General features: G+C 44.1%; 1 protein-coding gene across 2 annotated transcripts; it reads right to left on the bottom strand.

The window, feature by feature from the left end:
- Nucleotides 1–27836: 27836 nt before the first annotated feature.
- DELE1 (DAP3 binding cell death enhancer 1) lies at nt 27837–141517 on the bottom strand. Of its 2 annotated transcripts, none has more exons than XM_073621045.1 (12): nt 141414–141517; nt 116093–116201; nt 65802–65925; nt 58842–58983; nt 56770–56928; nt 56600–56685; nt 56136–56238; nt 54968–55113; nt 46276–46422; nt 44052–44143; nt 35116–35276; nt 27837–29388 (listed from the first exon to the last, which is right to left on the bottom strand). In XM_073621045.1, exons 1-12 carry the CDS (start codon nt 141442–141444, stop codon nt 29132–29134), a joined length of 1557 nt encoding a protein of 518 aa, XP_073477146.1. In that variant the 5' UTR covers nt 141445–141517; the 3' UTR covers nt 27837–29131. The 2 variants fall into 2 exon arrangements, with proteins under 2 accessions (XP_073477146.1, XP_073477147.1); XM_073621046.1 differs by having other exon boundaries at nt 56600–56682.
- Nucleotides 141518–144179: the final 2662 nt, after the last annotated feature.

The raw sequence follows: 144179 nt of genomic DNA, 5'->3' as shown, positions 1-144179 counted from the left end.
TACCGACAAGGCTGAAATCTGACCCCTGATTGTATTCAAAGCCAATCTGATTGCCACAGCCGACTGTAGAAAAGAGAATTCTTCCAATCACGTATTTCGAGGATGCCATTTTCCTGCTTTACACCAAGCAATGCAAGTCTTCCAAACCTTATAATAGATCTTTGTAGTGACCGCTTTCCTTGTATTCACTAGGGAAGACACCGCCCTAAAGGACCCAGTACTGGTGCTAGGACCTTTGTAAACAACCAGGGTGCTGTGGCAAGCCCAGAGAGATGCACCACAAACTGGAAATTATGTTCCTCTACTGCAAATCGCAGGAACCTCTGATAAGGTTGAAAGATAGGTATGTGTAAATACACATCCTTGATATTGATGGAGGCTAGAAAGTCTCCCATCCGGAGCGAGGCTACTACCGCGCGTACTGACTCTATCCGAAAGGACTGGATTATTATTATAGATACTGGTTCAGGGGTCTTAGATCCAAAATGGGCCTTGTGTCCCCGTTTGGTTTTATAACCGTGAACAGGTTGAAATAAAACCCTGCGCCCCCTTCGGATACAGGGACCTGTATAATCACTACTTGAAGCGCTAAATGATCTAGTGCCTGAAACAATAAGTTTATTTTTGGAGGCCCGAAGGAACGCTGGATCTTAGAAACCTCTGAGGAGTAAACCCCTGCAATTCCAGCTTGTAACCGCGGGATACTGTTGAGGTGACCCACTCGTCCTGAACCACTGTTCTCCAAATGTCCGCAAAGTGAAGCAGCCATCCCCCCATCCGATAGAGTGGGGGCATCCCCTCAAAAGGAGGGCTTGGTGCTGGGCTTAGAAGAGTTTTGGACCCAGAGTTTCTTCTGGCCCTGGGGCTAGCCCCTGGCTCTAGCGCTCTGTTGGTGGCTGGACTGCCTTAGGGCTGAGATAACTGAGGAAGCGGTCCCTGAGGTTTTAAATGAGGGACGCCTGGTCCTTCTCTTCACAGAATGTAGAGAGCTCTTCCCTCAGGAAAACTTTTGGATATATTTGTCCAAATCATTACCAAACAAGCGTTCCCCATGGAAGGGGAACCCTGCCAACTTCTTATGCCACGTACACACGAGCGGACTTTACGGCAGACTTTGTCCTGCGGACTCTGACGGACTTTACGATGGACTTTCCGAATGAATGGACTTGCCTACACACGATCAACCAAAGTCCGACGGATTCGTACGTAATGACGTACGACTGGACTAAAACAAGGAAGTTCATAGCCAGTAGCCAATAGCTGCCCTAGCGTCGGTTTTTGTCTGTCGGACTAGCATACAGACGAGCGGACTTTTCGACCGGACTCGAGTCCGTCCAAAAGATTGGAAATATGTTTCATTTCTACGTCCGTCGAACTTTTGGGGAAAAAAGTCAGCTGGAGCCAACACACAATCGAATTGTCCGACAGACTCCGGTCCGCCGAACCAAGTATGCCGTAAAGTCCGGCTGTGTGTACGCGGCATTACAGGGAAGCTCGGCCGACCAGTTTTTAAGCCACACAAGTCTGTGCATGTGTACAGACAGGAGAGCCCGATGAGAGACTTGCTGTATCCTTCAAGGCATCTACAGCAATACACAGTGCTTAAGGTACTGTATATCTGCCCTATTTTTAGCAGGATCCTCCTCTTGGTTAGGCCTGTCAGGCCATCTGACTTAATCACTTAGGGACTGGCAGACTCCTATTGCTGCGACAGCTGGCTTAATAGCTGAACTGGCCAAAGAAAAGGAAGCCACTTCCCGACCGCCGCACGACTATGTACGTCCTAAGTTTGAACGGGGATATCGTTGTTATGGCAGCAGCTAGCTGCCATAACCCCGGTATCCCCGTTTTCGTGCGGCGGCCGGCTTTCAGATAAAAGTGGTCCCTGCGGCGGATTCGCTGCGAGATCACTTTTATCGGTGGCGGGAGAGGGGCCCCATCGGAGCCGTCGGTAGCGGCGGAGGCGATCGCGTCCTGTGCCGTGGTGTGTCTGGAGACGAGTGAGGCCAAGATGACACTGCTGGGCAGAAGCGACGTCAAAACGTCACTTCCGTCCACGCCTCTTAAAGGCATATTTTTTCAAATGTCATTTTTCTAAATGACTTTTTTTTTTTTTTTTTATTGCATTTTAGTGTAAATATGAGATCTGAGGTCTTTTTGACCCCAGATCTCATATTTAAGAGGTCCTGCCATGCTTTTATCTATTACAAGGGATGTTTACATTCCTTGTAATAGGAATAAAAGTGACACAATTTTTTTTTTTTTTTTTAAACAGTGTAAAAATAAATAAAATATTGTAAAATAAATAATAAAAATAAAAAAAAAAATTTTTAAAACCCCCCTGTCCCGACGAGCTCGCGCGCAGAAGCGAACGCATACGCGAGTAGTGCCCGCATATGAAAACGGTGGTCAAACCACACATGTGAGGTATCGCCGCGACCGGTAGAGCGAGAGCAATAATTCTAGCCCTAGACCTCCTCTGTAGCGCAAAATATGCAACCTGTAGAATTTTTTAAACGTCGCCTATGGAGATTTTTGAGGGTAAAAGTTTGACGCCATTCCACGAGCGGGCGCAATTTTCAAGCATGACATGTTGGGTATCAATTTACTTGGCGTAACATTATATTTCACAATATAAAAAAAAATTGGGATAACTTTACTGTTGTTTTATTTTTTTATTCAAAAAAGTGAATTTTTTCCAAAAAAAGTGCGCTTATAAGACCGCTGCGCAAATACAGTGCAAAAAAAAGTATTGCAATGACCGCCATTGTATTCTCTAGGGTGTTAGAAGAAAAACTGTTTGGGGGTTCTAAGTAATTTTCTAGCAGAAAAACCTGTTTTAAACATGTAAACACCTAAAATCCAAAACGAGGCTGGTCCTTAAGTGGTTAAGGAAGAGACTGCTGCATCTACAGCTGGCATGCCCCATTTCTTAACAAACTTTTTCTCCATGGAATATAAAAGGGAAAACCTCTTAGGAGGAACGAAAATCCTGTCAGGATGTTCCCAATCAGCATACACCACCTGCTCCAGCAGTGGGTGCAAGGGGAAAGCTTGTTTAGCCTGAGGAGGCCTCAGGGACCCCAAAGAGGATCAGGGAGGCTCATAAACCTCTGCAGGAGGTAACCTAAAGGCAGAACGTACCATCTCTGTAAGAGTCTGGATCAAAAGCCTCTGCGACTGAGAGGCTGATACCAACTGGACATGTTCTGGCCCAGATTCCTCAAAAGCAGACTCATCTGCCTGGCCCTCAACAGAATTCTTAGCATTTAGCTATTCCCCTTCATCAACCAATTCCTGGATTTGGATCAGAGGATCAGGAAAGGGGGATCTGTCACGCTTCTTGCCACCTTGCGAGAAATAGGCAATCATGCCAGAAATCCTGTCCTCTAACCCGGCTAGAGCTGAGGACAGATCATCCCTGGTGACAAAGACTGAAGCAGCAGCGTTGGCAGTAGGCACAATACCAGACAGGCGCAGTGGCTCAGATTGCCTGGAAGCCTCTGGTCTCTCAGGAGATGCAACACTAGGGATTCGACTAGGCTTCTCAGGAGATGTTTCCATCTCGGTCACTACGGAAGGACACCTTTCTAGCACTTTGTTCCGTAAGACAACTGCTGGGAACACGGTCCTTTATTCTGAGAGTTTTCACCCAGCCCCATTGAAGAACTCGATCCCTTATGGACAGTACTTGCGCCTCCGGCGCAACTGCTCAAGTGGCGATCTGTTCAAAAAAGAAGCGGAGGGGCTCCAAAATCGAGTGCTAGCAAGGGGCTACAGTAGATCTTGCCTTAAAAAAACTTACAATCAAGCTATAGGACATTCTAGATCTCAGCTACTTTTTAAATCTAAACCCTCCCAAAGCCCCGAATGTAACCCCACCCGGATCATCATGCGTTATTCCCGGCAACATCAGGCCATTAGAAAAATCATAGAGCGTCATTGGAGCATTCTTACTGATGACCCCAAATTGCGTGGATTTGTTCAAGAAAAACCTACCATAACGTACAAAAGAGCTATGTCACTACGTGACAAGCTCGTTCAGAGTGAATACACCGATGACAATAAGAGATTAAAGCACTGTTCCACAGTGGGTTCTTTCCCCTGTGGACACTGCTCATACTGTTCACTCATTAAACAAGACAAAATCTTTGTTTTACCTAACGGAAACACATTCACACCTAAACAATTTGTGAATTGCCGCACTCGCGGAATAGTATATCTGATGGAATGTGAATGTGGTGCGTACTATGTGGGGAAAACCAGGCAGGAATTCTGGAAACGCATTTCCCAACATGTCTACAGCATGGAGGTGGGGAACCCGTACCTCCCCATTGGGAAGCATATAATTTTTACACACAACTACAGAGTTCCTAGAGTCACCTTTGTGGCCCTTTATAAAATAAAGATCCCTACTGGAGGTGGCGACTGGAACAAGTCTCTGCTGCAGAAAGAGCAGAGATGGATATTTCAGTTACAGGCCACCTCTCCACCGGGCCTAAATGAATCAGTTTCTTTTGCCCCTTTTTTGCAGGGGTTCTCATCTGGAAAGACACAATAACCTATGGGCAAGGGTCTCATACCCCATATGTGTTACAATACTCTGTGGAAATATGAAAAGATTCAATATCACCAATTTTTTCCTCTTTTTCCTCCCCCTGTTCCCTTTTCCCTCCCCTCCCCCTTCCCCTTTCCTCTCCTCCCTCCCCCCCCCCCTTTTTTTTTTTTTTTCCCTTTTTTTCCCCCCTCCCTTTTTCCTTGTTCCCCCTTTTCTTCCCCCCCCTTCCTTTTTTCCTTCCCTCTCCCCCTCCCCCCATGTTGATCTTAGTGGAGTTTCCACGATTCATTATATCCATCAGCGTTTCCAGCTCTGTGTATATTACTGCCTGGTTTTCCCTACGCACAACCACTAATGCTATCATTATCCTCTTTATTACTTTTAAATGCATGTGGTGTATACCTCTGTGCATGTTATGGGATTTAATAAAATGGACCACACACTTCGTAATGTTTTACTTTTGAGAAAAATCTAGCCTAGAAAACAGTTCGGAGTTCTTTACATGTAACAATATTTGTATTATACAATTTCTCTTTTCTTTTTTGTATATGTGCTATTTGATTATGCAGCTGCAAGAGGACAATGCTATTATAATTGTTAACCAGGCTGAAGTAAATAATGCTATGCAAAGTATGATGTGTTAAATACGGTCAGCCAGTAACCAATTCACACTACACAGACCATATATGTAGCACTTTATGAATAAGTGATGTGGACTGTCTGTGTTGTATTTTATTATCATTCCCACACAGCATTAAATCCATGGCCGTGTGGCTCTGTTCCCTGTTGCCTCCCCTCCAGTGCCTGCACTTCTCCTCTGGGGGGCGGGGTGCTCCTTTGTGTCTTCCTGGCAGGGTAAGACAGGAGACGCCTGGGCCCAGCGTCTACTATATGCGCCCACTAGGTGGCAACACCTCGAGTCGGGCGCTTCTCGCCCTGCCAGCGGCATCCCGGATCTCTTCCGGACGCCGTACTCACGCGCGTGCGTGTGACGTGGCGGCGCCTGCGCAGTTGCGGCGGAGGAGACGGGGATGCCCGAAGGTATTATCCTCTCCGGAACGCCGGGGGGGGGGGTCACGTCAGAGCGCACAGCTGTGCTGCTCGTCTCCCCCAATGGAGGGGGAGGAGGGAGGGATGCAATTCATACCTGCACCTGATGGGAGTTAGTCAATTGACACTCCCCATAAATATATGAAATTCCAGAGAAACTTTAGAGGATCCTTTGCAATTTGGAGATGCCAGGCTATGCACTCACTGACCTAACATATTGGTAAGTACACCCGGAATGACTGTAATGCTTCTACTTTCTTAAGCAACTTGGCTCTTTTTTCTAAACCACTGTTTATCTCGCCATGACTTCCTATTCATACTTTAATTTTTCAGAATCAGGAATATATCTACCCTCCCATTCAGTCCTGCTTGATTGGGTAATCAGTCCCGCCACCACCTCTGCACTTTGGCACTGTTTTTTTCACTGCTTGCTGGTTGTGCTGTGTATGTTTTTCCCAGGGTTTTTCTTCATTTTCTTTTTCTTCTTCTTTGATTGACATTCACCGTCTAGCCCTCACACACCCCTACGTTTTGCCTCATCCCCTCACTTTCCTACACTTTGCTATCCCCATCACCCCTCACCCCACACATCCCTCCCTTCCCCCCCTTCTCAGCACTTTTTCTCCCACTGTCACCATTTTTCTTTCCCCCCCTCCCCCCATTTTCTCATCCTTTTTCCCCCCTCTTTGTTTCTCCCTCTCTCCCACCTTCTCCCTCCCCTCCCCTCTTTTTCCTTTTTCCCCTCCCCTCTTTCTTTACTCCCCCCCCCCTTTCCTCGGTTTTCTCTTTTTTCTTTCTCTTTCCCTTGGTCTCCCCCCCTTCCCTCCCCTTTCTCCCCTCCCTTTCTTTCCTTCTCCCCCCCCCTTTTTCCATTTTCCTCTTTCCCCCCCCTCTTTTCCCACCACTTTTCATCCAGCTTGTCTGGTCCTCCCCCCCCTTTCACCCTCCACATTCTTTCACTTGGTCCATTCACTGGTGGTTTGTCGGTACCGTTACCCTACTGTTTTTCTCTATACATCCTTATGTTGCATGGGTAATGATTGGCAGCAGGGCATCTGTTATTCTCCAGTTCATTTCAGCCTCACTCACACACCCTTATTCACTTCTTTTCTTTCCTTCTTTCCTTTTTCACTTTTCCTTCACATGTTTTCTTTTCCCTCCCCCCCCCCCCCCTCCTCCCCTCTTTTTCCCCTTCCACTCCCCTTCTTCTCCTTATCTTCTTTTTTCTAGCAATGCCCTTCTGCACACCCATGGATTTATAATCCAAGAATCTTATAGAACTCCACATTTGGGGAATTTCCCAATCTATGTGGATGAACAAATTGACCCCTTGCTCTTCATTTATTATTTTTTCCTTTTTTTATTTTTTAGCATTAACGTGAACTTATCCGGGTGCAGCTCGGATTGCCCATTGCCCCTCCTTTTCCTTCCCTCTCCTATATGGTGGGCTGGTAGATGTGATCCCTCGCAAGACACATTCGGTCCACCACTCGCTCCCTAGGGAGTTGGTCCGACACGGGGGAGACAAGGGAGCAGAGGAGAGATCGCACCACCCTGAACACTCCACAATGTTAGCACAAATCCTGCAATAGGTAACTATGCAGCCCAGGCAGCTACATTATACGTTGTACATGTATAGGTTTGGTACTGTCGAATTTGATGCTATGTTTGATATATGTTGACCTTTTTATAGTGGACAACCATCCTCTGAAGAAGACCCGGGAAGGGTCGAAACACGTCAGGATGGACATATACAACTTCCGTTGTTCCACATACATCGTATTGTATATTGCCTCCATTTTATAGGCATTGCCTGTTGTTATCTAATTTTAAGGATTCAACACTTTAAAATCTTTGGTTGCCCTTTGGCACATTGTGTTTTGCATTGGTTTTAATTGTATATTTTGTCCGCTGCGATTGTACGCCATATCCAGTTCATGTCTCTAACAGTCAGCATTCGTTTTCAGTGACTTTCTTTAATATGTTATTTATATTTTTTGTACCAATAAAATTGAACTTTTTCAACTACTTACAGTGCACTTCATTGGCTGCTTTAAAGCCCCGATAGTATTTACACCACCCCAGAAGGGAGGCCCTTTAATAGGGCTCACGAAGGGGGGCATGGTCAAGATGGCGACCTAGCAGGATGTGAGGGACGGGAGCTCCGCATTTGACAGGCCTTATTATCCGCTCTTGAGGGTCTTACAGACACCCTGCTTACCCCACCGTACTGCGTCTGTGACCGGGCAAGTGAAGGAAATATTTTGGGGTGCAGGGACAGCGGCGTTTGGATCCGTGAGCGCCCCCACCGGCTGTGTCCACGTGGAGCGTCCTGACAAGCAGTGAGAGACAGGCGCTCCACACCCGACAGAATACACTGCCTGCTTCTGAGGGCTCTATGGACGCTCTCCCTGCCCCGCCGTACTGAAGCTGTGACCGGTCATGTGAGTGACACGCTTTAGAACACTGAGATAGCGGCGTTCGGCTTTGCAGATGCCGCCGCCGGCTGTATACCAGGGGAGAGTCCCGATAGGCAGTGGGGAACAGGCACCCTCATAGACTCCTCTGGGGGTCGAGGAGCTCCGCACCTGACAGGCTCCATCACACGCTTCTAAGGGATCTATAGTCGCCCTGCCTGGCCTGCCGTACTGAGGAGGTGCCCGGACACATGAGTGAGACTTTTTGGGGCATAAAGATAGCAGCAGTCGGCTTTGTAAACGCCGCCCCCGGCTGTATACACGTGGAGCGTCCTGATAAACAGTGAGGGACAGGCGCTCCACGCTTCAGATACCATAACCCAGTCCCCTGGGTCATACATTTACACTGCCCTAGCTGATAGGCTGGGACTGATTCCGGGCATGCGAAGTAGGACCTCCGGTGCACAAAGGAAATGGCAACCCCCCCAAAAAACATCGCCGCCGGCCCGGGACACAAGTGCAGCGACGCAATTAAACATGGCGTCCCAGACGGACCACCTGGAAACATGTGCAGAGTCGTCCCAGTTAGGAACGCACCAGTTCCAAACATTAATGCAGGCAATCACAGGCTGCCAAACTACCCTCACTACGAAAATAGAGCAGATGCAATCCGAAATGGGCCTTATAAGACGAGACATGGACAAATACCGAGATAGACTGACAGAGGCTGAGCGCAGGGTGGCGGACACTGAAGATACGATCCGGGATCATGGTGCCTCCCTTGGCATACGGCAAGTTAAAATTAAAACGCTGGAATCCCGTGCTGAGGACCAAGAAAATAGAAATCGCAGAAACAACCTCCGCCTGGTGGGACTTCCAGAGGGAGTGGTAGGTCGAGATCAGGAGGCCTATACGGAGCAACTGCTGCGCACCCTCCTTCCACAGGAACCTTTCTCTACCCACTTTGCGGTGGAATGCGCCCACAGAATGCCATCGGCTCGAGGTCCGCCTGGACCACCGCCACGTACTTTTATTTTCCGCATGCTCAACTTTAGAGACGAGATTTAATCCTCAGGGAAGCCAGAAAAGTGGGGGAACTGCGCTTCGAAAATACGAAGATCATGCTATTCCCTGATTACTCGGTTGAAACGCAGAGGCAACGCCGGACATTTGACCAAGTCAAGGCCCAAATGCGCACCAGGGGGCTCAAATATAACATGCTATTTCCAGCTCGGCTTAGAGTGGTGGATGGTGAAACTACAAAATTCTTTACTTCCCCGGAGGATGTGTCCAGATGGCTTGAGTCCTTACCACACAATGATTGATCTTTGGAGAACACCAAAAATACCCCTTCACTTGACTCGTATTGTCTGGCGGTAAGAAACACAGCTCTCTATCTTTGCAATCTGCTCATTGTATGAAAACATGTGCCCGGGGTTGGTGGCTCACCGGACCTCCCTGGTGACAGGATCTCTAATGTGACATTGATGTTCTGTTGGGTGTCACTATGGAAATTTGAATACTACTCTGCTGAACTGGCCTGTACTCAGGGGTTGGGGGGGACATACTAGCTTTTGGTTGTCTTGCGACATCTGACTTTCTACTGGTAAAAATTCCCCCCCCCCCCACATGACCCCCCTGGACATCGAATTATAATGCTGGGGTGGGAGGGAGGTGGATGATGGGATGACACGGGTGGATGGTTATCCTTTCTTTTTGTCTTCACGCCCCTGCTTTCAGAGACTTGTGAGTATAAGTGACACTAATATCTTTATTTGAAATGTGCTCCGCCTATGGAGATGATGACCGGATGAAGGGCTTAAGGGTGAAATGTCTTCTCATTTGGCTAGGTCTTGATTATAAGCATACTTGTTTAATACCTACTGACTAACACTGTTTAATTCCTACAGGTTAAGATAGTAGCTCCTGAAACTAAGTTTGTACCCTTAGAGTGATCTAAGTGTAAGTAGTTATTTCAACACTGCAGGGTTGTTCTGTTCCCCCTCCCTTAAAATTAAAAGAAAAAAAAAATTTATATCAGAAATGGCCTACAGGCAATGCGTGCAGCGGAGTCCCTGAACTCCAATAAGGAGATCAGGTCCTAGGCTTGTCAGTTGATACACACTGCCCCCCTAGGAGACTTCTCCAAGTTTGAGTTGGTTTATGGTTGTTATGGGTACTCAAACACCCCAAAGTTCAGTTAAAGGGGTGTGGGGTGGGATGGGAGGGAAGTTTTGGTTTTTTTTGTTAGTTCTGTTACGATTTTTTTTTTCTTCTTTCACTTGCATACTTGAATATATCTCAATGCAGACGATTTTACAACAACAAGAGACCAGGTTACGCTGTGAAATCTCCTCATATGCTCCCTTCCGGCGGGTTCCTTACGAACCCCCCTTTGGTGGGTGGGAGGGTGGGTGGGAAGAGGTCACACTGGGGGCCCAGGGGTATATGGTTCTCCGCTGATTTTATCTGTTCTCCCGAGAAATGGCTCCGATAAGGATCTTGTCCTGGAACGTCAGAGGTCTTAATCATAAAATTAAGCGCTCTCTAGTCTTTGATTATCTTAAAAAATCTACGCCTCATATTTGCATTTTCCAAGAGACACACTTAGTGGGAGGTAGAATATTAGGTCTGAAGAGACCGTGGGTGGGACATCATTACCATGCCACGTACACTAGTTATGCTAGGGGGATTAGCATATTGATCCATAGATCTCTCTACTTTGAACCCCTTGATATTCTTATAGACCCAGAAGGCAGGTATGTGCTGATACACGCTGTCATAGACACGATAGCCATGGTTGTGGTGGGTGTGTATCTGCCGCCTCCGGCTAATAACACCCTTTTACAAAAAATAACTACTCTGATTGCTCAGTTCCCCACTGATAATGTGATTCTTACGGGGGATTTTAATATTCCTCCGAACCCTTCTTTGGATAAACTGTCCCCAGACCCTGCCACTGACTCGGCGCTGTCTCGTTGGTCTCAGGTCCTGAGATTGGAGGATGTTTAGTGTTGGAAACACCCATCGATTGCATGTACACATGTCATTCCTCCTCCTAGAATACACTATCCCGTATTGACCTTCTGTATGCCACTTTACCCATGCTCCCCAAAATTGTTGGTATTGAGATACTTCCGAGGGGGATATCTGACCACTCCCCGCTGTTGTGTACGCTGAAGACTAACTCCACAAACAGATAGAATATGACGACTGTCTTGTTTTGGATTGAACATCCTACCATAGAAGTTGAGATGGTCAAGGAGATTAAACAGTTTTGGTTATCTAACGCCAACTCCTCCACGCCACGGACTGTATGGGACACTTTTAAGGCCTATATCAGAGGCCAGGGAACGTAGGAATGATAAGTTATTAGAGGAAGCAGAAGCTAGGGCCCAAGACTTAGAGATGAGATTTACTCTTACCTCTAACCCTATTATAGCACAAGACATGAAGGTAGCCTATAGGGAGGTGATGTTGCTCAGGGTGGCCAAAGTGAATAAACGCCAGCTAGCTCAAACACAGAGAATATTCGAGCAAGGGGAAAAAACAGGCAGGCTTCTCGCCTGGCTGGCCAAAGAGCAGTCTTCATCTATCCAAAAAAGCGATGGGACCCTGTAAACATTAAAGGGGTTGTAAAGGTAAAAATTTTTTCACCTTAATGCATTCTATGCATTAAGGTGAAAAAACTTCTGACAGAACCGCCGCCCCCAGCCCCCCCGTTTTACTTACCTGACGCCTCGAAAGTCAGCTTCGCGTTCCCGACATCTGTTCCTCCGCTCACCCTGGCCGCTGATTGGCTGCAGTGGATGGATTGAAAGCAGCGCAGCCATTGGCTCGCGCTGCTGTCAATCACATCCGATGACGCGGCGCGCCGGGGGGCGGGGCCGAGTGATACAGCGAGCGGCTATAGCCGCCGGCTGTAACACGGGAGCGCGCCCGCAAGCACTCACCACCGTGCGAGGGAGCTCGCATTAAGGTGGTGAATGCTTGCGGGGAGGAGCTGAAACAGCCGCCGAGGGACCCCAGAAGACGAGGTTCGGGGCCACTCTGTGCAGAACGAGCTGCACAGTGAAGGTAAGTATAACATGTTTGTTATTTTAAAAAAAAAAAAAAAAAACCTTTACAAACGCTTTAATGCCTGCTTTGCTACTACATGACTTTATACTCTTCTAGGACACAATACTCCCCTGAAGAGCTCTCAGACTTTCTAGATAGGGTAACGTTCCCAGTCCTTACAGCCGCAGGGAGGGAGGGCCTAGAAGCCCCAATAACTCTGGAGGAGGTTCAATGAGCCTTGATTTCCATGCAGACAGGAAAGACCCCAGGAGTGGATGGTCTCCCTCCTGAATTTTATAAACAGTATATGGGTGAGATAGCCAGTAGGATGCATGCAATGCTAATGGAGACTTTGCGAACTGGGGAGCTCCCACTATCTATGGCACAAGCCATTGTAGTGGTTATACCCAAGCCAGGGAAGGACCCCCAACTATGCCCCTCATACCGACCCATATCCCTGCTTAACTCGGATGCGAAAGTACTGACCAAAATTCTTGCCAAGCGTCTAAACGAAGTAATTCTCACCCTTATTCATGAAGACCAATCAGGTTTTATGCCAGGTAAGGGTACGGATATAAACATCCGCAGGTTGTATACGGTCCTGGCCTCGGGGAAGGAAGATGCTGAGGACGAAATTGTGGCCTCTCTGGACGCAGAGAAGGCCTTCGACTCTGTGGAGTGGGGCTATTTGTGGGAGGTCCTTCACAGATTTGGTTTCGGTCCAATCTTTATCTCCTGGGTCAAGATGGTGTACAAGGCCCCGATGGCCAAAGTACGCACAGGCACTGTACTCTCTCCAACATTCCCCTTGTGCAGGGGAACCAGACAGGGGTGCCCTCTCTCGCCGGGACTTTTTGCCCTGGCGATTGACCCTATGGCCACCCTCCTCAGGGCTACACCTGAAATCCAGGGGATCACAAGGGGACCCATACAAGAAAAGGTGTCGTATGCCAACGACACCTTATTGTACCTTAGAGATGATGGTACTTCCCTACAGCCAGCCCTTTCAGTAATCAACAGCTTCGAAAAATTATCTGGCATATGTATAAATTGGGGGAAATCGGTCCTGTTCCCTCTTCATGCTAGGTCCGCCTCCTTGCAGACGGACAGCCAGCTTCGTAGGGTTCCCCAGTTTAAATATTTGGGTGTAGAAATTCATCAGGATTTAAAAAAATATATAACCTTTAATTTAAACCCAGTGGTCCATCACTTATCCCAAAGATGCGCCACGTGCAAATCTCTACCCCAGTCGGCCGAGTTAACTTAATAAAAATGTCGGTATTACCCAAATTTACTTATTTATTCAGACAAACCCCGATCTCTATACCGATATCCTTCTTTAGACACTTGGACAGTATCATTACCTCATTTATTTGGAATGGGAAGGCTCCTAGAATAGCTAGATCAACTTTACAATTACCAGGTACACTGGGGGGACTAGCCTTGTCCTGCTTCCTGAAATATTACTGGGCAGCGGTCTTAGTAACGGTAAAATGGTGGTTCTCAGAGGACCCGACCAACCCCGCTTGCACCACTGAAGCAGCACTGATTGGTTCATATGCAGAGCTGGGAAATCTGGTGTATAGAGGCCCTAGGTCCAACCTCCATGTGACTCTCCCCATGAGAACGACCCTTAAGGTGTGGGATACAGTTCAAAAACAGCTCATGGGGTCCAGGGATTGGTCCCCAGCAACCCCCTTGTGGGGCAACCCCCGTTTGCCGCACTTTCGCTCCATCCCTGACCCGATCGTGTGGGCTAGATATGGGGTCACGACCCTTGGGGATATAGTATCCCAGGGACAACTAATTTCCTTTGATGCCCTGAAAAGAGATAAAGACCTCCCTAATCCCATGTTTTTTAGGTTCCTTCAGTTGCTCCACGCTTTCAGGTCCCAATTCCCTGGACCGCTAACTCTAGCTGGGTTACTTATGGAGGTTACACTTAAATCCCCAGATAAGGGGAAAACACTGTCCACACTCTACAATATGTTTGCATCCCTTGACACATCTAGAGTCTCCCAACTCTGCGAGTTGTGGCGGAGGGATGTTCCGGAGCTGACACATGAGGACTGGGAGGAGGGAATTCAGCAATTTTTACCCCTTACAATCTCGGCTAGAGATAGGTTCATGCAGTTGAAGTTTCTCCATTGTGCATACTACTCTCCAATTCGCCTAGCTAGAATCTACCCCGATAGATCAGCGAGATGTGGCTCAGATAATGCTGATTTTTTTCCATGTGATCTGGTCCTGCCCTGGAGTGGAGGACTTTTGGAAAAATGTACTTGCCGATATTAATTCTATTGGGAAACTGAAGATCCCCTACAGCCCGATCCCTCTTCTGCTAGGTATCTGCGACTTCCTTGAGATCTCATGGGGGAAAAAGCTGTTTGTCTTCTACACCACATTGTATGCTAGGAAACAATCGTACTGCAATGGAATCAATCTCAGCCACCCACCAGACAGCTCTGGCAGTCATTGGTAAATACAGCATTGAAACTATATAAAATGACATACATGGATAGAAATTGCCCCGAAAAATTTGGGAAGATTTGGGAGGCATGGGTGAAGGCAAAACATCTAACTATTGACTGAGGAGTATGGGTCAATGCCCACTATACCTGACACAAACCCCCTTCCACCAACAACAAATCTCTCTATGTCTCTTTTGGTGAATGTGAGATAGGAGTGCATCTGCCAAGGGTGATCAGGCTGACCACCCACACCTCTACCTTAGATGGATATCGTACTGAGTATGCCTGTAATATCTTGTTGAAATCTGACAAAACATATGTTCATATACTGCTGCTTTTGCTGTTAAATCTCTACATCTGTTAAGAATGGTAGGAATACTTTCTAAAATGTCTGTATTGCTGTTCAACCCAATATAGATTGTTTGTTTTGTAAAAACCTAAATAAACATTTTTGTTAAAAAAAAAAAAAAAAAAATAGGGCTCACTAAGCCCCTATGCAACAATCCTGCTAAGCACCTTAGCATACCAACCAACACCTGGTGACTCACATGACCCGGGTAAGGAGGAATGAACTGCTGAAAGTGAACTGGTTCAGAGCCTGCTCTGTGTCCTGCAGCTGTCCCCTGAAAGCACCGAATGTCAGCCACCTTTTGCTTTAAATAAGATGGCTGTGCGCCGGGACGCTCTGCGCATGCACACATAGTCACGGCAGACGTGCGCAACTATGTACGCACACAAGGTTCTATGTGCACCATGGCGAATCCACGTACACCATACTTAGAGCTACAGCACATGCCCAGCTCTGTGTGCGCACAACGTTGAGTGGCGAAGCCACGTGCACTATGGCCGACCAGCACAGCTGCAAATTCGCGTGCGCTATGGCGAACCCCCGTTCACGGACCCATCCATAAAAAAGGCAGCCAAGACAGCGAGAAAAGGTACTTCTACCCAAACACCAGCAGCTAGCCCAAGCTCCCCCTGCGGACACCGCCACACAGGTGTCCAGCCTCTTGCTAGTTTGACAGATTGTTACAATACATGGAGCACCCCACAATAAGTAAATAAGGGGTTTCACTTAGCCGTCCAGGCGAAGGGCAACTTTAGAAACAAAGAGCCCAATCTTCACCCATCACGGCGGGTTCTGTCACTTGGGGACCTTCAAGGACAAGGTACCCTTTTCATGTTTTAGAGTCCACTCCCTTGGACCTGTACAGCACCCTGCAGGAATGCTTTAGCTCTGTAGTGTCCAGGATTCCACTACGCAGGTTCCAGCGCCTGAAGGTCGCGTTACAGGCAAAGCCTCGCAGGATCGTTGCGTCTTTCTTTGTGAGGCCCGGGTACCATTGAAGCATATAAGCTTTTTTCGAATGGATCCGATCGTTCAATCCCTTGATTTATTTAAAGTGGTTGTAAACCCTTACACACCACTTTTACCTACAGGTAAGCCTATGATGAGGCTTACCTGTAGGTACTGGAAATATCTCCTAAACCTGCATGGTTTAGGAGACATTTACTATACATGCCTGCGCCGACGTCATTGGTGCATGCGCACTGAAGAAAGGGCATGATCGTGCCATTTCTAAAGGGTCCGTGCTGTGACCGACGGCTCCTGCGTGACTCCAGCCAGTCACAGAGCCGGAGTCCAAGGCCCCGGAAGGAAGAGGGGTGAAGATGGACACGGCCACCAGCAGGGACATCGCAGGCTTCGTTGCAGGTAAGTGCAACATAATGGACTAGTATGCAATGCATATTAGCCCACTATGCTTTTACTTTGCAGGGGAAAAAAAGACGAAGCAAAACCCATCAGGGTTTAGTTCTTCTTTAAGAACCATTTTGGGACTCAAAATCTGGAGCTCGAGAGAGATCTCAAACAAACGTGCCCATCCACCTTGCAGACACTGGTAAAAAACTGTAGTAGGAAAGGGATGGTCGGCACTCAGGATGACATCCAAAATAGTATTTCTTTATTAAATACATGTACAGAGCTGTAAAACAGTCTACACGTTTCAGACATTAGTCCTTAGTCATGACTGATAAAAGACAAAATAAGTAACATTTAAGAGAAGTATGGGTTTCCTTTTTTTTGCTTAACCCTAATCCTTATGAGCTGCTAGTATCTAATAATCCTTCCTCTCCTCTGAGAAGTGCCCCATTTCTGCTAAAACAGAGTTAATTACCTGTAGGAGGGTCTAAAGAATTTCATACAGCGTCATACGACAATGGTCTGGCTCTGGAGTCTGGATCCACCCACTTTCCTGTCATCTTGTTTGATTGATGTCTGCTCGTTCCCGAGACTTCACACAACACACAGAGCTGCTCTCCCCCTCCCTTTTGCAGACAGAATGATCTAACACATGTTCAGGAAAGCAGCACTCTTCAGCGAGTGTAGAAGGCACTGGCAGTGCTCTGTATATTATATTCTACTCTCCTGGTAAAGTTATAATACAAAGAATACATTTTTAAAGTAAAATCCAGCACTGGCTTTTGTCAGCATTGCCTACATGGTGAGGATAGGGATGACATCAGTAGCAGTGGTGGGGATAGAGATGACATCAGTGGTGGTGGTGAGGATAGGGATGACATCAATCCACTGCCACTGATGTCATTCCTATTCCCACCACCACTGTTACTGATGTCATCCCTATCCTCACCACCACCACTTTTACTGATGTCATTCCTATCCTCACCACTGGTACTGATGTCATCCCTATCCCCACCACCATAACTGATGTCATTCCTATCCCCACCACCACCGTTACTGATGTCATCCCTATCCCCACCACTGATGTCATCCTTATCCTCACCACCACCTTTACTGATGTCATTCCTATCCTCACCACCACTGTTACTGTCATCCCTATCCCCAACACCACTTTACAATAAAGGAGACGCTGGGGACATATCCGGGGTCTAAACGGGGATATTTCACTTTAGACAACAGGGAATTGTCAATTTCCATCTCCCCTGCAGACCTGCTATGTACAGTACACAGGTATGCTCTATACCCATAGCACTATGTTCATTTCAGAGAACAGACACAGGAAACAGGTTACTATGCTCCTCATCAGGTCTCCTCTTCTGAAATAACACAGTGACTGTAGAGAGCTTACCTGTGTTCATTGCTGGACATGAGCACCCTCCCCCCATTGGCTGGAGGAGAAGCCCACAGACTTGGAAATCCTCTGAGTGAGGGGGAGGAGGGGGGAATTTGGAGAACAAAGGAACATCAAATCCTAGGGGAGAGGTGTTGGAGTCTCGCAGAGGAGAGCTTGCTGATAACAGCCAGAGAAAGGGGAGGACTTCACTGCTTTTGTCACGCTGCTTCTGGGTTTTAGCTCGGGACACGCATGGAAACAGAGGCATGTGAAGAACATGCTCGTTCTAGATAGCAGCCTGGCAGTGCACCTTTTCACCAAACACACCCACATTTCCTCCAGAAGGAGGGAGTGAAAGAGTGGCTGAATGGTGGAGCCCCCTGCAAACTTTTGAACTGAGAAAGAACAGTTAGAGGCTGATTCTGGAATCTTCTGAAGACTATTCTGCAAAAACTATAGGACTGAGGAAAGTAAGAAATGCAATGCAGGTATGATGGTAGCATGTACCACCTATTTTTGCATTCCCATACTTCTCCTTTATATAGTATATACAAAAGTAAAGTCAGAGAAATGTTCCGAGATGCATGTGTGTAAGGGCCGTATGGTGCAGCCCACATATTGCACTTTACATTTATCACATTGGATTAGATATACCACATGATCCGAACCACAACCACAAATGTACTGTGCAATTTTATGTGTTTCTCCTGTGGCAAAAGATGTATTATTCTTATTAGGTCTATGAACCCGACAATATCTGCATGTACTGACCCCACAGCGAAATGATCCTGGATAGGAGAGCCAGGTTTTGTTGGTGACATGAAAGTTGACATGACTAGGTACCAAAATTTAACGCAAAGTGGGGGCCTACGGCTACTAAAACCAATTCCTTTGGATAAGAGAGAAGTGAGAAGGTTGCAGCACCTATACACTTGTTTTAAAAAAAAACTGAAGTATTTCCTATATGGGAGGGGACGGGGCGGACTTCCTGTCTAAGACTTTGGTCTACCAGTGTCCATTCACCTAGAGATGGCATACAACCCAGTAAGGAATAATAGCCTAACTCTGTGTCCCGTGATGTACCATAAAAGTAAAAAATAGTATTTTTTTTCAAAATGGTCTGTCTTTTTTTATAGCACAAAAAAAAACAAAAATGCAGTGATCAAATACCACCAAAAGAAAGCTCTATTTGTGGGAAAAAAGCACATCAATTTTATTTGGGTACAGTGTCGCACGACCGTGCAGTAACAAAGTGACGTATTGCAAAAAATGGCTGGGTCATGAAGGGGGATAAAGCTCCAGGGGCTGAAGTGGTTAAAGCAGAACTCCGGGATTGGCCAAAAAAATCCCCCATTAGTACACCCTCTATACAAAACACTAAACAGTTCTTATATTTGTGAAATTCCTTACCATTGAAGAGAAAAGTTTAATAGAATTTTCAGAAAGTCATCTCTGTAATTCAAAAAATGCAGCATCTTTTTTGCCAAGGAGGTGTTACACCAGGGATTACATTTTACCCTCTCTTCTCTCTCTACACCAGTGGTTCTCAACTTCTGTCCTCAGGACCCACTAACAGGCAAGATTTTAAGTATTACTTTGAGGAGATGCAGAATAGAATACTGCAATCACTGAGCAGCAAATTATATCACCTGTGATGTATTTCAGTTATCTTGCAAACCTGGCCTGTTGGTGGGTCCTGAGGACAGGAGTTGAGAACCACTGCTCTACACTATAATGAAACTTCCCATCATGCTTTGTGAATTGCAGTGAATGTGGGTGACTTTGTGACTGAGCCCACAAATGTTACCTGTGTACTCGCCCACTTTACAGCAAATTACGCCCCCACATTCTCCAGCCTCAAAGACTTACAAGGGCTATATAAATAAAACTCGTTTTCCTCCTCCATGTGTTTAGGTTCTAGAACACCGGCAGCTGCCGGTTTACTTACTGGCGACACATGACTTATCCCTGGCTGCAACCAAATAGGAAAAAAAGTGCCTGGGCATCCAAACCTATTTTGTTAACAATGACAGCCAGCAAAAAGAAAGAGCGCACAGGCTCCTAGTACAGCAACCGTTTATTGTGTGATAAAAATTAAAAGTTGCACTTATAAAAGTCCACTTGTAACAGGCACAGCTCCTCCGTATGCAGCTGTAGAGATGACACTTCAGGCTCCAGTTGCAGCTCCTCTAGCACACACATCCCAGGCTGACAGGTATCCAGGCCCGCAGCATGGGCGGGTGCTCTCAGCAGAGCCAGCTCAGTGCACAGCGCTACGAGGGGGGAGAGGACAGCGGCATGTAGTCTCTGCTAGGAGAGCATGTGTTTAGCTAGAGGAGCTGCAACTGAAGTCTGAAGTGTCAGACTCTGGTGGCATACAGAGAAGCTCAGCAGCAATACACAGGCAGTGTATTAGAAGGGAAAGGGGAGTATGGGACTTTAAATGAAGCCGTAGCCCGGTAGGGCCACGTGCTTCCATCCCTGTCAATATGGTACAAGAAAAAAGGGCAGAGAGGGTGGGACTTTAAATGAAACACGTAGCAGCAACTGAGTAATTTGGTGGACATGTAAGAAGATATTTATTGGTACAAAACACTGATATACACACATAATATAAATATATATATAAAAGGAAAGTAGGGAAATGAATCCCACATAGTAAGCATAATAATAATATGGATATCAATTGCATAACATAATAAATCACCAGAATTAATGTATATACACAACATAATTTCAAGATAATGCCTGCATGGCCCATGGCCTTGCCATTCCCAATCAAAGGTGATATAGATAAGCATGATTGTGAAAAGTTCAATTGACATGATGGTACAATACACAGCATATTTTGTCTCTACGCATTTTCGTGATGTATAACCACTTGTCAGGAGCAGGCATGTGATGGATCTACAATAGGAAATAAAATGAAAAGATGGGTCTAAATAGTCTGTAATATAGCATAATGGGAGAGGGGGAACCCCCCTACCACATTACTTACAGAAAAGCTGGTACTGGTGGTATAATGCTGGGAATCGCGGGTCACCATGGGGCATCATGGTCGGAAGCTGTGGTGGGGGCCTGTTCAAAAAAAAAAAAAAGGCCCAACTATACACAGCCCCCCAGGAAACTGTGGTTCTAGGCATATCCATGGTGCAGTTGGGATGCTATGTGAACTAACCAAGTGGGTTTCTGTAAGAGAGGTGAAGGTGGTTAGAAAGGGGCCTTACCGGTGGGACAGAGGGAAGTGCAAGGATGAAACCGAAACCAAAAGGTCAACCGGTGGGAAAGAAAGGGGATGATGTGAAAAACCGCCAAGAAACCAAAAACCAAACTAGGGATCCAAGAGAGGGCCGTGAGAAGACAAGGGAAGGTGACTGTTAGGAACCAGAGTATCTAGTAATGGGAAAAGAGGAGGGACAGAGTCCAAGGTGATGCAGGGAGTCTGGGATTTGTGAGATCATGGAAGCCTAGCCCACCCAGGGAGGCCATATATGTAGGTGCCAACACAGGAAAACCCACCGACACGTGCGTGTGCACGATGGGGGAGAAATGGAGGCGCCATCACCTGGGCGGTGACTCGCCCAGAGATCGGCGTCATCACAGTCTCCCGATTGGCCGGGCTGTGTATAATTTGGAGTTTTTGTTGGACAGGCCCCCACCACAGCTTCCGACCATGATGCCCCTGGGTGACCCGCGATTCCCAGTATTATACCACCAGTACCAGCTTTCCTGTAAGTAACATGTGGTAGGGGGGTTCCCCCTCCCCCATTATGCTATATTACAGGCTATTTAAACCCCTTTTCATTTTATTTCCTATTGTAGATCCATCACGTGCCTGCTCCTGACAAGTGGTTATACACCACGAAACGCCTAAAGCCAATATATGCCGTGTATTGTACCATCATGTGGTCAAATGAACTTTTCACAATCACGCTTATCTATATCAACTCTGACTGGGGTGTAAAAGGGTACCCCGCGCTGCCAGAACTAGTGGTAGCAGTGGATGATGATCCTGTCACAACTGGACTTTTGTGAGTGTAAATTTTAATTGTTGGACTGTCATTCTAAAGACACTGCCTCCGTGGGCAGATCAGACCGCTCGTCTCAGACTCACTGGCCCACCCTCTACAACGAGGAGGGATTGTATCACTTCCTGCTCGCTGTATGAAGAACTACAGCGGGGTCGTGACAAGATCGGTGGTCGGTGAAATACAAGGCAAAGCAGCCACCGGTTTTACATAACAGAAGAGGGAAGTAACCCTCTAATTTAAAAAATGCATCTGCTATATCTCAGAAACTACAAAGCCAACCTAAAAATGGACTACATATTTTAGCAATGTAAAAAATTTTGTCCGGAGTTCTGATTTAACATTATTTCAAGGGTTCCTCTGTGTTAAAACAGGACCGGCTCTAGGATTGAAAGGAATAATTAAAGCTAGATGCATAACTTTGGCAAATTACATTTATTATAATACTTGTGAATATTTCATACATTTAACAAAGGCACAAACACAATGAAGTTAATAAAATAGCAAAACAAACCACAATTACGTCATAAAGCTTATTACAAGTTGTCAATCCTTTCACTTGTTATCTGTATGGTTTTTGGAACACTTCAGTTACACTGGGCCATCCTTAATAACACATTCAGTAATTGTGCATATATATAAAACGCATAGATAGCAGTCCGTGTCATGGCTCTTTACACAAAAAATATAAAAATAAAATACAAGGATCAGTAGCAAAGACTACAACTCAAGAATATATAGTTGTGTTTGTATATGGAAGCGGTCATGTAAAAAAAAAAAAAAAAGATTCTAAAATGTAACCAAACAAGAACATTGTGCTTTTCACATACAGTAGTTCACAACTACATAAAAAAGTTTTTAGTGTTCCAATTATTGTTACAAAATCTGGCTTTTTTTGTGGACTAGTAAAGTAATAAACAAGGTGTTCAGTGAAGTTTTCAAGTGCTAGATGATTTTACTCCTTTAACAAGCAAATTTACACTGGGTGTGTCTATTTGAAAAACTGTTAAGTCTTAACCCAAAGTACTATATCGAGAGATCGAGAGAGAGAGAATAATATATCACATACAATTGCTGTTTTTCGCAGAACTCTGCACAAAGATACAAGTCATAGGAATCCTCTGAAAACTAAAAATTCAGTTTTGGTAAATTACTACCATTGGTTAATCACTTCTAAAGGGGTGCAGATCCTGCATTTTCTTTATTACAAACTTCAGGTCTGAGATCTATGAACAGTAGCACACTACAACAACATGTGCAGATTTGAAAGGGCAGCCAAAAAGTGAAAAAATAGAGATTTTAACTTACCTGTAAATCCCTCATCTTGGTGTACAATACAGGATACAGGACTTGTACTCTTAAAGTGGTTGTAAAGGCAGGTTTTTTTTTTTATCCTAATGCATGGAAGGCATTAAGATAAAAAAAAAAAAAAAAAACCTTCTGTGTGCAGCAGCCCCCCTAATATTTACCTGAGCCCCATCTCTGTTCAGAGATGTTGCACGAGAGACTCAGCTGCCCGGGACTCTCCCTCCTCATTGGTTGAGACAGCAGCGAAGTGCCATTGGCTCCCGTTGCTCCCAATCAAAGGCAGTGAGCCAATGAGGAGAGAAAGGGACGGGGCCAGAACTCAGTGTCTGAATGGATACAGGGAGCTGCAGCTTGGCTCAGGTGTCCCCATAGCAAGCTGCTTGCTGTGGGAGCACTCAACAGGAGGGAGGGGCCTGGAGCACCGAAGAGGGACCAGAGAAGAGCAAGATCTGGGCAAAATCACTGCGCAGAGCAGGTAAGTATAACAGGTTTCCTATTTAACAAAACTGAGACTTTAGTTTCACTTTAAACCATGGGTTTAGTGCTGCTAACTTCAGGAGATCAAACACTGGCAAAGCACTTGCTAGAGTGCATTATATAACCCCACCCACTCTGTAAGCCTCCAGCTTTTTAGAAAGCAATAGAGGGTGATCAAGATACAGAGAAGAAGGACCTGGGTCCTGTACTGTTCTCCACAAATTTACAGTTAAGTCAAACCTTCTATTATCTTAATTGTAAAGACTCGTCATGGACCATGCACCATCCACAAGCATTAATCTGAGGGGTGGGTAACAAAATAGCAAATAGAACTGCCAAGTCCACAAGAAAACAAGGGTTAAGTAACCAAAAGCAAAAAAAAAAACAAAAAAAAAAAAAAAACAAAAAAAAAACCAAAAACACACAGATGACAACCTGAAGCACCTTGCGGCCAAAGCTTGCATCAGCTGAGGCCTAAATATCTGCCTGGTAGATCTTTGAAAAATAAAGAACTAGAAGGCGGCCTTGCAAAGCTGAGAAGCAGATGATTGATGTTGAAAAGCCCAAGAAACACTAACAGCTCTGGTGGAATGTGCTCTAATAGGGAAGGAGGAACTGTCCTTAAAGTGATAACACACACTGTAATTTACATGGTCCTTTCTAGTCTTGTACGTGGATGATGGCACTGTAAATATTTTGATTAAAATGTGGGTTCAGTGACACTCTAAGGGCGCAAGTCCTAAAAATCAGTTACTTGATCTGCTTAGCAAAGGTGGAACGGGAAGCAAAATGCCCTCTACAAGGACCCATAGCCAGAAATAAAAAAAAAAGCTGCAGGCCTTCAAGTAGACAGATGTGCCTGACCACATCTAGGCAATGTGGGGTGATTTCTTTGTCATGTTTTGGGGCAGGACAAAGGGAAGGAAGAACAATGTCCTCATTGTGGTGGAAAGAAGAGACCACCTTTGGATAGGAAGGAAAGCTTTGGTCTCAAGGAAAGGAATTGACAAAGGAATAACAGTGCCCTAATAGACACTGCTCTGGGACAAGGGAACAGCTATCACCCCGAGTGGTGGTTACTTTCCTGCTGGCCGTGGAATACATGCTGTTCATCCCCTTTTGTCCCAGCTCCCTTGCTATTGTGATCTGCCATTGCTAGAGAAGGGGATCCCCAGTGGGGTAGTCATGGTAATGCAGTGTGGAACAGATGGGGTTTTGTCTGTGTACAGATATAGGAGCTGCTGCTCCAATAACCCAGCTAGTGACTGTGTTCCTAGCTTTGCCTGTAGAAGATGGTTGAAGGAGTGCACAAGTGCTATGTGCATCTTTGGCAGAAAGGTGAGTGGGTAGGTGGGGGGGGGGGGGAGGTGTGGCACAGTTACTCCATCCTTTGGAGACTAAGTTTGGACAGGAGGAGAAATAACGTTCATGCTGAGAAACAAAGACAAAATGGTGGGTGTTAATCACTGCAGATTATTTTATTAAAAGACAGAAACCTGTGTAAATACACAGGAAAACTCTATCTTACCTTATCTACAATACTGGAAACATTAGAAGTACAAGCTTGGCCCACTACAGTGGGCATACCCCCTAAGGGGCCTTCAGGGTTGGAAACCACAGAAATGAACTACGGCCTCTTGTGACCAACTACACAGAAGCACTTGATGCCAGGGTAAGCACCTAATGCAGGAACCAGTGCCTGAAGCATGCATTACAGGCTAGTCCCACACAGTTCAGTCTGGGTACAGTCCCCAAGGTACACACCGAGGATAACTGATCCGGAAAACTGCTAGACAGCAAGCAGTCAAATCTTGACAGAAGTTTTACATAACACTAACAAAACACTAGAGTCACATGGAGTGGGCGGGATTATATGGTGTGCTCTGGGGGTGGCTCTAGCAAGTTTTTTCCAGTGTCACCTGAACCAATCATCTGAAGGTAGCTGCAAATAACCCATGGCCTAAGAATACAAGTCCTGTACTGTACAATCAAGATAAACATCTTTATGCCTTGCATCTGGTCTTTCACACATCTATTCAAAAAATACTTATAAGTGCTGGTGAGGGGGGGGGGGCTAATTAATATAGTAGGCCAGAAGGGTTCAGGCAATTGGGAGACCACGACGCATGCAATGCTCCACAGTTAAACATGTCTGCATTTTTTACAATTTTCCAAAGCAAAGGACACTTTTAGGCTGGATTCACACACGTATCGCTGCAAAGCGTGATAAGACACACGTTTACCAAACACTACTGTAAAGCATATGTATATTCTGTATGGCACCCACAACGCAATTATACAATACATAAGGGCAGCCAGGGGCCATCAGAGGGCATTGGAAAGCGCTGAAGCCTGTTGGAGAGAGGAAAAGGGTATGTATTATACCTTATTCTTCTACCCCCTAGACGTCACATGCATTTAACCCTTGCAGAGCAGGGGGCCCCACTGCGAGTTTTTTTTCCTTGTAAGTTCCTGGATTTGGACCCTTATAGAATTTACAGCTATGTGTTCCTATACAGCTGTTTAGACATTTTAGATACTACAGATTTACAGCTCAATATAAATTGTTTTACACAGCTTTGTTAGGCCCATTAACCTGTTTTGGGAGAAATATGTGCCTGCCATTACTAAACACCTTCTGGAAATAGTTGGAAGTGTGTTTTTGGTAGAAATACCTTGAGTCACTGTCACAACTGGATGGAACATAACTTGTTCTGTGACTCAAATTTGTGAAACCAGACCCCCCCAACAACCCTGCCCAAAAAAACATAGTTCATCAAAGGGAATCATTTTAACGTTTTGTAAATAAAAATCAATAATGTACATAATCAAGCAAATGATGAGCATTTTAAAACTTTGTGTGCTAATTGTGACATGGTGGTAGCCAAGTAGATTGGTATGCTTCACAGTGACTGCGTTTTACTGTTCTTCACTCTGTGTGAATCCAGGAATCTGCTCAATCTGACAGAAACCACAAGAATGTTTACCTGAGTTGCTGACTACACTGACATTATATAGGTAGCTATAATGAAAGAATTATGAAAATATTGAACAGCAATCCTGTAAAAATGTAGTTACATCCCAAGTTATTAAACACAAAATCTATATTTAGTGTACATTATAGTTTCCTTTTAAACATTTATATGAAGATCTATGAATGCAGATGGCACTTGTTTTATGCAAGACAACTGATAGCACAGGCTCTTTGATCTTTTAAATAGCGAACTTCAAACAAAATTATTCAATTTTCTTTTACTAAACAAACCCAAAAAATAGCACCGGGTGTCTCCAGAGAAAGATAGATAAAACAGATCATGTTATGATTTTTTCAGGGATCCTTAATTTTTAATAAATGCGAAAAGAGAACTAAAAACAATATGATCATCCTGGCTGAGACCATGTTATACAGTGTAATTTTTTGTTCTTCATGTGAGCTCTACCATGTCAGAAGAGAGCCCTCCCTGCAGGTGATTTTATACATTGAGATTTCTTTACTCAGCTGATAAACTCTCTGATTGCAGTGTTGACGTGTGTGGCAAACGTATAGGGAAAGAACACAGAGTACACACTGCTCTAAGGCTAACCTACATGAGATCCACAATCACTGAAGGTACCAGCTCGGTCCACAACCGCAATGAATGAAGATAGAAGATGGAAGTAGCAGCACTCTGAAATGCAAAAGCATAGCTTCTTTATTGATTAAATCCGTACAGGTAAAAAGACAAAGATACACAGCTCCAGGACAGCCAGTAAACGCGTTTCACATGTCAGTGCTTATTCATTACCGAATAAGCACGATAATGAACAAAACACTGATGTGTGAAACACGTTTACTGGCTGTCCTGGAGCTGTGTGTCTGTCTTTTTTACCTGTACAGATTTAATCAATAAAGAAGCTTGCTTTTGTACTCCGGAGTGTCGCTACTTCCATCTTCTACTCTGAATCTATACAGTACGGTTTGGATGATGATCTTTTTTGGCTTACGATCAGAATGCATGAAATTTCTAACATGGAAAGCTTTGGCCTGATATGATGTGTAAACTCCAGGATTATTGAGTCTCCAGTAGCTTTGCTTATGAAAGCCAGTGGAACACATTAGTCCCCACACCTTAAGGCTTCATGTAGACTGCTGCTGGTAAACAGACCTTTAGGAACAGTTGGGCGTTTAACTCTCCTCTGTTATCTCATCAGTACATGTAATGATGTACACAGGGTCGTTTATAGTTGTTTCTTGGCAGTTAAGTTTAGAAGCATTTTTTTGGAAAGCAAAAAATGCGTTCAGAATGGATGTTCGCAGGCATTTGATACGCCAAACTCCTGTAACAGCTGGTAAACACGGTAACTTTCATTTAGATGCATTTCGCTAACAGGTGTTTTTAAGTTTTGACTATTTTGAAGAAGAAGAAAAACGGTTCTAAACGCAAATGAGGCTAATTACGGCATGTAAACGTGGCAAAACTGATGTTTTTAAACGTCGGTTACTACCTGTCAAGTTAAATCGTTCAGGGGAGGTTGTAAAATGTCCCGTGTACATTAAGCCTAAAAATTGCTTGACCTTTGCTTCTCTATGGCAAAGAGCACAGAGAAGAACATATGTGCTCTCCATGTTAATCTTAAACTGGCCAAACAAACTGAGGGAGAGAAAGCCATAGATTGCCCTATCCATTCTAAGCGGCATGGATGGACAAATCTCCCACAATCAGCTATTGTATTCTGACAGCTGGCAACAGCTGCTGCCAGAATAACTGCACATTGACTGCAGCTGACTTCTCCCTTAAGCTGGGTGGTGTCAGCAGGGCCACCCACATCTGGAATTTCAGTTGGTTCATATTTTTTTTTATATCCATGGGTTACCCCAGACCTGTGCAGAAGTAAACCAAGATACTTCATACATACCCAGTGAGAGTAGCCTTTAACACGCACACTTGGTGGGTTTTGAGCACAAATGCTAAGGTCAGTATCATGGCAAAAAGCAAACTGGCGACAGTTGGATGCTAGGCTCTAAAGACTTATTTGTTAGCAAGTGTGAACGAGACCTATTTTGCCTACTGCTTTTAAAGCTCCTCTAGACTATTCTGGGACAACAGGATGCAATTTAGATATCAAAAACCCATAAATTATTAGTGTGGTTATATTGTAGGCACTCTATTCTGTCATAATAGTGCAGCTCAGTTGACAAGCAGATTCTTTACTATCCATGTAAAACTTATTGTATTTATTTACTACTTGGCTGAACAGCTGCACAATTGTTTATGTGAGCAAATACATGGTTTGTTCTTTATATTGCACTTGATCATCACTGATGTTCTAGGTCTGATCAAACAAGATGATTATGTTAGTATGGAACCATTTAAATCTGCAGCAATACAGTCTGCAAATGGTGAGGCACATGCCACACTTGGTATTGCAGTGCTCCAGTTTCAGTTAGCTCAATCCAGCCCATTAGCATCCTAGTAGACATATAAAAGTACCGTTTTAATCACACAGTTGTAATCTAAAACCCACATGGGCAGTGTTTTGCATAGGAAAGCAGGCATTACATCCTCTTGTGTTAGGTCAGTAAGAAATTAGGGAGCAATAAAGTGTCTTTGCAGTATTGAAACCACAGACTCAACATTACCACCTTCTTTAAGATGCAAAATCTAAGTGCTTTCAAATGCAGGGCGATTCATCCAACCCCGATAGCTCTGAGAGAGGCCATAGGAGGTGTCATCGCAGTAACATGGATAGGTGGTAGGAGGTAGCTACCACTATTAGCAGGGGACATCACCAATAGATCCCCAGTGCTCATTGAGTGAGGTAGGCCCAGGCTGTTTGTGTTGCTTGCAGCGTAGGTGGCTTTTGTCCAGAAGTTTGTTCGCTCCAAAACAGGAAGACAGGGGCTGGAGGCTGCAGCTCGAAGACTGTTCAGGGGAGAGCTTAGATCTGCAGAGGAAATACATTAATAACTTCAATTTACAGAAGACAACAATGGCACTGAAGCAGAGGAAGTATTGAGGAATACTGCAGCAACAGGAAGAGCCTACAGTGAACGACTCACATCTGAAGAGAAGCTTTAAGGCCATAAAATCAAGTATGTGTTTTTGTACCAATGACATGTTATCCAAAGAGCTTTACAGAATTCTGGTCTAAACAAAGACCAGTCATTTAATCAATTCAACATTTGTATCATACCTATGACCCAGGTGTGAGAAGTTTTGTTTACTTACGATTTTTTTTATTGAAGTTGAATTGAAAACTAAAGCTGGCATAGATCAGACCTTTTTTTTATTATTAGAACAGATTACCCCATTCACGCATTCGAGGCAGACAGAGAAATCCTCTCAAACAGGAATGGCCACAGATGGATTGGAATTCGTCTGATCCCTGCTGAACTGGCCGAACTTTGATCCATCTATGACTGGCTTTAAAACATGCCTAGAAATGTTTTGATTGGGATATTGAACAATCTGTATTTTTTTCGCAGCATGGAGAAAATAAATCAATATTACAATTTCTCATAATGATTATAATTAGAATTGTAATTTGGGAAGAGTACAAATTTCGGCGAAAAATAAAAAGTAAATAAAATCAATTTGTGACAGAATATAAAAAAAAAAATGTGGCGTTTGTGTTGCAACCTTAAAATAGAAGTCATTAAGGCTACATTCTCATGGCAGATAGTTTGCTGCGTTCAAAGGTGACTAAACAGCCAGTTTGTGTGCGGCTAAAACTCCAAATAAACGCTGACCCTGGACAGGGTCAGCCAGAGACTCCATTTTCGACTGCATATTTTGCATTGTAAATATGTATCCTAGAAGAAGAATTGAGAGGGAGTATAGGCATTTACTAGAGGCTGAAAATCCACAGTATTCTATGGATTTTCCTCAACTTTGCACATACTCAAATGGGCACACTTTTGCTATTAGAGAAATTAAGAAAAATGTGTATAAAATCACAGAGCTATTACCTTCAGGTTAAAACAGTAATACTAATATTATTAGTACAACTACTAGGTGTAGTATGTCCTACACAAGTAAAATGCTCTGGGGGGGGTTAGAGTCATTGTCTGTGCAAAGTGAGAAGTTTTTCATTCAGAAGAAAAACCCTGAACAGGGCAGTATCCAGGAGGAGGTCTAGATACTCCAGGATCCACTTGAACCTCTGCCGAGTTTGAACAGTTGGATATTGACTGGAAGGGTCTATGCCAACATTTCCCTCAGTAGAAGATCATCTAGGTACCCCACTATGGGAATGCCCTGAGAGAGAAGCAGAGCAAGTAACTAACTAAGCAAAGACCTAGGTGAAGACCCAAGGTGCAATGGATAGACAAAAAAAAAAAGGCAACAAATATGTAATGTTGCCATCCTGTCACAAAATGCTGGTGGCGTAGAGATGCGCTGGAAAGATGGGGACATCCTTGAAGCCAGAAAGTCCCCAGATGGGGGGGGGCAAATGATTGACCTTGTAGATTCCATGAGAAGTTATTGCACCCAAAGGAAAATGTTGAAAACAGAGTTCCAGTATGGGCAGAATGCCCCTTTTCGCTTTGGGAACCGAGAACAGGTTTGAGAGGAACCCCTGAAACTTTTCATCGGAACGATGGCTATGACCCCTCAAGAGAGTAGCTATGCCAGAGCAGTTTGGAAGTCTACTAGTCTTTGTAGAGAAAGAAAATTTACAGGAGAAGGATTCCCACTGAGAGAGACACAGGCGGACCGTGCTGCTTAATAAGGGATACATTTTTTTTTCACCAGGAACTCTGTTTTTTTTCAAGGAAATGTATGGTGCATGTCACTGAGATCAATAGTCTGATCCATAAATATTACCTACTCAATTAACAATAGCCTTCTTATAGGTGTGCATGCATGGTTGAAGCGTGATGCAGCTGCTCTTAAACAGACGTCGTCTATTTTTAACATGATCTTGGTGTTGGTGGTGGGTACCTGGTCTTGGCCCCTTTTTGTATTAAACATACTTTTCTAATAAAATGTATCCCTTATTAAAGAGGGAGTCCACCTGAAAAAAAAATTAAAAGCCAGCAGCTACAAATACTGCAGCTGCTGACTTTTAATAAATGGACACTTACCTGTCCTGGAGTCCAGCAATATCGGCAGCCGAAGCCGAGCAATAGCTTGGCTCTCGGCTGCTGCCGCCACCATTCTCTGTGAGGGAATAAGGAAGTGAAGCGTTGCGTTGGGGGGGGGGGGGAAATCAGATGAGCGGAAGTTCCACTTTTGGGAGGAACCCTGCTTTAAGCAGCATGGTCCGCCTGTGTCTCTTCTCAGTGGGAATCCTTCCCCAGTAAATTTTCTTTCTCTATAGTATTTAGGCACAGAGACCACACCTATTATTGGTGAGCCTGCTAATCTTGGGACACCACACGGGTATATTGAACACCCAGTGTTGTGGTAACTAATAGTGAGTATTGATCTTCAACCAATTTTTCTATAGTCTTTGTAGAGACGTTGGCAGGTTTGACAACAAAGCAGCACACAGAGGGAGAGTTTTTAATTCAAGCACCTGGATATCACATTCTGTACCAAAGTGTCTGAAATATCCTGGATCCATAATACCAGAAAAAGCTTACTGATGGGCCCCTCTTCACCCCCCCATCACTCCGATAAGTGGGGGGAGTCCCCTCATTGCAAGTCCCAGGCTCTGGGAGAAATAGCTCTTCTTAGCCTCAGCCATAGTGGGTTTCCCCAGACTGTGGTTTAGCCTTTTTTTGGGGGGGGGGGTTCTTCCCTCTTGTAATGTCCTTTGATAAAGTTGCCCAGGGATGAGCCAAAGAGGTGTTCCTAATCGCAGGACAAATGCATAAGCGCTTCTAGCATTGATGGTCCAGGGCATGTGTACAGTGAGGTGACCCATTCTGTATGTGAGGCGTATAATATCCACTAGCCTGTCAACATAGTAGCAGAAGCCTTAGACGTGAACTCAAGTTGGAGGACTGAAGGCTTGGTTAGGACAGATCCCATTTCCTTTTACATACACTACTGTACAAAGGTTTTAGGCAGTGTGAAGAATTGCTGTAAAGTAAGAATGCTTTTGAAATATATATATTTTAGTTGTATATTTTTATCAATTTACAAAATGCAAAGTGAGTTAACGAAGAAAAATCAAAATCAATATTTGGTGTGACTACCCTTTGGCTTCAAACCAACATCAATTCTTCTAGGTACACTTGCACACAGTTTTTGAAGGAATACAGCAGGTAAGTTGTTCCAAACATCTTGGAGAACTAACCACTGATATTCTGTGGATGTAGGCTGACTAATCCTCTGTCTTTTCATGTAATACCAGTCAGATGCAATGATGTTGAGATCAGGGCTCTGTGGGGCCAAACCATCACTTATAGTACTCCTGTTCTTTATGCTGAAGATAGTTCTTACTAACATTAGATGTATGTTTGGTGTGGTTGTTCTGCAGAATAAACCTGGGCCAATCCCATGCCTCCCTAATCGTATGGCATGATGGATAAGTATCTGCCTGTAGGTCTCAGCATTGAGGACACCATTGATCAGGGAACATTGAGGACCGTAGATGCTGTGGTCGGCCAAGGAAACTAGATGCAACAGACAAAAGACACTGCTGGCTTACTTCCCTTTGAAGTAGGAAGATGTCCAGTAGTGCCATCAGCACAGAACTGGAGGAAACCAGTGGGATCCAGGTACACACATCTACTGTTCGGAAGTTGGCCAGAAGTGGTCTTCATGGAAAAACTGCAGCCAAAAAGCCATACCTCCAACGTGAAAACTAGCTAAGCGACTCACCTATGCATGAAAACATGGAACTGGGGTGCAGAAAAATGGCAGCAGGTGCTCTGGACTGGACTAATGAGTCTGCAGGCAACAGCGAGGCATGGTGGAGGTTCCTTTCAAGTTTGGGGCTGCATTTCTGCAAATGGATTTGGAAATTTGGTCAGGATCAATGGTGTCCTCAATGCTGAGAAATGCATGCAGATACTCATCCATCATGCCACACCATCAAGGAGGGCGTGTAATTGGCCTCAAATTTATTCTGCAGCAGGACAAGGGCCTCAAACTCAAAGCCAATGTCATTAAGAACCATCTTCAGCATAAAAAACAAGAAGTCCTGGAAGTGATGGTTTGGCCCCACAGAGCCCTGATCTCAACATCGGGTCTGTCTGGGATTACATGAAGAACAGAAGGATTTGAAGCAGCCTATATCCACAGAAGATCTGTGGATAGTTCTCCAAGATGTCTGAACAATCTATCTGCAGAGTTCCTTTAAAACTGTGTGCAAGTCTACCTAAAAGAACTGATGCTCTTTTGAAGGCAAAGGGTGGTCACATCAAGTATTGATTTGATTTGGATTTCACTTTTGTTCAATTACTTTTCATTTGTTATTGAAAAAAAAACTATTAACACTTCTAATTCCGAAAGCATTCTTAATTTACAGCTTTTGTTCATACCTGCCCAAAACTTTTGCACAGTACTGTATTGGACCAGATTCTAAGCAAGAAGCAGCAGGAACTACCACTGCAATTTGCACCGCCTTAATTGCCGGTGTAAATGTAGCCTAATTTGATGATCTGTAGGGGCATTTAAAGCATCACCTATAGGAAAATATGAGCAACGAAGTTCGTCATTTCACAGGTGCCTCAGGTTGAAGATGCCCATTCTTCTTGGTCCAGGTGGTAGCATCTGAGTTATTCCACCTTCCAATTGTCCACTCCTGATATGTGGACAGCAGAGATTGTTGGTCAGTGAGGGGTTGATTTACTAAAGGCCAATAGAATGTGCACTTTGCAAAGTGCAACTGCAGTTGCTCCAGAGCTTAGCAAGTGAGGTAAAGCTTCACTTTGCAAAGAATACCAAATCACAGGCAAGGGAAAAAAAAATGCATTTTTGCTTGCACATGATTGGATAATGAAAGTCAACAGAGCTTCTGCTCATTTACTAAGCACTTGGGGTAACTGCTCTTGCAGAGTGCAACTGCACTTTGCAAAGTGCACAGCCTTTTTGCCTTAAGTAAATCAACCCCGGAGTCTCCGTCCAGGATATGATGGAAAGATGCAGGGATCTTTGTGAATATTCTGAAAGCAGAGGAAAGGCCAAATGGCAGTGCAACAAACTGAAAGCGATTGTCTCCTACTGCAAAGCATAGAACGTGCTGAGATGGATAAATCAGAATAAGCAGATAGGCATCTTGGGCGTCTACGGATGTCAACTCTTCCCCTGACTCAGAGAGGCAATAACTTACCTTGCGTACTCCATGTGAAATTTTGGAATTGTAATGGGGTACTCTCCACATATTCCCCAACGTTCACTAAACACCTGCGTTGATATGGGAGTGAACAGGAGTGGCTCAGGACACACCAGCATCCAGTCGCTGGTTGTTTTGTGCTGACCTGCAAAGTCATGGTCTGCGCTAGATGCCCTAAGCTTACTGACTCTCATTGTTTCCCTACCAGGAGTGTGCTTAAAAGGCAGGTGAAATGCTGGCAGTATGCCCTTTTGCCCAAGAGATCAGGGTGAATTGTTGTTAGATTTGAGCTCAGGTTATTCATTTTATGACAGACATATATATTGTATTTTTTTTAAAATACATCAAATAAATACATATAAAAAGTGTAATTAAATGGTTGTATAACTGTTAAATTTGATTCCTACATATTTCTTAACTGTCAACTATGCGCGTCCTCACCTTGAGTCTGAAGCTGCTGCATCTCCAGTAATTTCTGCTGAGCTGGCTCATGTCCTGATCTTGCAGCCTTTTCATAATGTCTGAGCGCTTCCAGTTTGCTCACTAGAACTCCAAATCCTCTTTCATAGCACACTCCCAGATGATAGCGGCTTTGAACATCTAACAGATACACACAAAATAAGTTGAACTATTATAGGTCATTAAGCAGCAGAAAATCTGCCAGTAGAAATGAATTCAGAATCAACTGAAAAGTCTCCAGCTGTGCAACTGTGTGCATTAACTGTTAAGCCTTATAAAATCACACATTACAGAAACCATTATTTTACAACACTATAAACACATTGTTCTGGAAATATCACAGAAAAATCTTACGTTTGTTCATATTAGAAGCTCACAAGCGACTTGATTAATTTATCCTCTGCAAATGTGTAACTCTTTAAAATGGTTCTAAAGTCTAGACATTTTTTACCTTCATGCATTCTATACATTAAAGGTAAAAAACATCCCACTACTTTTCTCCCCCCATGTGTGTCTATGGACACACACAGCCCGCTGAGGAGTGCATCCACACAGATGCCCCTTCAGTAAATGGCTTGCTGGGGAAAAGGTGTGGACAGTGTCAGCAGGGTACTCCAGAAAAGGTAGTAAGGGACCACTCTGCACAATAGCATTGCACAGAGAAGATAAGTATTACATCTTTTTTATAATGAAAAATCCTTTTAACTTCAGAAAGGACCTATACATACAATGTATGGCCAGGAGATTTGATTATGCGATCTCTGTTGAAGGGTAGGATAAGAGTACAAATTGGTTGACCCTTGTCTTTAGTAGAGATCACTACATGTCTAGGCCTTCAGATATCTGGCCATCACTTAGGGAACCTAAAGTAACATATTCTGTTTCAATCATTTTTATTAAGTTTTTCTTTTCAAGATATAAAAGGAATAAAAAATATAGCAACGACAGTAATTTTCTAAGGTAACATACACAGCAGTATTGGCACACATAAGGCAACAAGGAACAAAGTTTGACTGCTCAACTAAAGTAGCATATTCTAGAGGAATTTCTGCTCTTTATAGATCCATATTGTCTTTATAGTGGGAAAAATAATTATTTGATCTGCAGATTTTGTACGTTTGCCCACTTACAAAGAATGAAGGGTCTAGAATTATCATAGGTGTATTTTAAATGATAGAGAAAGAATATCATCCAAAAATCCAGAAAAAACACATGATACAAATGTTAGTTCAGTGAGTAAAATAAGTATTTGATCCCCTACCAACAATAACTCTGGCTCCCACACAGACTGGCTACAGTATGTGCTCACGTGGTACACAGATCAGTCCTTTCAAATTAAGAAGTGCTCCTATTGACAACTTGTGTATAAAAAGACACTTGCCCACAGAATCTCTTTCTTCCATTCAAACCTCACCATCATGGGCAAGATCAAAGAGCTGTCAAAGGACGTCAGAGACAAGATTGTAGACCTGCACAAAAAAATGCATTTTTTCTGGATTTTTTTGTTGTTATTCTGTCTCTCACTGTTAAAAAAAACATACCATTAGATTTATAGACTTATTTCATTGTCAGTGGGCAAATGTACAAAATTTGCAGGGGATCAAATAATTATTTCCCCCACTGTAAGTTTCCACCCCTGCAGGACTGTTAAAAAAAGATTTATAGTTTTGGTATAAAGTGCATCCAGAAAATATTCATAGCGCTTCACTTTTTCCACATTTTGTTATGTCACAGCCTGCACAAGGCTGGAATGAGCTACAAGACCATCAGCAAGAAGCGTTGTGAGAAGGAGACAACTGTTGGAACAATTATTCGCAAATGGAAGAAATACAAAATAACCATCAATCGCCCTCAGTCTGGAGCTCCATGCAAGATTTTGCCTTATGGGCTAAAGATGATGAGGAGAAAAGTAAGGGATCAGCCCAGAACTACATGGGAGGAGCTTGTGAATGATCTCAAGGCAGTTGGGACCACAGTCGCCAAACAAACCTTTGTTAACACAGTACGCCGCCATGGATTGAAATCCTGCATCGTCCGCAAGGTCCCTCTCCTCATGAAGGCACATGTAAAGGCCCATCTGAAGTTTAAGGGGACCTTAATCTGAAGTTTACATCTAAATGACTTAGAGAAGGATTGGGAGAAAGTGCTGTAGTCAGATAAGACCAAAATTGACATTGGCATTAACTCAACTTGCCATGTTTGGAGGAAGAAAAATGCTGAAGAAAAATGCTGACCATGACCCAAAGAACACCATCCCTACAGTCAAGCACGGGGGTGGAAACATTATGCTTTGTTTCTCAGCTAAGGGTACAGGCTGCCGTTGCTGCATTGAGGGGCCAATGGACGGGGCCATGTATTGTAAAATCTTGGATCAGAACCTTCTTCCCTCAGCCAGAACACTGAAGATGGGTCAAGGATGGGTCTTCCAACATGACAATGATCCAAAACATACCGCCAAGGAAACAAAGGAGTGGCTCAAGAAGAAGCACCTTAAGGTTACGGAGTGGCCTAGCCAGTCTCCAGACCTTAATCCTATAGAACATTTATGGAGGGAGCTGAAACTTCAAGTTGCCAAGCGACAGCCAAGAAATCTTAAGGATTTAGAGAAGACCTGTAAAGAAGAGTGGACCAAAATCCCTCCTGAGATGTGTATAAACCTGGTAACCAGCTACAAGAAACGTCTTACCTTTGTGTTTGCCAACAAGGGCTTCTCCACCAAGTACTAAGTCATGTTTTGCTTGGGGATCAAATACCTATTTTACTCACTGAACCGCAACTCAATTTATAACATTTGTATCATGTGTTTTTTCTGGATTTTTGTTTGATTTTCTGTGTCTCTCAAATAAAATAAACCTATGATAACAATTATAGACCCTTCATTTCTTTGTAAGCGGGCAAACTTACAGTGAAAGAAAAAAGTATTTGATCCCCTGCTGATTTTGTATGTTTGCCCACTGACAAAAATGATCGGTCTAATTTTAATGGTATGCTTATTTTAACAGTGAGATACAGAATAACAAAAATATCCAGAAAATGCATTTCCAAAAGGTTATAAATTGATTCGCATTTTAATGAGTGAAATGAGTATTTGATCCCCTATCAATCAGCAAGATTTCTGGCTCCCAGGTGTCTTCTATACAGGTAACAAGCTGGGATTAGGAGCACTCTCTTAAAGGGGGTGCTCCTAATCTCAGCTTGTTACCTGTATAAAAGACACCTGTCCACAGAAGCAATCAGATTCCAATCTCTCCACCATGACCAAGACCATAGAGCTGTCCAAGGATGTCAGGGACAAGATTGTAGACCAACACAAGGCTGGAATGGGCTACAAGACCATCACCAAGCAGCTTGGTGAGAGGGTGACAACAGTTGGTGTGATTATTCGCAAATGGAAGAAACACAAAATAACTGTCAATCTCCCTCGATCTGGGGCTCCATGCAAGAGCTCACCTCGTGGAGTTTCAATGATCATGAGAACGGTGGGGGATCAGCCCAGAACTACACAGGAGAATATGGTCAATGATCTCGAGGCAGCTGGGACCATAGTCACCAAGAAAACAATTGGTAACACACTATGCCATGAAGGACTGAAATCCTGCAGTGCCCACAAAGTCCCCCTGCTCAAGAAAGCACATGTACAGGCCTGTCTGAAGTTTACTAATGATCCATAGGAGAACCGGTTGAAAGTGTTGTGGTCAGATGAGACCAAAATCAAGCTCTTTGGCATCAACTCAACTTGCCATGTTTGGAGGAGGAATGCTGCCTATGACTCCAAGAACACCATGCCCACCGTCAAACATGGAGGTGGAAACATTATGCTTTGGGGGTGTTTTTCTGTTAAGGGGACAGGACAACTTCATCACACCAAAGGGTCAATGGACGGGGCCATGTACCATCAATTCTTGGGCGAGAACCTCCTTTCCCTCAGCCAGGGCATTGAAAAAGGGTCGTGGATGGGTATTTCAGCATGACAATGACCCAAAACACAGCCAAGGCAACAAAAGAGCGGCTCAAGAAGAGGCACATTAAAGTCCTGGAGTGGCCTAGCCAGTCTCCAGACCTTAATCCCATAGAAAATATGTGGAGGAAGCTGAAGGTTCGAGTTACCAACCGTCAGCCTCAAAACCTTAATGACTTGAAGTGGATCTGCAAAGAGGAGTGGGACAAAATCCCTCCTGAGGGGTGTGCAAACCTGGTGGCCAACTACAAGAAATGTCTGACCTCTGTGATTGTCAACAAGGGTTTTGCCACCAAGTACTTAGTCATGCTTTGCAAAGGGGTCAAATACTTTATTTCACTCATTAAAGTGCAAATCAATTTATAACTTTTTTGAAATGCATTTTTCTGGATTTTTTTGTCGTTATTCTGTCTCTCACTGGTAAAAAAAAAACCTACCATTAGATTTATAGACTGATCATTTCATTGTCAGTGGGCAAATGTACAAAATCTGCAGGGGATCAAATACTTTTTTCCCTCAATGTACAAAATCTGCAGGGGATCAAATAATTATTTTCCCCACTGTAAGTTTCCACCCCTGCAGGACTGTTAAAAAAGATTTATAGTTTTGGTATAAAGTGCATCCAGAAAATATTCATAGCGCTTCACTTTTTCCACATTTTGTTATGTCACAGCCTTATTCCAAAATTCTAAACAATACTCCATAATGACGACGTGAAAGAAGTTTTTTTTAAAATCATTGCAAATTTAAAAAAAAAAAAAAATGAAAAAAAAAAAACCTCACATATGTCATACTGTATCTCACAAAAAAAGTACACCCCTCACATATTTTATTATATCTTTTCATGTGACCACATTATAGAAATGGCACTTTGCTACAATGTAAGTAGTGAGTGTACAGCTTGTATAACAGTGTAAATTTGCTGTCCCCTCAAAATAACTCAACACAGCCCAAAGTATCAATATTTTGTGTGGCCACCATTATTTTCCAGCACTGCCTTACCCCCTTTGGGCACGAAGTTCACCAGAGCTTCACAGGTTTCCACTGGAGTCCTCTTCCACTCCTCCATGAAGATATCAGGGAGCTGGTGGATGTTAGAGACCTTGCGCGCCTCCACCTTCCATTTGAGAATGCCCCACAAATGCTTAATACCTTTTAGGTCTGGAGACATGCTTGGCCAGTCCATCACCTTTACCCTCAGCTTCTTTAGCAAGGCAGTGGTTGTCTTGGAGGTGTGTTTTGGGTCATTATGTTGGAATACTGCCCTGCGGCCCAGTCTCCAAAGGAAGGGGATCATGTTCTGCTTCAGTATGTCACAGTACATGTTGGCATTAATGGTTCCCTAAATGAACTGTAGCTCCCCAGTGCCAGCAGCACTCATGCAGTCCAGACCACGACACTCCCACCACCATGCTTGACTGTAGACAAGACACACTTGTCTTTGTGCTCCTCACTGGTTGCCGCCACACACGCTCGACACCATCTGAACCAAATAAGTTTTATCTTGGTCTCATCAGACCACAGGACATGGTTCCAGTAATCCATGCCCTTCTTCTGCTTGTCTTCAGCAAACTGTTTGTGGCCTTTCTTGTGCATCATCTTTAGAAGATGCTTCCTTCTGGATCGAAAGAAATGCAGACCAATTTGAGGCAGTGTGTGGCGTATGGTTTGAGCACTGACAGGCTGACCCCCCACCCCTTCAACCAAGGGTCTTGGCAATCTTATAGCCTAAGCTATCTTTATGTAGAGCAACAATTCTTTTTGTTCAGATCCTCAGAGAGTTCTTTACCATGAGGTGCCATGTTGAACTTCCAGTGACCAGAGTGAAAGAGTGAGTGGGATAACACCAAATTTAACACACCTGCTCCCCATTCACACCTGAGACCTTGTAACACTAACAAGTCACATGACAACGGTGAGGGAAAGTGGCTAATTGGGCCCAATTCGGACATTTTCACATAGGGGTGTACTCACGTTTGTTACCAGCGGTTTAGACATTAATGGCTGTGTGTTAAGTTATTTTGAGGGGGCAGCAATTTTACACTGGTATACAAGCTGTACACTTACTACTTTAGATTGTAGCAAAGTGTCCTTTCTTCAGTGTTGTCACATGAAAAGATTAAATAAAATATTTACAAAAATGTGAGGGGTGTACTCACTTTTGTGAGATACTGTAAGTATTCACAGCCTTTGCTCAATATTTGTTGAAGCACCTTTGGCACCAATTGTAGCCAAGTCTTTTTGAGTATTATACTACAAGCTTGGCACACCTTTTTTGGGCAGTTTCTCCCATTCTTCTTTGCAGGACCTCTCAAGCTCCATCAGGTTGGACGTGGAGCGTCGGTGCACAGCCCTTTTCAGATCTCTCCAGAGATGTTCAATCGGGTTCAAATCTGGGCTCTGGCTGGGCCACTCAAGGCCATTCACAGAGCTGTCCCATAGCCACTCCTTTGTTACCTTGGCTGTGTGCTTAGGGTTGTTGTCCTTTTGGAAGATGGACCTTCTCCCCAGTCTGAGGTCCAGAGCACTCTGGAGCAGGTTTTCATCAAGGATGTCTCCGTACATTGCTGCATTCATCTTTCCCTTGATCCTGACTAGTCTCCCACTTCTTGTCGCTGAAAAACATCTCCACAGCATGATGCTGCCCCCACCATGCTTTACTGTAGGGATGGTACTGGCCAGGTGATGAGCGGTGCCTGGTTCCCTCCAGACATGATGCTTGCCATTCAGGCCAACCTTTGTTTCATCAGACCAGACCATTCCTTGGACTTCATGGCTTGGTTTGTGCTCTGACATGCACTATTAACTGTGGGACCTCACATAGACAGGTGTGTGCCTTTCCGAATCATGTCCAATCAACTGAATTTACCGCAGGTGGACTCCAATCAAGTTGTAGAAACAACAAGGATGATCAGTGAAAACAGGATGCATCTGAGCTCAATTTTAAGTGTCATGGCAAAGGCTGTGAATACTTATGTACATGTGATTTTTTTTTTGTTTATTTTTAAGACATTTGCAAAGATTTCAAACAAACTTCTTTCACAATGTCATTATGGGGTATTGTTTGTAGAATTGTGAGGAAATTAATACATTTATTCCGTTTTGGAATAAGGCTGTAACATACCAAAATGTGGAAAAAGTGAAGCGCTGTGATTACTTTCCGGATGCACTGTAGGTCCACTTTAATACAAGGGAAAGTATTTGATAGTCTATGTTTATGAGTAAAGGCTTTAGTGCAGGATATAAGCAGCCATCTGAACATAGCTGGGCTGTTCTAAAAGAGGGGCTGCTTACAGTTTTTACTGTAAAAAGAAAACTGGCTACCACAATGCAGCATTTTGCACAATATACGCATTGCTATCAATCAGGACAATTACATAAATCATATAAACCAGGGTTCCCCAAAGTGGTCAATAGTGACCCCAAAGGATCAAGGAGACTATGCAATGGATCGATAAAATGCCATGATTAATAAATGCTAGAAGGCGATTGTGGCCAATTAATCTTTTAAAGAGCTCCATGTCAGTCCCTAATCCTGAAATGTGGTGGTTGCCACCCAGACAGCATTACTGAGGGTTTGATGGTCAGCTGCCAGCGAGAGTGGCAAGAACTGACCACTCTTGTAGCACAACAACCATCATTGTAGCTACTGATACCAAAAGGAAGTAAAACCCTGTACACACGATCAGAAAATCGTACGAAAAATACAGATTTCGGAGCAATCGTACGATAATCTGTTCGTTAGTACAGAGCTTATGAGAGCCGATCAGTACAATTCATCCGATATTATTTGATCAGACATGCACGGAAAAAATTTCGGACGATTTTAGTTTAATCAGTACAGTTGTCTAATACATGATTTCACTTCCAAATTTTTTTATTCTACCGTACGAGAATTTTCATGACTTTAGTAAACTCTTCAGGTTCGATCTGAGATTAGCATGCAAAAAAACAAAAAAAACCGACGATCATTAGATAATCTAAAGTAGTATTAAATTGTTTTCATATAACCACTTGACCTCTGAAGATTTACCCCCTTCATGACCAGGCCAATTTTTGATTTTTGCTGCTGCGTTACTTTAACTGACAATTGCATGTAAACAGCTATGTATTTTTTTTCCCCCACAAATAGAGCTTTCTTTTGGTGCTATTTGATCACCACTGGGTTTCTTATTTTTTGCCCTTCTGTTATAAAACATATCCAATAAAAAAAAAAAAAAAATCTTCATAAATTTAGGCCAATATGTATTCCCAATAAGTGTAAAAAATCCCAGTAAGCATAGGCCTTTTTTAAGCAGCACCTGAAATTATTTAAAAGTATGACAACTTGCCTGCATGAAAATGTTTCAGAATGCAATCTCAACAATAATTGCCCAGACCATCAGTTCATCTTCAATCAGGCCTCACTAGCTGGAATCTGGGATAGTCCCAGGGAACTGTTAAGTATGAGGGTGTACTCTTTGTTTTGGTTTCAGGAGTCACTATACAGATGACAAGTGTGGTATAAAGTGATACTAAAGTCTCGTTTTTATTTTTTTTTGTTAAAAATAACAAACATGTTATACGTACCTGCTCTGTGCAGTGGTTTTAGAGAGCAGCCCAGATCCTTCTCTTCATGGGTCCCTCTTCGATCCTCCTGGCCCCTCCCTCCAGTTGAGTGCCCCCACAGCAAGCAGCTTGCTATGGGGGCACCCGAGTTAAGTCAACTTTGATTGACAGCAGCAAGAGCCAATGGCACCGCGCTGCTGTCTTAGCCAATGAGGAGGGGAGTCCCGGGCAGCCAAGTCTCTTGTGCAACATGGCTGGATCTAGATGGGGCTCAGGTAAGTATTAGGGGGCTGCTGCACACAAAAGGCTTTTTAACTTAATGCATAGAATGCATTAAGATAAAAAAAACCTTCTGCCTTTACAACCACAGTTTTAGATATTTTCTTTGTAAAATCTATGCTTATGACCTACTCCATTCTCAGCTGCCATCCAGAAGTATCTTGCTGCTTTCTCTGGATCAAAATGAGATGCTTTACTGTAGAAAACTCCTAAATATGCTTGAGCCTGCAAAAAACACCAACAAAATTATTGTTACATGTAGTAAAAATAAATCAGTAATTCAGAATGAAAACAGAGATTCTTTACTGTGATTAGCTAGGGTTGGGCTGTGCACATGCTCCTTAGTTTTAAAGTCTGTTAATGCGGGGTACCATATAGCAAGTTTTTTTACATTCAACCCAGCAGGCTGAACGAAAAAAAAAAAAAACCATACAGATCGCCGTACTAACACATCTGGCGTTAGTGCGGCGATCTCCCTGCTAAGCTATTGTGTTCTGACCGGGGAACTGTAAACCCCCCTCCCGCCAGAACAAAGTGATCAGTGCTCAATTATTGGCTGCGAGTGCTGATCAGGTGCTGGTTTTCCTGAATGCTTGTTCGACAGAAGCCCGTCGTGAGACCGGCTTCTGTCGGATGAGGAGCTCTACACACACACAGGCTGAAAGTCGGCCAGTAACTGACCGTTTTTGGTCTGTGTGAATATAGTTTAACACTTTGTGACTACTCAGAACAGCAAGGAAAATACTGTACCATTGTTTTTGAGGACACAACATGCAAACCAGATACCACCACCTGCATCCAAACTGCAGGTAACACACTAGCATTTTTATGTTATTGGCCATTTAAATGGTCCATTAGTATTGCTCTCTGGATGGGTCCTAGTAAATCCACCACTGTAAAATTCACAACTGTAAAAAATTACTGCATCTGCACTAAACTTGTGGTCTCTGTGTTTTATGTGAGGGCTAAAGCCATGTAGCACCACTAAATCAACTTCAAACATAACCCTACACCCAGATCTTTCTGCATGTGAAATTATATCTATGGTAAAGCAAATCGGAGTATTTATTGCATTCTTTTCAGTGTCAACTTTTACTAGTATAGTAGCCCACACATTTTCTCCCCATCATCTGTACAAATATTATAATCTTATACAAGCTTATTTATACATTGCCCAAATTTCAAACTGAACTTCGAGTTAGAAAAAAAAAAGAAAAAGTTCCATGTAAAAGAGGTGATCGTAGCAAAGTGATATTCAATTCCTAAGGGTGACAGGCCCATGGCGCCTCAGTAAAGTATCTGTTGTTCTATCACATATAGGGATTTTTAGCCTCTTGCGGGACAAATGAAGTGAAGAAAAAAAACATGTAAAAAAGGATTAAAACTTATCATTTATAATAATGTAATTGTATTTGTTTTTTGGAGCACTCCGCTATTCTATTTAATCCTACTTGGCTGAAAATAAACTGTAGGGAGGACAAGTTTAAAGAATTAGCAAACTTTGGATGTGCTAGTCTTACATATTTTAATTGCAATGGCCTGCTAAACCTTTTTTTAATTACATATTTTTAGGCAATTACAAAATGCTGGCTTCAAATTCTTTGTAGTGACACCAATTTATAAACTTGAATTGGTCTTTTACACCGTTGGAGCATTTAGATGAATATTAGTTTTTTCTATATGGCACAGTCTAGTATAGTACATATGCAAACATCTTCAAATAGTGGATAATGCTACTGCCATATATCTATGATTGTTGTCGTTTCTGCACTACTCATGTAGAATACAGCACTTGCTGCCATTCTCAGGGTAAGGAAAATGCCAAGCCACTGGGAATACTGGGAAGCTATCAAGTGCTGTAATGCTACTAGGCAAGCACTGTCGCTGTCCTCATTTTAGAAAGTTTGCTTACTTTTTCTGAAATTCTTCACAGCAGGGATCCACAGAGCACCTTACATAAATGGATATATATCTCCATTTACATAGTGTGTGTATATTTATATATTTATTATTATACAGGATTTATATAGCACCAACAGTTTGTGTAGCACTTTACAACATGGGGGCAGACAGTACACTTACAATACAAATCAATACAGGAGGGATCAGAGGGCCTTGTTAGTTAGAGCTTACAATCTAGAAGGGAGATATATATATCACACACACACACATATACATGAACTGATGCAAATCATTTGAGAAGTCATCCTGCCTTTCTCAGGCTTGAGGCCATTGTTTAATACAACTATAATATTACCCTAAATATATATATATACTCTTAAACAAAAAAAATATATTTCTCCTCATAGAAGGGTTTCAAGATTAGGGCAATTAGGGCACAGTAATGTAACACTCACTTCTTTCACACCAGCCTGGGCAGCATCTTGAAGCAGCTGTACTGCTGACTGTGTCTCCTCACTGTTAGACTGTAGCAAATGGCGGGCATAACGATATTTGGCAAGCTGGTGCCCTCCACTGGCTGCCAGGCGGTAATAATCTGCTGCCTAGAAAAAGAGCAGGTACAAACAGACAATGTAAAAAGAAAGATGCCTTACTTTCTAAAAACAAAGCATAACACATTCTAGGACGTTGCACATTGTTTTCCTTGAGTACTGCACAATAAAAACATTCAGATGCTTCATGGGCCATACTTCTGTCAATAACAGTAAAATGTGTTCTGCACTATCATACAAGCACACACTGAATAAATATGGAGGTATTGCTTTGAAGTCATGATTGTAATTGATTGGGCCACTTCTAATTTTCTTAGAGTGCTTCTCTATTTATGCTGAACATGTAGGGGTGGAGCCTGTAGCACTGGCGTCACACCCCTGTACTTGGGTGGCAAGCAGCAGTTTTCAATGCCAGTGGAACGAGTTTTTATTCTTTACTGCTGACTTTTAATGATTGGATTTATAAAGTGCTGCACTATGATTTCATTATACTCTTGTGGGGTGAGTTTTTTTCTGTCTCAGTGTGGTTTTGGTTGGCTGCTTTCTCTTACCTGGAGGTCATCTTACATTCTCAATCTATGCTGCCAGAGGAGGTGCAAGCAAGCTGTGATTACTTAATTGCACTGATTTGGGCTGTATTTCTTACAGCTATATTCTCTTGTGAGTTTTGCTATTGACTTGAGGGTGGAGTGCGTTACATTTGGAAGTTGCTTCATCATCTGGACACGGTGGTGGCTTTATACACTATATCACAGGTTGTGTTACAGATTTTACATATTACATTTTTATACTTTTAAGGACTTTTTTTTATATGTGGTGCTGCACATTTGTTTATATAAACACAGTATCCTGATTCAGGTGGAATAAAGGAACCACATTAGGTAGGAAAGAAGACAGAAGCTTAAACACCACCTTATCCAGGTGGAGAACCAGCAAAAGTTCCTTGAACGAAAGCACAGCCAACCTCAAGACCCTGCATACCAAGGTAATGCTAACCAGAGAGATCACCTTGTACGTAAGCAGTGACAAGGGAATCTCACGGAAAGGTTCAAAAGGAGAAAACCGCAAAAAAACTGACCAAACCAAGTTATGGTCTCATGGATACAGGGGGTTCCGCCCAAACTGGCAGAACAATCTGTGTGACATTGTGCACAAAGACTTTAACCAAGGAATGAGGTCTCCAAAATGAAAATGGCCAAGAGTGATATCTGCCCCTTGATGGTACAAGGGACATCTCCACCCAAGACCATAAAAAATTCAAAATGCTCCCCATGACAAACTCATACAAGCCTCCCATCAGGTGAAAAACTCTACATGCACTATGGCACACCTTCCTGGAGATCAACTTCCTTGCCTTGAGTAGGGAAGGTGGAGGAAGAATCAGAAACACCCATATCCCTTAGGACTTGTGCTTCAAGAGCCACGCCATCAAAGCCAATGACCTCAAAGCAGGATAGAAGATCGGACCCTGCAAGATCATATATGGCCAATCTGGAAGAGCCCACCTTTGAAATCTGCCATATGGAATCTTTCAACATACATACTGAGAAACTCAAGACCCTTGGAAAGTCTTCCAGGAGATGTCAAATGGCAGATTCTCTGGAACGGAGCATATGTCATCCCATACTTTAAAGTATTTGTAAACCTCAGACATGAAATATAAACCAAGCATTCATTCCTCTGCTATCTGCATGAGTCACTTCTGACAAGTGTTCTTGACCCTAAGGGGTAAAAAGGTGACAGGGGAGAGATCTCCAGCACACAGCCAGAGACTGACAGCCTCAGCTCTGTTCCTGTGTGAAAGGGGTCTGTCCCTTCTCTTCAATCAGCTCTCAGAGCTCTTCTCACTGACATCTGCAGAGTGTAACTTCAGCTCCCTACCCCCTGCTTTCTGGAAGTTCAGGCAAGCTGTAAAAATTCTAGAGTTTGAATGAATGTAGAAAGGAGAAGACTGCAGATAAACAAGTACAACTTAGGTAGGACAATTTACTCTCTAAGTATCACTCGAGGCTAGGCACTTCACAGGGTACATGTGAGGGTTTACAACCACTTTAAGGACTTGGTAAACTCCCAAGGCAGCCACTTCAGGCTGCAGTCACTCCTATCAGAGAAAAGGACACCTTAGAAAGGGCCTTCAACCTCTTATTCATGAGGTCTTCAAAAGACTGAGGCTTAGCTGAGCCGGGAGGAGTTATGACTGGGTGGGGATTCCTGCCTTTTTTTGGCTAGTGTTCATTGACCTGAAGGTTGCAGCATAACCCAAATAGTTATGAATGCCAAGCCCTCTATAACCAGTGATGTAAGCTTAACCGCTTCCGGACCAGCTGCCGCAGTTACACTGCGGCAGGATGGCACGGGCAGGTGAATCGCCGTCATGTTACGTCGGCACGCGGCCGCCGAGTGGGGCGCACGCCCGCAACGATCGGATTCGATCCAGAACTGATCAAGCCCCAGGCCAATGATTTCTGACCTGGAGATCGCTCCTGGCAAATGAGATCCTTCCCCTGCATGTGTAAGTGTAAACACTGCAGGGGAAGTGATGTCATCTCTCCTCGTGTAATGCCGCGTACACACGAGCGGACTTTCCGGCAGAAAAAGGTTCGACGGAACGATCCCGTCGAACATTCCGATCGTGTGTGGGCTTCATCAGACCTTCTCTGTCGAAAATTCCGACGGACATAGAAATAGAACATGTTTCAAATCTTTCCGACGAACTCGATACCTATCGAAAAAAAAGTTTGTCTGTATGCTAGTCCGACGGACCGAAAACGATGCAAGGGCAACTATTGGCTACTGGCTATTGAACTTCCTTTTCTAGACTTCCTTTCAAGTTCGAAACGATCGGACTTTGGTGTGATCGTGTGTAGGCAAGTCCATTTCGTCGGAACTCCGTAGAAAAGTCCTTCGGAGTTCAGTCCGACGAGAAGTCCGCTCGTGTGTACACGGCATAAGTCTTTTCGTTCCATTCCGAGCAGAGGTAACATCTAACTGTGAGTTGCACCAACAGTACGCTGACATCAGTACACATAGGCACATATATTACCCCCGATCACCTCCCCCCCCCCAGTTAACCCCTTCACCCCATGTCACCCAGTGCAGTGTTCTTATTTTTTTTCTTTTTATCAATGTACTGGTGTCATTAGTGAAACTAATCAGCGTTAGGGTAATTAGTATTAGGCCCAGAGAGGTCTAGGGACCACCCCCCAACCCCCCCCGATAAAGGTTTAACCCCTTGATCGCCCCGTCACCAGTGATCACTGTATAAGTGTCACGGGTGACGCTGGTTAGCTAGATATTTTTTTTATAGCGTCAGGGCACCCGCCATATATTACCCAATAAAGGTTTCACCCCCTGATCACCCGGCGGGTGACATCAGTTAGGTTTTAGCGTCAGTCAGGGTCTGCGTCGCCCCAGACAGCGTCAGATTAGTGCCATAGCGCCCACGCACTCACCATACACCTCCCTTAGTGGTATAGTGTCTGAACAGATCAATAAATGATCTGATCAGAACTATCCTCAGCAGCTTAGGGTTCCCAAAAACGCAGCGTTAGCCCAGATACCTGCTAGCACCTGCGTTAAGCCCCTCTGCCCTGCCCACCCAAGTGCAGTATCAATCGATCACTGTCACTTACAAAAACACAACACATATAACTGCAGCGTTCGCAGTCAGGCCTGATCCCTACGAACGCTAACAGTTTTTTTGGTATTGTTTGAATCAGTCGATGACAGTCAGGTGCTTTTTTCCTGTTAGTCTCACTAGTGTAACCGGGAAAATTTAGAGACCAAAATGTCAAATCGAAGGTACACTAGTGAAGAGGCCTACACGTTTCTGAGCATGACAGGTAGTGAAGAGGAAGTCACTCATTTGTCAGATTTAGGCTCAGAATACGAACCAGTAGACAGCAGCGGCACCCTGACAGATAGCTCTGATGATGGAGTTGTGGTCCCTGCCAATCTCAGGCGTACCAGACCCCATGCTTCTGCTGTCATTGAGGTGCAAGAACCGCAGGGCTCTCGTATGGAGCAGAGAGCCAGTACTAGTGCCGCTCATCCTTCTGGCGAACTGGCAAGCACCAGCGGCCTAGTACATACTGGTCGTACATCCAGCACTGCAGTATCACGAGGTGACGTGGCGAGTCCCATAAGTGCAGTTCAAGCATGTGAGGTGGCTAGCACGAATAGTGTCCCACTGCCACCAAGAAGACAAAGACAGGCCCGCCGAGGCCATAGTGCCTGTCCTGCTGCATTTACCAATCCTAATTGGGAGCCCACCACTTCTGCAGCACCCGTACTTCCCCCTGTACTCTGCTGAATGCTTATGTGCTATACAAAGCTTCAGGACGAACTGGATCCTTCCTTAAATTCCAGGAAGAGATCATTACAGCCCTTCTGTTTCCAGACGGTGCCGTGGCCCAACTTTCCAATCCAAATGCAGTGAGCCGGCTTCATGAGAGGCGTTTTCCGCATGTCCTCTCTGGTACCCCTACCCAAAGAACACCCCAAAAAAGATGTCGTGTCTGTAGAAAGCGCGGATATAGGCGTGACACCCGCTTTTATTGTCCCTCCTGTCCTGACCAACCTGGTCTTTGCATTGGTGACTGTTTTGAATGCTACCACACACTAGTGGAGTATTAGCGTAGGGTACAGCATTGCACAGTCCTAGACATACTAACACAGTGTCCCGAAAGATGTGATGGCCATCACATTTTGAGAGACCCTAATTTGTAATGTTTACAGTTTATATAAAAGTGCAAAAAAATAAAATAAATAAAAAATACACACACAAAAAAAAAAAGCCAAAAATAGTTGTGGTTTTATTTTTCTTCTCTCTATTGTTCTCTTTCTTACGTTCGCTCTCTATTGTCTGCTCTATTGTGCTCTCTCTTTTTTTATTGTATTTTAGAACTGTAATGTTTTATTTCTACTGTATTTGCTTTGCAGGTATGGTAAATCTTACTGTTATACGGTTATTGTTAACCATTATTTGCTTAGCAGGTACGCCATTCGGCTGCAGCACAGGTTTATTTATTCTGACAGTAACAGCGTTCGCTCCCACGAACGCTCCCATAAAGCCGTGACTCCAGCGCTGTAGGAGGTGATTTCACCACCACAGTTAAAAAAAAAAAAGAGAATATATGCGGAAGCATGAGGGCAGGGGTGGAGGAGCGTTTTGCTCCTAACATTAGGGGCAGATTGCTCCCATGCTTCGGCATATATTTTTTAGGCACAGATTGTGGTAAAAAATGTTTTATTTTGACTATGTTTTATTGTATTTGCTTTGCAGGTATGGTAATTCTTACTGTTATACTGTAATGTTACTTTGTTTTATTGTTAACCATCATTTGCTTAGCAGGTACGCCATTAAGCTGCAGCACTGATTCATCTTGACAGCAACAGCGTTTGCTCCCACGATACATAAATCAGTGACTCCAGCGCTGTAGGAGGTGATTTCACCACCACAGTTAAAAGAAAATGGTGCATGTATGCCCATCATTAGAAGTGGGTGGATGAAGGGCGGTATTCTAATGGTGGGCATACCCACAGATCAATCTCTTTTTCGTTCAGCCCACATGCTGCATGAAAAAAAGAACATTAAAATATATGCCCAACAAGGACCAGCAATGTACTGGTATGTTGCTAGACTTTGAGTGGTTATACCAGAATGATCATCTTGGTATCATTCTTTTCAGCCAGAGGTCGGCTTTCATGTAAAGGCAATCCCCTAGTGACTAATTAGCCTGTAGACTGCTTTTACAAGCAGTGGGAGGGAACGTGTCCCCCCCCACCGTCTTCCATGGTTTTCTCAGGCTCTCCTGTCCCAACAGGGAACCCGAGAATGCAGCCGGTGGTTCCGCCAGCTGACCATAGAGCTGATTGGAGACCAGAACGGCTCCAATCATCTCTATGGCCTAAGAAACCGGAAGCTACGAGCATTTCATGACTTAGGTTTCGCCGGATATAAACAGTGCCATTGGGAACTTGGGAAAGCATTTACTCACACCGATCTTGGTGTGGTCAGATGCTTTGAGGGCAGAGGAGAGATCTAGGGTCTAATAGACCCCAATTTTTTCAAAAAAAAAAAAAAAAGAGTACCTGTCACCACCTATTATCATAGGGGATATTTACATTCCCTGAGATAACAATAAAAAAAAAAAATGAAAGGAGCAGTTTAAAAAAAACAAAAACAAAAACCTGTAAAGGTTTTCAAAGGCTTTTAAAAATGTATGTAGTTTGTTGCCGCTACACGTCTGTGCACAATTTTAAAGCATGTTGTATTTGGTATCCATGTACTCGTACTGTAAGATCATCTTTTTTATTTTATCAAACATTTGGGCAATATAGTGTGTTTTAGTGCATTAAAATAAAAAAAGTGTTTTTTCCCAAAAAAAAAAAAATATGCGTTTGAAAAATCGCTGCGCAAATGCTGTGAGAAAAAAAATTTGTAACACCCACCATTTTATTCTGTAGGGCCTTTGCTTTAAAAAAAAATATAATATTTGGGGGTTCAAAGTAATTTTCTAGCATACTTTTTTTTTTTTTTTTTGCACAAAGTTGTCACTCAATAATATAGTGTTCAAACATGCCATGGGCATATGTGGAATCACACCGCAAAATACATTCTGCTGCTTCTCTCGAGTACGGGTGTACTTCATGTGTGAGACTTTTTGGGAGCCTAGCCGTGTACAGGACCCCGAAAACCAATCACCACCTTCAGGCTTTCTAAGGGCAAAAAATGGTGATTTCACTTCCTCACTACCTATCACAGTTTCGGAGGCCCTGAAATGTCAAGATAGCACAACCCCCCCAAATGACCCCATTTTGCAAAGAAGACACTTCAAGCTTTTTTGCTGAGAAGCATGTTGTGCCCATGGAATATTTGGCCACAAGTTTCGGGAAAATTACAATTTTATTTTTTTACACAAAGTTGTCGCTAAATGATATATTGTTCAAACATGGCATGGTTAAAATAAAAAATGTATGCCCTTAGAAAGCCTGAAGGCAGTGATTGGTTTTCGGGGTCCTGTACGCGGCTAGGCTCCCAAAAAGTCTCACATATGTGGTCCCCCATACTCGGGAGAAGCAGCAGAATGTATTTTGGGGTGTAATTCCACATATAACCACGGCACGTGAGCAACATATAATTTAGTGACAACTTTGTGTAATGTTTTTTTTTTTTTTGTCATTTTTCAATCACCTGTGACAAAAAAATAAAACATTCAATGGGCTCAACATGCCTCTCAGCAATTTCCTTGGGGTGTCTACTTTCCAAAGTGTGCTCATTTGAGGGGGGGGTTGTAATGCCCTGCCATTTTAGCACCTCAAGAAATAAACTAAAAGCTGCGTAAATTCCAGTAAATATACCCTAGTTTGTAGATGCTATAACTTTTGCGCAAACCAATAAATATATGCTTAATGACATTTTTTTTTACCAAAGACGTGGCTGAATACATTTTGGCCTAAATGTATGACTAAATATGAGTTCATTGGATTTTTTTAATAACAAAAATTAGAAAATATATTTTTTTTTTCAAAATTTCCGGTCTTTTTCCGTTTATATCACAAAAAATAAAAATTGCAGAGGCAATCAAATACCATCAAAAGAAAGCTCTATTTGTGGGAAAAAAAGGAAGCAAATTTTGTTTGGGTACAGCATTACATGACCGCGCAATTACCAGTTAAAGAAGCACAGTGACAAATTGTAAAAAGTGCTCTGGTCATTGAGCAGCCAAATCCTCCAGGGCTGAAGTGGTTAAGAAATAATGCATGCCCCCCTTTTTGGTGCGTTAGGCAGCTCATTCAAATGACTCAGTGGCCTTAAAGCAATGCACGTTAACCACACAATGTGAACGCAGCCCACAAGCCTGGAATCACTGTTGAAAGGGGAGAGAAGGATGAGCTGAATTGCTGAGAGAAAGCAGCTCATATGTTGCTTAAGGCCCAGTTCCGGGAAACCTGAAAATTATCTCTTGCAGTGGGGCTATGCCTGTACTACAATGGTTAACTGCTTGTTTAGTGTAGGGGATTTAATAAATAGATTTACTTAACCAATCCTCTGCACTGCTAGACCGGTCTCTGTGGCATCTTCTCCTCCATGCTCAAGCTGTCTAAGGTCCTGGCTGTGATGATGCAAAGGGACAGTCAACCGCCAGAGCATGGGGGAACTCCATCTGCTGGGGGAGTAAATCAGGTATATGAAACTGCTTTTCCCATCCCCTACACTAAACAGGCAATTAACTCTTGCAGTGTGGGTGCAATCCTACTGCAAGGCATACTTTTAAAGTTTCCCAGAGTTCGGCTTTAAGAAAATATATTATATATATATATATATATATATATATATATATATATATATATATATATATATATATAAAAATGTGCCTGGCCTTGCCAAAGCTTAACTTTATAAATCCAGATGCTAATAAAATTGTGGTCTAATGCATGTGTACACAATGCATTATGATCAAGGAATATATTGGTGCAATAAATACAGATGCACACAATACAGATGTAGAGCTCAGTAGAAAACATTTATTTTGCACCAATAAGACACTCTACAATCGGTCAGTGATAATCACAGTCAGGCAATGCCACATACTTTGGTCATATCTTTGGCCACTCCTTTTCCTTTCTCATAGCACACAGCCACATTGTATTGAGCCTTGCTGTAGCCACTCTCTGCGGATTCTTGAAAGAAGTGGAAAGCGGACTTGTAATCAGCACTGTCTCTGGCGCTGATGATCCCTGGAGAGATTGGTAAGAGATAAACAATTTCAGCATTTAGATGTGACTAAAGGGCAACTACAATCAGACACAGTTGAAGCACACATATAGGAGCTAAATAGGTGCAATATGGATGCAAAGCAAAAAATAAGGATGATAAAAAAATATTTCACATTCAGAAATACGGCAAATTCCAGGCAACTGTTCCATTACCTGCCCGTTGTGTTGATAGTGCGCATCATCACACTGGCACTGCCCACTTCAAGCTATCTCCTTCCTGAAAGTCCACATAAATACCTCCCCCTTTTTGCCCTCCTCCTAAAGCTTGATATGATTTTGCAGCACACAGTATACAGACAGATGTCAAATTTACCTCTAGGAAAGTTCACAGTCTGGTAATAATTTTCTAATACATGTCATTTGTTTATGTTTTCTTTTAGAGCTTATTTAAATAGAAATGGTTAAAAAAAAAACAGCCACCATCAATGTACAGTATATCCAAGTTTTTTGTTTTTTTTTCAGTAACACGAGGGAATGGTTTAATAACTTTTCAGGACTCTTCCTATATGCATCCTACTGGGTAGATTTTAAGTTGTTCTGTAGACAATTGTTCACACTGGAAGACTTTGCCTCTATTGCTGTTCTGGTGACAACTGAAAATTTAGGATTTTCTATTATTTTCAGTCCCAGTGACAGAGATTTTATTGGTTGAACTAGATGGACTTTTTCAACCAGACTAACTATGAGTCTCCCTAGCAGGGACACCAACAGCAATAACAATCTAAAGGGGCTCTAACCTATCCCACGCTAAAAAAAAAAAAAAAAAAAAAAAAAAAAAAAAAAAAAAAAAAAGAAGGTTTTTGTTTATATACACTTTAAGCTTAATGGCTTAGAACTCCTGACTTGTAGCTGTCACTGGGGTCCCACTTTGGACACTATTTATAGAGTGTAGGTTGTATTTGCTTTGCATTCCTGTGTTTCTTCCTGTTGCTCCAGTTTCACCCCACAATCCAGAAAACAGATAGGTAAAGATTTGCATATACCAAATATGTTCAGCACTGTAGGTACGCTGGTTTCTGTCAAATCCAGCAATCGAGAGGCAGCAAGGTTTAATGATTCTCCATGGTCTTCTTTTGATTGCCGTGGCTGAGAAAATGGCAAAATTGTCTCTTAGTATGTTTCTTAATCATCAAAGCCAACCTTTCACCATATACTGCACGTTTGGTCATTCCCATCATCTCTCCTACTTTTACACAATCAGACTGTATTTGCTTTCTTTTCTTCTGCAAATTGCTATTTGGTTATGTAATGGAAAAATGTTTTGAAAATGGAACTTTGTTTTCCTAATAAAAAAAAATATTTGACTTTAAAAAAATGACAATAAACAGTTCACAAAACGTGAAATTGCATTATAAAGAGAAAGGAGGGAGGTAATGACAAAGTGCAGTGAATGGTGAAAAGTTACGCTTTTACACGTTTCATGTTCTGATGACTTCTGTAATATTACCTCATTGACAGGTCTTGATGTACTCTCTTCCGAAGCAGCATCTGATCCAAGTGAAAAACCAAGGTTGTCATCAGTGCTTGAATCTGCTAAGGGAATTAACAAATAAAACAAACATAAGTAACAGTGAAAAAATTATTATTAGGGTGCACAGTGTCTTCTACCTGCCATACCTTGCTCAGCCAGATGATGTAGGTCGCTTTCACTAGAGGAAGCTGGAGATGCACTCTCAAGAGAAACCTCCACATCCTGCAGAGCAGCATCATTCTGCAGCTTTATACCATTCCAGGTACAAGACTGGACACTCTTTGGCAAAATATAATTGCTGACAGCTACAACAAAGGTAGAAAGTAAGTATATATTTGTGTAAGAAACAATAACCCATTGTTTAAAAAGTCTCTTAAAAGGATAAGTTCACTTTTTAGAAAAAAAAGAAAAGTAAATGCACATTTTTTTGCAGGTAAAAAAATGTGCATTTTTTTTTTGGAGCCTGTAAAGCATTGCACCAGCGATCAGCAGATGCCATGCAGGTCTCCAGCAGATCTGTCAGAGTATCTGTGTGCCTGTACATCCCACACAGGCAAACAGATACAATCTGACAGTAAGAGCCCATTCACACAGGGGCAACACGACTTCCAGCGCGACTTTGGGAGGCAACTTGGACACGACTTGAGTATGAATCACAGTGCGACTTGGGGCAACTTACAACACAACTTGAAGTCGCCTCCAGGACAGGGAACTTTACAAGTGGCCAATCAGAGCTTATCAGCTGTGTGTGAGAAGGAGGGGGCTGGCTGTTTAGTGGAGTAAATTACTTTCCGTTTCCTTTCTGCTTCCTGTAAAATTGCCTCAGTATGAACAGTGATCCAACTTGGAGGCAACTTCCATTGAAATCAATGGGTACAAGTCACCTTCTAGTCGGATTGAAGTAGTACAGGAACCTTTTCTGAAGTCGGAGCGACTGCAGTAGTGTGCATTAAGACGGATCCATTCACTTACATTGATTTTTTCATGTAGCGCGACTTGAAGTCGGATCCAAAGTTGCTCCTGTGTGAATGGGCTCTTAGAGAGAATGAACTACCACAGTGCTCCAAAGCGGTAGATCATTGAAAACTTGCGGCCGACAGCCGCAAAGGTTGCTGGACCTCATAGTTTTACATTCACGGGACATTGAATGAGTGACGAGGCCAGAGGATCCCAGCTAGCTGTCAGATTGGGGAATCGGGGAGGTGCGGTCCGTTCGTAACATGTTACGAAAGATGAACTTATCCTTTAAGAAAACAAACAGTACACATATAGCTATATATAGCTTACATATGGGTAAATTATGATGTGATGTAGGTGAAATATAGGAGATTTATAGAGCTGAATGTGCTCCCACCATGTCTGCACTGACTCCACTTCATTTATCTCATGAAATGTTTCTGTACCTGCCACAACCAAGTGGTAAACAGAGTGCAACATCATGGTACCATGAGCTGGCATATTTATTACCTCTTCCCACCGAGCGTACACACATATGCCGCCTAACTGAAGAAGATTGAAAGAAAAAAAACAAAAATGTAAAAAAAAAAAAAAAAAAACCAAAAAAAAAAAAAAAAAAAACTAGATTAGGGTATGATCTAGGTCACTGTAAGGGTCAGGTTCAAAGTGTTTTAGACAGGGTTAAAAAATGCATTTTTTTTTTTTTTTATTATCAGTGCCAGTTTTGAGGTAGGATAAAAAAGAAAATCAAAAAACAAAATGTGCACTATGGTCAGGAATAGAAGAAATTGTTCTGGGTTGTTTTTTGATAGAAGATAAAGGAAATATACAGCTAAATAAAAGTAAGAAAAAAAAAAAAGTTTTTACTTTTTTTTTTTGACTATATTGGGACAGTTTTTCCTGGAAAATTAAAAAAAATAAAATAAATCAAAGGCAAAACCTATACCTTTGTCATGATGGGGTTAAAGGTCAGGTGACATTTCCAAAGAATGTATAACAGACCCTGGAATTGGGCATGGATGAGATCGCAGAAAACACGTCATTCATGTTTGTAATGTTGGGACTGTCCTGAGTAATGAAAGTCCTGACCAGAAGAACTGGCATTTTCACAGGTGGCAATGCAATCCTGATGTACAAGTCAAAGAATAAAAAGGGATGGGATTTTTTTACATTTCATATCTGCAGTGGTCAGGAGTGGTAGTGAGAAATATAAGGTAACTTCTGTATAACATAAAGATTTGATCAGATGCATACTACTTACAAAATCTGCTGCACGGGTAAAGAGATGAGAGGATCTGTTTCAGGCAATTGCGCTGTGAGCACCTGTCTTCCTGAGGTTTACTTGTGCAACAGTGAAAGGACGCCTGACGAGCCAAATGCAAGAAAAACAAAGCTGCAGCTCCCTGTGAGACATGAAAAGAGTGAAGAATAGTCACGCACACACACACACACACACTAATTTACTTCATTAGTAACACTAGGTTCACACCCTAGCGTTTTTGCAGCCCACATTTGTGCAGGCATGGCAGCTTATTCATTTCGATGGTGTTTCCCGCAAAAAAAGGTGCATCACATTTTCCAAAATGCGTCCAGCGGGGAAATTGATTTCCTTGCGGTTCCTGTACCCGCACATGCACTGCGATTTTATATGCGTGGGGGGTGCCATTCAGAATGAGTGTGGAAATCGCTGTGATTTCCACACCCACATGCATGTGTGTGAACCTAGCGCTCGGAGGAAAAATGATCGCGCTATACAGGGGGTCTAAATAAATTGGTTAGACCTTAGATCCCTAGTACCAGTGGTCCTTTGGTGCTTATTGTACAGCCCTCAAGGGTCCTGCAGACATATTTGGGTGCTTATCAAGCAAGTGAAGGAAAACCATTCCACTAGTTAAAGCCTAAGGGTCTAGACACACTATGTGCAATCACCTGTGTTTTTCCTCATGGATAAATGCAGGTAGCTGCAATGGCACACAGAAAACTCTAGCTTCCTGTGTGTCATGTTCACACCAAAACACTTTTTTCTGCATTCCAGAGCTGTCCGATATTATGCAACATGCTTGCATAATATTGCACCACTATGGATGGCCCTGCATGATCCTGGACAGCAAGCGCAGGTTTAGTGTGCCGACTAGTGTGAACGCTAGGCGCTAAGTTTACCTACAGTAGGTGACCGCAATATGTGTTATTGGCGAGATTTGACACCTGCGAGCCCCGTCGCGGGAGCCAGCGTCGAGCTGGCTCGCTCATCGGGAAAGGAAATATTTTTTTTCCTTTCGCGATGAGCGACGGGCAGTGCTGACAGATGTCTGGTATTAATCATGAGGGGGAACACCGCGCCAAATTTCAAATAAAAAAAACGGCGTGGGTTCCCCCCCAGGGGCATACCAGACCCTTAGGTCTGGTATGGTTTTTAAGGGGAACCCCCTACGCCGAAAAATCGGCGTGGGGGTCCCCCCCAAAATCCATACCAGACCCTTATCCGAGCACGCAGCCTGGCCAGTCAGAAAAGGGGGTGGGGACGAGCGAGCGCCCCCCCCTCCTGAACCGTACCAGGCCGCATGCCCTCAACATGGGGGGGGTGGGCGCTTTGGGGCAGGGGGGGCGCCCTGCGGGCCCCCCCCACCCCAAAGCACCTTGTCCCCATGTTGATGAGGACAAGGGCCTCTTTCCGACAACCCTGGCCATTGGTTGTCGGGGTCTGCGGGCGGAGGGCTTATCGGAATCCGGGAGCCCCCTTTAATAAGGGGGCCCCAGATCCCGGCCCCCCCCACCCTATGTGAATGAGTATGGGGTACATCGTACTCCTACCCATTCACCTGGGGGAAAAAGTGTCAATAAAAAAAACACACTACACAGGTTTTAAAAGTAATTTATTAGGCAGCTCCGGGGGTCTACTTCTGACTTCGGTGGTCTTCTTCCACTTTCTTCGCTCTCTCCGGCCTCTTCTCCCGGTGTCCGGTTCTTCTGCCGGGCTCCTCCGCTATCTTCTGCTCTTTTGCCGCTCTCTTGCTAGCGGTGGCCCAGTCTTCGCCATCTTGTTCCTTCTTCTCTTCTTCCGATGTTGACACGACGCTGTCTCCAGCTGTTATGCTGTGTGAGCGGTGCGCGATCACTTATATAGGCATGGGGCGTGGTCACCGGGTGCTGTCACCTGGTGACCCCACCCCTTATGATGTCACAGTCCCATCATGCCCGGGGACTGTGACATCATAAGGGGCGGGGTCACAGGGTGACAGCACCCGGTGACCACGCTCCATGCCTATATAAGTGTTCGCGCACCACTCACACAGCATAACAGCGGGAGACAGCATCGTGTCAACATCGGAAGAAGAGAAGAAGGAACAAGACGGTGAAGACCGGGCCACCGCTAGCAAGAGAGCGGCAAAAGAGCAGAAGATAGCGGAGGAGCCCGGCAGAAGAACCGAACACCGGGAGAAGAGGCTGGAGAGTGGGAGAAGAAGCGGACACCGGGAGAAGAGGCCAGAGAGAAGTCAGAAGACGACCCCCGAAGTCGGAAAAAGACCGCGAAGTCGGAAAAAGACCCCTGGAGCTGCCAAATTACTTTTAAAACCTGTGTAGTGTTTTTTTTTTTGACGACAGTTTTTCCCCCAGGTGAATGGGTAGGGGGTACGATGTACCCCCTACTTATTCATATAGGGTGGGGGGCCGGGATCTGGGGGCCCCCTTATTAAAGGGGGCTCCCAGATTCCAATAAGCCCTCCGCCCGCAGACCCCGACAACCAACGGCCAGGGTTGTCGGGAAGAGGCCCTTGTCCTCATCAACATGGGGATAAGGTGCTTTGGGGTGGGGGGGGGCCCGCAGGGCCCCCCCCTGCCCCAAAACGCCCACCCCCCCCATGTTGAGGGCATGCGGCCTGGTACGGTTCAGGAGGGGGCGCTCGCTCGTCCCCACCCCCTTTCCTGACCGGCCGGGCCGCGGGCTCGGATAAGGGTCTGGTATGGATTTTGGGGGGACCCCCACGCCGATTTTTCGGCGTAGGGGGTTCCCCTTAAAATCCATACCAGACCTAAGGGTCTGGTATGCCCCGGGGGGGGGGGGGGGCGGTCTGCGTGCTCGGATAAGGGTCTGGTATGGATTTTTAAAAAAGTTTTGCTTTCCCGATGAGCGAGCCAGCGCGAGATGCACCGCACCCTGTCGCCAAGAATCAACGCGATGGGATCGCGCTGGAAACACAATCTCGCGGTCAGGTACTGTACAAAAAAAAAAACACAACAATATAAGCACAAGGATTATGATGCATCATAAGGTCTCATGTACACTGCTGCTGGTAAATGGACGTTTAGGAGCAGTTGGGCATTTTTTTCAGCTGCCCCTGAACTCTCCTCTATGTTATCTTATCAGTACATGTACACAGGGTCGTTTATAGTCGTTTATAGGCAGTTGAGTTTAGAAATAAAAAGAAAAACTGCGCTGCAGAGCAAAAAAGGTAAAAGCTGCACACAAAATACACCAATATCTGTGTATACCATGAAAAATAAAAAATAAATAAATAAAGTGCGCTAATTATATGAAAATACACACATAGATGTGAATACATGTGGGTAGTAGTAAAAACCACAATCTACTGAGAGCAAGTAAATGACTCCATGAGTGGTAAAAATATATAAGTACAAAACATAAAAACTCAAATAAAAAGAAGAAACAAAAAATGTGTACATGTGAAATACAATGATATTAATAGCGTGAAAATCTGAAAATCAAACAAACTCAGTCCATGGGTTCAAATATAAAAAGTTCATCAGTGAAAAAAAGCTTCCATCCACTATACAGCTCAGCAGCAACTAATCCCCCTATGAGTGGATTGACAAAGGAGAGAGATGTGCAGGATGGTGCAAATCCACTGGCGGTGACTCCAATAAGTGAGAAAGTGATAAAGGTGGACTCTTACCCTCCGTGTTGGACCCCCTCCTTGGCAAGGTCTATCAGGCATGCAGATTTTTGCCCTCTGCAGGGACCATGTAATGAGAAGATCTCCCCAGCAGCTGTTAGGAATGTTGTCTCCGATCCGGGCTGGTCCAAGTGAAACGCCTGGAGAGGGGGGAAGGAAAGCTCTCTTGCTCCCAGTGTGGCAAAGGAAAAAACAAAAGAGCGGAGCTCCAATAGTGTAAAAAGTTTCGGAATTTATTAAATAAAAGTACAGACCGCAACGGAGAGTGCACGCTCCGTGAGGTGAAAATACAATTAAAAACAAGCCGGCATATAAAAATCGTAATAACCCGTGCATAACGTGGGGCAATCGTGACGGCTTACAACGTAGCCATGCCCTACATGTTTCGTCATTAGTAGACGTCTTCAAAGGGGCACGGGCTACGTCTTTTCCGTACATTTCCATATATACTTACAATTTTTTCCATCACATCTTGCCTCTTGGTGAGATTCAGTGATTTTCTCCTTTCTGCTCTGTCAGTTTTACGTTCCAAATTAGCATTTGTAAGACATATTAATTGTCTAGTAATACTGGGCTTCTTCCTCCAGATGGCGCAAGAGATTGGCTCTACTGGGAGGGGCTGAAGTTTTGTTTAGTTTCAGTCCTATGTGTCACCTTGGCAACATCCATTCACTGAGGAGCACCAGGTAGAGGCTTGGGTTTTCCCTCCCCTGAGAGTGGAGGTGAAAACGAGGCTTGGTGTGCACTGTTATACTATATAGGGGATGGCTTAACACGTAGCCCGTGCCCCTTTGAAGACGTCTACTAATGACGAAACATGTAGGGCATGGCTACGTTGTAAGCCGTCACGATTGCCCCACGTTATGCACAGGTTATTACGATTTTTATATGCCGGCTTGTTTTTAATTGTATTTTCACCTCACGGAGCGTGCACTCTCCGTTGCGGTCTGTACTTTTATTTAATAAATTCCGAAACTTTTTACACTATTGGAGCTCCGCTCTTTTGTTTTTTCCTTTGCCACACTGGGAGCAAGAGAGCTTTCCTTCCCCCCTCTCCAGGCGTTTCACTTGGACCAGCCCGGATCGGAGACAACATTCCTAACAGCTGCTGGGGAGATCTTCTCATTACATGGTCCCTGCAGAGGGCAAAAATCTGCATGCCTGATAGACCCTGCCAAGGAGGGGGTCCAACACGGAGGGTAAGAGTCCACCTTTATCACTTTCTCACTTATTGGAGTCACCGCCAGTGGATTTGCACCATCCTGCACATCTCTCTCCTTTGTCAATCTACTCATAGGGGGATTAGTTGCTGCTGAGCTGTATAGTGGATGGAAGCTTTTTTTCCCTTTTGAACTTTTTATATTTGAACCCATGGACTGAGTTTGTTTGATTTTCAGATTTTCACGCTATTAATATCATTGTATTTCACATGTACACATTTTTTGTTTCTTCTTTTTATTTGAGTTTTTATGTTTTGTACTTATATATTTTTACCACTCATGGAGTCATTTACTTGCTCTCAGTAGATTGTGGTTTTTACTACTACCCACATGTATTCACATCTATGTGTGTATTTTCATATAATTAGCGCACTTTATTTATTTATTTTTTATTTTTAGTTGAGTTTAGAAGCATTTTTTTGAACGCAAAAAAAATGGGTTCAGGACAGATGTTCAGAGGCATTTGCAATGCCAAATGCCTGTAACAGCTTGCAAACACGGTAACTCGCGATTATCCACGTTTCGTTTACAGGCATTTTTAGCCATTTGAAAAAAAAACGTTTCTAAAACGCAAACATGGCAAAACGGACGTTTTAAATGTCGGTTACGATCTGTCAAGTTAAATCGCTCAGGAGAGGTTGTAAAGACGTCCCATGTACATGAAGCCCAAGTGTTTTGTGTCCTTTGTGCCTCTGTCTTCTCATTCAGTAGAAGTTTTCCATCCTCCGATTACCTTTTAATTTTCATACATAGAAGCTGTCTCTGCTTTAGGCATTAAATAGTTTGGTGTATTTCTTTTGCATTACTTTTTTCTGTGCGGTCTCATGCCTTTCCTGCTCTGTTTTCTCCCTCTGTTCATATATAATGGATTTTGCTGATAGAAATATTAAATTCTGCACAAGTAAGTTCTAAGAGGATTGCAGGGAGCAGTTATTTGTAAAGAGGCTGCTAATAGCACTGATTTCTAGTAGTGAGATCCGGAAAGTCAGTCAGTCAATGACTGTCTCTTGAAGCATGTCCAATAAGGATGAGCTCTGGCGTGTTCGCACAGCCCATGTGCAGAGCCCGCCAGGAAGTCGGCACTGCGCTAATCACAGGCAGTGAGACATTTCCCGATCTCTGCAGCCGCGCAACGAGACAATGTCTCACTGCCTGTGATTAGCACAGTGCCGACTTCCTGGCGGGCTCTGCACATGGGCTGTACGAACACGCCAGAGATCATCCTTTATGTCCAATGTCTCCAACAACTCCACAGCATTTCAACAGTATCTAACCATCAATTGTAGCATGTCTGCAGTCTCTGGCTATCTCTTGTAGCATGCATATAGTCTTTAACCATGTTCAGTTACATATCAGTGGTTACTGACAGCTTTCTGTAGCACTGAATTCAATTAATGTTATGTGCCACATTTTGGTGATTTTAGAGGCCGCACCTCAGACCCCTAACTTGATCATCACTGCCTTAGAACAATGTTTTTCAACTATAGCACCCTTAAATAATATGCAAAATCTTGAGGGGAATTAATTTAACATAGGGTTACCTCCCCCCTTTCACATCAGAGTCTCTACTCTAGTTTCACATCAGGTGAAACTAGAGTAGAAAAAAAAAACACCCTAGTTTTTTAGCCGTAGTTGTTTGTCCAAGTATTCGTCAGGTCTTTTTACATGTGGATCTATAACTTCCCAACAAGGTCTTTTTGATGCTTGCATGGAAAAAGGATGGTGACAATGCCCAGGCCTGTCAATAAGTGCTAAATGCAGGAAGTGCTTAGGAAATCTGTAGGTGGTGCTGGGGTCATTATTCTTAAAAAAAAAAATGCTATATGCCACATTTGTTGCTTTTGTTGTCACTCCTCCCAAACACCTGTAAGCAAGTTAAATAAACCCACCATTAAACAAGGTAAGTGCTCTGAACGCCATGTGCAAATGTTAAGCCTGCTGATTGGCAGCTCAGGCACTAAGCATTGCTGCATTGTAAAAGGTTGGAGAATTCTAGAATGACTGGGTTTTTAAATGGGGCTGCGTTGGAAATGAAAGTGAAAAGCATTAAAGTGCAACCTGTCTGCCCAAACATTAATATTCACTTACCACTCCAAAAGCATCCAGTACAGTATACTGCGGCAGCTGACCGGTGCAAAACTGAAAGTTCCTCTTTTTCTTATGCTTCTGTTCATTCTGACCACTGTGGGCACCAGATGACTGGGAGCTGTAACTGAAACACAGAAATAGGTTATCAGACGTGAGAAAGCTAAACATTTATAGAAAGAATATAACTCGGTTCACAGGGCACTTATATTTTCTTCCATAATCTGTTTGCTTTTGCTTAAAGTTAGCGCAATAGTTGCAGTATCAATACACAATCCATATAGAGCAGCCATGTACTGTGAAGAGAATTTTATGCTCACCTTATATCCATACAGTCATGTCCAAAAATATTAGTATCCCTGCATTTCTGTCAGATAATGTCCCACTTCACCCAGAAAATTGTTGAAATTAGATGTTTAGGCATTCTCACGTTTATTTCGTTTGTTTGTATTGGTATGACACAAAAAAGTGGAGAAACAAAAAGCCAAATCTGACACATTCCATGCAAAACTCCAAACATGGACTGGACAAAATTATTGGCACCTTCTCAAAATTTTAAGAAATAATTGCATTCCACGTTTGTGATGCTCCTGTAATTTGTAATTAAACTCCTTTCCATCAATTAACAGGTGCTGACAATATTGAAATGACACTGGCAACCAGTTAAAAATGGTAAAAAATTTACTCAACCTTTCTGTTGTGTGTCTGTATGTGCCACATGGAGCATGGAGAAGAGAAAGACCAGCAAACAATTGTATGAGGATCTGAGGAAAAACAAAATTGTGGAAAAGCATGGACAATCTCAAGGTTACAAGTCCACCTTCAGAGATCTTAATGTTCCTGTGACCACTACGCAACATTGTCAAGAAGTTTACAGCCCATGGCACTGTAGCTAATCTCCCTGGACGATTACAAAGATTACAATGAAGGTTTGTTCGAATAGTGGCTAAAGAACCTCGATCAAGCTGACCTTCAGGCACAGGGTACAACTATGTCAGCTTGCACTATATGTCGCCACCTGAATGAAAAGGGACGCCATTGTAGGAGACCCAAGAGGACCGCACTGCTGACACAGAAACATAAAAAAGCCAGATTGGAGTTTGCCAAAACTTACCCGAGGAAGCCAAAATCCTTTTGGGAGAATGTGCTGTGGACAGAGACAAAATTACAGCTTTTTGGTAAACAAAAAACAAAAAGCATTCTACGGTTTTCAAAAAAAGAAATAAGGCTTTTAAAGAAAAGAATACAGTCCCTACAGTGAAACATGGTGGAGGTTCACTGATGTTTTGGGGTTTCTTTTCTGCTTTAGGCACTGGATGTCTTGACCTTGTGCATGGAATTATGAAATCTGAAGACTACCAAAGAATTCTGGGGTGCAATGTAGCAGTGTCAGGGGTCATGGGTCTTACAGCACACATCAAATAGCACCCAGAAATGGTTTAAGACAAAGCGCTGGAGAGCACTAAACTGGCCAGAAATGAGTCTAGATCTAAATCCCATAGAGCACCTGTGGAGAGATCTCAAAACAGCAGTTCGCAAAAGAAAAGTGGTCCAAAAGTGTAAGAAACTCAATAATGGTTACAGGAAGCTAATGATTTCAGTTATTTTTTCCAAGGGGTGTGCTACCAAATATTAAATTGAGGGTGCCAATAATTTTGTCCAGTCCATTTTTGGAGTTTTGCATGGAAATGTGGCAGATTTGACTTTGTTTCTCTACTTTGTAGTGTCATACCAATACAAAACAAAAGAAATAAACATGAGAATGTGTAAACATTTGTAATTGCAACAATTTACTGGGCGAAGTGGTGCATTATCTGACAGAAATGCAGGGGGGGGTCATATTTTTGATCATGACTGTATATATCATGGAGTGGGGCATTTGTTACAAATCTCTCCTTACGAAACACCTGCACTAGCACGGGCTTTAAAGCATAATGCATTTAAGAAGTGACAGTCATAGGACAAATCTAATATGTTTGAAGACACTTATACATACGCTAGGGGTTGGAGATATAAATATCTAATATAACATTTTTTTTATAGCGTCAGGGCACCCGCTGTACATTACCTAATAAAAGGTTTAACCCCCTGATCACCCGGCGGGTGATATCAGTTAGATTTTAGTGTCAGTTAGGGTCTGCGTCGCCCCAGGCAGCGTCAGATTAGTTCCAGTAGCGCTAACACCTACGCACGATACACCTCCCTTAGTGGTATAGTGTCTGAACGGATCGATATATCTTTGATCGGATCAGAACTACATTAGCGTCCCCAATAGTTTAGGGTTCCCAAAAACGCAGAGTTAGCGGGATCAGCCCAGATTCCTGATAGCACCTGCATTTAGCCCCTCCGCCCAGCCCACCCAAGTGCAGTATCAATCGATCACTGTCACTTACAAAACATTAAGCGCATAACTGCAGCATTCGAAGAGTCAGGCCTGATCCCTGAGAATGCAAACAGTTTTTTTGGTAGCGTTTGAAACAGTCGCTGACAGTCAGGTGCTCTTTTTTGCTGTGAGTCTCACTAGTTGTCCAAGTAAATTTAGAGGCCAAAATGTCCAATCAAAGGTACACTGGTGAAGAGGCCTACACGTTTCTGAGCCTGACAGATGAGTGAAGAGGAACTTGCCCATCTGTCAGATTCAGGCTCAGAATACAAACCTGTAGACAGCAGCGGCACCCTGACAGATAGCTCTGACGACCGAGTAGTGGTCCCTGCCAAGGTCAGGTGTACCACACTCTGTTCTTTTGCTGTTGAGGTGTAAGAACCACAGGGCTCTCGTATGGAGCAGAGAGCCAGTACTAGTGCCGCTCATCCTTCTGGCGAACTGGCAAGCACCAGCGGCCTAGTACATCCTGGTTGTACATTCAGCACTGCAGTAACACTTGGTGACATGGTGAGTCCCATAAATGCAGTTCAAGCTGGTGAGGTGGCTAGCACAACTAGTGTCCCGCAGCCACCAAGAAGACAAACACAGGTTTGTTGAGCCCATAGTGCCCTTCCTGCTACATTTGCCAATCCAAATTGGGAGCCCACCACTTCTGCAGCACCCGTACTTACCACATTCACTGGCCAACCCGGAGTTCAGGTGGAAACAGATGGTTTTACGTCACTTGATTTTTATTCGCTGTTTTTCATGGAAGATCTCAATAGATCTATTGTGAACCAAAGCAGTTTATATGCTGGTCAATTCATCGCCTACTAATCCCCAGTTGACCCTTGCCAGAGATTGAAGACCTATTACAGTCTCCGAATTTAAGACCTTCCTGGGCCTATCCCTCCTCATGGGCATAACTAAAAAAAGTGAGTTGCGGTCAATATTGGTCCAATGACTGACCCAATTCACCATATGCCCGTGTTCTCTGCCTCCATGACCAAGACACGATACGAGCAGATCTTGCGGTTCATGCATTTCAATGACAATGAACTCTGTTGTCCTCGGGGTGACCTTGATCGGGTATCGGGGCACACCACCCCCATGAGAGTACATTAACTATTGTCATCTTGTATATTTTCTCTGTTTTTCTGATTTTGTCTCTATGCTGTATGGAATGATTTTTCTTAATTTTTTTTTTATACACCACATACTATAGACGCTTCTAAGTCTTTTTTAAAGTATAATATATAAATATTTTTTACTTGAACGGGTCTGGTGGTCTGTCAAAGTCCCAATCCAAGGAGGATTTTTTGTTCGATGATTGAATACGATCAGCTCCACAAAATTCAGCCCCTCGTAAAACACTTCAACCAGCAGTTTGCACTACTACTTTACTCCTGATCAAGTTGTCTGCGTTGAGTCTTAAAGCGGGGGTCCACCTATCTATCGTTTTTTGTTTTTTTTTTAGTTCATTCACAAACTTTTCTTCTCAGCATTACATACTCACATATTGTGTGTAATATGTCCGCCTGTGTCAGATTTCGTCGGAAAGAATAACTTATATTATTCACTGCAGGCGGTTTCCATCTTCATTGTGGGCATTTGAAGCCCACAAGCATTTATTTCCTGGATGCAGTGAATGCTGTGCTCCCAGCTTTCACCGCTCGTTCCCGCACATGCTCAGTGGCATCCTGGGAAGCCTGAGACTAGCTCCCAGGAGTCTGGGAGAGGCTAGAAACACGCCTACTCCCACGGGAGGAGAACCAAGAAGTGCAAAGAAGAATAGAAAAATAAAAGGTAATTACGGCGATTTAAATTTTTTTAAACAGCATGTCAGCATCTAGGCAAGGAAGAGAATACATACAGATATTGTTCAAAATTTGGGTGGAACCCCGCTTTAAGTTTTCTGGCCGCTTGCCATTCAGACAGTAACTTCCCAGCAAGTGTGCCAGATATGGGGTCAAGCTGTATAAGCTCTGTGACAGGGCAACAGGCTATACATATAGTTTTATGGTTTACGAGGGAAGAGATAGTTATGTAGAGCCAGAGAACTGCCCAGACTACATAGGGAGCGCTGGTAAGATTGTGTGGGACTTGGTGTCACCCTTATTCAGAAAGGGGTACCACTTGTATGTGGACAATTATTACACAAGCATGTCACTTTTTAGTCACTTGTTTGATCATGGAATTGGCGCATGTGGCACCGTGCGATCTAATCGTTGGGGCTCACCCCAGCGGCATGTAGATTCCCGTCTTAGGCTGAGGGAGAGAGCCTGCTTGAGATGTAATAATTTGCTCGCTGTGAAGTGGAGGGATAATAAGAATGTTTTTGTTCTGTCCTCCCTTCACGCAGACACAACAGTTCAAATTCAAACAGCGACTGGAGGGGTGGACCTCAACGACCAGTTGATGGCACCGTACCAAATAGCCCGTAAGGCCAGACGCTGGTATAAAAAAATAGGATTTTTTATAACAGCTTACCTGTAAAATCCTTTTCTTTCGATGGACATCACGGGACACAGAGCCACAGTAATAACTGATGGGTTATGTAGGTACCATTAGGTATTGGACACTGGTCACACCCTAATCAGGAAGTTCAACCCCCTATATAATCCCTCCCCTTACAGGGATACCTCAGCTTTGTAGCAAAGCAATATAAGTATTAGAAGAGGGGCGGGACATCTTTGTCCCGTGATGTCCATCGAAAGAAAAGGATTTTACAGGTAAGCTGTTATAAAAAATCCTATTTTCTTTCTCGGACATCACGGGAAACAGAGCCACAGTAATAACTGATGGGATGTCCCAAAGCAATGCCAACTGAGGGGGGGGGGGGGAATCACAACCAAGTAGGGTGCAATCAGACCTGAGGACCTTGTACCGCTGTCTGCAGCACACTATGCCCAAAGGCGATATCCTCATGTCTTCTTACATCCACCTGATAAAATCTGGTGAATGTGTGGACTGAATACCAGGTTGCGGCCTTGCAGATCTGAGCCATAGAGGTCTGGTGATGCACTGCCCAAGAAGCACTAATAGCCCTTGTGGAATGTGCCTTGATCTGAAACAGAGGAATCTTCTGTTTCAAACCGTAAGATTGAATAATTCTTTGTTGAAGCCATTTAGAAATGGTAGCTTTTGACGCTGTCTGTCCTTTATTGGGACCCTCTGGCAGCACGAACAAAACATCCGTTTTGCGAATCTGAGCAGTTGCTTCCAGATAGGTCTTGACTGCTCTTACTACATCCAAAGAATGCAGTGACCTCTCTTCCGGAGAACAGGGCTCTGGAAAAAAGGAAGGCAGAACAATGTCTTGGTTTAGATGAAAATCTGAAACCACCTTCGGTAAAAAATTAGGATGAGGGCGCAACAGCACTCTATCCTTGTGTACAATCAAATAAGGCTCTTTACAGGAAAGAGCTGCTAATTCTGATACTCTTCTAGCAGAAGAGATGGCTACCAGAAAAATTAGTTTTCTTGTCAGCAAGATCAAAGGAATCTGACGTATTGGTTCAAAAGGCTGTTTCTGTAACACCGACAGAACCAGGTTCAAGTCCCAGGGGTTTAGGGGCGCTTTAACTGGAGGATTAAGACGCATCACCCCCTGCATAAAGTTTTGGACCAAAGAATGCGAAGCAAGTGGCCGTTGAAACAATACTGATAAGGCCGAGACCTGGCCCTTGATGGTACTCAAGGCCAGCTTCATCTTTAATCCTAATTGTAGAAAATCAAGAATTCTACCTATGACATACTTTCTGGGATGCCAACCCCTGGATTCACACCAGGACACATAAGCTTTCCAGACTCTATGATAAATCACTCTGGAAGTTGGCTTCCTTGCATTGATCAAGGTAGATATGACAGGACCTGAAAGCCCACGACTCTTCAGAACATGGGTCTCAATAGCCAAACCATCAAATTTAGCGTTTGTAAGGCAGGATGGAACACTGGACCTTGGGATAACAGGTCTGGGCGTACCAGTAGGGTCCACGGGGAACCCACCGTCATCCTCACTATTTCTGCATACCAAGTCCTTCTGGGCCAAGCGGGGGCCACCAGAAGTACCGACTTCCTTTCCTGCCTGATCCTGCGAAGGAGTCGTGGCAGTAGCAGAATAGGCGGGAATGCATAAATCAGTGAGAACCGATGCCACGGAATCACCAACGCATCTGTCCCGCATGCAAGAGGATCCCTCGTCCTTGCCACAAATCTGTCTATCTTTTTGTTGAATCGGGATACAAAGAGATCTACATCCGGGACCCCCCATCTTTGGCATATGGCCCAAAAGACGTCGGGATGCAGAGACCATTCCTGTGGGAGGAACTGCTGGTGGCTTAGATAGTCCGCCTGCCAGTTCTCTATCCCTGGAATGAAAATTGCTGATATGCATGGCACATGCATCTCTGCCCAGACTAAGATCTGGTTCACCTCCTTTTGAGCCGCTCGGCTCCGGGTGCCTCCCTGATGATTGACCTAAGCCACTGCTGTGGCATTTTCGGACTGGATCCTGACCGGACACAACCCTGTAGCCTGATAGTCCAGGCTTTTAGGGCTAGGTATACCGCCCGGATCTCCAGAATGTTGATGGGTAAGGTCCTCTCGGTCTTGGACCATAGCCCCTGGATCGCAGACTGTTCCAGAACTGCTCCCCAACCTGACAGACTGGCATCTGTTGTTACCACCGTCCAGGTAACTGGTAGAAAGGATTTCCCCTTCTGCAGGTTTTCGGGTATGAGCCACCATTTGAGGCTCTGACACACCGCATGCGACAGGTACATCGGAAAGTCTAATGCCTGAACCTTCTTGTTCCAGGCCGACAGAATACTGTGTTGCAGTAGTCTTGAATGGAATTGAGCATAGGGAACTGCTTTGAATGAGGACACCATCTTTCCTAGCAGCCTCATACAAAGGTGGACAGAAGGCCCCTTCTTGGTCATGACTGTCAGAATCAGCTCCCTTAAAGCAGCAATCTTTGCCTGAGGAAGAAATACTTTCTCCTGGCTTGTATCTATGATCAGACCCAAATACTCCAGTCTTCTTACTGGTTTTAGGAAAGATTTTTCTAGGTTGAGGCTCCAACCTAGATGTTCCAGATACTTGACCGTGGTCCTCAAATTCCCGTTCAAGGAGGCTACCGACCGGTCTATCAAGAGCAGGTCGTCTAGGTATGCTATAACAGTTATACCCTGAGCCCTTAATCTGGCCAGAGGAGGAGCCAAGATCTTTGTGAACACTCGAGGTGCAGTGGCTATCCCGAAGGGCAGAGCCACAAACTGGAAATGGCGCCCTCCTAACTCGAAGCGTAGAAACTTCTGATGAGCAGGAAAAAAATGGGCACATGTAGATATGCATCTCTGATGTCTATCGATGCCAAAAATTCTCCTCCTTGTAGGATGGAGACTACTGTCCGAATTGATTCCATGCGGAAGGACTGAACCCTTAGGAATCGATTCAGATCCCTTAAATCCAGAATGGGTCTGACATGCCCATTTGGTTTTTGGACCGTAAAAAGGTTGGAATAGAAGCCCAATCCTTGATCCCTTGTGGGAACCACCATAATGACCTTTTGCGCCAAAAGTCGCTCTAACGCTAGAAGGAGCGGCTGCTTCTTTTCTGGGTCTCTGGGAACACTTGATCTGAGGAAACGAGGAGAGGGAAATTCTTGGAACTCCAGCCTGTACCCTAAGGTTACAGTGGAGATTACCCATCTGTCCTGGAAGTCCTCTGCCAGAGCCCTGAGAACTGCAGCAGTCTTCCCCCCACTGGAGCGAGTGGGGGCGCCCCTTCATGAAGAGGCCTTAGTGTCTTTTCTAGAAGACTTCTTCCCCCAGGACTTCTTTTGTCCCTGGGGTTGACTCTTGTTTATTGCCCCAGATGGAGGAGGCCGTCGTGACTGCCTGGAGGCTGCTGCCCCTGGCGCTGGGGAAAGAGTCCGTTTGAAAGAGGGACGCTTACTCTTCTTAACAGGTAAAAGAGTGCTTTTCCCACAAGAAATTCTCTTGATATAGTTATTCAAGTCTTCTCCAAGCAGCCTTGCACCACGAAAAGGAAACCCAGCCAAGAGCTTCTTACATGGTGCTTCGGCTGATCAATTTTTCAACCATAAGATTCTACGCATATGCACCAACCCAAGTGAAAGATGAGAGGTTTGCATGATAGAATCTCTGATGGAGTCAACAACATAACATAAAGCCGCTGGAAGGTTAGCAAACCCCTGGGCCTGTTGTTCAGGTAATACTTTGATGACCTGCTTAACATGGTCTCTTAAGTATTGACAGACTCTAATCGCTGCTACTGCAGGTTGAGCCACTGATCCTGCTAAGGAAAAAACATCCTTTAATAAGGATTCCATCTTTTTATCCACAGGATCCCTGAGCATCTGAGTGTTGTCTACAGGACAAGTCAGGCTACTATTAATAGAGGAAATGGCCGCATCAATGGCCGGCATTCCCCACATCTTAATACATTTTTATTCCATAGGATAAAGTGTTGAAAACCTTTTCGGCGGAAGAAATTGCTTATCTGGGTGATCCCACTCAGAATAAAGGAGCTTTTCAAGTAAACAATGAACAGGAAAAGCATGCGCTGTTTGAGAAGGTTTCAGCGACCCCAAAGAAGATGAAGATTCCTTAACAGATTCAGGTACGAGCAACTTAAATGTGGAGCAGACCAATCCAGTAAGGATCTGTACTAAGACTTTCTCCTCTTGGGAAGTCGCAGACGGTCCCTCTCCACTTGATTCCTCCGTAGAGGAATCATCCGTCCCATCCTGATCCTCTGAAAGGGATTCATCTCCTTTATCCCAGAGCTCCTCTGTCTGAGGGTCTTGGGAAACAGAGGAAGGCCTTCACTCTTACATTGAGTGAAGCTGTAATCACGGCCATTAATCTTTCCTCTAACCCAGAAATGGTTGAGGAAAAAACCTCTTGTGTAATGTATACAGGGGCTGAAGTGCCGGAAGCAGGTACAGCCCCTGACCCCAACGGCTCTCCCTGGCTAGCCATCCCTGGCCCCTCAGGGGGGGAGGGTGTAGCAGACAGGGGGTCCTCAGAACCTGACCAAGATCCCCTAGTGTCTCTGGCTCTGGGGTTACTTGAACCTCTTCTACCCATAGTGCAAAGCAACAAGGTGTGAGGTAACCAAAAATGAACACTGACTGCTGAGCGATGTAGTCCGGCAAAGCCCTGCTACCAAATGCCTAGTCTGGTGTTACCTTAGTAAATGCAGCCTAGGAGAATGCCTGTGTCCCACCTTACATGTGACTGTCAGCTCTGTGTCCCTCCAAGGCTCAGAGCACCTGTAAAGTGTGCTTTAAATAGCCATGCTTTCCGGCACTGTGGGCGTCTGAGCACGCTGATGCTGTGCTGACGCCCCCCCCCCCCCTCGTTTTTCGCAAAAACAAGCACTTCCCGCACAAGCCGACCCTTCCTGACAAGTATGGAGGAAGGCTTGGGGTGGAGGAAGAAAGGAGGAGGCCGGCAGTGATGGGGCCTGCATTGCAATAGCGGCCTGGCGGTGACAGTGCGGTGTAAAACCGCCTTACTGCACACCTGTAGCCTCACCCTAGCCTGGGAGGAAAATCCCAGATGAGAGAACCCCCCATCCATCCTACCTGGAGCTGGTCGGAAGAGCATGTGCAGCGCCGAACGCTGAGACAGAAACAGCATGAGAAGGTAAGTGCTCTTGGCAGCCCCCGGTGGTCACAATAGGCATAGTATGCATTTACCTTAAAGGAGAAAACCCACTAGAATTCAAAAATTCGGTGGAATCTCCTCTTACCTTATCCAGCCGCAGGATTCTGTATACACAGACCCAATCTTGACCTCTCACGGTGGGCTCCGTTTGAAAAAAACGTCAGAGACTGGGGCCCCCTACGAATAGGGGGATCCACAGTTCTGGCCCTGTAAAGCACCCAGCCAGAAATTAGGAGGTATAAAGCCATTTTCTGATCTGCGGGGTCCAGCTCTCTAAAAAGAGAAGCGTTACAGGTAAAACCTCGTTTCTTCGGACACGAGGCCCGGGTACCATCCAATTCGGCCATGAAAGACACTTTGAATGGATCCGGTTCGCCTGGCTTGCCCCAGTATAGGATATCAGGATATTTCCTTTGGAGCTTCAGCACAGGACATCTTTACACGTCCAACACCTAAGACACTGGCGTAAAAACTGAGGTATCCCTGTAAGGGGAGGGATTATATAAGGGGTTGAACTTCCTGATTAGGGTGTGACCAGTGTCCAATACCTAATGGTACCTACATAACCCATCAGTTATTACTGTGGCTCTGTGTCCCGTGATGTCTGAGAAAGAAAAGTGTCTGTATATTTATTCCAATTGGCTCTGCTGGATGCTTATGTGCTATACAAAGCTTCAGGACGAACTGGATCCTTCCTTAAATTCCAGGAAGAGATCATCACAGCCCTTCTGTTTCCAGACGGTGCTGTGGCCCAACTTCCCAATCCAAATGCAGTGAGCCGGCTGCATGAGAGGCATTTACCCTTACACAAAGAAATCCCCAAAGAAGATGTCTTGTTTGCAGAAAATACGGATATATGCGTGACACCCGCTTTTATTGTCCCTCCTGTCCTGACCAACCTGGTCTTTGCATTGGTGAATGTTTAGAATGCTACCACATACTAGTGGAGTATTAGCGTAGGGTACAGCATTGCACAGTCCTAGTGCACACTTACACAGGGTCTTGAACGATGAGATGGCCATCACATTTTGAGAGACCTTAATCTGGAATGTTTACAGTTTATATAAAGTGCAAAAAAAAAAAAAAAAAAAAAAACAACACACAAAAACAGAAAAATAATTAAAAAAAAAAAAAAAAGCCTAAAATAGTCGTTTTATTTTTCTTCTCTCTCTCTATTGTTCGCTCTCTATTGTCTGCCCTATCGTTCACTCTCTATTGTTCTATATCTAGTGTTCTCTCTCTATTGTTACTGTATTTCAGAACTGTAATGTTTTATTTTTACTATGGTTTTATTGTATTTGCTTTGCAGGTATGGTATGTCTTATGGTTATACTGTAATGTTACTTTGTTTTATTGTTAACCATCATTTGCTTAGCAGGAACACCATTCAGCTGCAGCACGGGTTTATTTATTCCAGCGCTGTAGGAGGTGATTTCACCACCACCAGTTTAAAAAAAAAAAAAAAAAAAAGAGCATATATGCAAAAGCATGGGGCAGGGGTGGAGGAGCGATTTGCTCCAAACATTAGGGGCGGATTGCCCCCATGCGTCGGCATATATTTTTTAGGCACAGATTGCATTAAAAAATCAAGTTATTTTATTGAGTTAATGTTTTATCGTTGCCATTGTTTGCTTTTCAGGTACGCCATTCAGCTGCAGCACTGATTTATTAATCTTGAAAGCAACAGCATTTGCTCTCACGATACGAAAATCAGTGACTTCAGTGCTGTAGGAGGTGATTTCACCACCAGTTATAAAAAAAAATGCATATATGCCCATCATTAGAAGTGGGTGGATGAAGGGCGGTATTTTAATGGTGGGCATACCCACCGATCAATCTCTTTTTTTCGTTCAGCCCACAGGCTGCATGAAAAAAAGAACATTACAATATATGCCCAACAAGGACCAGCAATGTACTGGTATGTTGCTGGACTTCAGTGGTTATACCAGAATGATGCCTGCAGGTTTAGGTATCATCTTGGTATCATTCTTTTAAGCCAGCGGTCGGCTTTCATGTAAAAGCAATCCTTGCAGCTAATTAGCCTCTAGACTGCTTTTAAAAGTAGTGGGAGGGAATGTCCCCCCTCCCCCACCACCATCTTCCATGGTTTTCACAGGCTCTCCTGTCACATCAGGGAACCCCAGAATGCAGCCGGTGGTTCCGCCAGCTGACCATAAAGCTGATCGGAGACCAGAACGGCTCCAATCTCTATGGCCTAAGAAACCGGAAGCTATGAGCATTTCATGATTTAGGTTTTGCCGGATATAAACAGCGCTATTGGGAAATTGGGAAAGCATTTTATCACGCCGATCTTGGTGTGGTCAGATGCTTTGAGGGCAGAGGAGAGATCTAGGGTCTAATAGATCTAGGGTCTAAAAGACCCCAATTTTTTCAAAAAAAGTACCTGTCACTAACTATTGCTATCATAGGGGATATTTACATTCCGTGAGATAACAATAAAAATGATTAAAAAAAAAAAACAAAAAAAACACCCCTGTCCCCGTGCTCACGCGCAAAGGCGAACACAATCGTTGTCATAGTCTGGTGTCATACGTAAACAGCAATTGCACCATGTATGTGAGGTATCACCGCGAAGGTCAGATCGAGGGCAGTAATTTTAGCAGTAGACTTCCTCTGTAAATCTAAAGTGGTAACCTGTAAATGATTTTAAAAGGCTTTTAAAAATGTATGTAGGTTGTCGCCGCTGCACGTTTGTGCGCAATTTAAAAGCATGTTGTGTTTGGTATCCATGTACTTGGTATAAGAACATATTTTTTATTTCATCAAACATTTGGGCAATATAGTGTGTTTTAGTGCATTAGAATTTAAAAAAATTTTTTTTTTTTTAAATTGCGTTTGAAAAATTGCTGCGCAAACACTATGTAAAAAAAAGAATTAAAACACCAACCATTTTAATCTGTAGGGCCTCTGCTTAAAAAAAAAAATATATATATTATATATTATATTTGGTGGTTCAAAGTAATTTTCTAGCAAAATAAAAAATATTTTTTCATGTTAGGCCTCTTTCACACGGACGATCCGTTCAGGTCCGCCTGTCAGTTTTTTATGACATGTCCGCTGACATCTGACCCGCTCCGATCCGAAAAAGTGTGACGGAGGAAAAACCTACTTTTCCATCCGTCTGCGGATCGGATGACGACGGACTCTACGGTCCGTCGTCATCCGATCCCCCATAGGGGAGAGCGGCGCTCTGACAGGTCCATCGCTGCACAGTGTGCAGCGACGGACCTGTCATCTGCCTACTCAGCGGGGATCGACGGAGCGATCCCCCGCTGAACAGAGTGGGCTCCGTACACGGACACGTCCATGTGAAGGAGCCCTAAGGTGTCAGAAAGGGCTTTGTCTTTTTGTCTTCAAGTGGTTAGAAGAGTGGGTGATGTGTGATATAAGCTTCTAATGTTGGGCATAAAATGCCAAGACAGTTCAAACCCCCCCAAATGACCCCTTTTTGGAAAGTAGACACCCCAAGCTATTTGCTGATAGGCATGTTGAGTCCATGGAATATTTTATATTTTGCCACAAGTTTTGGGAAAATTACAAACTTTTTTTTTTTTTTTTTTGCACAAAGTTGTCACTAAATTATATATTTAGTGACATGGCATGGGCATATGTGCAATTATACCCCAAAATTGTGATTTTACTCCTCACTACCTATCACAGTTACGGAGGCCCTGAAAGGTCCAGATAGCAAACCCCCCCCCCCCCTCCCAAATTAACCCATTTTGGAAAGTAGACACCCTGAGGTATTTGCCAAGAGGCATGGTGTATGGTATTTTGCAGCTCTCATTTGTTTTTGAAAATAAAGAAAGAAAAGAAAAAACTATTTTTTTTTCTTTTTTCAATTTTCAAAACTTTGTGACAAAAAGTAAGATCTGCAAAATACTCAACATGCCTCTCTGCAAACAGCTTGCAGAGTCTACTTTCCAAAATGCGGTCATTTGGGGGGGGGTTGTGCTATCTGGGCATTCCATGGCCTCCGAAACTGTGATAGGCAGCGAGGAGTGAAATAAAAAATTTACGCCCTTAAAAAGCCTTAAGGCGGTGCTTGGTTTTCGGGGTCCTGTACGCAGCTAGGCTCCCAAAAATTCTTACACATGTGGTATCCCCATACTCGGATGTATTTTGGGGTGTAATTCCACAGATAACCATGGCATGTGTGAGCAATATATGTTAGTGATAACTTTGTGTAATTTTTTTTTTTTTTTTTAATTTTTCAATCACTTGTGACAAAAAAAAATAATTTTTAATGTGCTCAACATGCCTCTCAGCAATTTCCTTGGGGTGTCTTCTTTCCAAAATGGGGTCATTTGGGGGGGGTGTACTGTCCTGCCATTTTAGCACCTCAAGAAATGAGATAGGCAAAGCTGCGTAAATTCCAGAAAATGTACCCTAGTTTGTAGATGCTAAAACTTTTGCGCAAACCAATAAATATACGCTTATTGACAATTTTTTTTTACCAAAGACATGTGGCTGAATACATTTTGGCCTAAATGTATGACTAGAATTTAGTTCATTGGATTTTTTTTTTAGAACAAAAAGTAGAAAATATTTTTTTTTTTTTTTTTTTAATTTTTGGTCTTTTTCTGTTTATATTGCAAAATCGCAGAGGCAATCAAATACCATCAAAAGAAATCTCTATTTGTGGGAAAAAAAGGACGCAAATTTAATTTGAGTACAGCATTCCATGGCCGCGCAATTACCAGTTAAAGCAGCGCAGTGCCAAATTGTAAAAAGTGCTCTGGTCATTGAGCAGCCAAATCTTCCGGGGCTGAAGTGGTTAAAGTGAATGGGACTGTCGGTGAGTCAACAGCAGGTCAGAGGAGGAGCCGCTGCGTGACAAAGATGACAGTTGCTCTTTAAAATCTATGATTTAAATTGAGTTTATTTAAATCAAGCCTTTTTACTAGTGATTTAAAATCGACTTGATTTAAATCAAATCCACCCTGACTGAAAGGTTCCACGGTATACTTTTTGACCATGTGAATGAGGCTTAACTGCTTGCCGCCCGCCGGCCATCATATGATGGCCAGGCGGCGCGGCTCTTGTTCTGGGCAGGCGTCATGTCACCAGGCCATCAGAGTACCCGAGTACCTGTCACCAGGCCATCAGAGTACCCGAGTACCTGTCACTAGCCCAGAGTACCCGAGTACCTGGCACCAGCCCATCAGAGCACCCGAGTACCTGGCACCAGCCCAACAGAGTACCCGAGTACCTGTCACCAGCCCAGAGTACCCAGGTACCTGTCACCAGGCCATCCGAGTACCTGTCACAGTCCATCCGAGTACCTGTCACAGTCCATCCGAGTACCCGTCACAGTCCATCCGAGTACCCGAGTACCTGTCACAGTCCATCCGAGTACCTGTCGCATTCCATCTGAGTACCCGAGTACCTATCACAGTCCATATGAGTACCCGAGTACCTGTCACAGTTCATATGAGTACAGAGTATCTGAGTACCTTTCACCGCTCTTCAGAGTACCCGAGTACCTGTCACCGCTCTTCAGAGTACCCGAGTACCTGTCACCAGCCCATCAGAGTACCCGAGTACCTGTCACCAGGCCATCAGAGTACCCGAGTACCTGTCACCAGGCCATCAGCGTACCCGAGTACCGGTCACCAGGCCATCAGAGTACCCGAGTACCTGTCACCAGGCCATCAGAGTACCCGAGTACCTGTCACCAGCCCATCAGAGTACCCGAGTACCTGTCACCAGCCCATCAGAGTACCCGAGTAGCTGTCACCAGCCCATCAGAGTACCCGAGTAGCTGTCACCAGCCCATCAGTGTACCCGAGTACCTGTCACCAGGCCATCAGAGTACCCGAGTACCTGTCACCAGGCCATCAGAGTACCAGAGTACCTGTCACCAGCCCATCAGAGTACCAGAGTACCTGTCACCAGCCCATCAGAGTACCAGAGTACCTGTCACCAGCCCATCAGAGTACCTTAGTACCTGTCTGCAGCTCATCAAGTTACCCGAGTACCTATCTGCAGCTCATCAGAGTACCCGAGTACCTATCTGCAGCCCATGCCTCATAGAATATACGTTGGGGTGTTTGCTTACACATGTGGTATCGCCATACTCGGGAAGAGTAGCAGAATGTATTTTGGGGTGTAATTTTTGCTATATACATCCCATTGGGTTAGAAATATTATATAAATTGACAACTTTCTTGAAAAAAAAAAAAAAATGCGTTTTCATTTTTTTTTCCCACATTTTCCAAAAACTTGGAAAAAAATGAACCGTTCAAAAGACTCATTATACCTCAGATTATACGTTGGGGTGTTTGCTTTCCAAAATGGGGTCATTTTGTGGGCAATTCCATTGTCCTGGTGCTCCAGGGCCTTCAAAAGTGTAATAGGTGGTTGAGAAATGAGATGTGTCATTTACGCTCGTAGAACGCCGGAAGGTGCTACTTCAATGTTGGGCCTTTGTACGTGGCCAGGCTGTGTAAAAGTCTCACCACACGTGGTATCGCCATACTATTTTGGGGTATAATTTGTGCATATGCTGTGTGTGAGAAATAACCTGATAATATGACAATTTTGTAAAAATAAATAAATACATAAAAAAAAAAATCTTTATTTTGCTAAGAATTGTGGGAAAAAAAATTCAACTTAAAAAAACTCACCATGCTACTTACTTAATACCTTGGAATGTCTACTTTCTAAAAAGGGGTCATTTAGGGGGGGAATTTGTACTTTCCTGACTTGTTAGTGTCTCAAGAAATGAGATACACCTGATGTACTGAAGGCCTGATCAGATGTGATCAATTTTCAGTGATTGGCACCACAGTTTGTAGTAGGGTTGCACCGATACCAGTATCAGTATCGATACTAAGCATTTTTAAGGGTATCGGTACTCGTGGAAATGTACCGATACCCGGAGCCGATACCTTCTAGTTTGTTTTTTCCAGCTGTCAGCGGGATTTCCCCGCTAACAGCTGAAATGTAAAGAAATGAATGTTGGTAATTATTGGTTGTTAAGGAGCGGGGCCGCCGCGTCCTTAACAACCGTGTCAGCTGTCTATGGGATTGCCCTCTCCGCCTCCCGCCAGCTGTCACCAGGCCCGGACTGGCCAGGGCCGCATGTCCTCTGCAGTGCTGGGTGTACTGACAGACAGGGTCATATCTACAAAGGCAAACAAGGCATTTTCCTTGTTGGGCAACGCTGACCAGTTATGTTGCTACAGGAGGGCAAGGGGGGCAGACTCAGCAGAGGGTGAATGGATGATAAAGTGTTCATCTGCCTATCGAGCCTCCAAAACACATTCTTGTAGAGCGGATCCCCCCTCCCTCCTCTCTTCAGCCATCTCTCAGGAACTCCACTCACCCCCATCTATGAAGAATGGATGGGGTGAGCTCTGCTTCCTCCAAATTGCTCAGCTTCACCCAACCATAACAGCTCTCCCTGTCCTTGTGTGTGGAATGCTGTGTGGTGCCGGCTCCTTTCTGATGATTTGTATGTTGCTCGGACTGCAGTGCGTGCTGACATCTGTCAATGTGCACTGTAAGGCACTGCAAGCTGGAGGGACAGTGGGAATGTGATCACTCAGCGCAGCCCGGAATACACAAGATTCCACTATTCTCTCTGTGTCGGTAGATCCCTTCAGAGGATTGCAGGTTACGGGAACAAGTTTGGGTTACTGGGGTGAGTCTGCGCTATGTGCTGTCACACCTCCACCTAATGTCTACATGATTGATAGTCAAATGAAGAGTTATCGGTCATCATCCAATCTGTGTGAAGGTCCTGAATGGGGATATGAAATAAAGATTCATCTGCACAACATACTGATAATCCTCTGATAATCCGCTGTACTGGGATCCTCACTGATTAAGGGCTCCCTGACTATTTCCTATGTAAATATCATGTCATCCTACTATGCACCATGTCCGCAGTCTCTGGCAATCTGCAATACCCCCCACCCTGCCCTCACTTACCCTCCTACCCCCCCCCCCCATCCTGTCCTCACCTCCCTACTCCCCCCACTTACCCTCCTACTCCCCACCCTGTCCTCACCCCCCCTACTCCCCCCACCCTGCCCTCACTTACGCTCTTACTCGCCCCCATCCTGTCCTCACCCACCTACTCCCCCCACCCTGCCCTCACTTACCCTCTACTCTTCCCCATCCTGTTCTCACCCCCCTACTCCCCCCCCCAGCCCTCACTTACACCCCACTCCCTCCCCCCCACCCTGCCCTTACCCCAGTCTCACTCAGCTCCCCTGCACCCCCCCCCCACTTCCCAAACCACCCCTCTACCTACTCTTCCTAGGCGATAGGTATCGGTAATTGGTATCGGCGAGTACTTAAAACAAAGTATCGGTACGCGTAGTTAAAAAAATGGTATCGGTGCATCCCTAGTTTGTAGACTCTATAACTTTCACAAAGACCAAATAATATACACTAATTTGGGTTATTTTTACCAAAGCTATGTAGCAGTATAAATTTTTAGTGATTAATTACCACCAAAAGAAAGCTCTATTTGTGTGAAAAAAAAGACGCAAATTACAGTGTTGCATGACTGAGTAATTGTCAAAGTGTGAGAGCCCTGAAAGCTGAAAATTGGTCTGAGCAGGAAGGGGGTGTAAGTACCCTGTATTGAGGTGGTTAAATGATAATTCTCATATCTAAAAGTAATTTGAAAAAATGAAAAAACACAGCACAATTGATGTGCCGGTGACAAGACCATTTTTGTTAATTTTGCACTTACATATCCCGACTAACACCAGGACTCGCCAACGTGTATAGAAAGTACTGTCACTAAAACCCAGCAACAGGGAGTAGACCAACAAAGTGAAAAGTGCTGGGAAGGAACCTAGAGAAGTAATGGAAGAAAAACATATTCCATGACTTCTCCAAAGCTGCTTCGGTTCTTTGGTTCCAGAGTAGTCGAATAGTTACATTTGGAGATTCGATCCAAGTTATAATCTGACTCGAGTTTGCTAACCTTCAAGGGTTCTACAGCCCAACACCAGACCAGGTTCATCATTTCCACTACCCCAAATGGCTCCTTACTGTCAAAAAACTCTGCTTTGCTCCATGAGAACTCACTTTGACACAACTAGGACATTGCTATCCTCCCATCTCTGATGACGCTAACAGAACTGCACCTATCACTCTGCCAGGCAATCAGACTCACAGCGCATGCTGACCACAGGTTAGTCAGATATCTCCTTGCAGAAGATTCATCACAGGCTGAGCGCACCCTGGTCATCCTTGTAAGTGATTTCAAATTCCTTTATGATCTCTGTGCCTGTTTTACATATTCATTCTATTCTATTCAGTCTAATGGACCTTCCCAGTCCTCATGCATATGAGGGCTGCATAACCTGCTACTTAAAGTGGTTGTAAAGGCCGAAGGTTTTTACCTTCATGCATTCTCTGCATAAAGGCAAAAAAACTTCAGTGTCCTGCCGCCCCCCTCAGCCCCCCTAATACTTACCTGAGCGCGATCCAGCAATGTGCATGAGAGCCAAGGCTCTCCTAAGTCTCTACCTCCTCATTAGCGGAGACACAGCAGCAGCAGCCATTGGCGGGCGAGCATGCACGAGTGCCCTCAGAGCAAGTGGCTTGCTCTGGGGGCACTCAACAGGGGGGAGGGGCCAGCAACACCAGCAGGGGACCCGAGAAGAAGAGGATCTGGGCTGACATGTTTGCTATTTTCACAAAAAAAAAAAAAAATCGGAACCCTTTACAAATGCTTTACATTTTAATACTATCTATTTTAAGACCTACCACTATACCATATATCAAGTTTCCCCAGGAGTGCACGTAGTAACCGTAGCAATTTCCTCACGCCAAATGAAAATGAAGGCTGTTGCCTAAACAAATCAGGTACAACCTTTCATTCACAAACCTGTACTGCTAAAATAAGCACAGTTGATCTGGTCAACACCTGCTGTTTACAAAAATAAATTACTCTGATCCAAAATTATCAAAGATATAAAATAAAGATGGTCTGTTCAGCATCAGAGCATTCTACTATTCTCCGCTGCAGCAAAATATACTATTCTTACTGAATCTAAATTATTCTGTAAGAAGGAAATGCATGCTAGGCCTAAGGGGAGTTTATATTCATGTTAAGCTGTGAAGAACAAGGACAGGATCATTAAACAGTACAGGCCTCTCATTTTACAGGAGAACGGGGTTATACCCATAACCATTATTGCTTTTTGATTTGTTACTCCTCATTACTTCCCAAGCGCTGTGCAAGAGGTGACCTTTCCTTCAGAACATTGAAAAGCCATTCACCTATTGCTCCGCTGGCAGGATGACTGGTGAAATGGACTTTCCCAGTATTACTGAAGAATTGCAAGCCTTGTTGTATATAGAACATAAAATCCATTAGGGCACATATCCATCTGTGCAATCCTCATTAGGGATGATGTATGAGGTCTGGAGAAAAGAAAAAAGTGTTTGGGCTGTCGATAGCAACAGCATATTCCGGCTGTCTGCTTTGTAGCATGAAAAATGACAGCTGGCATCTTATTCATCGTTCTGGACAACGAAGACACCTTTGATTCAGTACAGTATTTACAAAGCCGCCCTTTTCTTTTCAACCTACAATACCAGCTTTCCCTCTGTTCCGCTGCAATACAGTCATGCTCATTTACAAGGCTGCTCATGCTCGGTAGTAGACATGAGGTTCTTTAAAATATCTTTTGCTGCCCAGCCTTATCCAAAGCTCTATATCTGCTACAAATGCTCAAAGCTCAGTCGATATGCTATGTTAAAGACCTATGAGCCTTAGCAAGTCATTCTTTTTAGAACACAGATACTGTACTATATTGTAAAAGGCAAGTGTTGGATAGATTAAAGCAATTGTAAAGAAATACATAAAAAAAAAAAAAAAATCATCTCTATACTTACCTGCACTGTGCAATGGAATTGCACAGAGCGGCCCCAAACCTCCTCTTCTGGGGTCCCCAGCCGGCGCTCCAACTCTGTCCAGTGACCCCACAGGAAGCACTTCCCATAGGTGCACTCTTGCGTGCTCGCTCCCGAGCCTTGCTGCTGCGTCCATTGACACAGACAGCAGGACTTGGCCCTGCTCCCTCGTCACTGGCTGTGATTGACAGCACTGGGAGCCAATGGCTCTCCGTGCACCAGCAAAGTGAGAAACGGAAGTTAGGGGAGAGAAGAGCTGCAGACGTGCACTTTGCTGGATAAAACGAGGCAAGTATAAAGTGGGGGAGGGGCCAAATTTGAGGTCTAAACATTTAATACTTTAATGCAATAAATGCATTAAGGTAAAAAATGTTAGGATTTAGAAGCGCTTTAAAGCGGAGTTTCACGGAAAAAAAAAAAATTTTTAGATGTCAGCAGCTGCTGACTTTTAAAATAAGGACACTTACCTGTCCCAGGGTCCAGCGATGTCGGCAACCCGAGACAGAACCGTCCCTCGATCCTCGGGTGCTGCCGCCGCCATTCTCACTGAGGGAATCAGGAAGTGAAGCGTTGCGGCTTCACTGCCCGGTTCCCTACTGCGCATGCACGAGTCGCGCTGCGCGTCTACACTGGTCCCGTTGTGTTGTGGGAACTGTGTATTTCCCACAACACAATGGGGGTGGGCGGGGAGTCTGCGGCTAGCTATACCCGGAAGTGGGTGCAGATACCTGTGGTATCTGCACCCCCCTGAAAGGTGCCAATTGTGACACCGGAGGGGGGGAGGAATCCGATGAGCGGAAGTTCCACTTTAGGGTGGAACTCCGCTTTTGTGTGTGTATAATATATTTTTATATATATATATATATATATATATATATATATATATATATATATACATATACACACACATAGTGTGCTACAGACTGTGGGTCACCAATCCAGCATCTACTAAATAGCTTTTTAATAGAAGCTTTGGAGAAAAAAACTGGAATGGTTTAAAAAGACATACTTCTAAAAAAAAACTGGGATTCTCACTGAGTGGGCAGGGATATATATATATATATTATATATATATATATATATATATAGATATATATAGATATATATAGATATATCTATATATACACACACACTTATCTATAAGACTCTCTACATCCTATATGTTGATTAAAGTTTACCCACACTCAAAACTTTTGTATCCATTTATTGGAGATAGCAGGGAAGGGTTATAACCTCTGTTATATTTACTGAAGCTTTTGTCCTTGTTGGGGAGACACAACCTCACTATTGGTTCCATGAACCATCACCGGAGGAGAAAGTGAGGATGAATCCAAAATTTCACAGAATTACAGGACATATCTTCCAGTGGGGATACTTTTCCAGTGATATTGGTCAGTGGTGGGATTCTGGTAAAATTTACACTTGCTTCCTTTGGACAGAAAGTGCAGGATAATGATATCCTCTCCCTGATGAGGATAAGAGAGTATAAAAACATGACAGAGGTTAAAGTTCTTTCCACTCTATATAACAGAAAATATAATTACTGCACTGGGAAGGGGCCCAGTGTTTTCCCTTGCACTATGGTAACCATTATGGCCTAACAAATAAAGTAACCTATGGGATTTAAATATGAATTCTAGACACATAAACGACAAAAAAATGAGTACAGCTCTGTCTTCATTGTGTTCATTAGTACATAAACGCACATATTAATGCAAGTCATGTAAGTAACTTAAAGTGATTGTAAAGGTTTTTTTTTGTTTTTTAACCACTGCAATCCCCTTTCTGACCAGAGCATTTTTTGCCATTCGGCACTGCGTCATTTTAGCTGGCAACTGATGTTCTTTTTTTCCCCACAAATAGAGCTTTCTTTTGATGGTATTTGATCACCTCTGCGTTTTTTTATTTTTTGCGCCATAAACAAAAACAGAGCGACAATTTTGAAAAAAAAGCTGTTTTTTTTTAGTTTTTGCTACAATAAATATCCCCAAAAAAAAAAAAAAAAAAAATATATATATATATATATATATATATATATATATATATATATATATATATATATATATAAAAAAAAATGTCTTCCATGGTTTAGGCTGATATGTATTCTTCTACATATTTTTGGTAAAAAAAAAAATTTGCAATAAGTGTATATTGATTGGTTTGCGCAAAAGTTATAGTGTCTACAAAATGGGGGTTAGATTTATGGCATTTTTATTATTAATTATTTTTTTCACTAGTAATGGGGGGGATGGGCTCACTACAACAACATGACAGAGATCACTGCTCCCATTGACAGGGAGCAGTAGATCCCTGTCATGTTGCTAGGCAGAACAGGGAAATGCCTTGTTTACATAGGCATCTCCCCGTTCCGCTTCTCCTCGCCGCAATTGCTTGCCCGTGCCATTCTGCCGATGTAAATCGGCGTGCGGCGGTCGGCAAGTGGTTAAACAACAAACATGTTATACTTACCTGCTCTGTGCAAGGGTTTTGCACAGAGCAGCCCCAGTCCTCCTTTTCTGGGGTCCCCCGGTGGTGCTCCTAGCTCCTTCTCTACATCGAGTACCCCCATGGAGAGCCCCTTTACATGGGGGCACTCGTGCGTGCTCCTGAGTCCTGCTGTCTGTGCCAATGGACTGGGGCCCGCCCCTTGTCGCTGGATTTGATTGACAGCAGCGGGAGCCAATGGCTCCCGCTGCTATCAATCTATCTAATGAGGACCCGAGACAGCGGCTGGAGCTGCTGTGCTCATTGCTGGAACGATCAGGTTCAGGTAAGAGAAAGGGGGGCTGCAGCACAGAAGGTTTTTCACCTTCTGTGAAAATCCTTGAGGGTTTACAACTCCTTTAATTGTGACTTATTATTAGCTACACAGCAGAGCTAAAAATTGGGAAAGGAAGAAGTAGCACAAGAAGCCAATCAAGTGTGCTGCAGTCCTCATGCACTAACAAGATAGGAGGAAAAAGCAAAGCAATAGAAAGATAAGCTCATCAGTATGCAGCTTTGCCGTCGCTGTCCAGTCAGGCTGGGGCAAGGACAGGGCATGCAAGTATTACTTAAAGAGGAAATGCAGTCTGCTCACATAATTTGTAATAAAAACATCTTTGCCATTCTGAAGCTTCCCCCCAACCACTTTGGATATTATCTTATATATACTGTGATTCTGTACTTGCCAAATATGCTGCAGAAATCTCCCTCCACTAAGTCTGGCTGCAACCATTTTAACTGTTCGCTTCTTGGATTTACACAAACACACACCTCCACCTCTGCAACTCTCATTGGCCCTCTTATGACTCAACAACCCCTCCCTTCCTGGCAAACGCGCTCTCTCTCTCTCTCTCTCTCTCTCTCTCTCTCTCTCGAGAGAGAGAGAGAGAGAGAGAGAGAGAGAGAGAGAGAGAGAGAGAGAGAGAGAGCGCGCGAGAGCGCGCGAGAGAGAGCGAGAGAGCGAGAGAGCGAGAGAGCGAGAGAGCGAGAGAGCGAGAGCGAGAGAGCGAGAGAGCGAGAGAGCGAGAGAGCGAGAGCGAGAGAGCGAGAGCGAGAGCGAGAGAGAGAGAGAGAGCGCTGTGCATGATGTCATAACCCTAGGCTTTTTACCAGACAAGAAACAGGAAGTGGGCTGTACAAGGTATTTACTGGCAGAAAAAAAAAAAAAGTTTTACTATCCAAAAGTTCAAAACAAGGGCAGCAGATTTAACATATGGAAAGTTAAAAGAATGACTGAAGTTCAGCTTTAACTTAAAAAAACAAATATCAGGTCTCTTGGAGCTATGCTGTGTGGCAGTCATGTAAATCTCATGGGTATATATAGACAGCAATACCACACATTTTTGGCAGGTAAAACAGCTCCCGTACAGTGGGGAAATTAATTATTTGATCCCCTGCAGATTTTACAAGTTTGCCCACTTACAAAGAAATGAAGGGTCTATCATTTTTATCATAGGTGTGTTTTAAATGATAGTGACAGAATATCAACCAAAAATCCAGAAAAAAACCCATGATAAAAATGTTATAAATTGAGTTGCAGTTCAGTGAGTAAAATAAGTATTTGATCCTCAAGAAAAACATGACTTAGTACTTGGTGGAGAAACCCTTGTTGGCAAGCACAGAAGTAAGACACTTTTTGTAGTTGGTTACCAGGTTTGCACACATCTCAGGAGGGATTTTAGTCCACTCTTCTTTACTGTACAAACCTCTAAATCCTTAAGGTTTCTTGGCTGTCACTTGGCAACTCGAAGTTTCAGCTCCCACCATACATTTTCTATAGAATTAAGGTCTGGAGACTGGCTAAGACACTCCATTACCTTAATGTGCTTCTTCTTGCCCACTCCTTTGTTGGCTTGGTGGTATGTTCTGGATCATTGTCATGCTGGAAGACCCATCCATTACCCATCTTCAGTGTTCTGGCTGAGGAAAGAAGGTTCTCATCCAATATTTTACAATACATGGCCCTTTCCATTGGCCCCTCAATGCGGCAAAGTTGGCCTGTACCTTTAGCAGAGAAACAAACCCCAAAGCATAATGTTTCCACTTCTGTGCTTGACTATAGGGATGGTGTTCTTAGGGTCATAATCATCATTTTTCTTCCTCCAAACACAGCGAGTAGAGTTAATGTCAAAAAGCTCAATTTTGGTCTCATCTGACAACAGCACTTTCTCCCAATTCTTCTCTGAATCATTTAGATGTTCATTGGCAAACTTCAACTGTGCCTTCTTGAGGAGGGGGACCTTGCGGGCGCTGCAGGATTTTAATTCATGGTGGTATATTGTGTTATCAGTGGTTTGTTTGGTGACTGTGGTCCCAACTGCCTTGAGATCATTCACAAGCTCCTCCCCTGTATTTGTGGGCTGATCCCTCGCTATTCTCATGATCATCATTACCCCATGAGGTGCGAGCTTGCATGGAGCTCCAGGACCGAGGGCTATTGATGGTTATTTTGGATTTCCTCCATTTGCGAATTATCGCTCCAACAGTTGTCTCCTTCTCACCAAGCTTCTTGCTGATGATCTTGTATCTCATTCAAGCCTTGTGCAGGTCTACAATCTTGTTCTTGACATCCTTTGACAGCTCTTTGGTCTTGCCCATGATGTTGAGTTTTGAATGGAAGAAAAATTCTGTGGACAGGTGTCTTTTATACACATAACGAGTTGTCGTTAGGAGCACCTTCTTACATTCACAGGACTAATCTGTATACCACATGAGCACATACTGTAGCCAGCCTGTGGGAGCCAGAATTGTTGTTGGTTGGTAGGGGATCAAATACTTATTTTTATGGTTGTCCCGATACTAGTATGTGACAGACCTAGCCGGGAGAGAGACTTTTGGAGGAGACTAAATGCTAGCCTTTTGCCGATCGATCGTGGGCCCTGGCATTTGGGGGAACGGTGCTCTTTGTGAGCTGTATGCCTGGGGACCCTTGAGGTGGTATTACTGTGGATTTGGGTCCTGGTCCCCCAGGACACACAGACTCTGGGGACCCTGGATTTGCCATATTGGAATAGTGACTGATTCATACCGTTGGGACTCCTACTGTTAAATGCTAATGTCATCAATTCCAGCTACCTGTCTGTTGTCCACTAAAATGTGTTTTGTAGAGGTCGACCCATATGGGTTTTTCTCTGGCCGATGCCGATATTTAGAAATCGCGGTGGCCGATGGCCGATATATGATGCCGATTTTTTTTTTTTCCCTTCATCTCATAAAATCTAACAGTTAGACCCCTTTCACACTGGGGCGTTTTTCAGGTGCTTTTGGGCTAAAAATAGCACCTGTAAAGTGCCTGTAAAATGGCTCCCCTGCAGTCTGCGTGAAAGCTCGAGTGCTTTCATACTGAGGCGATGCCCTGGCAGGATGTTAAAAAAAAGTCCTGCAAGCAGCATCTTTGGAGCGGTTTATACCGCTCCTCCACTATTCCTGCCCATTGAAATGAATGCGAACCGATGCCGAAGCGCCTGCAAAGCATTTCAGCAGCATCGCTTCAGGGGCGCATTTAACCCCTTCCTCGGCCGCTAGCTGGGTTATAAGCGCCCCGCTAGCAGCCGAATAGCGCCGCTAAAATGACGGTAAAGCGCCGCTAAAACTAACAGCGTTTTACCGTCAACGCATGCCTGCTCCAGTGTGAAAGCAGCCTTAAGTAATAAGTGATACAGAAAATTTTTTACATTTAAACGTTTATTAAACAAAACAAACCTCCAATCAGTTCACTTGTATGTATAATTTAGATTTAAAAAAAATAACTATATCTTAAATATTAAATACACAAAAACAGGTAATCAAAACTTTTGGACGAAAAAAAATGGGCTAACTTTACTGCTTATTTTTTTTTTTATTTAATTAGTGTATTTTTTAAAAAAAATTGCGTTTGAAAGACCGCTGCGCAAATACCGTGTGACATAAAATATTGCAACAACCGCTATTTTATTCCCTAGGGTCTCTGCTAAAAAAATATATATGTTTGGGGGTTCTAAGTGATTTTCTAGCAGAAAATACAGGATTTTTACCTGTAAGCAAGCGTCAGAAAAGATTTAGTCTTTAAATGGTTAAACTGAGAACTTCTACACAGGAGCTCAGTCTATTGATAAAAGAACCTGAAGAGATACAATGTATCTTCTTATCAGACTTGGCAGGCTGCCCAGGGAGGAGAGAAGAAAACTTCAGACAACTTGCATTGACTTCTAGTACAGAAGTCATTTGCAAGTCCCGCTGAAGTTATAATCGGCTTTTTTTATCAGCACAATCGGCCGATGCCGATTAAGTAAAAAAAGCCAAATATCGGCAGATATATCGGCCGACCTCTAGTGTATTGTAAATAAGTCTCTAGTATGTGATCTAATAGTCATTAGATCCCCATTGTTGGTTGTGTTTAATTAACTCTGCTACTGTGATAATGTTGATTGGATTTTCTGAACTACAAGACGGCCAGTCTGGCCTAAAGGTCATGTCTGAGTCATCTAGGCTGTCTAAAGAAATAAGTTAATTAGCTCATGTTAATTAGGTTACAGCTGTATTGTTAGAGTAATATGAGCAGGAGGTCTGCACCTCCTCTTTTAGTGTATAAAAGAGCCTGTATATTGCAATAAAAGAGATTCCTGGTTGAACTTACATACAGCCTGCCTGGTGTTTGTTCTGAGCTATCACAACTGGGTTAGAACGGCACATAGCTGAAGTTCTAATCCCGGAGCATTGGATGACCGAACCATCAGACGTTGCAATCTGATTCAATAGCTGCAGAGGAGTGTCGGGAGAGTGGAACCGAGTGAGCAAGGGGCTCGTTACATAGTACTTGTACTCGCACAAATGCTCCCGATGCCTTAGCCGATACCTGGGATGGGAGAGAGGCGATGTGCAACAGGTAGTCAGCGGGTAGAGCGGAAAGCAGAGCGGAGAGCGAGTCCTCAAGCAGGTAAGCTGGCACGGGTGCAGAGTGCAGGGCAAAGCTGCATCATCCATCGGAATCGGCGACCGGAGACATCACATTCGGTAATGGAAGTGACGCTCCGTGTTGCCGTTACACTGTCAGTGCTTGAAAATCCCGACGCCCATCTTGGTACACCCTGCACTCGGCCACAGTATGCCAACAGCGGACACCCACTAACAGATGTCCCAGATTTTATGTGATAGGCCAACAAAGTGGCACATAGTTGTGAAGTGGAAGGAAAATTATAAATGGTTTTCCTAATTTTTTTACAAATAAATATCTGAAAAGTGTGGCGTGCATTTGTATTTAGCCCCCTTTACTCTGATACCCCTAACTAAAATCGAGTGGAACCAATTGCCTTAAGAAGTCATTTAATTAGTAAATAGAGCACACTTGTGTGTAATTTAATCTCAGTATAAATACAGCTGTTCTGTAAAGCCCTCAGAGGTTTGTTAGAGAACCTTAGTGAACAGCATCTTGAAGGCCAAGGAACACACCAGACATGTCATGAATAAAGTTGTGGAGAAGTTTAAAGCAAGGTTAGGTTTTAAAAAAATATCCCAAGCTTTGAACACTGAGCACTGTTCAATCCAACATCCGAAAATGGAAAGAGTATGGCATAACCTACCAAGACATGGCCGTCCACCTACTGACAGGCCAGACAAAGAGAGCATTAATCAGAGTAGCAGCCAAGAGGCCCATGTAACTCTAGAGGAGCTGCAGAAATCCACAGTTCAGGTGTGAGAATCTGTCCACCGGAAAAATCTGACCTGGATGAGTGGCAAGAAGAAAGCCTTTTGTTGAAAGAAAGCCATAAGAAGTCCCATTTGCAGTTTGCAAGAAGACATGTGGGGAACAAAGCAAACATGTTGAAGAAGGCGCTCTGGTCAGATGAGACCAAAACTGAACTTTTTGGCCTAAAAGCAAAATGCTTTGTGTGGCAGAAAACTAACACTGCACATCACCCTGAACACACCATCCCCAACGTGAAACATGGTGGTGGTAGCATCATGTTGTGGGGATGCTTTTCTTCAGCGGGGACAGGGAAGCTGGTCAGAGTGGATGGAATATGGGTGGAGCCAAATACAGGGCAATCTTAGAAGAAAACCTGTAGTGTCTGCAAAAGACTTGAGACTGGGGCAGAGGTTCACCTTCCAGCAGGACAGCGACCCTAAACATATGGCCAGAGCTACAATGGAATGGTTTAGATCAAAGCATATTCATGTGTTAGAATGGCCCAGCCAAAGTCCAGACCTAAATCTAATTGAGAATCTGTGGCAAGAATTGAAAATTGATGTTCACAGACGCTCTGCATCCAATCTGACAGAGCTTGAGCTATTTTGCAAAGAATAATGGGCAAACATTTTACTCTCTAGATGTGCAAAGCTGGTAGAGACATACCCAAAAAGACTTGCAGCTTTAATTGCAGTGAAAGGTGGTTCTACAAAAGTTGTGACTCAGGGGGGCTGAATACAAATGAACGCCACACTTTTCAGATATTTATTTGTAAAAAATTTGGAAAACCATTTATCATTTTCCTTCCACTTCACAACTATGTGTTACTTTGTGTTGGTCTATCACATAAAATCCAAAAAAAGTTTTTGATTGTAACATGACAAAATGTGGAAAATGCAAGGGATCAAATAATTATTTTCCCCACTGTATATGTATTTAATTTGTGTATTTAGGCATTTGCCTTGAGTCAAGACTTTAACCACTTGCCGACCGACTCCTGTACATATACGTCGGCACTTTGAAGATGGATATCTCAGTAACGGCAGCAGCTGCTGCCACAACCGAAGTATCCATTTCTTCAGGAGCCGGTCGTGTTTACGATCATGGTGGTCTCTGCAGCGGATTCACCACTAAATCACAGTTATTGGTGGCGGGAGAGGTGCCACCCCCCTCCCGCCACGAACCGGTGACCTCCGCCGCTTACCGGAGTCGTCGGCAGCGGCAGAGGCGATCGCATCTGTCCCCTGGGCTAACATGGAGACAAGTGAGCCCATCTCCATGACACTGCAAGGCCCATTTTTTTTTTTTTTTTATTGCATTTAAGTCCAAATATGAGATCTGAGGACTTTCCAGTTGCCGACCGGCGCACGCCGATGTACGACCGCACAATGGCACGGGCAGGCATAAGGGCTTACCTGTACGTCCCTGCCTGCCTGCGGGCGGGCGGGCGGTCGGATTCTAGTCAGGGGCGGTCAGAGGTGAGGGAGAGGCCACTCATTCGTGGCCACCCCCTCGCGATCGCTCCTGGTGAATGACAGGCTTCCTCGGCTTCTGTAATGTAAAAAGAAGCGGAGGAAGTGATGTCATCTCTTCTCAAGCCGGTCTTTTCGGTCCGGCGCCGAGGAGAGAAGACATCAATGTGAGTTGCACCAACACTACACTTGCAGTAGAACACACAGGCACACTTTTCATCACCCCCCCAGTCACCTCCCTGTACCCCCTGTCACAGTGACACCAGTAGCCTTTTTTTTTCTGATTATTGCATTGGTGTCAGTATGTGACAGTTATAAGTGGTAGGGCAGTTAGTGTTAGCCCCGTTTAGGTCTAGGGTACCCCCCTAACCCCCCCTAATAAAGTTTTAACCCTGTGATTACCCCCGTCGCCAGTGTCACTAAGCGATCGTTTTTCTGATTGCTGTATTAGTGTCACAGGTGACGCTAGTTAGGGAGGTAAGTATATAGGTTCACTGTCAGCGTTTTATAGCATCAGGGACCCCTATATACTAGCTAATAAAAGGTTTTAACCCCCGATTGCCCCCTAGTTAACCCTTTCACCAGTGATCACCGTATAAGTGTTACGGGTGATGCTGGTTAGTTTGTTTATTATAGTTTTAGGGCACCCGCCGTTTATTACCTAATAAAGGTTTAACCCCCTTATTGCCCGGCGGTGATACAAGTTAAATTTTTAGGGTCAGATAGGGTCTGCTTCACCCCAGGGAGTGTCAGGTTAGTGCCAGTACCGCTAACACCCACGCACGCACCATACACCTCCCTTAGTGGTATAGTATCTGAACGGATCAATATCTGATCCGATCAGATCTATACCAGCGTCCCCAGCAGTTTAGGGTCCCCAAAAACGCAGTGTTAGCGGGATCAGCCCAGATAGCTGCTAGCACCTGCGTTTTGTCCCTCGGCCCAGCCCTGCCCAGCCCACCCAAGTGCAGTAATGATCGATCACTGTCACTTACAAAACACTAAAACACATAACTGCAGCGTTCGCAGAGTCATGCCTGAGCTAACAGTTTTTTGGTAGCGTTTTGAATCAGTCGCTAACAGTCAGGAGCTTTTTTGCCTGCGAGTCTCACTAGTGTACCACTAAATTTAGAGGCCAAAATGGCAAATCGAAGGTACACTAATGAAGAGGCCTACACGTTTCTGAGCATGACAGATAGTGAAGAGGAAGTCACTCATCTGTCAGATTCAGGCTCAGAATACGAACCTGTAGACAGCAGCGACTCCATGACAGATAGCTCTGACGACGGAGTTGTGGTCCCTGCCAAGGTCAGGCGTACCAGACCCTGAACTTCTTCTTCTGTCCTTGATGTGCAAGAACCGCAGGGTTCTCGTATGGAGCAGAGAAGTACTAGCGCCGCTATTCCTTCTCGTGAACTGGCAAGCACCAGCGGCCTAGTACACCCTGGTCGTACATCCAGCACATCAGTAACACTTGGTGACATGGTGAGTCCCATAAGTGCAGTTCAAGCTGGTGTCCCACTGCCACCAAGATGAACACAGGCCCGTCGTGCCCATAGTGCCCTTCCTGCTGCATTCGCCAATCCGAATTGGGAACCCACCACTTCTGCAGCACCCGTACATCCCCCATTCATGTGGAAACAGTTGATATTACGCTACTTGATTTTTATTCGCTGTTTTTCACCGAAGATCTCTATAGATCTATTGAAGACCAAAGCAATTTGTACGCTGGTCAACACATCACCACTATTCCCAGTCCTCCCTTGCCAGAGATTGGAAACCAATTACGGTTTCCGAATTTAAGATCTTTCTGGGCCTTTCCCTCCTCATGGGCATAACCAAAAAGAGTGAGTTGCATATTGGTCCACTGACCCAATTCACCATATGCCCGTGTTCTCTGCTTCTATGGCCAGGGCACGATACGAGCAGATTTTGCGGTTCACGCACTTCAACAACAATGAACTCTGTTGTCCTTGTGGAGACCCTGGATACGATCGGCTCTACAAAATTCGGCCCCTCGTAAACCACTTCAACCAGCGTTTTGCAGACTTGTTTACTCCCCATCAAGTTGTCTGTGTTGATGAGTCCCTGATTAAGTTTTCTGGCCGCTTGTCATTCAAACAGTACCTTCCCAGCAAGCGTGCCAGATACGGGGTCAAGATGTATAAGCTCTGTGACAGGGCCACAGGCTATACATGTAGTTTTATGGTTTACGAGGAAAAAGATAGTCACGTAGAACCAACAAACTGCCCTGACTACAGCGCTGGCAAGACTGTGTGGGACTTGGTGTCACCCTTATTCGGAAAGGGGTACCACTTATATGTGGACAATTATTACACGAGCGTGGCACTTTTTAGTCACCTTTTTGATCATCAGATTGGAGCATGTGGCACCATGCGACCTAATCGCCGGGGCTTTCCCCAGCGGCTTGTAGATTCCCGTCTTAGGCTGGAGGGGAGAGCCTGCTTGCAGTGTAATAATTTACTCGCTATGAAGTGGAGGGATAATAAGAATGTTTTCGTTCTTACCTCCCTTCATGCAGACACGACGGTCCAAATTACTACGGCGACTGGTGTTGGAGAAACCCCTCTGTGTCCACGAATATAACCTTAACATGGGAGGGGTGGACCTCAACGACCAGTTGTTGGCGCCGTACCTAGTTGCCCGTAAGGCCAGACGCTGGTATAAAAAAGTGTCTGTATACTTATTTCAATTGGCTTTGCTGAACGCTCATGTGCTATACAGAGCTTCAGGATGGACTGGATCCTTCCTTAAATTCCAGGAAGAGATCGTCAGAGCCCTTCTGTTTCCAGACAGTGCCCCACCTCACCTTCCCAATCCAAATGCAGTAAGCCGACTGCATGAGAGACATTTTCCTTATGTCTTCCCGCGTACCCCTACCCAACGAGCCCCCCAAAGAAAATGTCATGTCTGCAGAAAGCACAGATATAGGCGTGACACCCGCTATTATTGTCCCTTCTGTCCTGACAATCCTGGTCTTTGCATTGGTGAATGTTTTGAACGCTACCATACACTAGTTGAGTGTTAGCGTAGGGTACAGCACTGCACAGACTAGGACACACTTTCCCAGGGTCTCCCAAGATGCCATCGCATTTTGAGAGACCCGAACCTGGTACCGTTACAAAAGTTAAAGTTACAAAAAAAAAAAAAAACACAAAAAATATAAAATAAAAAAACAAAAATAGTTGTCGTTTTATTGTTTTCTCTCTCTCTCTCTCTATTCTCTCTCTATTGTTCTGCTCTTTTTCTATTCTGCAATGTTTTATTGTTATTATGTTTTATCATGTTCGCTTTTCAGATATGCAATTTTTTTTATACTTTACTGTTTACTGTGTTTTATTGTTAACCATTTTTTTTTTTTTTGTTTTCAGGTACGCAATTCAGCTGCAGCGCGGATTTATTTATCTTGACAGCAACAGCGTTTGCTCCCACGATACAAAAAGCCGTGACTCTAGCGCTGTGGGAGGTGATTTCACCACCACAGTTACATACTTCAGCATATATGCCGAAGCATGGGGGCAGCAGAGGGCGGAGGAGCGATTTGCTCCTGCCTTTTGGGGGTGCATGCCCCCATGCTTCGGCATTTATATATTTTAGGCACAAGTTGCGTTAAAAAATGTTTTATTTTTTACTATGTTTTTTTGTATTTGCTTTGCAGGTATGGTAAGTCTTACTGTTATACTGTAATGTTATTTTGTTTTATCGTTAACCATCATTTGCTTAGCAGGTACGCCATTCAGTTGCAGCGCGGATTTATTTATCTTGACAGCTACAGCGTTTGCTCCCACGATACATAAAGCTGTGACTCCAGCGCTGTCGGAGGTGATTTCACCACCACAGTTACATACTTCAGCATATATGCCGAAGCATGGGGGCAGCAGAGGGCGGAGGAGCGATTTGCTCCTAACTTTTGGGGCGGATGCCCCCTTCGGCATATATAAATGGTGCATGTATGCCCACTAGTAGAAGTGGGTGGATGAAGGGAGGTATTCTAATGGTGGGCACACCCACCGATCAATCTCTTTTTTTCGTTCGGCCCGCAGGCTGCATGAAAAAAAAGATTACAATATATGCCCAACAAGGACCAGCAACGTACTGGTATGTTGCTGAACTTGGAGTGGTTATACCAGAATGATGCCTGCAGGTTTAGGTATCATCTTGGTATCATTCTTTTCAGCCAGCGGTCGGCTTTCATGTAAAAGCAATCCTAGCGGCTAATTAGCCTCTAGACTGCTTTTACAAGCAGTGGGAGGGAATGTCCCCCCACCTCCCACCGTCTTCCATGGTTTTCTCTGGCTCTCCTGTCCCAACAGAGAAACCGAGAATGCAGCCGGTGATTCAGCCAGCTGACCATAGAGCTGATCGGAGACCAGAATGGCTCCAATCATCTCTATGGCCTAAGAAACCGGAAGCTACAAGCATTTCATGACTTAGATTTCGTCGGATGTAAACAGCGCAATTGGGAAATTGGGAAAGCATTTTATCACACCAATCTTGGTGTGGTCAGATGCTCTGAGGGCAGAGGAGAGATCTAGGGTCTAATAGACCCCAATTTTTTCAAAAAAAAGAGTACCTGTCATTACCTATTGCTATCATAGGGGATATTTGCATTCCCTGAGATAACAAGAACGATAAAAAAAAAAAAAATGAAAGGAACAGTTTAAAAATAAGATAAAGCAAAAAAAAAAAAATAAGCACCCCCCTCTCGCGCAAAGGCGTCGGTCTGGCGTCAAATGTAAACAGCAATTGCACCATGCATGTGAGGTATCACCGCGAAGGTCAGATCGAGGGAAGTAATTTTAGCAGTAGACCTCCTCTGTAAATCTAAAGTGGTAACCTGTAAAGGCTTTTAAAAATGTATGTAGTTTGTCGCTACTGCACGTTTGTGCGCAATTTTAAAGCATGTCGTGTTTGGTATCCATGTACTCGGCCTAAGATCATCTTTTTTATTTCATCAAACATTTGGGCAATATAGTGTGTTTTAGTGGTTAGAAGAGTGGATGATGTGTGACATAAGCTTCTACATGTTGTGCATAAAATGCCAGGACAGTTCAAACCCCCCCAATACACCCCATTTTGGAAAGTAGACACCCTAAGCTATTTCCTGAGAGGCATGTCGAGTCCATGGAATATTTTATATTGTAACACAAGTTGCGGGAAAAAGACTATACATTTTTTTTTTTTTTTTGCACAAAGTTGTCACTAAATGATATATTGCTCAAACATGCCATGGGAATATGTGAAATTACACCCCAAAATACATTCTGTTGCTTCTCCTGAGTACGGGGATACCACATGTGAGACTTTTTGGGAGCCTAGCCGCATACGGGACCCCGAAAACCAAGCACCGCCTTCAGGCTTTCTAAGGGCGTAAATTTTTGATTTCACTCTTCACTGCCTATCACAGTTACGGAGGCCATGGAATGCCCAGGTGGCACAAACCCCCCCAAATGACCCCATTTTGGAAAGTAGACACCCCAAGCTATTTGCTGAGAGGTATAGTGAGTATTTTGCAGACCTCACTTTTTGTCACAAAGTTTTGAAAATTGAAAACAAAAAAAAAAACAAAAAAAAAAAAAACATTTCTTGTCTTTCTTCATTTTTAAAAGCAAACGAGAGCTGCAAAATACTCACCATGCATCTCAGCAAATAGCTTGGGGTGTCTACTTTCCAAAATGGTGTCATTTGGGGGGGTTTTGTGCTACCTGGGCATTCCATGGCCTCCGAAACTGTGATAGGCAGCGAAGAGTGAAATCAAAAATTTACGTCCTTAGAAAGCCTGAAGGCGGTGCTTGGTTTTCGGGGCCCCGTATGCAGCTAGGCTCCCAAAAAGTCCCACACATGTGGTATCCCCGTACTCAGGAGAATCAGCAGAATGTATTTTGGGGTGTAATTCCACATATGCCCATGGCATGTTTGAGCAATATATCATTTGGTGACAACTTTGTGCAAAAAAAAATAAATAAAAAAAATGTGTCACTTTCCCGCAACTTGTGTCAAAATTTAAAATATTCCATGGACTCAACATGCCTCTCAGCAAATAGCTTGGGGTATCTACTTTCCAAAATGGGGTCATTTGGGGAGGTTTTGTGTCATCTTGGCATTTTATGGCCTTCAAAACTGTGATAGGTAGTGAGGAGTGAAATCAAAAATTTACGCCCTTAGAAGTCCTGAAGGCGGTGCTTGGCTTTCGGGGCCCCGTACACGGCTAGGCTCCCAAAAAGTCCCACACATGTGGTATCCCCGTACTCAGGAGAAGCAGCTAAATGTATTTTGGGACGCAATTTTACATATAACCATGGCATGTGTGAGCAATATATCATTTAGTGACAACTTTTAGTAAAATTTTTTTTTTTTTTTTTATCATTATTCAATCACTTGGGACAAAAAAAATGTAATATTTTATGGGCTCAACATGCCTCTCAGCAATTTCCTTGGGGTGTCTACTTTCCAAAATGGGGTCATTTGGGGGGGGGGGTTGTACTGCCCTGCCATTTTAGCACCTCAAGAAATGACACAGGCAGTCATACACTAAAAGCTGTGTAAATTCCAGAAAATGTACCAGTTTGTAGACGCTATAACTTTTGCGCAAACCAATAAATATACGCTTATTGACATTTTTTTTGACCGCCATTTTATTCTCTAATGTGTTAGAAAAAAAACAATATATAACGTCTGGGGGTTCTAAGTAATTTTCTAGCAAAAAAAAAAAACTTTTAAAACTCTGCAGTGCACCTGAAGCCTCAAGGTAGAACACTAATATGCAAATCCTCACCATAGTTCTTAAGACCAAGCAAAACATAGAAGGTTTAGGAGCTTATAGTACCATTCAGTGCAACAAGACCAATGCTGGAATATGCAGACTCCTACTCAAAGACTGATAATGCAGCCATATATTAACCAAACTGTGGTTCTTTATGGCTATCTTAGTACATGAGGCAGCTAGAGTCAGATGAAGGAAGCGGTGTCATAACAGGACATTGCTCCAGGACAAGGGAACAGCTGTCACCCTGAGTGGTATTTTGAGTTTTCTGTAGGCCGCCTGCAGAATGCATGTTATTCAGTCCTTTTCCCAGCTCCCTTGGGTCTGTGATCCGCAGTTGCTAAACAAGAGAATCCCCAGTGGGGTACTCATGGAATTGAGTGTGGAATGGATGGGGTTTTTCATATTTGTATACAAGAGCCACTATAGCCCAGGCACTGACTGTGTTCTTGTGGCCGTGTAAAAGATGGCAGCATGGAGTGCAGGAAACATGCTGTGTGCATTTTCAGCAGAAAGGTCGGGCAGGAATGTGTCATCCAAGAGGCCTGATGCAGCTACCTCATCCTCCTGAGACTAAGATTAGCTAGCAGCAATAAAAAGGCCAAATTTAAAATTGCTCGCCACCAAGAAACGAGACAAAAATGGCAGAGGTTACCACGATAAAGGGAACAACTCCCAAATCCTCTGCCTGTAAAAGCACATAGTGTGCTACAGACTGTGGGTCACCAATCCAGCATCTACTAAATAGCCAAAAGCAGTCAGATCTTAATAGAAGCTTTGGAGAAAAAAAACGGAATGGTTTAAAAAGACATACTTCTAAAAAAAACTGTGATTCTCACTGAGTGGGCAGGGATATAGAATATATATATATATATATATATATATATATATATATATATATATATATATATATATATATATACACACATACATATATACATACATACACACATCTCTGGGACGGCCCTATCCTAATTTCTTAGTAGTGCATTATGAAACACAAGATAGTATTCTGAAGCATTGGGGTGTCCAAAAAGCATCCCAAATGAGGCGTGGGCAACAAAGGATAACAGTCCCACAACAATCAATGCAGCCTAAAAAATCACCTGAAGAACATTACAACCGAAGCCTGCATCAACTGAGACCTAAAACATCCACTACACAAGAAATGTAAGAACAGAATACTAGGTGGCAGTCTTGCACGTCTAAGGAACAGATGCCTGAAGTTAAAGAGCCCATGAAACAAAACTGAATTGGTAGAGTGTGCTCTGGGTAGGAAAGGGAGAACTTGCCCTTGAGGTCACAAGCTTGAAAGCCAAGCTAATCAAATCCACCTAGCGATAGTGGAACGAGGAGGAGACTGTACCTTCCGGGTACTTTCAGCAATTAAAAATCAGGCCGATGAGGAGGAGCAGTAGCTGTAAGATAAAATAGAACAGAAAATTCCACATACAGACATTGGAGGGAAAACTACCTAGGATGTATAGGAGCTACATAAGGAGATGGTAGAACAATGCATTGATAAGGTGAAAAAAAAAAAAAAAACTTCTTGGGAAGAAGAGGTCCTAAGCTTCAAAACAGTCTTGTCTTTGTGTACCACAAGAAAGGGCTCTTTTTAGAAGTCGTCTGCCAACACTGAAAGTGGCCTCACAGAAGTGAGGACAACGAGAAAGGCAACCTTGCATGCAAGGAGGAATATCCACAACAAGGTTCAAATGGTGGTCTTTGAAAAGCCAAGAACCAGGTTGAGATCCCTTGGAGTCCCTGATCCCCACTGAGCAGGCAGATGACAGGTCCTGTCTGCTCCGCATAGCAGAGCAGACAAGGACACAGCCCGCTCTCCTCTATGCGCAGTTGGATGGAAACGGACTGCATGTCCCTTTCCATTTGATTGTCATCCGACATACGTCTGTTTTCAGCTGATTTTGTTGGATCGGATGCCAGGTGGGAGTCACGGGACAAATGTCCCCTGACATCCACCTCCTCATAGAGGACAATGGGTGGCCTGATCAGATCCGCCTGAAAAATAGACATGAGCGGTCTGTGAAAGGGCCTTAAAGCATTTAGTAAGAGGCATGGCTTGTTTTTTTGAAGTTGTAATATTTTGTCACATTTTTTTTTAACCACTTCTATACCACAGGCCGCCATATGACGTCCTGGGCTTTCAGTGTGATATCTGAATGATGCCTGCATTCAGATATCATTGTTTTCTCCTGGCAAATCCCTGCACAGTAAAAGCAATCATAGCAGCTGTTCAGCTACTTGATTGTTTTTACAGGCAGCGGGAGGGGACGTCTTCCCCTCCCCCGCCGCTCTCTGGCAAGCAAGAGAATGATCTCAGGCTTTCCAGCCTAGAGGCAAGATCTTAAAGTGCCCCATCCCATCGTGCTCACACGCAGAAGCGAATGCATACGTAAGTTGTGTCCGCATATGTATAATACTTTCAAACCACATGTAAAGTATCGCCACGACCCTTAAGCCCCATACACACTATCAGATTTTCTGCTGATTTTTGCCTTCAGATTTACCAAAACCATATAATATTAGGTCAAACCTTACGAGTTTCAATTTGTATGCAATCAGGCAGGCCCTTGCAATACATGGTTTTGGTAAATCTGAAGACAAAAATCAGCAGAAAATCTGATAGTGTGTATGGGGCTTTAGAGTGAGAGCAATAATTCTAGTGCAAGACCTCCTCTGTAACTCTAAACCTGTAACCTGAAAAAAAAAAAAAAAAATTTAAAATGTCACCTATGGAAATTTTTAAGTACCGAAATTTGGCGACATTCCACGAGTAGGGGTGCAACGGATTGTCACCGATCCATGATCCGAACGGTTCAACCTGTTCGGTTCGGCACACATGCGCTCCGCGGAGCGCGCCGCCGCCTCGGCCTTAGGAAAGGCCGCGGCTTCGGCCTAGCTCCGGAGCGGCGGCCATCTTGGTACACCCGGTGGCCGTTTACCACATGATCGCTCCGTCAAATGACGCCGGTTCCTCTCTCCCCTCTGTGTACTGATCTGTATAGTGGAGGGGAGAGATCAGATGGCAGCAGTGCCAATACTCTGCAATACCCTGCCAATACTCTGCCATACCCTGACAATACTCTGCCAATACCCTGCTAATATATTATTACAGTGGGGGAAATGACGTGGATATTACAGTGGGGGAGATGACGTGGATATTACAGTGGGGGAGATGACGTGGATTTTACAGTGGGGGAGATGACGTGGATATTACAGTGGGGGAGATGACGTGGATATTACAGTGGGGGAGATGACGTGGATATTACAGTGGGGGAGATGACGTGGATATTACAGTGGGGGAGATGACGTGGATATTACAGTGGGGGAGATGACGTGGATATTACAGTGGGGGAGATGACGTGGATATTACACAGTGGGGGAGATTTTTTTTTTTTTTTTTTTTGATCCGAAAATGATCCGAACCGTGACTCCTGATCCGAGGAACGAGCCGAACCGTGAGTTGTTTGATCCGTTGCACCCCTATCCACGAGTGTGCGCAATTTTAAAGTGTGACATGTTAGGTATTGAGCTTACTGGTTTTTTTTAATACATTAAAGTGTTTTTTTCCCCCCAAAAAATTGCGTTTGAAAAATTGCTGTGCAAATGACAAGTGGCAAGTGACATATAAAAAATTTGCACTGCCTGCCATTTTATTCCCTAGGGCAGGGATAGGCAATTAGCGGACCTCCAGCTGTTGCAAAACTACAAGTCCCATCATGCCTCTAGGTGTCATACTTATGGCTGTCAGAGTCTTGCTATGCCTCATGGGACTTGTAGTTCTGCAACAGCTGGAGGTCCGCTAATTGCATATCCCTGCCCTAGGGTCTCTGCTAAACATTTATATATTATAAATACTACACACCCCTGTTAAAATGTCAGGTTTCTGCGATGTAAAAAAAACATACAAATATAAATCATTTCAGAACTTTTTCCACCTTGAATGTGACCTATAAACTGTACAACTCAGCTGAACAACAAACTGCAATCTTTTAGGTGAAGGGAAGTAAAAACAAAAAACTAAAGTAATATGGTTGCATAACTGTGCACACCCTTAAACTAATACTTCTTTGAAGCACCTTTTGATTTTATTACAGCACTCGGTCTTTTTGGGTATGAGTCTATCAGCATGGCACATCTTGACTTGGAAATATTTGCCCACTCTTTGCAAAAATACTTCAAATCCGTCAGATTGCGAGAGCGACTCCTGTGCACAGCCCTCTTCAGATCACCCCACAGATTTTCAATCAGATTCAGGTCTGGGCTCTGGCTGGGAACATTCCAAAACTTTAAAGCAGAACTCCGGCCAAAATGTTTTCTCCATGTTCTTGTTGCTGATCTCCTACCTTCACCAACTTTGCCGTCCATATTCTGTAATAGACTGCTGAACTTGCTGAAAAACTGTTATTGGCTGCTGACATCCTGTTTGTAAGACCGCTGGCTTCTATCTCTCTCCTGAGCTCAGGCAGCAGTCTGGCACGCCCCCTGGTAGTCCTCTGAAAGCTGTGCAGGGAGTTCCATTTCCTGTAGTGGGTGGAGGGGGTCTCCCAGCCCCCAGTCTGTGCCGCCCATGGAAGAGGTGTCCTCCTCTCTCCTCCCTGCCTGGTGGTCCGCACCTCCACTCTGCCCCCTCTGCTATCTCTGTGCAGAGCGGGGATTATTATCAGTAATCAGTTGTATGACACAGCGGGGATCTCCCACTGTCAGGTATAGCATATCAGAACACCGAGCGCTGATGTCTCACCTCCCGCTGTTATGACTGACAGCGCACTGTGCGCTGTCAATCATAACGGTGGAGGACGGGAGATCAGTGCTCGGTGTTCTCGTATATTATAACTGACACAGTGGGAGATCCCCGCTGTGTCATACAACTGATTACTGATAATAATCCCCACTCTGCACAGAGAAAGCAGGCGGGGGGCAGAGTGTGGGTGCTCCTAGAATGTATTTAGCAGATTTAAAGGGTATCTATACTGATAATAATCCCCGCTCTGCACTGGTGGAACTGACATGAGGCACTGGTGGGACTAACATTTGGCTCTGGAGGTCCGCGACATTCGCTACTTTTGTCCCTGACATTCGGCTCTGGTGGTCCCTGACATGTTGCACTGGTTTGCATTTATAAGGCTGTAACCTATCATAGCGTGTGTTATGTATGGCTTGCTGGCTGCAGAATAAGGGGTGTGATTTATGTTGAAGTGGTCGAGTTCACATTTACAAGCCTAGTGTACCTCCCACATTCACTTCCTTCCCAAAGATTCATGGGAAAGGTAGGCTGATTACAGTTAGAGAGAGAGAGAAGAGGATATGATGCAATCACTATTCTAACACCTCCTCTTTGCCAGAATACAGGCTGCATTTTTTGAATCACAAAACGGACTTCCTGAAAAATCTCTTAAACAGTAAGAAGTTTCACAAATGTAATAACCGTTTAGTGTTGTGTGTGTGTGTGTGTGTGTGTGGGGTGTACTAATGGGGTATTTTTTGAAAATCCCAGAGTTCTTCATCTGGTGAAGCATTCCCTTGTTGATTTGGACGTATGCTTTGGGTCGTTGTCATGCTGAAAGATGAAGTTCCTCTTCATGTTCAGCTTTCTAGCAGAAGCCTGAAGGTTTTGTGCCAATATTGACTGGTATTTGAAACCGTTCATAATTCCCTCTACCTTGACTAAGGCCCCTGTTTCAGCTGAAGAAAAACAGCCCCAAAGCATGATGCTGCCACCACCATGCTTCACTGTGGGTATGGTGTTCTTTTGGTGATGTGCGGTGTTGTTTTTGCGCCAAACATATCTTTTGGAATCATGGCCAAAAAGTTCAACTTTGGTTTCCTCAGACTATAACATATTTTCCCACATGCTTTTGGGAGACTTCAGATGTGTTTTTGCAAAGTTTAGTCGGACTTGGATGTTTTCCTTCTAAGAAAAGGCTTAAGTCTTGTCACTCTACCCCATAGCCCAGACATATGAAGATTACAGGAGATTGTTGTCACATGTACCACACAGGCAGTATGTGCCAGATATTCCTGCAGCTCCTTTAATGTTGCTGTACGCCTCTTGGCAGCCTCCCTGACCAGTTTTTGTCTTGTCTTTTCATCAATTTTGGAGGGACATCCAGTTCTTGGTAATGTCACTGTTTTTTAGCCGGCAATTTTATTTTTTTTACATTCAGCTGTCAGCAGGGAACCCTGCTGACAGCTGATGACTCATGGGTTGTTAAGGATTCGGCGACCGGCTTCCCACCCCCCTCCTTAGCATCCAGCTATATATAGTGGAAAATAAAGAAAGCAAAGGAAAATGCATTTTTTTTTCTATTTTCAAAACTTTGTGACAAAAAGCGAGTTCTGCAAAATACTCAACATGCCTCTCAGAAAATAGCTTGGGGTGTCTACTTTCTCCAAAATGGGGTCATTTGGGGGGGTTGTGCTATCTTGGCATTTCATGGCTTCTGAAACTGTGATAGGTAGTGAGGAGTGAAATCAGAAATTTACGCCCTTAGAAAGCCTGAAGGTGGTGATTGGTTTTTGGGATCCTGTACGCAGCTAGACTGTCAAAAAGTCTCACACGTGGTATCCCTGTAGTCAGGAGAAGCAGCAGTATGTACATTGGGGTGTAATTTCACATTATACCCACATGCCATGTGTGAGCAATTTATAATTGTGGAACAAGATGCTCTGGTTAGATGAGACCAAAATTGAACTTTTTGGCCTAAAAGAAAAATGCTATGTGTGGCGGAAAACTAACACTGCACATCACCCTGAACACACCATCCCCACCATGAAAAATGGTGGTGACAGCATCATGTTGAGGGGATGCTTTTTTTCAGCAGAGACAGGGAAGCTGGTCAGAGTTGATGGGAACATGGAGCAAAATACAGGGCAGTCTTAGAAGAAAACCCATTAGAGTCTGCAAAAGATTTTACTGGGACAGCGAATCCTAAACATATGGCCAGAGCTACAAATGAATGGTTTAGCTCAAAGCATATTCATTCGTTAGCATGGGCCAGTCAAAGTCCAATTAAGAATCTGTGGCAAGACCTGAAAATTACTGTTCACAGACGCTCTTCATCCAATCTAACAGAGCTTGAGCAATTTTGCTAAGAAGAATGGGCAAATATTTCACTCTCTAGATGTGCAAAGCTGGTAGAGGCAGTGGGGAGAGGTCATTGCAGCCGGGCTGGCTGGCAGGGCCTGAAGAGAGCCATCAGGGTCCAGTAGCTGGGAAGAGGACAGTTAGCAACAAGAACTTTCTACACTATAGGGACCCGCGGTCCCTGCCTGCAAAGGGCAATTCACTGAGGCCTGGCTGTGTGAGTGTCAGGCCTAACCATGTGGTGCTAGCTAGTCTGGAGAAATAAGGCTCGGTTCACACTGGGGCGACTTGGGATCCGACTTGTACGCCCTCAAGTCGCCCCAAGTCGCTCCAGAAATAGTTTCAATGGGAGTTAACGCTAGCGTCTTAATAGACACTACTGAAGTCGCTCCGACTTCAGAGCGTACTCCCTGTACTACTTTGATCCGACTTTGATCCGACTTCAGCCTATTGACTATCATTGAAGTCGGATCAAAGTCGGATCGCCGTCTCGCATGATCCGACTTCGGCATGCGACTTGTGCTCAGATGATCTTGAGGGGAACTCCGCGCCAAATTTTAAATAAAAATCCGGCATGGGTTCCCCCTCCAAGGGCATACCAGGCCCTTGGGTCTGGTATGGACCTTGAGGAGAACCCCCTACGCCGAAAAAACGGCGTGGGGGTCCCCCCCCCCCCCCCAATCCATACCAGACCCTTATCCGAGCACGCAGCCCGGCCGGACAGGAATGGGGGTGGGGACAAGCGAGCGCCCCCCCCCTCCTGAACCGTACCAGGCCGCATGCCCTCAACATGGGGGGTTTGGTGCCTTGGGGGAGGGGGGCGCGCTGCGGCCCCCCCCACCCCAAAGCACCTTGTCCCCATGTTGATGAGGACAAGGGCCTCTTCCCGACAACCCTGGCCGTTGGTTGTCGGGGTCTGCGGGCAGGAGGCTTATCGGAATCTGGGAGCTCCCTTTAATAAGGGGGCCCCCAGATCCCGGACCCCCACCCTATGTGAATAGGTATGGGGTACATGGTACCCCTACCCATTCACCTAGGGAAAAAAGCGTCAATAAAAAACACAGTACACAGGTATTTAAAATAATTTATTAGGCAGCTCCGGGATCTTCTTCCGACTTCGGGGGTCTCTCCGGCGTCTTCTCCCGGTGTACGCATCTTCTGCCGGCTCCACCGCTATCTTCTGGCGCTCTTTTGCCAGCGGTGGTCCGGACCTCTGGATCATCTTCTTCCCTCTTCTCTTCCAGAGATGTTGACACGACGCTCTCCCCAGCCAGAATGGTTTCTGTGCGCTCTGCAAGGGACTTATATAGGCGGTGACCCCGCCCCCTTATGCCGTCACAGTCCCTGGGCATGCTGGGTCTGTGACGTTTTAGGAGGCGTGGTCACCGGGTGATGACCACGCCCCCTTATGACGGCACAGCCCCAGCATGCCCTGGGACAGTGACCTCATAAGGGGGCGGGGTCACCACCTATATAAGTCCGTTGCGGAGCGTTCAGAGACCATTCCAGCTGGAGAGAGCGTCGTGTCAACATCTCTGGAAGAAAAGAAGAAGGCAGAAGTCCGGACCACCGCTAGCAATTGAGCTGCAGAAGATAGCGGAGGAGCCGGCAGAAGATGCGGACACCGGGAGGAGACGGCGGAGAGACCCCCAAAGTCGGAAGAGGACCCCCGAAGTCGGAAGAAGATCCCGGAGCTGCCTAATAAATTATTTTAAAAACCTGTGTACTGTTTGTTTTATTGACGCTTTTTTTCCCTAGGTGAATGGGTAGGGGTACCATGTACCCCATACTCATTCACATAGGGTGGGGGGCCGGGATCTGGGGGCCCCCTTATTAAAGGGGGCTCCCAGATTCCGATAAGCCCCCCGCCCGCAGACCCCGACAACCAACGGCCAGGGTTGTCGGGAAGAGGCCCTTGTCCTCATCAACATGGGGACAAGGTGCTTTGGGGGGGGGGCGCACACTGCGCCCCCCATGCCCCAAAGCACCCCCCATGTTGAGGGCATGCGGCCTGGTACGGTGGGGGGGGGCCGCCAGCGAAGTCGCCCGTCATGGAGGCGACTTGAAGTCGCCTCGTAATTTGCCGAAGTCGTGCCAAAGTCGCGCTGAAGCCGCGTTGAAGTCGCGGTACAAAGTCGCGTTAAAGTCGTGTTAAAGTCGTGTTGCCCATGTGTGAACCGACCCTAACAGTCTGCAGCAAGGGAAGTGCTGGAGGAATACGCTGACTGGTGGGGGGGGGGGGGGGGGGTGCCACACTTTTCAGATCTTTATTTGTAAAAAATATTGAAAAAAACATTTATACATTTTCCTTCCACTTCACGATTATGTGCCACTTTGTGTTTGTCTATCACATAAAATCCCAATAAAATACATTTACTTTTTTTTGGTTGTAATATGACAAAATGTGGACAATTTCAAAGGTATGAATACTTTTTCAATGCACTGTATATAGTGAGCTCTAGAGTGACTTTGTTAGCTTTAGATAGTTAAAACCACTGCCCGTTTTTTTTGCCATCTGCGTACAATTGGGGGAGTTTCCACTCACTTCCTGTCCCAGAGTTGCAAACAGAATTTAAAGTACACATCTCCCAAAATTTGAGTAATTCCCTGTTTTGGCAGCTGCCCCCAGAACAGGTGTCCCCGTTTGAAGAATTCCCCTTACATCTTGTTCTAGGGACAACACCAAAATGTTGGATTTCCTCACACTTTCTGTCTTAGTGACAACCAGGCACCAATATTACTTAAGTAGTAAATATCCCCAAAAAGGACACAGACAGCAATTACAACTTGATTGGGGGACTAACCTTTTCCACATTTCTCCAAAATAAAAAAAAAAAAAGGTAACAGATACACTTTAAAATGCATGTTACTGCAATGCAACAGTGCCAAAGGAGGCATAGATAAAAAGGCAATTTTTAAGGCTGAAGTTTAATATAGTAATATTTTGACTTCCCTGGTTCCTTTCTGTCTCCCCCATGAACACACAATATATGTATGGGTTTAACCGCTTTTGCCCCGAACCATATGGCTGGCCAAAGACCAGAGCACTTTTTGCAATTCGGCACTGCGTCGCTTTAACTGACAATTGCGCGGTCGTGCGACGTGGCTCCCAAACAAAATTTTTGTCCTTTTTTCCCCACAAATAGAGCTTTCTTTTGGTGGTATTTGATTACCTCTGCGGTTTTTATTTTTTGCGCTATAAACAAAAAAAAAAAAGAGCGTCAATTTATAACTTTTGAAAGTTATAGCGTCTACAAAATAGGGAATAGTTTTATGGCATTTTTATTATTTTTTTTTTTTTACTAGTAATGGTGGCGAACAGCGATTTTTATCGGGACAGCGACATTATGGCGGACACGTCGGACAATTTTGACACATTTTTGGGACCATTGGCATTAATACAGCGATCAGTGCGATTAAAAATGCACCGATTACTGTAAAAATGTCACTTGCAGTGAAGGGGTTAATGTGTGTCCTAGTTTGTGTTCTAACTTAAGGGGGATGGGGACTGTGCAGGGAAACTAACAGATCGCTGTTCATACTCTGTATGAACAGACGATCTGTCAGTTCTCTGCTCAGAGAACCGGAAACTGGTGTGTTTACACACACAGTTCCGGGTTCTTCGTGTGCCCCGAGCGATCGCAGGAGCCCAGCGGTGATCGAGACCACCGGGCACTCGCATCTGCTTAGGGAGCAAGCGGGGGGCGCGCGCCTCGGGCGGCGCACACGAGCCCCCTAGTGGCCATCTATGTTACCGACGTAACATAACGGCGATTCGAGCAGCCAAGCCAAGTTGCCGCAGTGCAACTGCAGCAGCTGGTTGGCAAGCGGTTAAAAACCTGTTTTCTTTACATATCTTACTTTATATCCAGCGATATTACTGAGTCTCTGAGGTTCTCAATGCAATGCAGGTAGATCACGGCTGGTGGGAGGGGCCAGCAGGGTGCTGTACATAGCCTTCTGAAAACATCACAGCTTCCTACATCAGCACTCCTCTCAAGCGCTCGTAGCTCTGATGTAAGCAGTGGGCTAGCTCTTGCGAGGTGATAAGCAAATATCAAAATGCCTTGATGGATGGATGTCAGTCTGGAAGAGTGGGCATTTATAGACAGACTGCACTTGCATGCAGAACACATATAATGCCCTCAGTAATGCTATGTAAATCTGAAATTTCATGACTGAACAAACTGCAACACAGTGAAATAAATAGGAAGGGACCAGAAGGCTCAGGAGGAAAGATCTAGATGATGCTGGAAGCCATCCAGCCAGGAAATGAGTCCTGTCTGACTTGCTGCAGGTTCTAATGCACACTTTAAAAAGTGCACCGGAATCAGAGTAAGCAATTTCAGTACAGAAAAAGAGCTATGGGTGTACTCAGTGGGAAGGAGGAGGGAAGGTTGGTGGGGAGAGGGCTCAATGATGTCACCTTTTTTGACCCCTTTCACACAGGCATTTTTCAGGCGTTTTAGTACTAGAAATAGTGCTTGTAAACTGCCTCCCATTCACTTCAATGTGTGATTTCACACTCGGGCGGTGGGCTTGCGGGACGTTAGGAAAAGTCCTGCAAGCAGCTTTTTTTGGGGTGGCATGGGAGCTCTATAAATAGCACTCCCAAAACGCCCCTGCCCATTGAAATGGATGGGCAGCGCTTTGAAAGTGGCGCAAAACGGGTGTTTTTTCTTTTTGTTTTTTAAGGTTCCATTGTCACGGGACCTGAAAAAAACAAAACGGCCTGCTAGCGTCCGAAAAGTGCCTCAGAAGCACCGCAAAAACTACCCGGCACTGCAGTGTGAAAGGGGCAGATTTTTCTGTAAAGGTGAAACCCTTAAAGTGGTTATAAAGGCACACCTTCTGTGTGCAACAGCCCCCCCAAATACTTACCTGAGCCTGCTCTCGATCCAGCAATGTCCACGAGAGCCTTAACTCTCTGGGGACTCGTATTCCTGATTGGCTTTTGGCAGGAGTGGGAGCCATTGGCTCCCGCTGCTATCAATCACAGTCAGTGAGTGATTCAAGAGATGGAGGGGGTGGGGCCTAGCCGCGGCTCCACGCCTGAATGGACACACACAGCCTCGGGTCGGGAGTGTGCAAAACCACAGCAGAGAGCAGATAAGCATGACATTTAAAAAAAAAAAAGAAAAAAAATAATAATAATATATCAGTTTAAGATAAGGTTGCTTGCCTATATTATGATTCTAAGATTCAAGTTATACATAATCTGAAAGGATCCAGAGACAATCTGCAGAGCCAAGCAATAAAAGGAGGAGTTTTTACACTTGCTTCAAAACAAGGCTTCGGACACGCTTTGTCAAAGCTCTCTGAACACTAGTCAAAGCTCCTGTCACTAAATAAAATAATTAGCTCACAGTCATGTTTACACCTTGCTTTTGCTCCACTTCAAAAAATATGCCTTTAAAGGCAAATGGGCAGAGCTGACGTTACGTCGCTTCCGCCCTACTATGGTATGGAGACGGGTGGGGGCCATCTTAGCCTCACTCGTCTCCATACCGAGGAAGTGATAGGTCCCGATCGCCTCCGCCGCTACCGACAGGTCCGGTAAGCGGCAGAGGGCGCAGGAGAGCGCCGGGAGGGGGGTGGCACCTCTCCCGCCGCCGATAACGGTGATCTCGCGGCGAACCCGCCGCAGAGACCACCATTATCTGAAACACGACCGGCTCCTGTAAAGGTGGATACCCCGGTTGTGGCAGCAGCTGCTGCCGTTACCGAGATATCCACCTTCAAAGTGCCGACGCATATGTACAGGAGCCGGTCGGTAAGTGGTTAAGAATATCTCCATTTTAAACTTACCTTTTGCTACCCACATTCTGACCCAATGGAATAAGAGATGAAGGATTTAAAGCTTCAGTTTCTCCATGGACACATCCCTGGAAGTTGGCAGCATGACAGCGGTTCAGGGCTGGAAGTATAAAAATATAATTATTCATGTAAAGTGTACACAACTGGCATCTTAGCTTAGTATAGGTTAGTCTACACTTGAATTTAACACATATTAAAGCGCCTACTGCTTCATTGTGCTTTTTTGAAGCTTTAATGAAGCTTTGCAAATGCCTTGTGTGTGTAGGTTTTCTTTTTTTTTCAAAAGGGGAAGAGATAATAATTTATTATTAATTTAAAAGTGTAGCAAAGCTAATGTTGAGTTAAAGCTCTTGTATCTCTGCAGGTGTGTGTAAGCAGAGCTCTGATATATGTGTATGGGGGGCTTTTGAGAAACGCTGAAGCAAGATGAAAGCGACAGAGGGTATCATTTTTGAGCAGAGAAGCAAAGCAAACACAACAGTCTGAACAGGGCTGTAAGGTAACCATTTTATTTAGGGACAGGTGCTTCGATTGGTGTTCAGAGTGCGCTAACTGGTTGCTGCCCGCCCACAGTACATTTACTGTGGGCGGCACAGCTAGGCTTGTTCACATACATGTACATCTTCCAGAATTTTGCTGGGGTGGGCGGGTGTATGATTTTTGCCGTGGACATGCTGAGCGGCTGTAGCCAAAAACAGAACAGTCCCACTATAAGTCGTTGATCACTGCCATTACACTATAGCATCTAAAAGCAGTGTAAACTCCGGTATATATTCCAAACAAACAGTTTTTACTGGCTGCTGACAGCAAAGCTGAAAGGTGCATCTGAGCCTTCTGCTCGCATGAAAACCTCATAATCTCATGCACAGGGGCTACATACACAGTATGCACAAGGACTTAAACTACTATTATGAAAAAGTTTGTTTATTTCAACAGTTTAAGCTCCCCCAATCCAAAGATGACTCACTAGAGGCAATACTTACAAATCTATATACGAAATACAATGAAATAATTAAAGTGGGGTTCCACCAAAATTTTGAACATTATCTCTATGCATTCTCTTCCTTGCCTAGATGCTGACATGCTGTGTAAAAAAATTTAAATCGCCGTAATTACCTTTTTTTTCCTAATCTTCTTAGCACTTCCTGGTTTTCCTCCCATGGGAGTAGGCGTGTTTCTAGCCTCTCCCAGACCTCCCACAGTCTCAGGCTTCCCAGCATGCATTGTGCAACAGCGTCATCACAACATCTCGGTGAATGCTGGGAGCACAGCATTCACCGCATCCAGGAAATACATGCTTGTGGGCTTCAAATGCCCACAATGAAGATGGAAACCGCCTTCAGTGAATTATATAAGTTATTCTTTACAACAAAATCGGACACAGGCGGACTTATTACACAGAACATGTGAGTAGATAATCACGAGAAGAAAAGTTTGTGAATGAACTCCAAAAAAAAAAAAAAAAAAACGATAGATAGGTGGACCCCCGCTTTAATTATACACTGCTGTAATTGACCTTCCCTTATATCTTCACAATTACCCCGCTCCTACATTTACAAACAGCAGAAAAGGTCTCTCTGTTTCACATAGGATGATTGGCTGTAAATATTTAATGCCCATGATTTAATGGCAGCCCTGTAAAGTATAAACTATTAATTGTATAAACCATATAAAAGGCGGCTCTGCTAGAATTATATGACAAAAAAAGTGCCCTGGTACTGATCTTATATTGTGTTGTAATTACAAACTTGGTACAGATGGTCATTAATCTAAGAATTTTGAGATGGGAGATGGAGCCAAAGCAATCCAGAAATAAAAAGTGTAGCAGTGTTTCGCTTTTTTAGCTAGCTAAGATCTAGTGAGCAAAGCAGGAAAATGACTGACACGAGAGATCTGCATACTCTTCAAATTTCATCGTACAATTAAAAGGAGAAAAGGCCAGAACTCTTTTAGCACTATTTCTCCTGTGGGTCACAACAGTACACTTTGTTTTGCACTCTTGTGACCCTTATTCAGCCGACAGTGAGCTGAAGTCCACTGTCAGCTGATGTCACTCAGCGAGTCCAAGCTCTGGAAGGATGGATCTCAACTTTACTTTCGGGATCCACCCAGATGCCTGGACCGGCAGCTGGCTCTGTCTCTCGGTGCACCATTGAGAGCCCAAACCAGTTGCTCCCACCCCCTGCACAGCCCAGTGCTCCAGTGAGTGCTGGAGGGGCATAGCAGAGAGCCAGTGACTCCGCTCACTGAAGACCGAGAATTTAGCAATCAGTGGTTTCGAAAGTGGCAGAGGACCGCTGCAGCATCAGACTGATATTGCATCCACCTAAGGGAGTATGTTTTTTTTTTTTAAGAATACCATACTTCTCTTCTAATGGAAAACACAAAGCAAGTTTGATTTTATTAGGCCTGATATACAAAGAGTATATGAGTTAATGAGTGAAATAAATATTTGACCCCTTCACAAAACATGGACTTAGTACTTGGTGGCAAAACTCTTGTTGGCAGTCGCAGAGGCCAGATGCTTCTTGTAGTTGGCCACCAGGTTTGAACACCTCTCAGGGGGATTTTGTCCCACTCCACTTCGCAGATCCTCACCAATTCATTAAGGTTTTGAGGCTGACGTTTGGTAACTGGAACCTTCAGCTCCCTCCACATTTTCTATGGGATTAAGGGTCTGGGGACTGGCTAGGCCACTCCAGGACCTTAATGTGCTTCTTCTTGAGCCACTCCTTTGTTGCCTTGGCCGTGTGTTTTGGGTCATTGTCATGCTAGAATACCCATCCATGACCCATTTTCAATGCCCTGGCTGTGGGAAGGAGGTTCTCACCCAGGATTTGAAGGTATATGGCCCCGTCCATCATCCCTTTGATGCAGTGAAGTTGTCCTGTCTCATCAGCAGAAAAACAACTCCAAAGCATAATGATTCTACCTCCTTGTTTGTTGGTGGGGATGGTTTTCTTGGGGTTATAGGCAGCATTCCTCCTCCTCCACAACACTTATACCCAGTTCTTCTCTGAACCATTCAGATGTTCATTAGCAAACTTCAGGACAGGCCTGTACAATTGCTTTCTTGAGCAGGGGGACCTTGCGGAAGCTGCAAGATTTCAGTCCTTTGGGGCATAGTGTGTTACCAATTGTTTTCTTGGTGACCATGGTCCCAGCTGCCTTGAGATCATTGACAAGATTCTCCCATGTAGTTCTGAGCTGATTCCTCACCGTTCTCATGATCACTGAAATTCCACGAGATGAGATCTTGCATGGAGCGCCAGACCAAAGGAGATTGGCAGTTATTTTGTGTTTCTTCTATTTGCGAATAATCGCACCAACTGTTGTCACCCTCTCACCAAGCTGCTTGGCGAAGGTCTTTTAGCCCATCCCAGTCTTGTGTAGGTCTACAATCTTGTCCCTGGCTTCCCTGGACATCTCTTTGGTCTTGATAATGGCAGAGAGATTGGAATCTGACTGATTGATTGCTTCTGTAGTAGGGGTGCGCATCCTCACTGGTCTCACAATTCGATTACGATTATCTGGTCAACAATTCGATTCAAATCCGCGATGCATCACGATTACCGACGAGCTCCCACTTCCGCTTGGGCTACCTAGGCGGCCCTTCCATCCTGCAATCTTCTGGGACACATCACAGTTCCCAAAAGATTGCCCAGCTATGCAGGAAAGCGCAGTGAGACATGCGCACCAGCTGTGAAGCTGCAAGCTGTCACAGCCGGATTCCCACAGTAGTATTGCCAGTGCCGTGGACAGTCACTTGTGCCCGTCAAACGCAGCCACCTGTGCCCCTCAAACGCAGCCACCTGTGCCCAACTGCCTGTCAAAACGCAGCCACTTGTGCCCAAACGCAGCTATTTGTGCCCAACTGCCCGTCAAGCCCAGCCACTTGTGCCTGTCAAACGCAGCCATCACTTCACTAACCCCCCCACAATGCAAGGCCACCACTGGTGCTGACAGTTCCTTGGCATTCCTGCTTGCATCTTCCAGCATACTAGGAGTTAACAGTGGAATGTGCACAGGATAGCCAGGGACCTGTCAGCACGGAGCGAGAGGTGTAAGTAGAGTACACATTTGTACTCTACTTACTATTTTTAAAATTACTTTCTTTTAATAAATGCCGTGTTACAATGAATGAAGTGCACCGCTGTACTGTATGTGCTTTTTTAAAAAATACTTCATACCGAATATCACAGTAGTACAATACATCCCCGCTTACCTCTCACATCTCCTGAGTCCTGACGTCAGCGGGGAATTCTCAGCGCCACCCGCCTCTCTTCTGATATGATAGCTATAGTCAGCGGGTGGGGCTAAGAATTCCCCGCTGACGTCAGGACTCAGGAGACGTGAGAGGAGAGCGGAGAGAGGCGGGGGGGGGGGGGGGGGGGGGTGTAAGTCACATGAGCGGGATGTATCGTACTACTGTGAAATTCGGTATGAAGTGACATATTTTTTTAAAAAGCACATACAGCGGTGCACTTCATTCATTGTAACAGGGCATTTATTAAAAATAAAGTAATTTTAAAAATACGCTCCGAGCGCTTTCCCGGGTGGGGCGAGGCTAGTCGTCATGACGTCACCCGCAATTGATTTTCCAGTCCTTATGCATCCATGCCGCATCGGGGATACCCGAATCGCGATGCATCGATGCAACAATTAATTTCAGCACCCCTATTCTGTGGACAGGTGTCTTTTATACAGGTAACAAGCTGAGATTAGGAGAACTCCCTTTAAGAGAGTGCTCCTAATCTCAGCTTGTTACCTGTATAGAAGATACCTGGGAGCCAGAAATCTTGATGATTGATAAGGGATCAAATACAGTGGAACCTCGGATTACGAGCATAATCTGTTCCAGGAGAATGCTCGTAATCCAATGTATTCGCATATCAAAGCGAGTTTTCCCATTGAAGTCAATGGAAACGAAAATAACTTGTTCCGCATTGACTTCAATGGGATGCAATACCGCATACGGCCAGAGAGGGGGGGCGCCGGAGAGCCTCGGAAACGGCCGAAAAGGCCCGAGGGGCACTTCGGCGGACCTCGGTAAACCTCGGAAAGACTCCGTTCACAAGCCTTTCCGAGGTTTGCCAAGGTCAGCCAAACTGTCCTCGGGCCTTTCTGTGCATTTCCGAACTGCGCCGATCGGCGACTTTCGGCTCTGCTCGGCGTCAACGTCAAAAACCGCCTAAAAACGCAGATAAACGCTCAAAAATGCTGCTCACCAGTGTTTAATGTTTTTGATCCATTGAGGGGAAAAAAAAAAAAAAAACGGCAACGTTAAAAAAACGCTATTGCAAAAATGTTGAAAAACTCAGTTAAGCTACTGGCATTTTTATAAAGTTAATATAACGTCCAGTGTGCATGAGGCCTAAAATCTAACTCCAGGAATTCAGCAGCTTTGTAAAAAGTACAGGCATAAAATGAGTTAAGCTAAACACTCTGGTCTCAGCTCCTTCGATCGTAGAGTCGATACCTGCCCAATCACAGAAGCTGTTGTATTCTGTGAACTCATTCTCAAAATGTAAAGGCTCCTGTAAATAGGCAGCAGAGGAATGGTGGGCATAGCTGCTCTGTGTGCTTCTCTTCTCTCACAGCTGGAGTGTAGTGCAATAAACCTGTCAGATCTACATAATAGAGATAAGTCCAGGAGGAGACATGCACCTCGTTGGACTTAACTCATACTATGCCTGCACTTTCTTACAAAGTTAATGAGGGCTTCTTTACAAAAAAGGTTATAGATAAATAAATTTGAGTTGTTTTTGAGGAGGAACCATTATCAGGGCTCTCTGGTCCAGCAGATATCCCAGCAGGAGCGGCAGTGGATTTCCTTGCATCCTTTAGATTTGTGATCAGGAATCTTGATGTAGGCTGGCTGTGGAACTCTAGCCTGTATCCGCGTTCCAGAAGCACAAGAATAAAAACAACTGGAAGTCACTTTCTGCCATTGTGAGAAGAAATCTTTGATTCTCCCTCCCACAAGGCACAGAATGTCATTGGAATTTGCAGGGCTGATCAAGGGGGTTAAAGAGAATACCAACCTTGCCTTTGTAGCTCATCCAATACTTCTTGGTCTGTCAACGCTTGCAGGTATATTAAAGCTGTGTTAATAAGGTATTTACCAGACAGGTCTTTTTCTAGCATAGCCTCAAGCTCTGGACTAAACAATAAATCCTGCCTAAAAGTTTGGATACCAAGTCTCCTGACCAGGTCTGCAGGCAAAAGGTTCAATTCACTCCTATGCAGGTGCGATGGCACATGTGTGACTTTTTGCCCGATTCCAAGTGTTGGGTTTAGGGCAGCAGAACAAAAAAATAAATAAATAAAAACATGCACTAAAGTAGCGCCTGACCATTTTGAAAAATTGTACCACACCAAAACCAACAGTAGTTTGTTCATGCACATTGCTAGATGCATGGGGGTACCAGTAAGAATTAATGGAACCACTAAATGTGGGTGATCAGCACTTAAAGTGATTGTAAAGGCTATTTAAAAAAAAAAATACCAAACAGGTTTACACTTACCTGCCCTGTGCAATGGTTTTTGTACAGAGCAGCCTCGATCCTCCTCTTCTCAAGTCCCCCATCAGCGATCCTGACTCCTCCTCTTCTTGCTGTGCCACCATAGAAAGCCACTTCATATTGTTGCACACCTGCGGACTCAAACTCGAGCAATGCTGCCTGTGTCTATAGTTACAGCCCCACCATCCAGTCTCTCCTCACAGGGTGTGATTGACATCAGCAGGAGCCAATGGCTGCCGTTGCTGTCTCTGAGCCAGTGAAAAGAGAGAGAGATAGCAGTTCTGCTGCTCTTAGGCACAGCATGGATCAAGAATGGGCTTAGGTAAGTATATGGTGGGGGCAGGGGAGGGTAAAACATGAAAGGTTTTTTACCTTAACGCAGAGAATGCTTTAAGGTAAAAAAAAAAAAACAGCCTTTACAACCACTTCAAGGTTATTAGAGAAAAATGGCTTCCTCTCCGGATCGGCCCATTCTCTGGAAATCGAGTCAGCACAACTCCCCCCCCAAATGACCCCATTTTGAAAAGTCGACACTCCAAGCTATTTGCTGAGAGGCATGTTGAGTAAATTGAATATTTTATATTTTGCCACAAGTTTCAGACAAAATTAACCCCCCCCCCCCAAATGACCTCATTTTGGAAAGTAGACACCCCAAGGTATTTTTTAAGAGGCATGGTGAGTAATTTGCAGCTCTCATTTGTTTTTGAAAATGAAGAAAAAGGAAAATGTATTTTTTTCTTTTTTCAAAACTTTGTGACAAAAAGCGAGATCTGCAAAATACTCAACATGCCTCTCAGTAAATAGCTTGGGGTGTCCACTTTCCAAAATGGGGTAATTTGGGGGGGGGGGTTGTGCTATATGGGCATTTCATGGCCTCCAAAACTGTGATAGGTAGTGAGGAGTGAAATCAAACATTTACACCCTTAGGCTCGGTTCACACTGCGACGACTTGGGATCCGACTTGTACGCCCTCAAGTCGCCCCAAGTCGCCCCAGAAAGAGATTCAATGGGAGTGAATGGGAGCGTCTTAATAGACACTACTGAAGTCGCTCCGACTTCAGAGCGTACTCCCTGTACTACTTGGATCCGACTTGGTAGGCGACCTGTACCATAGAAATCAATGGAAGTCGCCTCCAAGTCGGATCTCTCTCTTAAGTCAAGCGACTTTGCAGGCAAAAACTTTCGTTTGCCCAGGCAAACCCCTCCCTCCCAGAGAGCTGATTGTTCTGTGATTGGCCACAGCCGAAGTCGCCTGTCATGGAGGCGACTTCAAGTCGCGTTGTAATTTGCTAAAGTCGCGCTGAAGTCGCGTTGAAGTCGCCGTGCAAAGTCGCGCTGAAGTCGTGTTGCCCCTGTGTGAATCGAGCCTTAGAATTCCTGAAGGCAGTGATTGGTTTTCGGGGTCCTGTACTCGGCTAGGCTGCCTAAAAGTCCCACACATGTGATATCCCCGTACTCAGGAGGAGCAGCAGAATGTATTTTGGGGTGTAATTTTACATATACCCATGGCATGTTTCAGCAATATATCATTTAGTGACAACTTTGTGTAATTTTTTTTTTTTTTTAATTTTTCAATCACTTATGACAAAAAAACAAAATATTCAATGTGCTCAACAAGCTTCTCAGCAAATTCCTTGGGGTGTCTACTTTCCAAAATTTTAGTCATACATTTGCCTAAATGTACGACTAAAATTTAGTTTAATTTTATTTTTTTTATAACAAAAAGTAGAAAATATTTTTTTTTCAAAATTTTCGTTTTTTTTTTTTGTTTAGATCGCCAAAAATAAAAACCGCAGAGGTGATCAAATACCACCAAATGAAAGCTCTATTTGTGGGAAAAAAGGACGCAAATTTCATTTGGGTACAACATTGCATGACCGCGCAATTGTCAGTTGAAGCAACGCAGTGCCAAATTGTAAAAGGTACTCTGGTCAGGAAGGGGGTAAAATCTTCCGGGGCTGAAGTGGTTAAACATTTGATGCTCACTATTTTCTATTGTAAAAAATGGGTTCATTCTGCATTCTGTTTTTATGTAGATTTTATACAGCATCTCAACTTTTTTGGAATCGGGCTTGTGGAAGACAAGTACTCTTTAACAGACAAAAATAAGGTACTATATACAGCATACAACTCATCCTTCAGTACATTTGAACACAAGATTGATAGAGCGGTTTAGGCCAACTGCTTCCTAATTTAGCACCGTACACAGCATATTTCTTCCTAGTAACAGTCCCTATTTGCTTTTCAGGGGATTAAGACCAAGACAAAATATGAAAAAAAAAAAAAAAAAACACTGACCTAGAAAAACATTGTCACACCAGGGAAGAAAACCTAAGCCCAATTTTTTGTATACTATGAAAGATGATAAGCCAAGTAAATAGATACCCAACATGTCATGCTTCAAAATTGCACACACTCGTGGAATGGCGCCAAACTTCGGTACTTAAATATCCCCATAGGTGAAACTTTACTTTTTTTTACAGGTTACATTTTTTGAGTTACAGAGGAGGTCTAATGCTAGAATTATTGCTCTCGCTCTAACGTTCGCTGTGATACCTCGCGTGTGTGGTTTGAATGCCGTCTACATATGTGGGCGCGACTTTTGTATGCGTTCGCTTCTGCGAGCAAGCATGCGGGGAGCTTTAAAAAAAGTTGTTTTTTTTTTGGATCACTTTTATTCCTATTACAAAGAATGTAAACATCCCTTGTAATAGGAATAGTGCTTGACAGGTGCTCTTTACAGTGAGATTTGGAGTCAATAAGTCCCCACATCTCACCTCTAGGCTAAGAAGCCTGAAATAAAAAAAAAAATAAATAAAAAAAAAGATCTCAGCCTTCCAGCCGAGGCGGCGGCATTTTTTCAAACGCAGAGGCCGGGTGTGACATCAAAACATCGCGCCCGGCCTCCAAACGATCATAGAGACTCTGGGGACCATCTGGCCCGCCGGAAATCTCTATGGTCAGCATCCGGGGCCGGTCAGTTCCTTCTCCGGTTTGCCGATGTCAGGGGGCAAGCCGGGAGAAGCACCGGAGGGCGGAGGGATGTTCTCTCTCGACACCTGTAAGAACAATCAAGCGGCTGAACAGCCGCTATGATCGTTCTTATGGTGCAAGGAATCGCCGGCTCTAAAAGACGATATCTGAATGATGCCTGTAGTTGGAGGCATCATTTAGATATCATCGCTCAAAGTCCGCAACGTCATATGACATTACGCGCGTGGCAAGCGGTTAAAGTGTAGTTCCAGTAAAATTCTAACTAAGCCTAAAACTACTCCCACCCCCATTATAAGACTATTTTATCTACCCAGTAAAAGAAAAGATGCCTATGCTTACCTTTTTTTGAAGCTGCTCTGGTCCAGTCACATGATTGGGTCCCAGCGCCGGCTTCAATGTAGAGAAGAGGCAACAACAATGGCTGCAGCGCCTGGGCGATGACATCACCCATTGATTTCTAGGAGGCATCCGATGTCAGCTGCCCCTTCTCTACACTGAAGCCAGAGCTGGGACATGATCATGTGACCAAACTGGAACGGCTTCAGAATAGGTAGGTATGGACAGCTTTTCTTTTACAGGATAAATAAAATAAAAGGGTCTTCAAAAATGGGTGGGAGTAGATTTAGGCTTAGTTAGAATTGGACTGGAATTCCATTTTAATTATGCAACTATTATTCACAAATGTATCTCCATGAACTACTATTTGCACTGTATTTCTTATATATTACTATGAAGGATGTGCTATTATACATCATGTTTAACCTCCTCAAGTCTGGACACTTTCACCCCCATCTAGTCCAGGACAATTTTCAGCTTTTAGTGCTGTCCCACCTTGAATGACAATTACTCCGGCATGCAACACTGTACCCAAATAAGATTTTTTTTTATCATTTTTTGAGACAGATAAAACTTTCCTTGTGACGGAATATTTTGGAGCTTTGGAGGATACTTATTACAGACCTACACATGAGGAATGTTATACTGTGCAACGGAAGATCCCCTGTACATAAGCGCAAATTGACTTCTCCTAAAGGGGAACTTCACCCAAAAGTGCGGCTTGTTTGCATCCCCCCACATCGGGCACCTTTTTTTTTGGGGGGGGGGGGGGGCACGTCTTTTTTTTGGGGGGGGGGGGGGCGGAGCGATCTGAGCAGCTGTTTGGCCCCCCTCCTTCCCCTGCAGCCTTATGGAACACATCATAGGTCCCAGAAGACTGCGAGACCATTCAGAAAACACAGTGCAAATCGCACATGCACAGTAGTTAAGATGCCAACGCCTAGACCCGAAGCTCATTCAAGAATCGGCTTGGGTGAGGACATCGCTGGATGGAGACTGGAGCTTCTATTTAACCACTTCACCCTGGAAGGATTTACCCCCTTCCAGACCAGGCCAGTTTTTGCGATCCAGCACTGTGTCACTTTAACTGATAATTGCACGATCATACAATGCTGTACCCAAACAAAACGTATGTCTTTTTTTCCCCACAAATAGAGCTTTCTTTGGGTGGTATTTTTTTTTGTACTTTAACCACTTGACATACAGGCTATGGCCGAATGACAGCCACAGCGCGGACCTGAATTCCCGGGAGGCCGTCATATGACGGCCTCCCCTGTGCACGTGCCCTGCAGGGCGCGCTGTGATCACCGAGTCACTGAGACTCGGGTGATCACCGATCCAAGTAAGGGGCTGGTCCCGACCCCTTACCATGTGATCAGCTGTTAGCCAATGACAGCTGATCACATGATGTAAACAAAAGATCGAATACAATTCTATTCTATTTTTGTTTGTTTACTTTCCTTTTTTGAAATAAAATTTATATTTGAAAAAAACAAAAAAAAACAAAAGATCGATCACCGGCTCAGATGTGAGGGACATCCGTCCCGAAGTGGAAGAGGCACATCTGCCTCATCAGTGCCACCTAACAGTGCCACCTAACAGTGCCCACAGTGCCACCTAACAATGCCCACAAGTGCCACCTATCAGTGCTGCCTATCAGTGTAACTGATCAGTGCCCATCACTGCCACCCATCAGTGCCCATCAGCGCCGCATCAGCGTACATCAATGAAGGAGAAAAATTACCTGTTTTAAATTTTTTATAACAAAATATAAAAAAATTAAATTTAAAAAAAAAATTAATTTTACATTTTTTAAACAAAAAGTAAAAACTGCAGAGCTGATCAAATACCACCAAAAGAAAGCTCTATTTGTGGTGAAAAAAATGATAAAAATTTCATATGGGTACAGTGTTGTATGACCACGCAATTGTCATTCAAAGTGCGTCAGTGCTGAAAGCTGAAAATTGGTCTGGATAGGAGGGGGGTTTAAGTGCCTAGTAAGCAAGCGGTTAAATAAAAAAGCGACAATTTTGAAAAAACAAAAACAAAAAAAAACAAAAAACACACAATATTTTTAACTTTTTGCTATAGTGAATATACCCATTAAAAAAAAAAAAAAAAAAAAAAAATCTTCCTCAGTTTAGGCCAATATAGATTCTTCTACATATTTTTGGTAAAAAAAAAAAATAAAATAAAAATTGCAATAACTGTATATTGACTGGTTTGCGCAAAAGTTAGAACATCTACAAAATAGGGGATAGATTTATGGCATTTTTATTATTTATTTTTTACTAGTAATGGCGGCGATCTGCGATTTTTATTGGGACTGCGACATTGCGGCGGACAGATCAGACACTTTTTTGGGACCAGTGACATTTATACAGCAATCAGAGCTAAAAATAGCCACTGATTACTGTATAAATGTCACTGACAGGGAAGAGGTTAGGGATTAACACTAGGGGGCGATTAAGGTGTTAAATGTGTTCTAACTGAGGCGATGGGACTGCCTGGGGGAGGAGACCGATCGTTTTTCCTATATACTAGGAACACACCATCTGTCTCCTCTCCCCTGACAGAACATGGATGTGTGTGTTTACACAACCACATTCTGGCTCTGTCAAGAGTGATCGCGGGTGCCCGGCAGACATTGAGGCTCCTCAGTGAGGCCGCTGGGCACGCGCCCCCTATACCCCTTAAAGCGGCCGCCATACAGCTACGGCGATTCACGCAGGGGAGCCATTCTGCGCGTGGTTGGCAAGCGGTTAACCAGAGGGTCAAAACATTCTGGCAAGTGTGTTTCACCGAGCATGCGGTGGAGGATATCCGTGGTGAGGTATCTCTAAGTGGGAAGTTCTGCACTTGATTGCGACTTAAAGTAGTAGTAAATTCTTTTTTTACAATTTTACCTATAGGTAAGCTTATAATAAACAGAAAAATATAAACCTTAGCGACTTTGGATAAAAGAACTGATCATCAAACTCCAGCTGCAGTAAAAAACTCGCTAATAAGCAAATGGCAAAGAAGAAAAGTGAGAATATAAAAACAGTTTGCTGCACTTAGGGTTGATCAAATTTGAGTAAACATGCAGAACACACAAAAAATGTATAAAGTCCCATTAGGTGATGAAACAAAGTGCTCGTGCTTAAATTGACATCTCCTGTGCAATGGTGTTCAGACTGGGTGCCCCACATAGATGTACACTCACCCTGGATGTTGACCTACTATCGCTAGTATGGTCTCTTAAGCATGTGGGAATACCCCTATGGGAGCCTGTTGAATTGGCGTCTCATGCAAAGATACACCTCATAAGTATGGATGGAAATGACAAAGGAAAACCTTCATTGCGCAATGCCGTAAAACCGGGTTTATTAAATACACAAATTAAAATACCGTATTTATCAGCGTATAACACGCACTTTTTTCCCCTTAAAATCAGGGGAAAATCGTGGGTGCGTGCTATACGCGATCGCCGCCGACATTCACATAGCGTGTAGTTTTAAATATGGCGTCGTGGAGTTCGGAGGGACTCAGCGGAGCTGAACGAGCGCCGCCGAAATCACAGTGACTGGGCGGAGCCGAGATACACATAGTCGAGTGTTCTCGGCTCTTTCCGGCGCCGCTCACAGTCACGCCCAGTCCCGCCATTGGACCTGTGTTATGTCCATCATAGGGCGGGACTGGGCGGGACTGTGAGCGGCGCCGTAAAGAGCCGAGTACACTCGACTATGTGTATCTCGGCGGCGTTCGTTCAGCTCCGCCAAGTCCCTCCGAACTCCGTGGCACCATATTTAAAACTACATGCTATGTGTATGTCGGCGGCGATGCCCCCAGTGTCCAAGCATGGACACTGGGGGCAAGGCTGCACTGACCACTGGGGCAAGGCTGCACTGACAAGGCTGCACTGGGGCAAAGCTGCACTGACAAGGCTGCAATGGACACTGGGGCAAGGCTGCACTGACACTGAAAAGGCTGCAATGACAATAACAAGGCTGCAGATGGACACGATAAGGCTGCACTGATGGGCATTTTAAAGTAAGTTTTTTTCCTTAAACTTCCCTCCTAAAAGTTTTTTCTTTAAAATTCTCTCCTAAACTTGGGGTGCATGTTATACGCCGATAAATACAGTAATTCACTCACATGTAAACGTGCCTTATGCTCCTGGCACCCGGCGTGTGTAGCAGGTGATTATTAAGGGTAATCAGCCTTGATAAGAAAAGCCACCGTTTGCGGCGTCCAGGTAGTTTCGTATGGGCGGAAGTAACACGATGACGCGTGAATTATTTTAATTTGTGTATTTAACCACTTGCCGACCGTCTAACGCAGATATACTGCGGCAGAATGGCACGGGCAGGCAAAATCACATACCTGGTACGTGATCTGCCTCCCCCGGTGCCCTAGGCGGTCGGCTTCGTTAGAGGAGCGATCCAGGCTGAGGCCACTCATTCCTGGCCACCCCCTCGCGATCGCTCCCAACTAATGAAAATCTTCCTCTGCTGCTGTAATGTAAACAGCGGCAGAGGATGTGATGTCATCTCTCCTCAAATCGGTCTTTTCGTTCCGGCGCCGAGGAGAGAAGACATCAAGTAAGTGCACAAACACTACACTTTCAGTAGAACACACTAGGCACACTTTTCACCCCCCTGTACCCCCTGTCACAGTGACACCAATAGCAGTTATTTTTTTCCATTGGTATCAGTTTGTGACAGTTATAAGTGGTAGGGCAGTTAGTGTTAGCCCCCTTTAGGTCTAGGGTACCCCCCTAACCCCCCCCAATAAAGTTTTAACCCCTTGATCACCTCCCGTTGCCAGTGTCACTAAGCAATCGTTTTTCTGATCGCTGTATTAGTGACACAGGTGACGCTAGTTAGGGAGGTAAGTATATAGGTTCTCCATAAGCGTTTTATAGCGACAGGGACCCCCATATACTACCTAATAAAGGTTTTAACCCCCCGACTGCCCCCCAGTTAACCCTTTCACCAGTGATCACCGTAAAACTGTTACGGGTGACGCTGGTTAGTTAGTTTATTATAGTTTCAGGGCACCCGCCGTTTATTACCTTATAAAGGTTTAACCCCCTGATCGCCCGGCGGTGATATAAGTTAAGTTTTAGGGTCAGATAAGGTCTGCGTCGCCCCAGGCAGCGTCAGGTTAGCGCCAGTACCGCTAACACCCACGCATGCACCATACACCTCCCTTAGTGGTATAGTATCTGAACGGATCAATATCTGATCCGATCAGATCTATACTAGCGTCCCCAGCAGTTTAGGGTTCCCAAAAACGCAGTGTTAGCGGGATCAGCCCAGATACCTGCTAGCACCTGCGTTTTGCCCCTCCGCCCGGCCCAGCCCAGCCCACCCAAGTGCAGCATCGATCAATCACTGTCACTTACAAAACACTAAACACACATAACTGCAGCGTTTGCAGAGTCAGGTCTGATCCCTGCGATCGCTAACAGTTTTTCTTGGTAGAGTTTTGATACAGCCGCTAACAGTCAGGAGCTTTTTTACCCATGAGTCTCACTAGTGTACCACTAAATTTAGAGCCCAAAATGGCAAATTGAAGGTACACTAGTGAAGAGGCCTACACGTTTCTGAGCATGACAGATAGTGAAGAAGCAGTCACTCATCTGTCAGATTCAGGCTCAGAATACGATCCTGTAGAGGACAGCGACTCCATGACAGATAGCTCTGACGACAGAGTTGTGGTCCCTGCCAAGGTCAGGCGTACCAGACCCCGAACTTCTTCTGTCCTTGATGTGCAAGAACCGCAGGTCCCTCGTATGGAGCAGAGAAGTACGAGCGCTGCTATTCCTTCTGGTGAACTGGCAAGCACCAGCGGCCTAGTACACCCTGGTCGTACATCCAGCACTGCAGTAACACTTGGTGACTTGGCGAGTCCCATAAGTGCAGTGCAAGCTGGCGAGGTGGCAAGCACAAGTAGTGTCCCGCTGCCACCAAGAAGACGAGCACAGGCCCGTCGTGCCCATAGTGCTCTTCCTGCTGCATTCGCCAATCCGAATTGGGAACCCACCACTTCTGCAGCACCCGTACTCCCCCCATTGACTGGCCAACCCGGTATTCAGGTGGAAACAGTTGATTTTACATCACTGGATTTTTATTCGCTGTTTTTCACCGAAGATCTCTATAGATCTATTGTGGACCAAAGCAATTTGTACGCTGGTCAACACATCACCACTATTCCCCAGTCCTCCCTTTCCAGAGATTGGAAACCAATTACGGTTTCCGAATTTAAGAACTTTCTGGGCCTTTCCCTCCTTATGGGCATAACCAAAAAGAGTGAGTTGCGGTCATATTGGTCCACTGACCCAATTCACCATATGCCCGTGTTCTCTGCCTCCATGACCAGGGCACGATACGAGCAGATTTTGCGGTTCATGCACTTCAATGACAATGAACTCTGTCGTCCTTGTGGAGACCCTGAATATGATCGGCTCTACAAAATTCGGCCCCTCATAAACCACTTCAACAAACGTTTTGAAGACTTGTTTACTCCCCATCAAGTTGTCTGCGTTGATGAGTCCCTGATTAAGTTTTCTGGCCGCTTGTCATTCAAACAGTACCTTACCAGCAAGCGTGCCAGATATGGGGTCAAGATGTATAAGCTCTGTGACAGGGCCACAGGCTATATATGCAGTTTTATGGTTTACTAGGGCAAAGATAGTCATGTAGAGCCGACAAACTGCCCTGACTACATAGGAAGCGCTGGCAAGATTGTGTGGGACTTGGTGTCCCCTTATTCGGAAAGGGGTACCACTTGTACGTGGACAATTACTACACGAGCGTGCCACTTTTTAGTCACCTTTTTGATCATCAGATTGGAGCATGTGGCACCGTGCAACCTAATCGCCGGGGCTTTCCCCAGTGGCTTGTAGATTCCCGTCTTAGGCTGGGGGAGAGAGCCTTCTTGCAGTGTAATAATTTGCTCGCTATGAAGTGGAGGGATAATAAGAATGTTTTCGTTCTTACCTCCCTTCATGCAGACACGACGGTCCAAATTACTACGGCGACTGGTGTTGTGGAGAAACCCCTCTGTGTCCATGAATATAACTTTAACATGGGAGGGGTGGACCTCAACGACCAGTTGTTGGCACCGTACCTAGTTGCCCGTAAGGCCAGACGCTGGTACAAAAAAGTGTGTGTTTATTTATTTCAATTGGCTTTGCTGAATGCTTATGTGCTATACAGAGCTTCAGGACGGACTGGATCCTTCCTTAAATTCCAGGAAGAGATCGTCAGAGCCCTTCTGTTTCCAGACGGTGCTCCACCTCACCTTTCCCAACCAAATGCAGTAAGCCGGCTGCATGAGAGGCATTTTCTTTATGTCCTCCCGAGTACCCCTACCCAACAAGCCCCCCAAAAAAGATGTCGTGTCTGCAGCAAGCTCGGATATAGGCGTGACACCCGGTATTATTGTCCCTCCTGTCCTGGTCTTTGCATTGGTGAATGTTTTGAACGCTACCATACACTAGTTGAGTATTAGCGTAGGGTACAGCACTGCACAGACTAGGACACACTTTCACAGGGTCTCCCTCTTTGCCATCGCATTTTGAGAGACCCAAACCTAGTACTAGTTACAAAAAAAAGTGTAAAAAAACAAAAAAAAAATTAAAATATATATATAAAATAAAAAAAACAAAAATAGTTGTCGTTTTATTGTTCTCTCTCTATTGTTCTGCTCTTTTTTACTGTATTCTATTCTGCAATGTTTTATTGTTATTATGTTTTTATCATGTTTGCTTTATAGGTATGCAATTTTTTTATACTTTACTGTTTACTGTGTTTTATTGTTAACGATTTTTTTGTTTTCAGGTACGCCATTCAGCTGCAGAGTGGATTTATCTATCTTGACAGCAACAGCGTTTGCTCTCATGATATACAAAGCCGTGACTCCAGCACTGTCGGAGGTGATTTCACCACCACAGTTACAAAGTTCAGCATATATGCCGAAGCGTGGGGGCAGCAGTGGGTGGAGGAGCGATTTGCTCCTACCTTTTGCGGGAGGATGCCCCCATGCTTCGGCATATATATATATATTTTAGGCACAGGTTGCGTTAAATGTTTTATTTTTTACTATGTTTTTTTGTATTTGCTTTGCAGTAGAGCTGCACGATTCTGGCTAAAATGAGAATCACGATTTTTTTGCTTAGAGGATAGATCACGATTCTCTCACGATTCTCGCGGCGTAACATCATCTTTCACATTAAAACAAAAAAAATTGTGCTAACTTTACTGTTTCGTTTTTTTTTTTTTATTTATTGAAGTGTATTTTTTCCCAAAAAATTGCATCTGAAAGACTGCTGGGCAAATACAGTGTGACATAAAATATTGCAGCAATTGCCATTTTATTCCCTAGGGCTTCTGCAAAAAAAAAAAAAAAAAAAAAAAAAAAAATTATATATATATATATATATATATATATATATATATATATATATATATATATATATATATATTCTCTAATGTTTGGGGGTTCCAAGTAATTTTTTTAGCAAAAAATATTAAATTTAACTTAAAGCGGGGTTCCACCCAAATTTTTAACAATATCTGTATGTATTCTCTTCCTTGCCTAGATGCTGACATGCCGTTTAAAAAAATTTAAATCGCCGTAATTACCTTTTATTTTTCTATTCTTCTTTGCACTTCCTGGTTCTCCCGTGGGAGTAGGCGTGTTTCTAGCCTCTCCCAGACTCCGCACAGTCTCCTGGGAGCTAGTCTCAGGCTTCATAGGATGCCACTGAGCATGTGCAGGAACGAGCGGTGAATGCTGGCAGCACAGCATTCACCGCATCCAGGAAATAAATGCTTGTGGGCTTCAAATGCCCACAATGAAGATGGAAACCGCCTGCAGTAAATAATATAAGTTATTCTTTCCGACGAAATCTGACACAGGCGGACATATTACACACAATATGTGAGTATGTAATGCTGAGAAGAAAAGTTTGTTATTGAAATCAAAAAAAAAAAAAAAGATAGATAGGTGGACACCCGCTTTAAGAAAGAAGTGTCAGAAAAAGATTTAGACTTTAAGTGGTTAAACTTCCTGCATTAAAGCTTGGCAGATTGCCCAGGTTATTTGTTTACACAGAGAAGTTTATCCCTTTGATCTAAGAAGGAAGTTAGATACAATGTTTCAAGTTCTAAACTTGGCAGACTGGCTGGATGTTTTCTTTTGACAGCTGAGTGAGCAGATAATCTCTCCAAACTCAGCAGGAGAGATGTCAGGGGAGGTGAATCGAGATCACGATTTTTTAACGATTAATTGTGCAGCTCTACTTTGCAGGTATGGTAAGTCTTACTGTTATACTGTAATGTTACTTTGTTTTATTGTTAACCATCATTTGCTTAGCAGGTACGCCATTCAGCTGCAGAGCGGATTTATTTATCTTGACAGCAACTGCGTTTGCTCCCACGATACATAAAGCCGTGACTCCAGCGCGATCGGAGGTGATTTCACCACCACAGTTACATACTTCAGCATATATGCCGAAGCATGGGGGCAGCAGTGGGTGGAGGAGCGATTTGCTCCTACCTTTTGCGGGAGGATGCCCCCATGCTTCAGCATATATATACGGTGCATGTATGCCCATCATTAGAAGTGGGTGGATGAAGGGCGGTATTCTAATGGTGGGCATACCCACCAATCAATATCTTTTTTTCGTTCAGCCCACAGGCTGCATGAAAATTAAGTTTACAATATATGCCCAACAAGGACCAGTAACGTACTGGTATGTTGCTGGACTTTGAGTGGTTATACCAGAATGATGCCTGCAGGTTTAGGTATCATCTTGGTATCATTCTTTTCAGCCAGCGGTCGGCTTTCATGTAAAAGCAATGCTAGCGGCTAATTAGCCTCTAGACTGCTTTTACAAGCAGTGGGGGGAAATCCCCGCCCCCCACCGTCTTCCATGTTTTTCTCTGGCTCTCCTGTCCCAACAGGGAACCTGAGAATGCAGCCGGTGATTCAGCCAGCTGACCATAGAGCTGATCAGAGACCAGAATGGCTCCAAACATCTCTATGGCCTAAGAAACCGGAAGCTACGAGCAGTTCATGACTTAGATTTTGCCGGATGTAAACAGCGCCATTGGGAAAGCATTTTATCACACTGATCTTGATGTGGTCAGATGCTTTGAGGTCAGAGGAGAGATCTAGGGTCTAATAGACCCCAATTTTTTAAAAAAAAGAGTACCTGTCACTACCTATTGCTATCATAGGGGATATTTACATTCCCTGAGATAACAATAAAAATGATTAAAAAAGAAAGGAACAGTTTAAAAATAAGATAAAAAAGCAAAAAATAATAAAGAAAAAAAAAAAAAAAAAAAAGCACCCCTGTTCCCCCCCCCTGCTCTCGCGCAAAGGCGAACGCAAGCGTCGGTCTGAAGTCAAATGTAAACAGCAATTGCACCATGCATGTGAGGTATCACCATGAAGGTCAAATCGAGGGCAGTAATTTCAGCAGTAAATCCTCTGTAAATCTAAAGTGGTAACCTGTAAAGGCTTTTAAAATCTTTTAAAAATGTTTTTAGTTTGTCACCACTTCACGTTTGTGCGCAATTTCAAAGCATGTCATGTTTGGTATCCATGTACTCGGCCTAAGATCATCTTTTTTATTTCATCAAACATTTGGGCAATATAGTGTGTTTTAGTGCATTCAAATTAAAAAAAAAAAAAAAAAAAAAAAAAAAAAGAGTGTTTTTTCCCAAAAAATTGCGTTTGAAAAATCGCTGCGCAAATACTGTGTGAAAAAAAAATGAAACACCCACCATTTTAATCTGTAGGGCATTTGCTTTAAAAAAATATATAATGTTTGGGGGTTCAAAGTCATTTTCTTGCAAAAAAAAAAATATTTTCATCAAATCAATCAAAAAGTGTCAGAAAGGGCTTTGTCTTCAAGTGGTTAGAAGAGTGGGTGATGTGATAAGCTTCTAAATGTTGTGCATAAAATGCCAGGACAGTTCAACACCCCCCCCAAATGACCCCATTTTGGAAAGTAGACACCCCAAGCTATTTTCTGAGAGGCATGTCGAGTCCATGGAATATTTTATATTGTGACACAAGTTGCGGGAAAAAGACAAATTGTTTTTTGCACAAAGTTGTCACTAAATGATATATTGCTCAAACATGCCATGGGAATATGTGAAATTACACCCCAAAATACATTCTGTTGCTTCTCCTGAGTACGAGGATACCACATGTGTGAGGCTTTTTGGGAGCCTAGCCGCGTATGGGACCCCGAAAACCAAGCACCGCCTTCAGGATTTCTAAGGGCGTAAATTTTTTATTTCACTCTTTACTGCCTATCACAGTTTCAGAGGCCACTGAATGCCCAGGTGGCACAACCCCCCCCCCAAATGACCCCATTTTGAAAAGTAGACACCCCAAGCTATTTGCTGAAAGGTATAGTGAGTATTTTGCAGACCTCACTTTTTGTCACAAAGTTTTGAAAAAAAAAAATTTTTTTTCTTGTCTTTCTTAATTTTCAAAAACAAATGAGAGCTGCAAAATACTCACCATGCCTCTCAGCAAATAGCTTGGGGTGTCCACTTTCCAAAAAGGGGTCATTTAGGGTGGGGGGTGGGGTTGTGCTATCTTGGCATTTTATGGCCTTCTAAATTGTGATAGGTAGTGAGGAGTGAATCAAAAATTTACGCCCTTAGAAATCCTGAAGGCGGTGCTTGGTTTTCGGGGCCCCGTACGCGGCTAGGCTCCCAAAAAGTCCCACACATGTGGTATTCCTGTACTCAGGAGAATCAACAGAATGTATTTTGGGGTGTAATTCCAAATATGCCCATGGCATGTTTGAGCAATATATCATTTAGTGACAACTTTGTGCAAAAAAAAAAAGTTTGTAATTTTCCCGCAACTTGTGTCAAAATATAAAATATTCCATGGACTCAACATGCCTCTCAGCAAATAGCTTGGGGTGTCTACTTTCCAAAATGGGGTCATTTGGGGGGGGTTTGTGCCATCTTGGTATTTTATGGCCTTCAAAACTGTGATAGGTAGTGAAGAGTGAAATCAAAAATTTATGCCCTTAGAAATCCTGAAGGCGGTGATTGGTTTTCGGGGTCCCCATACTCAGGAGAAGCAGCTAAATGTATTTTGGGGTGCAATTTCACATATAACCATGGCCTGTGTGCGTAATATATCATTTAGTGACAACTTTTTGTAAATTTGTTTTTTTTTTTTTTGTCATTATTCAATCACTTGGGACAAAAAAATTAATATTCAATGGGCTCAACATGCCGCTCAGCAATTTCCTTGGGGTGTCTACTTTACAAAATGGGGTCATAAGGGATGGTTTTGTACTGCCCTGCCATTTTAGCACCTCAAGAAATGACATAGGCAGTCATACACTAAAAGCTGTGTAAATTCCAGAAAATGTACCCTAGTTTGTAGACGCTATAACTTTTGCGCAAACCAATAAATATATGCTTAGACATTTTTTTTACCAAAGACATGTGGCCGAATACATTTTGGCCTAAATTTATGACTAAAATTGAGTTTATTGGATTTGTTTTATAACAAAAAGTAGAAAATATCATTTTTTTTTCAAAATTTTCGGTCTTTTTCCATTTATAGCACAAAAAATAAAAACCGCAGAGTTGATCAAATACCATCAAAAGACAGCTCTATTTGTGGGAAGAAAAGGACGCAAATTTTGTCTGGGTACAGCATTGCATGACCGCGCAATTAGCAGTTAAAGCGACGCAGTGCCAAATTGTAAAAAGTGCTCTGGTCAGGAAGGGGGTAAATCCTTCCGGGGCTGAAGTGGTTAATAAACCGGGTTTTACGGCATTGCGCAATGAAGGTTTTCCTTGGTCATTTCCATCCATACTTATGTGGTGCATTCATGCATGAGACGTCATTTCAACAGGCTCCCTAGGGGTTTGTCCACATGCCTAAGAGACCATACTAGCGATAGTTGGTCAACATCCAGGGTGAGTGCACATCTATGTGGGGCACCCAGTCTGAACACCGTTGCACTGGAGATGTCAATTTAAGCACGAGCACTTTGTATCATCACCTAATGGGACTTTATTAATTTTTTGTGTTTTGCATGTTTACTCAAATTTGATCAACCCTAAGCGCAGCGAACTGTTTTTATAAGCTTATAATAAAGCTTACCTGTAGGTAAAATTAATATCTCCTAAACGTGCACCGTTTAAAAGATAGTCTAGCGAGCAGCAGCCGGTGGCGTCACTGGCGCATGTGCTCTGAAGGAAAGGCATACCTGTGCCGTTCCTTCAGAGCTGTGTCCCACAGCCGAGACTGTGAGTGACATCATCATGGCTCCTCCAATCAGACAGAGGGAGACCCCGAACCCGGAGAGAAGACTGGGTGAAGATGGAAGCCTCTGCAGCAGTGACGGCTTGCCATTGGAGGGCTTCGTACTAATGTAAGTCTTTCATAATATAATAGTATGCCATGCATATTAGCACACTATGCCTTTACCTTGCAGGCTTTTGTTGTTTTAATGACTACTACTTTAAGAAGTCTGGATCTCAACACCGCTTGTTTCATTTTGGATGTTGGACTTTAGCATAACTAAATTATTTTGGACTTTTTATTATTTTATTTGGTGATTTATGAAGGACAGTTTTATTGTTTTAAGTGTAGCACTTGTTTCACAAGTTTATTTACCAGTACATATTTGTTGGTGTGCTAGCAGCTAGTTTATTCTACCTTTGAGTACAATTTCTTTTGTTATCAATTAAAGCGGAACTCCACCCAAAAGGGTGTGGGACAGATACAGTCAGTTCTGACCGGTACCCTTTCCCCTCCCTCCTTGCAATCTTCTGGGACATGTCACAGGCCCCGGAAGATTACCCGACAAATAGAGAGGCGCTGGGCAACTCACGCATGCGCACCCAGCTGTGAAGCCACAAGCTGTCACAGCCGGGTGCCCACACTGGCAATGCCGACTCCGCTGAGAGGCAAGGCAGAGAGGCGAGGCTTCGGGTGGCTTCATCGCTGGACCGTGGGACAGGTGAGTGTCCGTTTATTACAAATCAGCAGCTACACTTTTTGTAGCTGCTGACTTTTAATAAACACAAAAATTAGTGGAACTCAGTTTTAAGAAGTCTATATCTCAGCACCGCTCATTTCACTTTGGATGTTAGACTGACATAACTTAAATTATTTTGGACTTTTTATTATTATTTGGCGATTTATGAAAGACAATTTAAAGCGGAGGTCCGCCCACTGCTGCAAAAATTAAAAGCCAGCAGATACACATACTGCAGCAGCTGGCTTTTAATAATAGGACACTTACCTGTCCTGGAGTACAGCGATGTCGGCACCACAGCTGATCTCTCCATCGGCTGTCGGGTGCTGCTGCCGCCATTATAAGAGAACCTGACAGTGTTGCCTCACGCCGGGAACCCTACTGCGCATGTGCGAGGCTCCGCTCTCCTACTGGCCCGGTGACAGGGGGGGGGGGGGAGGAGGAGGAGGGAGCCGAGCGGTGACGTCAATAGCTGCGGCTGTGGCTCCTGGAAGTGGGAACAGGATCCCTGTCAAAGAAAGGGATCCTGTCCCCCCCCTCCCGGCACGGGAGGGGGGGACGACAAATGAGCGGAAGTTCCACTTTTGGGTGGAACTCCGCTTTAATTATTTTTCAAGTGCAGCGCACGTTTCACAAGTTTATTTACCAATACATATTTGTTGGTGTGCTAGGAGCTAGTAGATTATTGTACCTTGGAGTGCAATTTATTTTGTTATCAAGTAATGTGCCCTAAAATAAACTTTGGTGTATTTTTTTTACTGAAATGTTGGGTTTCATGAACCTATTGAGTTACAAAAATAATTAGAGCTACCGCTATTTTATTCTCTAGGTTATTTTCTGCAGAAAATATGTTTGGGGGTTTTATGTAATCTTAAGTGCTAAAATTGCTTTAAAAAAAAAATTTAACATGTGCAAAAACGTCTCTGGCAGCGAACGTCCCGATTGGTCCATTATTACTGGGTGTCGAAACAAAATGACGGGGCGCTTATCTTTACAGCATTTAAAAAAGTTGCGAAAGGCTGATCTACCTGTTGCTAAAAATGTCCCGGGATTGAACTATGTGCCCGTGGATGGCAGCCTCACAGAGGAACATTTAGCAGGAAAACTTTGTTCCCATTTTAAAAGAGAAAAACAAAAAACAAAACACAACTGGCTGTCGGTGTCAAAGTTTTCCTATACAAAAAACATTCCTTTTGCCCAGTGACTGGCTAACCATGTGGACTCGGAGGCACTTTTCCTTATACTGGGCAGCCTTTAGCTGTATTCCCTGTAAGAGGTTGTATATTACGTCCTATAGAGACCCCTAATACAGGCTATGGGAGCAAGGTACTGTCACTAGAAGGAGAAGTCTGCACAAGAATGTCTCTACCACAAGGTTAAATAAAACCCTAAACGGTGACATGACCTCCCGGCCAGCAATGTCACTCACCTCTCCCCAGGAGCCCCGAAATACGCCACATTTCGCCAAACTAGCCCGTCACGGGACTTCACGCATGCGTGCCGAGCCGCCCCCTTCACACCTACCATAGAGCCGGAAAGGGGGCGGGCTAGAGCGCCCACACAGTGAACGTCAGTACAGTATAGGCGATTGCATAATTGTAAGCACGTGCCGCCGGCTGGTACTAGCTGAATGCGTATTGTGCTAATAAAACGTTCAGTTATTGCATTGTAGAAGAACTGCTGAAGGTCCGTTTACTTCATTTTCAGCAGTCAGCTGCATTAATCTGATAAGATTAACCAGCTTCAGCTTCGGAAGATTTACCCCCTTCATGACCAGGCAATTTTTTGCAACACGGCACTGTGTCAGTGGCGTCTCCAGCTTTCAAATTTAGGGGGGGCACATGGGGGGACAGGGACAAAAGTAGGGGGGCAACTATAAAATGTATATATATATATATATATATATATATATATATATATCCTGGGGCCCTTTACTACGACCCCACAACGGGCCCTTTCACATGTTCTGCAGTGAGCTCGCTTCCTACTGTATTGGGGTCCCCCAGGGTGGCAGAAAACAAGAGATATATGTCACCAGCATACCAAGAAAATATAAGGATCCAAAGCAGTGGGAGAACTATCAGGGTTGCAAAGGTTGTCTTGCCACCGGGCCCTGGTGTTCTGCCACTGTGGGGTTCCCCAGCCTCCTCTTGCTGTCCTGCCCCTGCTATTGACAGCGCTGGTCTGGCATCTCTTGGAATTTACAGGCTCGTTCTCCTGTCCTAAGGAGGGGAGAAATCAGTCTGTTTTTTCAGTAACTGAAAGTCCTGGTGGAGTCCTTCCTGCAACTCGCTCTTCTCCCTGCCAATGAAGATGCAGGGGAAGGAGCAGATCAGGCGGCCGTGGTTGTGTGAACGCTCGCATTATGCAGTGTCAGCGAGCAGGGGAGGGGGGAGGAATCACCCGCAGGAGCTGACTGGGGACTCTCTCCCTCTTAGACATTGATTTTTTGTAAAAAAAAAAAAAAAATTTTTTTTTTTTGGAGGGCACATGGTGGGGCACAGCATAATGTTGGGGGGGTCAGGGCCCCCTCTGGCCCCCCCCTAGGGTCGCCATTGCACTGTGTTACCTTACTGACAATTGCGTGGTCGTGCGACGCTGTACGCAAATAAAATTGTTGTCCTTTTTTCCCACAAATAGAGCTTTCCTTTGGAGGTAATTGATTACATCTGTGGTTTTTATTTCTTGCTCTATAAACAAAAAAAGAGCGACAATTTTGAAAAAAAAAAAATGATTTTTTTACTTTCTGCTATAAAACATATCCAATTAAAAAATGTAAAAAAAAAATCAACTTTCATCAATTTAGGCCAATATGTATTCTGCTACATATTTTTGGTAAGAAAAAAACTCCAATAAGTGTATATTGATTGGTTTGCGCAAAAGTTATCACGTCCACAAACGATGGGATATTTTTATGGAATTTTTATTTTTTATTTTTTAATAGTAATGGCGGCGATCAGTGACTTGTAGCGGGACACTAACTGACACTTTTGGGGGGACCAGTGACACTAATACAGTGATCAGTGCTAAAAAATATGCACTGTCACTGTACAAATGACACTGGCTGGGAAGGTTAGGATCCGGGGTGATCAAAGGGTTAACGGTGTTCCTAGTCTTTGCTTTTCTAAACTGTGGGAGGTGGTTGTACTAGGGAAAGGCAGAGATTGGTGTTCCAGCTTATTAGGAACACAGTTTCAATGTCTTCCCCGCTGACAGAACGGCAATCTGCCTCGTATATACAGTATATGGTCCGCAAGCAGGTAAAGTGATTGTAAAGGCAGAAGGTTTTTTTTTATCTTAACCACTTGCCAACCGCCTCACGCTGATATACGCCGGCAAAGTGGCACGGGTGCGCAAAACAACGTATCCGTACGTCGCTGCTTCATCGATGTCCGCCGGTGGCCCGCGACCGTGACACGGAGCGACAGAACAGAGAGATGCCTATGTAAAACAGGGCATTTCCCTGTTCTATCCCCTATTTTGTAAATGCAATAACTTTTGCGCAAACCAATCAATATACACTTATTGTGATTTTTTATCAAAAATATGTAGAAGATTACATATTAGCCTAAACTGAGGAAAAAATTAGTTTTTTTTATATATTTTTGGGGATATTATAGCAAAAATTAAAAAATATTGCTTTTTTTTCAAAATGTTCGCTCTTTTTTTGTTTATAACGCAAAAAATAAAAACTGCAGAGGTGATCAAATACCACCAAAAGAAAGCTCTATTTGTGGGGAAAAAAGGATGTCAATTTTGTTAGGGTACAAAGTCGCATGACTGCGCAATTGTCAGTTAAAGCGACGCAGTGCCGTATCGCAAAAAAGGGTCTTGGTCAGGAAAGGGGTAAATCCTTCTGGGGCTGAAGTGGTTAATGCATTTAATGCATTAAGATAAAAAACCTTCAGTGTGCAGCAGCCCCCTCCCCCCCTCCCAATACCTGAGCCCATCTAGATATAGCGATGTTGTAGGAGTGTCACGACTGCCCGGGACTCCACTCCTCATTGACTGAGACAGCAGTGTGGCGCCATTGGCTTCCATTGCTGTCAAAGTCTGTCATCCAATGAGAAGAGAAAGGGGGTGGGGGCGGGCCATGGCTCCATGTCTGAATGGACACAGGGAGCTGTGGCTCGGCTCGGGTGCCCCATAGCAAGCTGCTTGCTGTGGGGGCACTCAACAGGAGGGAGCGCTGAAG

This window comes from Aquarana catesbeiana, linkage group LG03 (assembly GCF_042186555.1).
Source record: "Aquarana catesbeiana isolate 2022-GZ linkage group LG03, ASM4218655v1, whole genome shotgun sequence".
Classification (NCBI taxonomy): domain Eukaryota; kingdom Metazoa; phylum Chordata; class Amphibia; order Anura; family Ranidae; genus Aquarana; species Aquarana catesbeiana.
The sequence above is the reverse complement of the archived record's forward strand: the minus strand, read 5'-3'. Positions and strand labels throughout refer to the sequence as shown.

Bases quoted from the DNA above. Each gene is read 5' to 3' on its own strand.
- DELE1 (XM_073621045.1), bottom strand. From the start codon at position 141,444: ATGTGGCGTATTTCGGGGCTCCTGGGGAGAG. The intron at 58,984-65,801 runs GTAAGTGAATAT...CATGTCTCACAG, and splicing joins TACTGGATGCTTTTGGAGTG to GGAGCTGCAGCTTTGTTTTT. The intron at 44,144-46,275 runs GTGAGTGTTACA...TGTTTTTTGCAG, and splicing joins CCCAGGCTGGTGTGAAAGAA to GCTCAAGCATATTTAGGAGT.